The sequence below is a fragment of the Rana temporaria genome, chromosome 4, assembly GCF_905171775.1.
Source record: "Rana temporaria chromosome 4, aRanTem1.1, whole genome shotgun sequence".
Taxonomy (NCBI): Eukaryota; Metazoa; Chordata; class Amphibia; order Anura; family Ranidae; genus Rana; species Rana temporaria.
The window spans coordinates 138,858,553-138,981,796 of NC_053492.1; the positions used below are offsets into that span (position 1 = coordinate 138,858,553).

General features: G+C 46.5%; 1 protein-coding gene and 1 pseudogene across 1 annotated transcript; both read left to right on the forward strand.

Moving 5' to 3' along the window:
• The first annotated feature begins 31,725 nt into the window (after positions 1-31,725).
• LOC120936618 (phospholipid scramblase 2-like) lies at positions 31,726-112,934 on the forward strand. The gene is made up of 9 exons (XM_040349103.1): positions 31,726-31,823; positions 72,640-72,669; positions 93,129-93,290; positions 104,225-104,370; positions 105,340-105,382; positions 105,983-106,203; positions 107,152-107,313; positions 107,836-107,997; positions 110,351-112,934. The coding sequence occupies exons 2-9, from the start codon at positions 72,657-72,659 to the stop codon at positions 110,387-110,389; spliced, it is 948 nt and encodes a 315-aa protein (XP_040205037.1). The 5' UTR covers positions 31,726-31,823; positions 72,640-72,656; the 3' UTR covers positions 110,390-112,934.
• On the forward strand, positions 98,091-98,271 carry LOC120938501 (annotated as a pseudogene).
• Positions 112,935-123,244: the final 10,310 nt, after the last annotated feature.

Here is a 123,244-nt window from a genome sequence, read left to right on the forward strand (position 1 = left end):
CTGCTGCATGATCTTCAGCCTTTGTGTGATCCTGAGCTCTTGTTCCTGTTTTCCTGTGTACCTGTTAACAACCCGGCTTGCCTGACCAGACTTCTCTGTGCATGACCCCCGGCTTGTCCCTCGGCTTATCCTTTGTCCTGTTCCTGTCTGCTTGTTCCAGTGTATGACCTCGGCTTGCCTTCTGACCTGCTCCAGTTACTTCCTGCTTCCTGTGTATGACTACCGGCTTGGCTCCTGACTCCGCCCCTGGGTTTTCCTGCCAGTCCACCTCATCTGGTACTTCCGTGGTACCCCTGCCTGACTACGTATCCTGGTCTACAGCTGATCTCCAACATCTTCTCAGCAAGTCGCAGCTGGCAACCCCTGCATCTCTGGGCATAGCACCCCCTGTGTCACCTCCAGGGGGTGTTCTGCACTTAGTCGCAAGGGAAGCCCTCTCAGCACTTCGGCCTCTGGTAAGGTACGTGACAGTACCCCCTTGTCCTCTGTGTAACTCAACACCAAGTTCACTATATGGACCCCTTATATATTTGTAGATGTTGATCATATCCCCCCTTAATCTTCTCTTCTCAAGAGTGAATAAATTCAGTTCCTCTAATCTTTCCTCATAGCTGAGCTCCTCCATGCCTCTTATGCCGGGTACAGACGAGAGGATTGATCCGCGGATACGGTCCGCCGGACCGTATCCGCGGATAAATCCTCTCGAGGATTTCCGCGGATTTGGATCCGATGGAGTGTACTCACCATCGGATCGAAATCCGCGCCGAAATCCCATCGCGATGACGTGTCGTGCCGTCGCCGCGATGATGATGCGGCGACGTGCACGACGCTGTCATATAAGGATACCCACGCATGCGTCGAATCATTACGACGCATGCGAGGGAGGGAATCGGACGGATCGATCCGGTGAGTCTGTACAGACCACCGGATCGATCCGCTGAAGCCGATTCCAGCGGATAGATTTCTTAGCATGCTAAGAAATTTTTATCTGCTGGAAATCGGTCGGGCCGAAAAAAATCCGCGGAAAAAGATCCGCTGGGATGTACATACCAGCGGATCTATCCGCTGGAACTGATCCGCAGATCAATTCCAGCGGATAGATCCTCTCGTGTGTACGGGGCCTTATCAGTTTGGTTGCCCTTCTCTGCACTTTCTCCAGTTCCCCGATATCCTTCTTGAGAACTGCTGCCCAAAACTGAACTGCATATTCTTGATGAGGTCTTTCTAATGATTTGAAACGGGGCAAAATGATATCTCTCTCTCTAGAGAGTGTGTGCACAAGGCCTTACATTTCAACACTGCCTCACATTGTGGCAAGTTATCCTTGCTATCTGGGAGGAAGCTGAACAATCTTGCCTCAAGGGGCAAGAGCAAGCAGAGAAATCTTTTAGAAAAATCCAGTAAGAATAAGTCATTACACCTTATAGCTCTGGTGCCTAACCTGGTGCCCAAGGGCCTTGTGCGGCTCATTGGCATTTGTGGTAGTCCCTCAGACCCCAGCAGTCGGAAGTGGCAGAGGAAGCATTGATTTGTAAATGAGCAACAGTGACCTCTATTAGTCTCATGTAAAGTCACCAGTCTCTCACTGTCTTCTGCAACATGTTTCTGGTCTCCAACCAAACCAGCACGTTCTCTGGTCATCATTTCCTATACTAAACCCAACAGTCTTCTCTAGTGTTACACACTGTACTGTATACTGTCCACTATGTTATGTACGGTCTGTTGGTGATTTCAAAGGCCGCATTTGAGGCCCCTATACCTTTTAAATTGACAACCACTGCCTTATAGAGTAGAATTCTTTGATAGTGACAAGAGTTCTTATTAAAGGATAAAGTCACATGGGATTGTCCTCCAAGAACACAAAGAACTCCATAACAACACAGGTGACATGGGAGCAGTAAATACAGGCCTTTGAACAACAGTTTTATTGCTTCCTGATTGCCCACCTAAAAGATATAGAGCTGGAGGGGGCTGTACACATTTCATGGTCGCAACGCTTTGCTTTATCACCATGGCTCATTTAACGAGGTTTGTTCATTTTTTTAGTTGTCGCTAACTAAACCATTTAAACCAATGCAACTTCACCATTTGGCTCTCGGTTCTTGCGCACGGTAATGCCTATCAAAATACTTGTTTCAGAAAAATAATTGCGATCCACCGAGCCATCGCTTTTCAGAAGGGTGGTACAGTCCGCACATACTTAGGCTAAGTGTCTCACTTCAGCTTATAACCAATCAGTGTGATCTCATCCAGTTTAGCTAGACATGCAGGATGCTTTGTCACATGAAGGTCAGATTACCTTCTGTCATTCCATCAGGAGAGGCTGTCCATGCAACAAAGTTCAAAGTTGTCCGAGTATCTGAACCTGACTGATTGGTCAACATATTAGGCTGATAAAAAAAATGAATATATATGTATATATATATATAGTACAGACCAAAAGTTTTGACACAACTTCTCAATCAAAGAGTTTTCTTTATTTTCATGACTATGACAATTGTAGACTCACAATGAAGGCATCAAAACTATGAATGAACACATGTGGAATTATACATAACAAAAAAGTGTGAAACAAGTTCTGTTAGCAGCATACAGTTAGGCCGCGTACACACGATCGATCCATCCAATGAGAATGGTCCGACAGACCGTTTTCATCGGTTCACCGCTGAAGCGGCCTGATGGTCTGATGTGCGTACACACGATCAGTTCAAAATCTGATAGGGTCAGAACGCGGTGACGTAAAACACACGATGTGCTGAAAAAAACGAAGTTCAATGCTTCCAAGCATGTGTCGATTCTGAGCATGCGCGGGTTTAGAACCAATGCTTTTGTTTACTAACCATCGGTTTGGACCTATTGGTCAGCGGTCCATCGGTTCGATTTTAAAGCAAGTTCTCTAATTTTTGTCCGAAGGACAAAAGACCGATGGGGCGTACGCGGCCTCAGGATACTTTCACATTGCAGCGTTGTGCCATCAGCGGTAAAGCACCGATATTTTTAGCGGTGCTTTACTGTCGCTTTTGCAGCGCTTTTTGGGCGCTAGCGGAGCTCTTTTTACTCCCGCTAGCGACTGAAAAGGGTTTAAATCTCTTTGCTGGCGGTTCGGCGGCACTTCCCATTGATTTCAATGGGCAGGAGCGCTTTAGGAGTGGTGTATACACCGTTCCTGCAGCGCCTTAAAGATGCGGCTGGCAGGTCTTTTTTGAGCGTCCTGCCAGCGCACCGCTCCAGTGTGATCACATTGGAGTGAGAGAAGAGGCTCTTTCAGGGCGCTTTGCAGTCGCTATATTTAGCGCTATAGAGCCTGCAAAGCGCCTCAGTGTGAAAGTAGCCTTAAGTTACAGGTCTTGTCTCTCTATTCCAGCTTTTGACTAGAGGCACCATGCTAATGAGCTCATCCATCGCTTGGCTTTTCCCTCCTATTAGCATGTCTCTTGCTAGCATGTGAGCACAACAGCACAACTGAATTGCTCTATGTGCTGCTTCTCCCTCCTCCAGCCTAAGCCCTGCTGTATAAGGAACTGCAAGAATTTGACAATAATTCTAATTCAGGCAATTACATTAGCTACATTAAAAGACACATTTATTGTTGTATCATGAATATAGAACTGTATTTTTATAGCTGCCCGACATTCAGCTTTAAAGCGGTTCTCCACCCTAAAGTGGAGTCCCGCTGATCGGAACCCGCCCCCCCTCCGGTGTCACATTTGACACCTTTCAGGGGGGAGGGGGGTGCAGATACCTGTCTAAAGACAGGTATTTGCACCCACTTCCGGCCACACGCTACGGGCAAAAGACGGGTTTTTCTGACTTCCCGTCTGTCGCCCGTTGTGTGCTGGGAACACTCGGCTCCCAGCACACAGCGTGTGAGCCAATCGGCGGGCGCAGCGCGACTCGCGCATGCGCCGTAGGGAACCGGGCAGTGAAGCCCGAGCGCTTCACTTTCTGGTTCCCTCCGCGTGGATGGCGGGGGGAGCAGCAGAGAGACGAGCGATCGTGCTCTGCTGCGATCAGCGCTGGACTCCAGGACAGGTAAGTGTCCTAATATTAAAAGTCAGCAGCTGCAGTATTTGTAGCTGCTGGCTTTTAATATTTTTTCCCCGTGGCACATCCGCTTTAAAGCAAAGTTCATGCAATAATGAGAGCATAGTGCAACTATGTTGTTTATGTTACTTTCAGAGACAGCAATTAATTATACAAAGGACATGTAGAAAAATGTTGGGAACTCTAGAGCAATGGATAACAGGGGAAGCCTTTAATAAGGAATAAAGTCCATAGAGATACAAAAGTATAAAATGTGCAATTACCAAACTAAGATAAGCATATCAAGTCCTTCCAAAGAGTTGTCACGCAATAAGCTAAGTATTTATAACACTGTTTATTGATATACTGTATATGTAATTAAAGGACTATTACTGCCCAAAAAAATTGAATTACGATAACTGTCTGAAGTTAAAACCTAATGCCGCGTACACACGATCGATTTTCGGCATGTTAAAAACAACGTTTTTCAGCATGTAGAAAAAAACGACTAGCCAGATTCAGGTAGAGATACTCCGGCGTATCAGTAGATATGCCATCGTAACTCCGAATCTGCGCCGTCGTATATTTAAGCGTATTCTCAAACTGACATACGCTTAAATATTGCTAAGATACGACCGCCAGCGCCGTCGTATCTTAGCTGTCTATTTACGCTGGCCGCTAGGGGCGTGTACGCTGATTTACGCCTAGAATACGTAAATCAGCGAGATACGCCTATTCACGAACGTACGCTTACCCGTCGCAGTAAATATACATCGTTTACGTAAGGCGTTTTCAGGCGTAAAGATAAACCACCAAAAAGATGGCGCAGCCAATGTTAAGTATGGATGTCGGAACCGCGTAAAATTTTTAATTTTTACGTCGTTTGCGTAAGTCGTCCGTGAATGGGGCTGGGTGTAATTTACGTTCACGTCGAAACCAATGAGTCTTTGCGGCGTAATTTGGAGCATTTGCACTGGCATACGTCCATGGACGGCGCATGCGCCGTTCGTTCAAAACTTCATTTACGTGGGGTCATGCTTTATTCACATAAAACACGCCAACCTCTTCACAATTTGAATTGGGCGCGCTTACGCCGGCACATTTACGCTACGCTGCCGTAACTTAGGATGCAAGTGCTTTGTGAATACAGCACTTGCCTCTCTAACTTACGGCGGCGTAGCGTATATGAGATATGCTATGCCTGCCTAACGTTAGGCAGGTCTACCTGAAACTGGCTAGACGTTTTTTCCAACTTCATTATTAAAACGACGTTGCCCACACATGGTTGTTTTTAAAAAATGCTCTAGCAAAGCGCGGTGACGTACAACACGTACGACGGCACTATAAAGGGGCAGTTCCATGCGCATGACGCCACCCTTGGGGCTGCTTTTGCTGATTTTGTGTTACCGCATGTTAGTAAAAGTTTGGTGAGAGACGATTTGCGCTTTTCAGTCCTTCAGTCCTTCAGTGCTTGTAGTCAGTTTGTATCTGTTTTTGCAGTGCGTTCTTGTCCACTCGTTACTGTTTTTCAGGTCATTCTTCTTTCAGAGGCCTTGCTGCTCCTCAGTGCGTTCTTTTAGTTCGTTCTGATTAGACGACCATTATCTAGCCATGTTGCGGGTATGCTCTCATCGCCGAGATCGTGCTGTGCTTGGTGCAGTAAGCTTTTAATGCTCCTTTTTTGGCCTACATGCATATTTCCAATAGCCAACCTCTCCAACATTCTATCCTGGGCCCAAACACACCTAGCCTAGTCACTTCCCAAAGTATTTTGTCTGCTCCATTGTAGTCCTCAATTTGGTGTCTACCTATATCACTAAGTATTTTGTCTGCTCCATTGTAGTCCTTGCCCAACCCCCCCCCCCCCCCAAATGTGTGCATTTAAAAAAAAAATGTTTAATTCAGACAGAGTGCTAGATCCTTTATTTATGAGGTCAGCAACAATTCTTGAACCCCCCTCCCCAAAAACATTAATTTTTTGGGCCATCAGAGGTGGTGATGAATCTGATTAGTGATCCATTATTTGTTTGGCTTTTAAAATACTCCTTCAAATTAATGATATCCTGTTTTTGGCAAGAATGTTTTTGGATAATATGATTGCAATGTTTGTTTGAATATTTTTTTTTTCTCCACAGTTCCCCACCACGCCACAGGAATCGCAGACTGTGGCATCGGACTTCGCGCAGCATTGGAACTTTCCAAACTGTGGAGGAGCCATTGATGGCAAGCACGTCCGCATCGTGCCACCACCCCGTTTGGGATCCTATTACTTTAATTATAAAGGGTTCCACAGTGTTGTGCTGATAGCGGTGGTGTCGGCCACTTATGAATTTTTAATTCTGGATGTGGGGAAAAATGGGCGGATGTCTGATGGCGGGGTCTTTGCCCAGACCGAGTTTGCCCAACGGCTTCAGTCAGATGATCTGGGATTGCCACCTGCAGAGGGCAATGAAGATGGGCTACCGTTCGTCTTCGTTGCTGATGAGGCTTTGCCCTGGGTCCCCACCTCATGAGGCCTTTTCCCCAACGTACCCTCCCCCCTGAGAGGAGGGTTTTTAACTATCGGCTGGCCAGAGCCAGAAGGGTAGTCGAAAACGCCTTTGGCATCATGGCCAGCCGGTTCCGATTATTTCTTACCGCCATCAACCTGGCGGAATATAAATGGCACCACGTGATCGTTTGCTGTTGCATCTTACATAACTATTTGAAGAGACATTCCTCAAATTACCTTACCCTTGTGCCTGATGAGGCCATTGACCATCTTCCATCACAGAAACACAGTGCGTAAACACAAATAAAAAAAAATCATAGCATTTAGCTATGATTTAGGACAATTACATTTGACCTCACCTTCATCAGTTTGCATATGACTAATCTGAAGTACTTCAGCATTCTATATGAGGATTCCCATTGTATCCTGTGATGCCTGTTCACATTTGAGTGTTACTTGAAGGTTGTTGCTTGAAGCTTGGGAAAAGTATATTTGTTTTATTTAGCGACCTTAGTGCTGTTAGGCAGAAGTGCTAACCACTTAGCCACTGTGCTGCCCTTTGAGCTCCTTTAAGACAGAGTCACACATTTTGGGGCTCTATAGACCTCAAGGCACATAATATACTTTTTGCACTTGAGATTCTTCAATTAGTGACCACCATGCGAGCTCTCGCATGACTGTGGTGACTAATTGCGGGGAGGACCAGAGACAGCCCAGAAGACGTGGATTGGGGGCACTCTGTGCAAAACAAACTGCACAGTGGAGGTTAGTATAAAAAAAAATTAAAAAATTCCTTTAGTAATTCTTTAAAGTGGCTCAAAACCCTCCCGTGACACACCTGGTAATATGGGAGCTGTGTACCTCAGTAGCTTGTAAGAAAACACAATACCAGTTACACAGCAACGATTATGCAAATAAAAGGGGTTGATTTACTAAAGTGAAAGTACAAAATTTGATTCAGCTATGGATGGTAGCCAATCGTCTTCTAACTTTAGCTTGTTCAATTAAAGGGGTTGTAAAGATTTTTTTTTGCATAATAAGCATCCTTTACTTGCAGACATTCCTCTTTTTACTTCCTCATTGTTAGTTTTTGCTCAGAAGTTGCTCTATTTCTTCTCTGTTCTGTTCACTTCCTGCTTGTCTGATTGTTACTCACCACGGTGAAGGGAGCTTTACTGCGGTGGTCAGTGACGTGCTCGCCCCCTCCTGGGAAACTACATCTGTGCGGCAGGACGCTTTCTACGCGTTAGAGACTTCAAGGAGGTGTTGAATTACTGGGCGTGCCGCAATGCATACTGGGGAAATGTAGTTCTTACATGAACGAGCGCCGCAAACCAGGAAGTGAATGAGAGAACAGAAACTAGAACGCCGGAGGTGATATAGATGAAGGAATTTAATAGGTATTTACTCGTTTTTAACAGAATCATTACACTATTCTGTCTGTCTACCTTGCAGATATTAATTTTAGGCAAAAATGTTTTTTCTTTTACAACACTTTTAAGGGGAAGGATCTTGCAGCATGAAAGATAAGCGGCACACAGACTTCAAGATAACAAAGATAATGTTTTACTTAAAGCGGTGGTTCCGCGAGATATCGTTTTTTTTTTTTTTGTCTAATCCCCAGCTCTTACCTTTAAGCCCGCACTAACAGGGTGTCCCACTCCTTAAGCCGTGCTATGCTCTGTTTTTCTTTAAATTAGATTTTTGATCCCGAGGCGATGGACGTTTCCATCTTACCTGTGGGCATACTGAAGCCGACAGGGTCTTCTTCCGGGAGAGGGCGAATGCTGGCCTCCCAGCATTCACCGCTCGATCCCGCGCATGTGCAATGTTGACGGCGAGCGCCCCCGTCAACACTGCATGGTTGCCATAACAACGGCCGGCGTAAGAAGTTCGCGCCCCGTTGTGCCGAGATGTCGCGTGATTAGAGTACAGCGCGTCGACAGAGGAGTGCCACAATTCGAGTGACAGGACGGGGGAGAATGGACTTACATGCCCATTCCCCGCGGGGGATTTTGATTGACAGGTCGTAAATACGACCTGGAAACGGGTAAGGAGGACTCAAAAAAATAAAAATAAAAGTTTAGTCATTGTATTTGCAGCGCATTTGCATAGAGAGGATGTTATTAAACAGGGTGAACCACCGCTTTAAAGAAGAACAAACAAAACATGAGTAAAACAGTGACACCCTATTCGCAGATCCCTGCAGTATAAACAACAATATTAAGGCTGCAACATCAAATAGACCTGTGTGAGCACACAGCAAGGGGGACTCCACAAAACATATACATTGAGGCGCCCTCTTGCCAAACCTCACCCAGCTCTTGGCCTCTCTACAATACAATATAAAATAGTAGAACTGATTGATCGGTCAATGAGCAATGCAACGGATATAGTGAATATACAACTCTAAATAGATAACCCTTGGGTATTATAGCTATAGCTAATTAGGATGGCCTGGCGTCCCAGGCCAAACTTCAACACAGTCTCCTGCTAACAGTTCGTGCACTTGTTCGTTGGAATGCAGTGGCGTGCAAAGAACAACTTATTATCCAAAAGGGTAATAGTAAACTGTTAAAAGTTTCCTGTATAGTCAAACCACAAGATGGATATCAACGATTCGCCCTTCCGCAAGACAATCAGTACTTTCAGGCTATTTATTTTTTTATTTTTTATGAATGAATTCTCTCTGAATTGCCAGAGCCGACAATTCATTATTGCCGCAAGTCTGGTTTTAAAAGACTTTTTTTCCTTTCAGAAATGACACTTTGTGCAGGGACAGTTCTATGTACGGGAAACATGCAATATTTCACATGCTAACTTTACACCCCCCCTAGGTATGAAATTTAAAGTAATATTTCACTTTTATTGTTTCACTTTTAGCATTATTAAATTCACTGCTTCCGAAAAAACTGACGTTTTTAAAACTTTTTTTGCATTGATACATGTTTCCTGGGACAGGACCCAGGTCCCCAAACACTTTTTAGGACAATAAATTGCATATTAGCCTTTAAAATTAGCACTTTAGATTTCTCCCATAGACTTTAACAGGGTGTTCCGCGGCTTTTCGAATTTGCCGCAAACACCCCTAATTGTTCGTTGTTCCCTACTTGTCAGCTATGGCCTCAGGAACAAAGGGAGTTTGATTTTTTTCTCTGAACACCTTTTACTCCTGGCAGTAAAAATCAGCTTAAAAAAAAACATGCCCAAAGCTGCGTATTACACACACGTTTAGCGTTATCTTTAGGCGTGTCAAGTGTGTAAACGTTAATGGATCCATTGGCCAGAATATTAATGTTATTCGGACCATTAGAACATGTAGCGCTACCCCCGCAGGAGCCGCTGTTTGATTCAGGATCGGCTTTCTAGGTTACCTTCTTGACTTGGTCTAGGGGTGACTTCTGTGAGTGTGAATAAAGAGCAAGTGTCCAGACACAAATTCAGTTTCAAAGCTTTATTCCAAGGCCCAAACTGGCCAACATCAACAGGGCACAAGACAGGAAAAAGGCTGATGAGCATAGAGGAACTTTAGTATCAGGCCTTTGGATGTTAGGAGAGAGCAAGCCTGCTCTCAGCAATGATGAAGATCAATTCGTCGCCACCCAATCAGGGTGGGTAAAGTGCCCCCAGACAGGCAGTTTATCTCAGGCCTGGCAACCGGAGCGTCACTTGCAAAAAATCACTGGGAGGATACAGGCCTCTGCCACAGGCCTCTGCAACAGGCTGGTCAATTTAGGATTTAGAAAAGTCAGTTTGAGTAGATCCTCCCAGTTAGTTCAATCAATGTCACCCACTGACAGCTTGAGCATGAAAAGGTAACCCATACTGTACCTGGCCTCGCTGCAACGACCCTCTTAACACATCCCCTTAAGTACCACCACTATAGATATTAACTAGACTGACACAAAGTGTTGGGAAAAAATTGGCCGTTGTACGGCCCCCTTTATTAAAATAAAATAATTTAACAATAACCAAAAACACAAAGTAAAGCATCTTATTATGGCTGCCGATCCCTGGAGGCACTAACCAGCAAACTATTTTCCCTTATATCTGCTTAACCACTACCTGGTCCCTGCCGCATTGCACCGACTCGGGGACGACCATCTTCAGCAGATATATACCATTCCTTTGCCAGTTAATCCACATAACTGGTATTCACCGGGGACCCATACCTGAGATGTGTCCCCACCCATTAAATTCCATAACCTTTTTTACCATGCCTCCAAAGACCCAACCGCCACAGCGCAAGGTGTGAAACCTCACACCTCTGCGCACCGCCAGAAACGAACAGCTCTATGGATGCCCTCCTGTAGACCCAGATTCCACAAATCCGTGCCCACCGAGTTCAGGTGCACCCCATCCTCTCGGAGGTACCTCCAGTTTCCACTCAAGTTCCCGGTGACGCACACCACCAACCCCCCAACGCGAGCCACAAACTTCCATCCGCGTGTTGGCTTTTACCCGGGCCCTGTTTACCTTGGACACCGACCTGGCGTGTCGCCAAGCAGTGCGCCCTACCATATCTGACCACACCACCATCATACGGGGAAAAGCAGACTGCAGCCGAAGCACGTCCAGCTTGACGTCTCGAATGAAGTGCCTGCTTGACCAGGCGCCCAGGTCGTTGCCACCTACATGCAGACCAGGACGTCCGGAGGCCTAGCCCACCTAGCAGCCCTGTGCACCTCTGGGACCACCCTGCCCCATAACAGCCCCGGGATACCCACCCACCGGACAACTACTTCTGACCTGGGAAAACCTAGCTGTCGGCCATCCGGCCGGACATCAGCCCTTTTTGCTCCCAGCGGACAAACGAGTGGCCCAGAATCCACACTAGGCAGACGCGATCTGAAAGACAAAACGACCAACATAACACACTCAACCTCAATGCCACACCAAGAAACCTTCAAGAAAAGAAAGTAAACAAGTGGAAACGAAACACAGCAGACACCACCCAGTCACCCCCCAAAAACTAAACCAGGTGAGGTCGAACATAAATCTTGAACCTGTCGACTCCCACCTGCCAATGCGTTTCACTACCGCAGCATCCAAGACCCCAGCGGGCGGCCTCGTAGCCGCCCCAATCCGAAAGTAATGCGAGGAGAAACTGCGAGCCGCAATGCCCCCTGCAGTGAGGCAGCGGCGCATAACCGATACGAACTGAAAGGTAGACATCGCAGACCCGTCGACATGGACCAAGAAGGAACCCGACACTCCGGGCGAACACCCAGATACGCCCCAACCACCACCACCGGCAAATGTCAGATCCCGGCACCCGCCGTAAGCGGACCAGCGCCCCCTTTCCCGCCTGGTCCGTCTTGGACCGTCGGATGAAAAGTCTGACCGACTCCCCATCCCAACTGACATCCGTTGCCGCCAAACCACCCTGAGCCACCCTTGAAAGACTAACCAACTCCCCCACTCTAAGGGCGCCGTAAAAGGCAAGGGCGAAAGCCGCCCTGAACAGCAACGTCTCAAAAACGGACGTGCAAACCGAGGACGTCTGCAACAATAATGTCCGTAAAATATCAAAAGTGATAGGCCGGCCGCCTGGCCCCCTTCCCATAGCCCCTCAAGGCTTGTTTGACCATGAACTCTTTGGTGAAATCCGGCAAGCACCGGATCCTGAACCAAAAAGCCAGTCCCGCTAGCCGCCGGCGCATGGCCGAGACGGACACCCCATCAGCAAAACACAAGCAGACAAAGTAAACCACCAGCCGGCAATAATCCCCGCTGCCGCCGTCTAAACTTACCCGCTGTAACAAAGCCTCCCACTCTCTCCAGACCTTAGAGTAGAACGACCACGTCGACTCGCTCAAGGACTTCCGAATCAGCCCGAAGGCGATTCCAGCGCAATTCGCCACAGATGAGAGGACAAGGGAGTTCCGTGCTCTTCCGCTCCTGGCGCCAACTCCCGAAACCTGTCCAACTGAAAACGGGAAAGCGCGTCAGCCACCGTATTCTCCACCCCCGGAATATGCACAGAATACAAGAAAACATTAAGACGAAGACAAGCCAGAACCAGATACTGCAGCACTCTAACCACCGGGGGAGAGGACCCAGATAGGGAGTTAATGACCAGCACCACCCCCAAGTTGTCACAATGGGGGCGACCTTCTTGTTGCCGAACACCGAGCCCCAAAGCTCCAGCGCAAACCACTACCGGAAAAAGTTCCAGCAGTACCAAATTTTCAAGAATCCAGCCTGACCCCACTCAGCAGGCCAACGCGTCTCCGCACTCCACCTACAACCGAGGAACGCGCCATACCCCGTGACCCGGCCGCGTCCGTGAACAGCTCAAGGTCGTAGTTGCTGACCGGCCCCTCCATCCAGATAGACCTGCCATTGTATTCGTCCAAAAAGTCGCGCCACATCACCCTGAGGTCAGCCCTTTGTTCCAACTTCAGCCTAATGAAATGCCCGGGGCGAGAGTGACCCCAGCCGTGCAGCCCGACAACCGTCTGCAAAAAACCCTGCCATGGGCATGATACGACAAGCAAAGGTCCCTTAGCCGAATCTTCGTTTTGCACGCCGCCAGGACCGACCTCTTCTTTCAAAGCCCCGCAGTTTATCGTCAGGCAGACGACATTCCATCGCCCTGGAAATCGATTTGCGATCCCCAAGAACTTGATCACCTTCTGCGGGGGCCTTCCGTCTTATCCTTGCCAACGCAACGCCAAAAACGCTCCATCAGTGTTGTATTGTAGCCTGCAGCACACCACACACCTTGGATGCAGGGGGGCCAACACACAAGAAATCGTCAAGATAGTGATGACGGAGTTGACGCCAGCCACATCCCTAACCACCCATTCCAGAAAGGGAGCTAAATGTCTCGAACAGAGAGCACGATATAAGCATCCCATCGGCAGGCAGCGATCGACATAGAAGGGGCCCCCAACCACCCGACAACCCAACAGGGTGAAAACTACGCGGGTGAACCGAAGGAGGGCGAAAAGCCGCTTCAATGTCTGTCTTAGCCATAAGAGCCCCCTGTCCGTAGCGCCGTACCATTACACCTGCGCGTCAAAAGAGGTATACGACACCGCACATGCCCCGGGGTCAATGGCATCATTGACCGAGCCACCTTTCGAAAAGAAAGATGATGGATAAGCCCGAAACTTGTTGGGCTCCTTCTTAGGAACGACGCCCAAAGGCGAAACCACCAATCCTCCAATGGGGGTATGGGAAAGGGCCGCCCATGCGGCCCAAAGACACTTCCTTGGCCAGCTCTCAGAGACCAACCTCCGCGTGCAGCAATGCGACCTCAAGTTGTCCGCCGGGCGGGGGGAATCCTTGGGGAGGGCACACGGAATCACATAACCATCCGTGTAAACCTCCTCAACAAACGGGCAGCCCGCCCAATCCGGATACCTACTTAGAAAGGGGACATCCTGTCCACCCTCACCGGGGTCCGCCTTTTTCCCGTAGCATCTCCGGCGCGTGATTTTCCGGCCTTAAAACAGCGAGAGAAGGGGTGCGCCCCCCCCCGCAGTGGGAGCATTCGTGTTTGTATCGGCAGGCAGTTCCGAACTTGCAAGAGCCCTCGTTGAACTGCCAACACTGACCCCCGCTTCTTTGTGGCCGACTGTCCCGGGGTGGAAGGACTTCCGGCCCCCGACTGAAAAGACGACGTCGACGCCCGCGGAGACGACATGAGTTTCATCCAAAACTGATGTCCTTATGTCCCACCTCAGCGCCGACGTATGGCTTTGCGTTGACGAAATTGTTCGCATAGCGCAGCCATGCCACACCGCCGTACACCCTCTGGGCCTCGCCAATGGAGTCCAGGTAGCAAAAAAGCGGCGAACAATTCTCCGGCGCACGTTCGCCAATGACACTCGCCAAAATGGCGAAAGCCTGCAGCCAGTTACTGAAAGTGCGTGGAATCAAACGATAGCGACGTTTCTCTTCGTCCTCCTTCTTGGAGTCCTCGGGCTTCACCCTGTCCAAGTTACATTTTTCCAGCGGGGAGCAGCGTGAAGATCTCCACGTATTCCCCCCGCCAAATGTTTCTCCCCCGCACTTCCTGTTTAAGTGAGCCCCGAGCGGTCCCTCGAAGCAGACGTAGACCTCGCACTTGGCCGAATCGGCCAGGCGGATAAGGTCCGACTTCTTGCCCGCCTCCTTCTCGGGCCCCGACGACGAAACCGCTTCCTCACCCTGGTCCACTGCGGCAACCGACGCGGCCCCCTGCACAGCTGGCACGGGAGCGGCCCCCGCACCCTCCCGCGCACGCCCCGAGTCCGCGACCCAGGCCGACACCAGCGGAGAGCCCGCCGATGCGCCCACCTCAAAGCGCTGTACCAACGACCGTAACCCGACTAGCAGGTCGCGCAAAGCCGCGGCACCTAACCCCCCAGTCACGGAAGGTGAGGCCCCCACTGTGGGACCCCCCTTCTCCACCTGACTACCCCCAGCCCCAGACACACATACAGAAGGAAGCAGTAAAGAAGATTGAGAGTTAGACAAGGACTTACCGGGCCGAACCGGACGAGATCCCGCCGTTGCCGAGCCGGAATCCACCGTGGCCCCACGAACCGGAGCGATGTCCTCGGCCTCGCTGGACAGTTCACCCTCCGAGCCGGACGATTCCTGGAAAGCGCCTGTGAGCCGGGCTGGGGATGTTGTGCCGCCCGCCGAAGGCCCCGGCTGTTCGTCGTCCGTTCTGCGTCACTGTGTAGCAGGCCTGGATGCCCCCGTCACGACCGGATGGACCCTCTTCACCCCCCCCCGCCGGGAGGGGCCTTGCTTCCGACCTTCGTGTCAGGAACCCTTGGACCACGACTGGATCCAGGTGTGGAGGGGTCGCCGGCCGTCAAAGGCTGCATGCCCGGACCCGCAGTCATACTCCTCCCCCGCTGAGCTGCCACCGCCGGCGCAACACGCACCAGGGATGGCGCCGCAATCTCTTGGGCCTTCTTCCAAACCGGGACCGGGGATGGGGAATGGCTCTGTCCCCGTCCCGCGCGGCTCCGCCTGCGTCGGGGATTCCTCCCGGCTCCCGCACCTGCTCCGGATGGTGGAGGCAGAGACGGATGAGCCCGAGGGTCCGTTTCCGGGCTCCCAATGTGGCGCTGAGCCCTGGGTGCAGGCGAGGGACTGTAGCGTTCCGGTGGGTGAGCCCGCCAAGCACGCCGCCCCCGCAAAACTGGCAGATCCCTGGCGGCCGCACCCTGAAGGGCTGCAATCTGGCTCTGCAACCAGTCCGTCCCTATAATGGCCGCCATGTCCTGGAGCTGAGTCGCCAGGTCCCGGGGATCCGCCATTGATCAGGAGGAGAGCTACAGCGGTCAGCACACAAACTTTTTTCCTCCTCGAGTGCCTACCTCACGCTGTGCCGCGCGCCGTAACTCCCCCACTGCCCCTCCCACAAATATGAATGGGCCAATCCCCTGTCTGCCACCTTCCCGCCGGAAGGTTAACCCTATCTAGCCCAGGCTGCTGGGCACCTTTTCATGCCGCCCTGCGCCTATGTCTTTTCTTTTCTTGCTCCGGGCTTCCTTACCTGTCATACGGTGCGGTGACTGGATCCCCGGTGGTTCGTCTAGGCCAGGGGTCCTCAAACTTTTTAAACAGGGGGCCGGTTCACTGTCCCTCAGATCGTTAGAGGGCCGGACTATAAAAAAAAACTATGAACAATTTCCTAAGCCCCCCCCCTCACCATTGCAAGCCCCTCACGATCATTGCAACCCTCCCCCTTCATCATTATAAGCCGCTCATTGCAAGCCCCCCCCTCACAATCATTAAAACAATCAAACCCCCCCCTCCCTCCCTAACCATCGTAAGCCCCTCACACTCACAGAACTTTCTCCTTACTGTGCCACTGCTCAGTCAACTGCTATGACGGTCCTGCTGTGCTCACAGTGTTGGTAACAGTTCTGGCGCGCTGTGATAAATGTCCCGCCCTCCTCCTCCTAGACCAGCTCGTCTGATAGACAGAACATTGGCTCTATCACACAAGCTAGTCTAGGAGGAGGAGGGCAGGACATTTATCACAGCGCGCCCGAACTGTTAACACTGTCATCTCCGTGACACAGCGGGATCGCTGTGTTACAACCTGCAGTGTAACCGGTGTTGCCTGTCAGGGTCGGGTGGGCCGGTTACAAGTCCTCCGCAGGCCGCATGTGGCCCGCGGGACGTAGTTTGAGGACCCCTGGTCTAGGCCTTCCGGACAACCTCTGGTTCTAGGTTCTCCCGAGCCAATTCCCACCGCACAGCTCCTAGCTTGGGATACTTTCAGCAACAGTTTGGGACCCAGCAAGCCGCTGGTGTCCCTCTCTAATTAAGGTGCATGATGCATGACCTCGGCATGCATCATGCCGAGGTGGGTACCGCACCTGAACTCGGGCCCCGCATGAACAACCCGCCAAAAGCGGCCGAAGGTGGGTACCGCACCTGGAACTCGGGCCCCGCATGAACAACCCGCCAAAAGCGGCCGCCACAGATATATCCCCCCTCCCAGCATGCCCAACGAGGGAAAAACCCCCCCTGATTTGCTGCTGGAAGGAGGTGAATCCCCCAGAACCCCTCTAGCGCCAACAGCCGCCCAGGGGTGTCAACACACCCCTGGCGCGCAGACTGACCCACAGGACAGATTCCGGAATTGGCAGCAGCCCAATTTCCATAATTCGTGAATGGGAGTGATTAAGCCTCCCATTCCCTACTAATTTTAGTGTAGCGCCCGTACTGAAAGTAGATTGTAAGCTCTAACGAGCAGGGCCCTCTGATCATTCCTGTATTAAATTGTACTGTAACTATAATGTCTTCCCTGATGTTGTAAAGCGCTGCGTAAACTGTTGGCGCTATATAAATCCTGTATAATAATAATAATAATAGGGGGGCGCTACAAATGCATTATGGCCAAACGCTACATGCGTCTTGCGCCTCTCTTGGAGATTTTTTAAGCTCAGAGTGCACAAGGCCTAATGCCGCGTACACACCATCACTTTATGTGATGAAAAAAAATGACGTTTTTAAAAACGTTACTTTAATTGACCATGTGTGGGGGCAAACGTCGTTTTATGTCTTCTAAAAAACGACCAAAAAAAATTGAAGCATGCTTCAATTTTATGTGTCGTTTTTCAAAACGTCGTTTTTTACTTCACAGAAATTGACCGTGTGTAGCAAAAAAATGTTGTTTAAAAAGACGTTTTTACACCCGCGCATGCCCAGAAGCTACTTATGAAGCGAGCTTCAATGGAAAAACGCGGTGAACGTAACCTCGCTTTGCTAGAACATTGTGAGAAAAACGATGGTGTGTAGGCAACTTCGTCTTTGAAAATTGAAGTTTCAAAAACATCATTTTTTACTTCACAGAAAATGTCGTTTTTTTTCATCACATAAAGTGATGGTGTGTACAGGGCCTAACTCAGTTTTTGAGAGAGGTCACGCAGTTGTCAGACAGCAACTGTCCTGGCAGGTTCTCTTTAAACAGTTAATAAAAAATGAAGAGCTATATTTTCGTCTGTTCTTCAGACAGTGATCTTACACTGTAACTGCAACTTTTTGCCAGATTTAAAATTTTAGTTTACCTGTGCAGTATATTTATTTGTACCTTCCTTTGCTTTGAATCAATCCATCAATTGCACAGAACTGTGAAACGAAGTCACAGATAGCAGAAAAGATTTGGCACACTGCTCTTTCTCTCTAGCAATTCAATGTATTTCCATATTGAAAATAAATCTGTTACAACACATGCACAGTAATTATCTAAAATAATCCTATTAGCCTAATTATTATTGTGTACCTGGAAGGCTTTACCCCCCTCAGGAATGTAAGCATTATTTTGCATGAGGATCTTGTGAGCCACTCATACAGTGTCCTGGCATGTCACCTGGGAATTACAATCTGCCTTTATGGTGTATATCAGAGCTTGTCATGTGGATTTACAGTTATGGTACCAGCTATCTCCACAAGGGATATAGTGAAGATTTTAACCTCTTGTTGGTAAATATATAACCACTTGCTAGCGGCGATCTCCTTTGTAGCACTCTGAATTCGAATTGCATATTTTTGAGCTATTTCTCTCTTAAAAAATGTAAATTCACACCTGGTGGATATATTGCTATCAAAGAATTTCTTGATTACAACACCAACTTGCCATAGGGATAGAAGTAAGAAAGAGAAAAAGGAGGATCTATAAAAAATAAATAAAAAAATAACAAAATAAAAGAGAAATAATGTACCATGTGAATACCTGGGTAGGTATGCTAAACTGCCTGATGTTCCCCCCGACAATGACAACCTGGGGTACTCTTTCTAGAAATGATATTGTCACATTACGCTGCTAAAAATGGAATGCCTTGGCATCTGTCATCCTTGAAAATCTTTTGTCTGGCCATAGACCTGAAGATGGTTGGACATGGACACCTTTATATAATCATTCTGGGCACCCTTTTAGGACACAAACATGGATGCTTAGGTAGCCTGAATGTGCATGTTTGCAGTGGTTGTAAACACTTACATATAACCAGTGAGAGGACTATCCTCAGGTGATACATATAGATGAAACAAATCCTCCTACATAAGTTATATCTGTCTATCTGCAGTCTTCTGTTCTCTACATCCGTTCAAAATACTGGATTTATAAGCTTGTCTGAGAATTCAGACAAAAGGGGGCAAAAAGCTGAAGTTATATACCTAGATTCAGGTACGGCGGCGCATCTGTCCGGCGGCGTAGCATATCGTATTTACGCTACGCCGCCGTAAGTGCTGTATTCACAAAGCACTTGCCTCCTAACTTACGGCGGCATAGCGTAAATGGGGCTGGCGTAAGCGCGCCTAATTCAAATGAGGATGAGGGGGCGTGTTTTATGTAAATTATTGGTGACCCGACGTGAGTGACATTTTTTACGAACGGCACATGCGCCGTCCGTGTACATATCCCAGTGTGCATTGCTCCAAAGTACGCCGCAAGGACGTATTGGTTTCGACATGAACGTAAATTACGTCCAGCCCCATTCACGGACGACTTACGCAAACGACGTAAAATTTTCAAATTTCGACACAGGAACGACGGCCATACTTAACATTGACTAGGCCAACTAGGGGCAGCTTTATCTTTACGTGGCGTATCTCTTACGGAAACGGCGTATCTTTACTGCGACGGGCGTATCTAGTCATTTACATATTCTACGCCGAACTCAGCGGAAGCGCCACCTAGCGGCCAGCGGAAAAATTGCACCCTAAGATACGACGGCGTAGGAGGCCTACTCCTTCCTCTTCTATTAACGTACAGTCACGTTAATAGAAGAGGAAGGAGTAGGCAAACATCAGATGCATTGGCTTAGCTGGGAGGAAAGATAAGAAAATTGCAAAACTTCCCACCAAGAGTGTTTGGTTGGCTTATCCGGTGTCAGACATGTAATTTGACCTACATCGGCATTTAGTCATGCTTGGGACTTCCACTTTACTATTCAGAATAAATAGTTATTTCAGTGAGTATACACATTCATCTGTTAGACACAGGGCCACCATCAGGAATTTTGGGGCCCCTTACATAGCTTCAGGCATGAGCCCCCTGGAGTAGAGAACCGGGTGGGGGGGGGGCTTGTGCTGCCGCTGCAATTTGCGGAGCGGGAAGTGTCGCAAGTTGAGAAGCGGGAGGGGGTGACGCAAGTTGGGAAGCGGGGGGGCGCTGCGAATTGAGAAGCTGGGGGGGTGCTGCCGCCGCAAATTAAGGTCGGGGGGCTTTGGGTGCTGACAAACAAAAAAAAATTATTTGTAAAAAAAAGAACGGGGGATTTAAATCTGGCCCCTTACAGGTGTACTGCCTGTACCCCCCTGATGGCGGCCCTGGTAGACATGTCGAAGAATACACTAAAGCGGAGCTCCACCCTAAAGTGGAACTCCCACTTATCGGAAACCCTCCCCCCCTCCGGTGTCACATTTGACACCTTTCAGGGGGGAGGGGGGTGCAGATACCTGTCTAAAGACAGGTATTTGCACCCACTTCCGGCCACACAGTCTCGGGCAGACTGCGGGCAGGACGTCACCTCCCGTCCTCCCCCCGTTGTACTCTGGGAACACTCGGCTCCCAGAGCACAGCGGGAGCCAATCAGCAGGCGCAGCGCAACTCGCGCATGCGCCGTAGGGAACCGGGTAGTGAAGGCGGAGAGCTTCACTTCCTGGTTCCCTCACTGAGGATGGCAGGGGGGCAGCAGAGTGATGAGCGATCGCTCGTCCTCTGCTGCGGACGGCGCTGGACTCCAGGACAGGTAAGTGTCCTAATATTAAAAGTCAGCAGCTGCAGTATTTGTAGCTGCTGGCTTTTAATTTTTTTTTTTCATGGCACATCCGCTTTAAGGTGGGTCCCATTGTTGAGTTCAGGGATGAGGAATTGTTTCACCACCCCTATGCTCAGCCTGCTGATTTGACCTCATTCTGAAATCAGGACTTTTAGGTTTTACTCACACCATAGCTCCCAACTTTTTGAGATGGGAATGAGGGACACCTATCAGCAAACGTATGCAGGCATAGGACACACCCCTTGCCACACCCCTTAAAGGAGAATTGTACAAAAAAACAAGATTGGTTAAACACACAAGTGCTTTTTTTACTGCAACTATTCCTTTATATTGGCTTTTGGAATTTACAAATGGAGCAGTTTAGAAATCTGATGAAAGGTTTAGCGCTGGAAAACACTTTTTAATATATAAAAAGTGCATTTTATATACATCTATATAGATCAGACCAAAATGAGGGACAAATGAGGAGAATGAGGTACAGAGGGACATTGTTCCAAATCAGGGACAGTTGGGAGCTATGCTCACACTAAACTGTCAATTTATTAATATTTTATTCATTTAAAGATTTACACAATGTTCACCTAAAAGTCACACAATTTTCTTCTGGAATCTTAGGTCGTATCTATGCGCCTGATTCAGGGCCATCTTTTCCATTGGGCACGCTGGGCAGTTGCCCGGGGGCCCCGCTTGCCTGGGGGGCCCCACCAGCTGCCCAGCAACCCCAGTAAAAAATTGTGGAGAGTGACGCGTTAGAACTGCCCATGCCCAGTTTGCGGAAATCACAGAGAAGATCCGGTCCTCCACGAGTGCGGGGGGTTGCTGATGTAAGGGGGGGAGTGAATGCAAAAATGTAAGGGGGCACTGATATAAAGGTTCCCCCTCCTATATTAGTGACCCCCCTTACCTTAGTGTATTTACTCTACGGAAGGTGGTCTCTGGTCACCAGAGTGCCCCCCACATCAGAGTTCCCCTTTACATCAGAGTCTGCAGGATTCCCCCTTACAATGCAAGGGGGAACTCAGTCTGCGGACCCTGATGTAAGTGGGAAAGAAAAGCAGTGGACTCTGATATAAGGTGGTCTCTGGTCACCAGAGCCCCCTCCACATCAGAGTTCCCCCCTTAGATCATGATCCGCAGCGTTCCCCTTTACATAAGAGTTCCCTTTCATGGTAAAGGGGAATCCTGCAGACTCTGATGTAAGAGGAAACTCTGTGCTGGCTGGGTTATAGTAACCTGACCTTCATGTCAATGAAGAAATTTTTTTTTTAACTTTTGTTTAACTTAAACACATTGCTAATAGCACTAGCTATACTTTTTTTGCAGTGGCAGTAAAAAATGTGGTTCTGCCAGTAAATTTTATGATTTTTGTCAGTAAATTCTCGTGCGTGATTGTGTAGACAGGGCCCCAGTGCACTGTATTGCCCGGGGGCCTATAATGTTCTTAAGATGACACTGGCCTGATTCTTAGAATCAGTTACGCATAGATATCCATTAGATCCGACGGCGTAAGTCTCTTACGCCGTCGGATCTTAACTGCATTTTTTTTTTGGCCTGCTAGGTGGCGCTTCCGTCGAATTCCGCGTTGAGTATGCAAATTAGCTAGATACGCGAATTCCCGAACGTACGCGCGTCCGACGCAGTAAAGTTACGACGTTTACGTTAGACTTTTCCCGACGTAAAGTTGCCCCTGGCTCTATGAGGCGCAGCCAATGTTAAGTATGGCCGTCCTTCCCACGTGGAAATTTTAAAAAGTTACGTTGTTTGCGTAAGTCGTCCGTGAATGGGGCTGGACGTCATTTACGTTCACGTCGAAACCAATGACGTCCTTGTGATGTCATTTGGAGCAATGCACACTGGGATATTTTACGGACGGCGCATGCACAGTTCGTTCGGCGCGGGGACGCGCTTAATTTAAATGATACATGCCCCCTACCCGCCGAACTTGAATTCCGCCGGCCGATTTCCGATATGCCGCCGCAACTTACGGAGCAAGTGCTTTGAGAATACAGCACTTGCCCGTGTAAGTTGCGGCGGCGTAATGTAAATCGCATACGTTACGCCGCCGCCGCAAAGATACGCCATTCTACGAGAATCTGGCCCTCTATCACTAACTGCTAAAACTTTTTTTTAGCAAACTTGAACTTTTATTTTAGTTAGTATACTGTATATATTAGTGCTGTCAGTTAAACGCGCTATTAACGGCGTTAACGCAAACCCACGTTAACGCCGTAAATTTTTTTATCGCGCGATTAACGAGGCGGCGTTCGGGGGTTATACCGGGATGATGCCTGCAGCCGCAGGCATCATCCTGGTACCGTTGTTTAGAGCGGGCGATCGGCTATCCAAACATAACAACCGATGCGGCTAAAAGCCGCTCGGTTGTTATGCCGGAGGAGCGGGAGGGGACATCCCCCCCCTCCCGCCGCCTTTCGCCGCTCTGACCGGGCCTCCCGTCCCACCGGGAGACCCGATCCTCCATCCGGCGCCTTCTGTGTCCAGGCGGAGACTGACACTAAGCCGTAAGCGGCTTTGATTCAGTCTCCGCATTGAAACCACGGAAGCGACGTCATGACGTCACTTCCGGGTTTCTCGGCTGCCAATGGCGCCGGATTTAAAAAAGTACACAGTATTCAGAATCGCCGTTTTCGGCGATCTGAATACTTTGAAGTGCAAAGGAGGGCTCGGAGGTCTTTTAGACCCCCGATCCCTCCATAAAGAGTACCTGTCACCACCTATTGCTGTCACAAGGGATGTTTACATTCCTTGTGACAGCAATAAAAGTGATCAAAATGTAAAAAAATTCAAAAAACACAATTTAATATTATAAAAAAATAAAAAATAAATAAGAAAACAAAAAAAAATTTTTTGCCGCCAATAATCGTGAGTTAACTATGACATTAATGCGATTAATCGCGATTAAAAATTTTAATTGCTTGACAGCACTAGTATATATACTTGGGAGACAATGTAATCCATCCTTATGTGCCAGCTGGGTAGTAGGGAAACAAGCTGAAAATTCTCAGGTGTGAATGGGGGCTAAACGTGTAATACGTGTGTTTTCATATTCATTTATGGTGCCTGATGAACTTCTCCTCCTCTGGAAATGCTCTCCTTCTCTTACCCAGCCTAGGAAACAAATGCCCGAAGCTTAATACACATACAGAAAAGCTTCAAAATCACCAGTGAATGTAAAGCCTCATACACACAACAGGACTTTCTCCGGACAAAGCGTAGGACTGTTGTCCGAAGGGTGTTGGCCGTGAACTTGTATTGCATACAAATGCCAAAGAATTGTCGGCCAACAAACATGAAACTATGTGGTTTTTCAGCTCTTTAGCGCCACCCTTTGGGCAACTTCTGCTAATGTTGTGTTATGGTGAGCATTGCTTCCGAGCATGCGTGTTTGTACTTTGGATTTTTGTGTGACAGACTTGTGTACACACGATCGGATAATCCGACCACACACATTTGTTGGCGGACAATTTTAAAGCATGCTATCCCACATTTGTTGGTGGAAAATCCGACAACAATTGTCCAATGGAGCATACAAATGGTCGGATTATCTGACAACATCCTGTCATCACTCAATTCCCGTGGGATTATCCGATCGCATGTATGGGTCTTAAAGGGGTTGTAGGATTTTTTTTTTTTAAATAACAAACATGTTATACTTACCTTCACTGTGCAGCTCGTTTTGCAAAGAGTGGCCCCGATACACGTCTTCTGGGGTCCCTCGGCGGCTGTCTCTGGTCCTCCCCGCAAGAACTTTCCGCCTTCATGCGAGCGAGCATGGTGGTAAGTTCTTGCGGGCGCGCTCCCGTGATACAGCCAGCGGCTATAGCCACTCACTGTATCACTCGGGCCCGCCCCCTGGCGCGCCGCGTCATTGGATGTGATTGACAGCAGCACGAGCCAATGGCTGCGCTTTCAATCCATCCACTCTAGCCAATCAACAACCAAGCTGAGCGGCGAAGAGGATGTAGGGGCCGAGCGCCACAGATGAACAGGCTCAGGTAAGTAAAACAGGGGGGCGGTATTGTCGGATGTTTTTTCACCTTTAGAGCCCTTTCACACTGGTGCGTTTTTGCGGCAGTTTTGCCACGTTTTTGCGGTAAAAATAGCGCTATTAAAACGCTCCAAAAACGCCCCTGTCCATTGAAATGAATTAAAAACGTTGTAAGAACGTAGTAAAATCGCGGTAAAACGCAGTGTTTTGCCGCTATTTTATCGCTCCGCTATATGCGTTTTCAGTGTGAAAGGGGTCTAATGCATAGGATGCATTAAGGTGAAGAAACATGCACCTTTAGTGTCCCTTTAAGCCACCGTAGCTTGTCCAATGTATGCCTGGTGATTCTGAATCATTTTTTTCAGATGTACAGTATGTACAGATGTATTACAAACAATTAACAGGTGTTTTTACACATGTACCACGCTTCAGGAGTTTGTTTCCTTGGCTGTACAAGGGCAGGAGAGCAGTTCTATTGTAGGATACTGGAATACTTCACCTGCTTTAACCTTAGAACCTTGTTTCCTTAGAGATTCAGATGATTCAGAGCTCTCAACATTTTCTTTATCAGTTTCCAAGTCTTTCCAGAGTCATATAACTTCTCCCACTTGAGGTTGATTTGTTTTCCTACTGGCCATGTTCAATATGTCCTGTTTTTAAGGGCATCAGTAGATACGCCGTCGTAACTCAGAATCTGCGCCGTTGTATATTTAAGCGTATTCTCAAACTGAGATACGCTTAAATGTTGCTAAGATACGAGCGGCGTAAGTCTTCCTATGCCGTCGTATCTTAGCTGTCTATTTACGCTGGCCGCTAGGGGCGTGTACGCTGATTTACGACTAGAATATGTAAATCAGCGAGATGCGCCTATTCACGAACGTACGCACGGCCGTCGCAGTAAAGATACGCCATTTACGTAAGGCGTTTTCAGGCGTAAAGATAAACCACCAAAAAGATGGCGCAGCCAATGTTAAGTATGGATGTCGGAACCGCGTCAAATTTTTTAATTTTTACGTTGTTTGCATAAGTCGTCCGTGAATGGGGCTGGGCGTAATTTACGTTCACGTCGAAACCAATGAGTCTTTGCGGCGTAATTTGGAGCATGCGCACTGGGATACGTCCACGGACGGCGCATGCGCCGTTCGTTCCAAACGTCATTTACGTGGGGTCATGCTTTATTTACATAAAACACGCCCACCTCTTCACAATTTGAATTAGGCTCGCTTACGCCGGCACATTTACGCTACGCCGCCGTAACTTAGGACGCAAGTGCTTTGTGAATACAGCACTTGCCTCTCTAACTTGTGGCGGTGTAACGTAAATTACATACGCTACGCCCGCATAACTTTAAGCCGCCGTACGTGAATCTGGCTATATACCTTTATTATAGGCTTACCTATAGGTAAAAGTGGTAGTGCAGGGTTTACAACCACTTTAAAGCCCAGAAGACTGGATTCAAGGGGCTCCATTTCAATTTGATATCTCGTCTGACAGCCTTCAGAAACAACACCTCACACTCCACACTCCTCTGAGGCCTCGTACACACGACAGAGTTTCTCGGCAGAATTCACCGAGAAACTCGGTCAAAACCCGGATTCTGCCGAGAAACTCTGTCGTCTGTACACTTTTGGCTCGATGGAGCCGCCGAGGAGCTCGTCGAGAAAATAGAGAACATGTTCTCTATTTTCTCGTTGTTCAATGGGAGAAGGCGGCCCGCCGAGCTCCTCGGCGGCTTCATCCCAGAACTCGACGAGGAACTAGACGTGCTTGGCACGTCGAGTTCCTCGGCCGTGTGTACGGGGCCTGACACTCCACACACCTCCAGCTTGCACTTTCCCACCTATGTTTTAAACCAATCACTGGGGGGTCTGACATTGCGATAGTTACCGCATAGGTATAGCGTGGTTATCGCAAGCTTTGAGCAGTACTTAATTACTGCATGCATTTATTTCCTTTAGTGACTTTACTTGTTATGCAGTATTTAACAGTTGTTGGTGTTTCCGGTAAATACCACATGTGAGCGATAGTGAATTTACATTTTAATGTATTAAGTGGTCACGTGCCCGCTATTAACGCATGCGATAACCTTTAGGCCGGGTTCACACCTATGTGAATTGGTTGCGGCTTAAACCGCATTCAAATCGCATAACATTATAAAATACGTTGATTTTAATGAGGCTGGTTCACATATGTGCGATGCATTCGCACTGCGCATTGCCCAAAAAAACGTGTGCGTTTTCTAGGCATTTCGGTGCGGCTCAGGTGCGAATTCAGGCCCATTATCTTCTATGGGCACGCATCTGATTCGCACATGTGTTGCGTTCTGAACAGGGATCATGAGGGGGAACTCCACGCCAAATTTCAAACAAAAAAACGGCATGGATTCCCCTCCTTGAGCACACCAGGCCCTTAGGTGTGGTATGGATTTTAACGGGAACCCCCTAAGCTGTAAAAACGGCGTGGGGGTCCCCCCCCAAATCCATACCACACCTAAGGGCCTGGTATGCTCATGGAGGGGAACCCATGTCATTTTTTTTATTTGAAATTTGGCGTGGAGTTCCCCCTCATGATAACAGCGGAGAGACTTCCCTCCCCTCTCCAAGGTCATCAAATCCGCAGCTAAAACGCAGTGGATCCACTGAACAGCTGATTGAGAACTTGGCAAAGAGAACGGAGCTCAAAAAGGCAACGCACAAGTGTGAATCCGGCCCAATGTCATTAACATTGTCTCAAAATACCAACCAAACTGTTCTCCTCGCTCCTCACAAGACATCCTGCTCTCTAGCTCTTAGGCCCCGTACACACGGCCGAGGAACTCGACGTGCCAAACACGTCGAGTTCCTCGTCGAGTTCAGGGATGAAGCCGCCGAGGAGCTCGGCGGGCCGCCTTCTCCCATAGAACAACGAGAAAATAGAGAACATGTTCTCTATTTTCTCGACGAGTGCCTCGGCGGCTCCATCGGGCCAAAAGTGTACAGACGACAGAGTTTCTCGGCAGAATCCGGGTTTGACCGAGTTTCTCGGTGAATTCTGCCGAGAAACTCTGTTGTGTGTACGAGGCCTTATCCTCTCATGCTCGCATTCTCTCCAGAGCCTAGCCCATCCTCTGGAACCCATTATTACACCAATCTGTCTGTCGATCTCCTACTACTCTATACACCCTTAGGCAATCCCTGAAAAGCCTTCTCTTTAGAGAAGCTTATTTCTCCTTCACCTAACAACTATACTTTTATTTTCTCTATCAGCTCATACCCCACAATTATCATCTTTTGTATCACTTGACCCTCCCCTTTAGATTGTAAGCTCCAATAAGCAGAGCCCTCTGATTCCTCATGTACAGTATTGAATTCTATTAAAGGGGTTGTAAACCCTCCTGTTTTTTCACCTTAATGCATCCTAAGGTGCATTAAATATAACCTAAAACAGTGTATATTATTTAGTCTGTGTGAAAAGTAGAGTCTACGACCTATGGGATATATATTTGCAGGGCTGGTGCAAAGATTTTTGACACGCTAGGCAAAACCTAATTTTTCCGCCCCCCCTCCCCCTGGCTCCACACCTGACCCAACCCCCTGTTCCCTGCCCATGTAAACCCCACCTTTTTAATGAAGTTCCCATTAAATGCAGCCCACCAGCGCCCATAAAATGCAGCCTCACCAGCGCCCGTCAAATGCAGCCTTACCAGCGCCCGTCAAATGCAGCCTTACCAGCACCCATCAATGCAGCCTCACCAGCGCCCATCAAATGTAGCCTCACCAGCGCCCATCAAATGTAGCCTCACCAGTGCCCATCAAATGCAGCCTCACCAGTGCCCATCAAATGCAGCCTACCAGTGCCCATTAAATGCAGCCTATCAGTGCCCTTCAATGCAGCCTACTGGTGCCCATCAATGAATGTTTGCTTGCTTCCATTCATTCGGGATCTCTGGGCGCACTGCTGGAGGGGAAAGAGACAAGGCGCCTGCGGGGGACCCGAAAAGAAAAGGATTGGCGCTGCTCTGTGCAAAACCTGCCCAGAGCAGGCAAGTACAATGTGTTTTTTATTTAACCACTTCCTTACTGGGCACTTAAACCCCCTTCCTGCCTAGAGGACTTTTTGCGATACGGCACTGCGTCGCTTTAACTGACAATTGCGCGGTCGTGCGACGTGGCTCCCAAACAAAATTGATGTCCTTTCTTTCCCACAAATAGAGCTTTATTTTGGTGGTATTTGATCACCTCTGCGGTTTTTATTTTTTGCGCTATAAACAAAAATAGAGCGACAATTTTGAAAAAAATATATATATTTTTTATTTGTTGCTATAATAAATAGCTAAATTTTTTTTTTATCCTCAGTCTAGGCCGATACGTATTCTACATATTTTTAGTAAAAAAAAAATAGCAATAAGCGACTGGTTTGCGCAAAAGTTATAGCGCCTACAAAATAAGGGACAGAATTCTTTTTTTTTTTTTTTTTTACTAGTAATGGAGGCGATCTGCGATTTTTATTGCGACTGCGACATTATGGCGGACACATCGGACACTTTTGACACATTTTTGGCACCATTCACATTTATACTGCGATCAGTGCTATAAATATGCACTAATTACTGTATAAATGTGACTGGCAGGGAAGGGGTTAACACTAGAGGGTGAGGAAGGGGTTAAATGTGTACCCTGATTAGTGCTTTAACTGTGGGGGAAGGGGGGTGACTGGGGGAGGTGACCGATCTGTGTCCCTATGTGCAAGAGACACAGATCGGTCTCCTCTCTCCCTGACAGGACACTGTCAGTGTGTGAGCCGGCAATGAGAAATGATCTCATATGTAAACATATGAGACCATCTCTCATTGGCCGCACAGATCTCCTAGCAAACGGCCACTCCGATTGGCCGTTCATGGCGATCTGTGATTGGCTGTGTCCAAGGGACACAGCCAGCACAGAAGTTCCCCGCTGCGTGCTCGGGAGCGCGCGCGGGGAACGCGGAAAGGGGCGGCCGTAAAAACACGGAGCCCCAGAGAAGTAGAACCACCCTGCGGCCGTATATAGTCGTACGGCCGTCGGGAAGTGGTTAAAAAACAAAAATAAAGCTTTAGGCTGCGAATTCAATGAGGTTTCCCCACCTCCAATTTGAATAGCAAGAGATTGTGACTGGCTCTCTCTATGGACCCGGATCACATATCTCATCTACTGCTCTGGAGCGAATTGCACTGGAGTCCTGTGCGTCTTTTGGTCCGTTTCAGGTCCGAATTCAACCCAAAATTTAGGCAGAAATCGGAGCTGAATCAGCGAATGGAGACACACCAGACTCCTGTTATGAGCCGCTGCGTTCTCCAGTGCCTTAAAGCGGGGGTTCACCCTTAGAGGGCACTTTTCCCCCTTAGATTCCTGCTCGTTTTTACTAGGGGAATCGGCTATTTATTTTAAAATATGTGCAGTACTTACCCGTTTACGAGATGCATCCTCTCCGTCGCTTCCGGGTATGGGCTTCGGGAATGGGCGTTCCTTCTTGATTGACAGGCTTCCGACGGTCGCATCCATCGCGTCACGATTTTCCGAAAGAAGCCGAGCGTCGGTGCGCAGGCGCAGTATAGAGCCGCACCGACGTTCGGCTTCTTTCGGCTACGAGTGACGCGATGGATACGACCGTCGGAAGCCTCTCGGAAGGCTGTCAATCAAGAAGGTACGCCCGCTCCCGAAGACCCATACCCGGAAGCGACGGAAGAAGATGCAGCTCGAAAACGGGTAAGTACTGCTCATATTTTAATACAAATAGCCGATTCCCCTAGACCGAACGAGCAGGAAGCTAAGGGGAGAATTTTTTTTTTTTTACAAATGGGTGAACTCCCGCTTTAAGGTTCCACTGCAATAAATGGAGCCCCAGCGTGAACCGAGCCTCATACACACGATCGGATTATCCGACGGGACTTGTGTGATGACAGGCTGTTGTCAGAAAATCCGACCGTTTGTATGCTCAATCGGACAACTGTTGTCGGATTTTCCATCAACAAATGTGGGATAGCATGTTTTAAAACTGTCTGCCAACAAATGTGTGTTGATGGATTATCTGATTGTGTCCATCGGACAAAACTCCAAAGTCAAACACGCATGCTTAGAAGCAATGCTTACCAAAACACAAGTTGCCCAAAGGGTGTCGCTAAAGAGCTAAAAAAATCACATCGTTTTGTGTTTGTTGGCCGACAATTCTTTGTCGTTTGTATGCAAGACAAGTTCACAGCCAACTCCCTTCAGACAAAAGTCCTATGCTTTGAAAATCCGATGGTGTGTATGAGGTTTTAGACTGACCGGGGTGACCACATGGCTTCTCACTGATCGCTCAGTTCTTGGTCTTCTCTGATTGCCTACAGTGGTTGGGGAGTGGGTGGGTGAGAGACACAAGCAGCTGTCAATCAGGCAGTGGGGTGGATCCTGACATTATGGTTATGATCCTGAAGCGTTGCACCCGTCTGCACGTTTTTGTGAACACTCTTTATGTGTGTGCACATTTTTTCTGCACCGGGTGGAGTTTTTGGGTGTGTTCACACGCCATAGGCTTTTCAAAAAGGGGGTGTACAATGCTATGGAAATGTGTGTAGTCAGGCGTTAGGAAACTAGGGGCTCATTTACAAGCATTAATGATATACTCATACAGTATCTGTATACAACACACTAGTCACTACACACCCTTATGGATATGAGTATAAGTAAACATTACTCCATGCTATGAGCACACTGTAATCAGTCCCAGAGGCACCTGTTCCATCTCTCAGTGATAAAACAGAGATACAGGACCATGCCCATAGACAGCCCCCTCCCCCTCTGACACTCCTTTCATCTGCTGGATCAAATTCCTCAATATCCTTCTTCCCAGAACTCGGCCTGCCATTGCTTATCCCCCCTCCTCCCTCCTTCCTCCCTCCTTCCTCTATAGAGCATGTTTGTTATCGTTCCCTGGCCACACACCCCGCCTCCTCCTCGTGACGTCAATCCCCTCCTAGTCTCTTATATCTGTGTATTAGTAGAGCATATTACTACAAGGAGGAGAGGAGAGCTGGGAGGATTCTGAGCTGTGAGAGAAGGTGAGTGGTGCTGCCAAGACTATAGGATGCCCATTATGTATGCATGTGCTGGAGTGTGAGAGGAGCCATCTATTGTGGGTACATTGGCATGGCATGGGAGGTACAGCTCCTCCAATGAGCTCACCTTATGTTATCTGTCGATGGCTTGGCAAAGACCTTCGGAGAGTTTGTACTGGTACAAGGCGGCTTTATTATTGTTTGTTGTTACTCTGCAGAACAAATATTTTGCGGAAAGCTGTTGTTGTTTGTTGTTTTATACAAGAATTAGGCAGACAAATATTATTGGTATTCAAAAATAAAGGAAATGTGTGCCTGTCGGGGAGACTTCTAAAAACTGGAGAAGTTACAATCTGGTGTAACTCCTTAGTAAGCAATCTGCTTCTAACTTCAACTTGTTCGGTTAAGCTTTGGCAATAAAACCTGAAAGCTGGTTGGTTAATATGCACAGTGGCTCTAGAATAATAATAATAATATTATATAGAGCCAACAGTTTGCATAGTGCTTTACAATATGGGGGCAAACCGTACAATACAGAAGGGATTCTGTGTGCTCCGCTACTCTTATATCAAGACATCGCTTGTATATCAAGGCAACAATTTATTAAAACATTTTGCTTGTCTTGTAAAACGCTCTCAAACCAAGGTTTTACTTTATTTTTGTGCCAATCAACTGGTTCTTATGTTGAGCCTAAGTTCACGCTATTGCGAACACAGATGTTGCATTTGATTTGTCATGCAAATTAACTTGCATTGCATTCACACTTGGGACCCTTTCACACGGGGTGGATCAGTAATGATCCATCTCTGTGTGTCTGTAAGTTCAGCGGGGATCGCTCCGTATATCCCCGCTGAGCCGGCGGCTGACAGGGCGGTCCCCACACACTGTGCGACCGCCCTGTCTTTTCTTCGCTCTCCCCTCGGGGGGATCGGTGTTCATCCGAACCGCAGACAGAAGAAAAAATTGGATTTTCTTCTGTCCGGCTCTTTGCGGAGGCGGGTGATTACGGGTGTCAGCGGATGTTCATCCGCTGACACCCGCAATCACGTAGGGACCAATGTATGTCCCTTTTTCATCCGCAAATGGATGGATAAAAAAGCGGACATACGGTCCGCACATGTGAAAGGGGCCTAAGATGTTGCAGGAGCCCCCTCCCCCTTCCTGTCTGAATTTGGCCGCATGCCAAAGGGGGCTCCCAGATTCCGATAAATCCCCCCCCCCCCCCGCAGACCCCGACAACCAACGGCCAGGGTTGTTGGGAAGAGGCCCTGTCCTCATCAGCATTGGGACAGGGTGCTTTGGGGTTGGGGGGCCGCAGGGTGCCCCCCTTGCCCCAGAGCACCTACCTCCCCATGTTGAGGGCATTCGGCCTGGCACGGTTAAGGGGTGGGGGGGGGGGGCGCTTTTTTTGTCCCCACCCCCTTTCCTGACCCGCCGGGCTGCTGCACGGATACGGGTCTGGTATGGATTTTGGGGGGACCCCCACGCCGATTTTTCAGCGTAGGGGTTCCTCTTTGAATCCACACCAGACCCATGGGCCTGGTATGCTCCTGGAGGGGGAACCCATGCCAGTTTTTTTAGTTAAAATTTGGTGTGGAGTACAAGTCGCATGCCCAAGTCGGAGCATGCAAGACAGCGTTCTGACTTTGAGCCTACTTCAATGATATTCAATGGAGTGAAGTAGGATCAAAGTCGGACCAAAGTAGTACAGGGAGCATTTTCAAAGTCGCTCCGACATGTGTTGGACCAGTTAAGACAGCTCCCATAGGGAATCATTCATTTTCACACGTCATGCGACATGAGCTCTCAATGTCGGAGCGTTTGTCGGACTAGTGTGAACCCGGCCTCAAAGCGGAGGTCCACCTAAAAAATATTAAAAGCCAGCAGCTACAAATACTGCAGCTGCTGACTATTAATACATGGACACCTGCCTGTCCAGGGCGCCTGTAATGTCGACAGCACAAGCCGATCACTCGCTCAGCTCTCGACTGCCTCTGCCGCTATCCTCGGTGAGGGAATCGGGAAGTAAAGCCCAAAAGTGAACCTCCGCTTTTCGTGCTGTTAAGTTCGGGAAGAAACATGATATTGAATGTTTAACGATTAATCGTGCAGCTTTGATGTCGGTGGGAGCGAACAAAAACCTATTTTTGGTATTGGCTAGTGTCTACTCTTAATGTTGGTGTCGGTGAGAGAAATTGTGCCTCATCGTTGGTGTCAGTGGGAGGAATTCTGTTTCATCGTTCATGTTGGTGGAAGAAAAACCAAGGAGAGCGGCGCCTCTGAGTTTATGGTAAAACAATATCCACTCACATGGAAGAAGGTATAGTGGAGTACATACCTGGGCTCAGCAGGTGGCACAAGTCAGGTGTAGCATATTAGATCCCAGGGAGGATTAGGGTGGTCTACAGTCGGAGCACTGCAGCTACAAAGATCCTAGCGATGATGCGCGGTGTGGATCCCAAAGCGAGGCTTAAACGGCATGGCACAGGATGGTGACATCACAAGAATGCCATGTGTTTCTGAGCATGTGCACTTTGAGTGGTATGGTAGCTGTGCCCCTTTATCAAGCATCTTATCAACATGTTGGTGGAAGGAATAGTGCCTCCAGGGCCAGGTGAAAGCAACCAATGCACTAGGGGGAGGAGGCCAGTTCATACCGCAAAAAATATACCCCTGCTTGATTTGCATTTCCATTGAATACAGGGGCCAAAAGTGGCCCATTCTGACAAAAAGGAGCTCATTTAGCTTCTGGAGTCTCGGCCATTAAGTTGCAGGCACCTGAGCACTCATGTGAAGGGGGGGAACACGCTTTAAGGCCTGGTTCACACGAGTGTGATACCAGACATTGCGTTTAACTTGCACCGCATTGCGGTGCACATAGCAAATTGCCTGTGCTATACATTTGTGCTAAAATGGTGCAGGACTTTTTTAATCGCATGTGTGTTCACACCTAATGTGATCCGATTCCTGCACTATTTTACAGTTCGCACTGCAAACCGAGGGTGTCCTTAACTTTACGTTGACACCCAAAGCGGTTTGCAGATCTCAGTGTGCGATGCAGGAGCCTGCACTGGATTAGCAGGGTTCTCGCATGGCACCCGTGTGAACTGGGGGGTTGCCTCTTTGGAAACCCAGTGTACTTTACTGTGTAGTTTGGCTGAAGTGTGCAAACTATGACATGTGGAGCTTTGTTTCCTGGCTTCGGAGAAGAGATTACCATTGTATGTATTTTGGCAGTGTTTCTATACCTTGCAAAATTCCTTCCCGTTTATGGTCTGATAGGGATTTCTTTGCAACATACAACATGTGTGTTGCCAGATTTCTGTACCCACAACATTTAGTTTAATGCCGCACTTCTACGTTTTTGGGGTTGCGTAATCATTTATTATACAATAACTTCTTGAATTGAAATGTCCTGACGACAACTTTTTTTTGATAGTGATTCACTTTAATTGCTGGTCTGACAATGATTTCCTCAGACAGGAAGTGAACGTATGTCGCCAACAGTGACATGGACTTTGGCAAGGCTAGAACCTTTGCCTGCTTTGTGTTGCAAGTGTCACTGCAGATTTCCTCTTGCTTCCTGTTTTGGTAGAAGGCAAGGGGTAAAGGCAGCCATATTTTAAAAACGAGGTGGATGGATAAATTCACCACTTGCTAGAGGACGGCAACACATTTGTCTGTGACCTGTGGTAGTGCAGAGAGACAATGTCGCTAATGTTGGCTTGCTTGGAGGTATCTCGTATGTTGCCAGAGCAAATCAAGAGAACGGGGAGAATTGGTCGTTGGAGTTTTTATTTTTTTTATTTATTTTTTTATTATATATAAAATATATATTATAATGTGTGATTCGCTTTAATTGCAGTTTATTGGCAGAAAGTCTGAAGCCAAAAAAAGGCTATAAAAACATCACATGTTCATGAGGCCCAAGAGTGTGGTTTATTGGGGATGAATTTTATATAAAAAAATTAATGTAAGCACATTATAAGAATATAGTCTTTATAATATTAATCATAATGGAGTCCACATGTGGAGTTGGGCATACTACACTATATGGCATTTTTCTTTTTTGGCGATTAGTCCTCTTATCAAGTGGAGCGCTACTAAAGATCCAAAACCAGGGAGGACATTGTTGATGTACTTGGCCTATATTGGACTTTAAGAAATTCAGGATTCCAGGAATAACCTTAATATGGATGGCATTGGTCACTGGGGTGTGAAGGGCTTTTTTTTTTTTTTTTTTAAAGCCATTTTGCAAGAAAACTAATGACATTTAAATCACTAGTTGGCAGTGGCGTCGGTGATCGGACACCGGCTCAGTGGAGATGAACAGAGCGATCTCCCACGGAGCGGATCCACCCTGTGTTAAAGGGGCCTTAAATACATCAAGGAGATGAATGGGGTTCAGGAAGGCAGTCTTTTTCAATATGAAATCAAGAATGCGGACATGACCTCAAACTGGAGGAAAGTTCAAAACGTATTTTACTTAAAGGGTAGTTAAAGATTGGAATAAAATAATAGAGGTAGTGAGACAGTCAATGGCTTCAAACATAAACATGACCCGCTTCAGAAGACGTAAGAGAACGAAACGTGCGTAAAGCGGATACAAGCACGCCCGCACGCACTTCCTGGACTAACCAGCTGATCATCTGGTGGAACGCACGCCGTTCCCATGCTGGCTCTGATCCTTATCTGTGGAGTTTGTGCTGTGCAGGGAAGCTTGCTTTTATACAGATAACTGTCTGCTTGCTTTTTCGAGCATTTTATCTGGCCCCTGTTTTATTTGTATTTTTACGTTATTTTATTTTTATTTTTGCTTATATACTTTTGTATATATTGTTTCAGTACAAGCCATTGGCTGTACTAATAAACTTATCCCCTGAAACTTGAACCTACTACCCTATGAGACCCTTTTTTTCCCTTTGGAGGAACTTGGCCACCTAGGACCTTTTGGCACCAGCTGGACTATAGGACCTATTAGGAGAGCGAGGACCCGAGTTGGTTGGATATCTTCTACGTTCATGCACTTTACCCCTGCAGGGGTGAGTGCCTCTGGTGAGTAGGGACCCAGGAGGGGGAGCACCGGATCCACTTCGCATCACTGTACCACTGCATACTGTGATCACCTATCTGCTTGGAAAGTCACATGGTCACCAATTATCACCTTTGATACACCATTTGGACTGCTGTCACTTTATTTAAATATTGGTTTATATATACGGACTGTTGTTTTGCAATACCGTTATTTTTTGAATACATTTTTTGGATTTTTTATTTTTGGACACTTTTTGGACACTTTCTCAGCATTCGTGCTGTCTGTTACCACCTCTTATTACTTTTATGCAACGTTTGAACATATTCATTTGCAATTTTGCACTAATTGATGTTATGTGTTGCATGTGGTTCTAGCAACACTCATGCCATTTATTATACCACTGGCACATTATTAACTTTAGGAGGCACTATATCTTAGACACAATAATCTTTTATGTTTTTGAGGTCAATCTAGTCTGTTTCTACCACCTCTGGGTATTATCAGCCTCCACATAGACAGCGCCACTACCCCCACACCATTGTCAATGGCTTCAAACATGCTTTTGGATAAACTTGGATCTATAGTCGGACAACCAGGTTAATAAGGGGTGGGGGCAAAACCCCCAAAAATGGGCAGACTTGATAGACTACTCCGACTTTCTAGTATTACAATGGGCCGCCACATTACAATACAATTATGCCTATTATGTTTTTTTTTATGCTGTACATACCTCGGTACAGCTAATTCACCTGTGGCTTCCGGGTTGCGAATCCTGCGGGAGTGGGCGTTCCTAACTTGCTGGTGATTGACGTGATGACCAAAAACGAGCTCCCCCCCCCCCGGTGAATTAGGTGAATTAGCTGTACCGAGGTATGCACAGCATAAAAAAAAAAACATAATGGGCATAATTGTATGTATTGTAATGTGGCGGGCCATTGTAATACTAGAAAGTAGTTTTTAGGGTGAACCTCCCCTTTAATAGGGACACAATAAACACTAATTGGCATCCTAATTCCTCTCCACTATCCAAAACTAAAGTGTTTTTTTTTTTTTTTTTTTTGTCTAAGCGTTAAAAGTAAATCTGTGCTGTTTAAACAAAACAATGTGGAGACCTATCGTGTGATCTACGAACCCTTGTGTATGTGATGGCATGTTTTTTGACATCTGGCAGCAACCCAGAAACTTGTGAAGTGTCTTCATAAAAAAACTCCCATCTGCGCAGGATTCCTCTCCCAGTATAGTATGGTCAGAGACCATTTAAAGCCTGGAAAGACTAGAATAGAAACCCGGAAGTAATGTGTGCGCTTCACCTGCTCTCCAACCTAGGAAGCTGCTACGGTGTCTGCAAGGATTCCCCTGCTCTCCATGGATGTCTGGATCTGGTGATAGCGCCCTCTGGGGTCACTTTTATACTAATTTTATTGTGATTTGATGTAAGTAGATGGGTTTAAGGGGGCTTTCAGTGTATGGGCTACTTTGGATTAATAAACAGGATTACAGTATTTTGCTGTTCCTTGTGTGGAGCTCCTGTGCCTGCTGGTGATGGTCCCTGAAAAAGTGGCTGATGTATTTGCTTACTTAAGGCTCTGATTTTTCAGTCTTCTGGTGAGTTTAACCCCCTTGGGGTAGGGTGACCACGTGTCCCGGATTGCCCGGGACAGTCCCGCATTTTGCAGGTTTGTCCCTGGCACCTTCATTCCAGGACAATACAGTGTCCCGGAATGAAATTGACACAGCCACCCCCCAAGCCAAACTAATGCCCCCAAAAAAGCCCGCCACATCACCGCTTTACACACTGACAGTACTTGTCCTGGCCGGGAATTCCTGGAGGAGCAAAGTTCCCACCGCCTGCTTGTGATTGGAGAAATCATAAATCCCGCCTCTTGTGTCCAATCACTGTGCTGTGATTCGTTACAGCAGAAGCTGATTTTTGGAAAGGGGGGTGTCCCTGAATGGTAGTTTGGAAATGTGGTCACCCTACCTTGGGGAGAGTGCATCACGTGGTGGATTGAGATCATTGTTTTCCCTGGTGGAAGGTGCACGCTGGGATTACCACTACTGAGACACCATTCAGCACTTTGGATTGTTTACATCACCTTGACTACATCTAATGCCGCGTACACACGGTCGTTTTTTGTGATGGGAAAAAAACCAAAATTTTTAAAAACGTTAAAATGACCGTGTGTGGGGAAAACATTGTTTTAGGTCTTCTGAAAAACGAAAAAAAAAAATCAAATGCTTAAATTCTTTTATGTATTTTTTTTTCAAAACGTCGTTTTTTGTGTCTCAAAAAATGGCTGTGTGTGGGCTAAAACGACATTTAAAACAACGTTTTTAAACCTGCGCATGCTCAGAAGCAAGTTATGACACAAGCGTTTTTTAAAATGAAGTTTTTTTACAAGACAAAAAACGACCGTGTACACGGCATAAGACTTTATTCCGTGGTTTTTGCCACGAGTATATCTTTTTTTTGTTTTTTTTTTTTGTTTTACATTGTTTTGTGTATTTTAATACTACAGAGACTGAACTGTTTTATTTTTATACCACGTTTTCTTTTTTTTTTCCCCAATAAATTGGTTCTATGCCATTTCATTGGTAAAGGAGCCTTTGACCAATCATGCTGGGAAATTTCACTCAGTGATGTAACGGAGCAGTACTTGGTGTTACGCAAGACTCCTATTGTTCACATTTCTTTTCCATATAACAATTTTGTACATTTTTTAAAAGATTACATAGCTACACTCCCAGGGGGGTATTTCCAGCAATCGCTTCCATAGTTTTATAGAGCTTTAAAATCTGGGGCCATTGGATATGGGACTGTCTTTAAGTGATATTTAAAGTCAAATAAAAAGTTGCCTGCTTTGTGCAGTGGTTTTGCAGAGCAACCCTGATCCTCTTCTCAGGTACCGCACTGGTGCTCCTGGCCCCTCGATCCTGCCTAGTACCCTCAGAGCAAGCTGCTTGTAATGGGGGCACCCAAGTCCAATGCTCTGTATGAATGGATACACAGAGCCGTGGCTCGGGAGCGAGCCACGGCTCTGTGTATCCATTCATACAGAGCAGTAGACATGCCCCTTTCTCTCATTGGCTCAATAGCTGTTACTGACAGGAGCCAATGAGGAGAGAGTCCCTGAGAGCCTCAGCTTTCATGCACACTGCTGGAGGAAGATCAGGCTCAGGTAAGTATTGGGCTGGGTTCGCACTATTGCACATTGGATGCAGATTTCCCCACATCCAATTTGCATGTCAAGAGATTGTGACCGGCTCTCTATGGAGCCGATTCACACATCTCCGGAGCTACTCCAGTGCAAATTGCAGAGGTCATGTGCGTCTTCTGGACCGTTTCAGGTCAAAATTCTGGCAAAAAAAAGTGTCCTGAAATTAGACTTGTAATGGTGAACAGGGACTCCTGCTGGGGTGTTTGGGTGTTACGTTTAAACTCTTTAAGCTGGTTGTACATGTACAGAACGTCAGCCAGTTTGTCAGGAACTGGCCAGCTTTCAATACATGTACTGCTGTCAGTTCAGCAGAATGAATGGTAATGCAACATAGGTGCAGGGAAATTGCAGCATGCAGTTTACCCCACCCGAGAATGCACTCTGTATTCAGATGAATGGTAGCCCCATCTTCCTCTGCGAAAGAGCAGCACATTTTTGCCTATCACTGGTTGCATGTGTAGGAACAGGTGTGAGTCACACCCACACAAGTGTGAACTTACCTAATACTTTATCAATGCTTCCTACTTCCCCCCCCCCCCCCCCTTTTTTTCCCTCCACCTTCCTCTCTGCTGACGTGCAGCTGATCTTTTCTATACTATTTGCCAATTTACATTGCAACACCCTGAGCACTGTACAAAGTTTTTTTTTTTTTTTTTTACAATGCCTACAGTCCTCTACCACCTACAATTTTTACATATTTGCTGCTATGTGTTTGCTTCTTCTCACTTCGCACTACTCTTCGACTGATACTAACAATGGGGCATTTCCTTCTCCCCTCCCCCCCCCCCCCCCCCCGTGTCTGATGGACAGTAAACTGGCCCTTTGTTTATAAAGTTTGGCAACCCCCACCCTGCTCTGTTGTTCACAAAGTGCGCCTCTCTCTATGCAGAAAGGATAAAACTTGAGACCCTCCATAGAGTAACTCCACTTTATTTTACAATCGCATATATAAAATAACACTCACTTTGTGGGTGTGTACAAGAAAGCTGAGTATTGCAAAACCTGGAAATGGCGCTGCGGCGTGCGCTCCCCTGGCCTGGATGGGACATCATTGGTTAAGTCTGTTTGCAACTGCATGCAGTGATGAAGTTGAAGCAGCAGTGTAAAAAAATGTTTGTGGAGCAATTTCTTATGATGGGACTACCACTTTGCCCTTCCCTTCATCTCTCTCCTAATTAGGCAGCATGTCTTTGTATAATCTTACTTGCTCCTATCTCTCCATCCTTTTTTCCTTCCTCAGATTATTCCTTTCTAAAACTACCCTGCATGTGCTCCACCCCATCATTAGAGCCAAGGGATGTTCTAATCTTTGTTCACTCTTTTTGATAATCTCTAGCACACACTACTGTCCTGTTTTAGGCCCCATGCACACGAGACGCTATTACAAACGCCTCTAATCTCAGCTTTTCAAAGGCAAAAACCGTCATTTAAAACGCCTGTTTTTGCCGTGAATTGCGATGCGTTTTGCCGCGATTTGCAGCGTTTTACCGTGATTTGCGGCTGTCAGCGTTTATCCCCAAAACACTGTAGACCCTCCCCAAGCTCAGAATCAAACTATTTGTGCCGCGATTTGCGTCTAAAACGCAAAATCTGAAAGCTTCTGAACCCAAAATTTGGGGTTTGGAAAAACGGCCCTAAACCCAACTGCTTTGAAACGCCAAAAAACGTGATCGTGTGCATGGACACATAGGATAACATTAAATGTGTTCAGGGGCAGTTGAAAAAAAATGCCCAAATGCCTCTGAACTCGAGTTTTGCAGCATCTCGTGTGCATGGGGCCTTAGGTTACATTTGCTTTTGGATAGTGCAAAGGTCTCCAAACTCTGGCCCGCGGGCGACGTGGCCTGCTACAAGCCTTTATATGGCCCTCTTATCTCTGCTTTTTTGGGGACCCCATGTGATGTGGCCTCTGACATGAGGGCTCTTGATGAAAAACTGTATGGGAACACTGACATAAGGTGGTTCCCCTAGTTTAAAGGGCACTCTGCAGAGAGTTGCAGATGGCATTTTAGTTTGACCTTTTATTAATGGCTCAGGTTTCTTTTTGGATTAATTTTTTATTTATTTTTTTGCTGCCGAAGCACCTGCAAAGTGCTTCTGCATGGGTGCTACACGGCGCATTTAACCTCTTCATTGGCCGCTAGCTGGGTTATAAGTGCCTCGCTAGCAGCTGAATAGCGCCACTAAAATAATGATAAAAGCGCCGCTAAAACTAGCAGCGTTTTACCATCACGCCTGTCCGCTCCAGTGTGAAAGCAGCTGAGTTCCGCCAAAAAAAATATTAAAAGTCAGCAGCTACAAATACTGCAGCTGCTGAGATTTAATATTGGGACACTTACCTGTAACTGAGGTTAGAAAAGATTTAGTCTTTAAATGGTTAAACTGAGAACTTCTACACAAGTTCCGTTCATTGATAAGTAGAAACCTTGTATCTCTTTTCTCACACTTGGCAGGCTGCCCAGAGACAAGTCTCTCCAATGGAAACTTCAGGCAACTTGCATTGACTTCTATGATGCAGAAGTTATTTGCAAGTCCCGCTGAAGTAGATTGGCTTTTTTTTTTTTTTTTTAACAATTGGCCGATGCCGATTAATTAAAAGTGCCAAAAATAGGCCGATATATCGGTCAACCTCTAATCCTTACCTGTCAAATGTTGCCCCCTCTGTCTATTATAAGAACTAAAAAAAATGCAGATTCTGTGGGTGGGTGGAGTTGTGATGTTGATAGACTCCCCGCCACCTCTACACTCCCCTTGTCAACATGCATTTTCTCCTGTGTATTCCTTACACTAAATTCTGCTACGATCACTAACATCCAGAAAAGTAACCACATGACTTTAGAAAAGGCGTTGGGGTGGGAATTAAAAATAATGTGTGTGTGTGTGTGTGTGTGTGTGTGTGTGTGTATGTATGTATGTATGTATGTATGTATGTATGTATGTATGTATGTGTATATATATATATATATATATATATAGAATGGTGCCCCTGGGACTTTAAATGAGGTGGGCACAAAAAGGTCAATGATGGTATATATAGTTTATACATTTTATTAAACATGTATAACATTCATCGTAAATGGGGGGGGGGGGGGGGATATACACAGGCATTATAAAATGTGATTAATTTCACGAGTCACTGCTCATTTCACTAGATGAAAAATTCAGTTTATCTACTGAAAACATATCAATGAGAAATGTATTTCAAAGATACATTTCATAAACCAAATATGGGGGACCTTACACAAAGATTCCATGCTCTCATATGGACTAAGCCAGGGCTCAAAATTTCAAGTTCCGAACTACTAGCCAGGCCTCAAGGGTTATTCGCCATCAGTTGCCCCACCCCTAATTCCGTCCTCTAAACACACCCTCATAAATGATCTGTTGAAATTGCACTTAAATGTTCTATGCAGAATTAAGTTATAAACATAAATATTAACAACTTCTTTATCCATGCTCAACAATGCAGCCGGCCTGTGTGTGGCCCGTGTCCCCCAATGCAGCCGGCCTGTGTGTGGCCCGTGTCCCCCAATGCAGCCGGCCTGTGTGTGGCCCGTGTCCCCCAATGCAGCCGGCCTGTGTGTGGCCCGTGTCCCCAATGCAGCCTACCTGTGCAGGGGGAGAGGAGAGCAGACACCTGGTTGATTAGAGTGCAGGGAACATAACAGCTTTCATTTCAATAGGTGTGTGTTCTCTGCCACGCACACTGTCATATACAGCCCCTCCTCTTTGTCTGTGGAACTTTGATAGACCAATCACTGGTCCAGGATTGGAAGGTGATCTGTCTATCAAAGAGGGGCTGTATATGACAGTGTGTGCGACGGGGAACATATAGCTATTGAAATGAAAGCTGAGATATTCCTCAGTGCTCTAATTAACCAGGTGGCAGCTTCTCCCTCTCCCGAACAGCTCCTATGCAACCCACCTACTGGCGGTGCTTGCCCCAGGCAGTCCACACTTGCCAGCCTGCAAAATGTGAGCAGGTGAGAGGAATTTGAGGGCTGGACTAAGCCAACGTTTCAAAGGCCAATTGACCCACAGGTGGCAGCAAGGTGTCTGTCTCCCCAGGGGACCAATGGTGGGCAAGCATGGCATGGGAGCCAGAGTACATTTGTTTTTGATTTTTTTTTTTTTTTTTTTTTTTTCCCTCAATGTATATCTAAATCAGGGGTGGGCAATTATTTTTTCGATGGGGCCACATGAGAAACTAAAAATATTTTGGAGGGCCGGGCCAAAAGGCTAAACTCAACTTGCTTGTCTTGAAGGGAACGCCTATACCAGTAAGTAATCCCCGCTCGGAGGCATAGAAGAGATACGGCTATAACGATAAGTACCAAAATAAAATAAAAAATACCAGCATACTGCAGATGTCAGCAGTATGCTGGATCTAACTAAGGTGATTTTTGGGTGAACTACCGCTTTAAGGTAGAAAAGCATAAAAATAGTTATTTTACAAAACCCTCACACGGACAGGATACAGGAGATATCAGAGACAGCAGACAGAGATTGCATACAATGATTTTGAACAATCTCACCACTGCCATTTTTGTCTGGAAACTGCTGCCTGTGCCTGTCTGACAGCAGAAACCCTGTAATGGTTAACAGCACCATTATACCTAAAATCACTGATAATCCACAAGCTAATTGCTCATCAGAATAAGGGGTTTTCTTTTTAATTAGCACATCAAGTTCAGGTAACTGAAAACATCATGCATGTTGTTAAATTTGCTAAAATAGAGCATTTTTAATAGCAACCATGCAGAGTGCTGTCAGACAGGCACAGACAGCAGTTAACAGACAAAAATGGCAGTGGTGAGATTGTAAAAAATCATTGTATGCAATCTCTCTGTTGTCTCTGATATCTCCTGTATCCTGTCCATGTGAGGGTAAGCAGGGAGGCAGCCAGGCTGGAAAGATTTATTGATGGTGGAGGGGGCTCAGGTGGACCTGTGGTAGGTCCACCTGAGCCCCCTCCTCCCTCCACCATCAATTAATCATTCCAGCCTGGCTGTCTCCCTCACACACAGTCAACGGCGGGCAGCAGGCTCCACAAACTTTACTCACTCAGTCGGGCAGGCACTGGCAGGGGTCCGTCCGTTGCTCCGGTGGGGCTCTGTTATCCAGTCCACCAGTCCCGACTGGTCAGGCTCCCTCCGCAGCCGCTCAGGTCACAGACCGTGACTCTCAGATCTCTCTGGCTCCTCCGTCCTGTCTGCCTGTTCATAGGCTGGCGGGAAAATGCGCTCACTGCATTGGCTGCACGGGCAGGTGGGCTGTGCAGGAGGTAGACTCGGCGGCTCAGCATCGGATCTTCTCGGGTATTTCCGGGAATTGCACATGCGCAGTTCTGACCCTGAGCCGATCGCCGCCATTTTTACTGGCACCTTTCCCTTACATTTACGTACAGGGGGAAAAGTGCCTTGTTTTAACAAACTGTCCGTGGGCCGGATTAAAAGGTCCGCCGGGCCGTATACGGCCCGCGGGCCGTAGTTTGCCCACCACTGATCTAAATGGTCAAGTAAGTACTAGGAAGGCCAACCATATTATGAAGTGTCAGAATTGGCTTGGGAGGCAAGTGGTCAAAGAGCATCAGCCTGGCATCTAGGGTGGGGAAGGATTGCCGGGTTGTGATTCCAGCAGCCTTTTAAGGCCTGTTAACGCCATGTTTGTTTACAATGCACTGGGCAGCTTTTCTTTGCAGAGTCGCAAGACAATTGGTGCCTTTTCATTGCAGTGCTGTGAACAGATTTATTTGTGATGCCTTACCCCACATTGCAGTACTGCTGTTGGGAATAGAACTACTGTATATGAAATGTGACCAATGGACCAAAATGGGGTAACACCAGCACGTGTCTGTGTGGGTTTTTTTTTTTTTTTTTTTTTTTACCAGAAATCTTTATTGTAATTTCGTTGTATGCAACCCAAAACAATTTTATCGATGCATAGGAAAATCGCAAAATTTCCAAGAAATGCTATTTAATGGGAAGATTTTGTACTGCGGAAGTGCAATCAGTGGTAGGGCCCTCCACAAATGTACACAGGTCTGAGTGCCTGTAGATTGTGCTAAAGTGTGTCATACAAAACTCCACTCCATGCAAGTTGGTTAACCTGGTCAGAACACTAAGTGTTAGTTCACACCAGACACAGTTCCATTCAGTTCCATGTGCTTTTTTCTGCACTAAAAATGCATGCAGTGTTTTCCATGTATTCCAATGGCTCTAGTTCACACCAGTGCAGTCAGTTTCTGCACCGGAGACTGACTGCATGGTGTGAGGGTAAGGGTCCTTTCACACGTGCGGACCGTTTGTCCGTTTTTTCATACGTCTGTTTACGGACTGCAATGCTTTCCAATGGGATAGCGTACGTTAGCAGATGAGCATCCGCTAACGTCCGTTAACATCCGTCTCCGTTAAGCTCCGTTTTTTTGAACGGAAGAAAACCCTATTTTTCTTCCATCAAAAAAACGGAACGGACGAAAAACGGATGTTAGCGGACGATCCGTTTAACATCCGATCCGCTAACATCTGTTTTTCATCAAAATATGTAATAGAACTTTATTTTTAACAAAAAAAAAAAAAACGGATGACAACTGATAATAAAAAACTGATCTAAAAAACGGTCCGCACGTGTGAAAGGACCCTAAGGGTATGACATTTTTAGTGCAGGGAAAAAGCACACAGAACTGGCCCTTGGTGTCCTGACCAGCACCACAAGATCACATCTCTAACTGACAGCTTCAAGGCAGGCCACTTGAAATTCCTTTAGTGCAATTTACCCTGTATTGAAACTGTGAATTACTAATACATTTTTATAAAAGATATTACGGGCTTCACTATTGGCTACTTTATCTCTTTGCTGGGTATCGCTGGCTGTATGGTGTATATCGAATGAGAACCCAATGAAGGTTATGCTATGTTAAGTTATCTGATGATCAACCGTCACCCGTTTTCGGATTCCATGTGAAGCTGTCAGTTGGAGATGTGATCTTGTGTGTTTGTTTTTTTTTTTTTTGTTTTTTTTTTTTCCCCCATTATGTGCACACTACATTAAGCAGTCTGGTAAGCAGATTGGATTCCCACGTGGTGGTGAGTGCTGTCATCTACACACTGTTTGTTTGTGATGGGTGTATTCAACTCTCCCTTTCCTGGACTCATTTTATTTTTATAAGCTCTCCATATGGACTTCTATATACTTTGTTTGCTGGCTGCTTTGTTTACTCTTTCATATCTAGTAGCGTGGATATTGGCCTGTTCTTGGGTGAAATTGTCACTTTGTTCAAAATGTGCATCTTTATTGTGGTATGTTCACTAGAGTTGAGCGGACACCTAGATGTTCGGGTCCGAACCCGAACTTTAAAAAAAAAGTTTGGGTTCGGGAACCTAAACTCCGAACCCCATTGTAGTCAATGGGACACGGACTTTTAGAAAAAAAATTGCGCGGAGGTCCCCGCAAATTCAATAACCAGACCCTTTAGGTCTGGTATGGATATTAAGGGGAACCCCGCCGTCAATTTAAAAAAAAAATGACGTGAGGTTCCCCCTAAATATCCATAACCAGACCCTTCAGGTCCCAGACCCGCAGCCGTCGCAGGATCAGGACAACGCAGGAAGCCGGGAACGAGTGGATTTGTCACCACTGGAGGTTTTTTTTTTTTTTTTTAAATAAAGGACTTTATTCTATGGTGTCAGTGTTTTTTTTTACAATACTTTACACTTCCTTTACCCCATTACCATTTCACACAGGGGGGGGGGGTCAGGATCTGGGGGTCCCCTTTGTTAAAGGTCTTCCAGATTCTGATAAACCTCCCGCCCGCATACCCCCACAACCACTGGGCAAGGGTTGTGGGGATGAGACCCTTGTCCCCCATCAACATGGGGACATCCTCCCCATGTTGAGGGCATGTGGCCTGGTGCGGTTCAGAAGAGGGGGGGCGCACTCTGTCCCCCCCTCTTTTCTGCGGCCGGCCAGGTCAACATGCTCGGATAACAGGTCTGGTTATGGATATTTAGTGGGAACCGCACGTCATTTTTGTTTTAAATTGACGGCGGGGTTCCCCTGAATATCCATACCAGACCTAAAGGGTCTGGTTATTGAATTTGCGGGGACCTCCGCACATTTTTTTTTCCCGGACCCAAACTTTGTTCAATTGTTCGGGAAAAACCCAAAGTCCGTACCGAACCCAAACTTTACAGTTCGGGTTCACTCAACCCTAATGTTCACATTTTATGAATAGAACTTGGTACATGCTCATGCACCTTCTGTGCTCTTGGTGTTTGAGCATACTTGTGCACACTTGTTGCTTGGGCCATTTTGGATGCTATTGATGAAGAATAACACCGCAAGTATGACATGCATTCTTCATGTGTTTCCTGACCATACACAGGATCCCAAGATTAGGATTGCTCTGTTTACTCACTACACTAGTGTGTGAACGTGGGCTTGTAGTCGTGTTGCTAAAATGTCTGCTTCGGGTAAATTACCCTATCAGAACTGACAGTTCAGTTGGCATCTTACCAAGTGTAGCGCCCATGTACTTTATAGTACTGGTGCTAGTCAAATTTAAGTACAGGTCAGAGTGTAGTTAAACTCTGATCCAGATTGTTAGTAGCAAATTGCCGTCTCTGTCTCAGCTTGGCTGTGCTGTGGGCCCGTTCTGTGCTGGGGTGTTCTTCCAACCCCGGTACTGCAGGTGGCAGCAGTGGAGTCGAGGTTTGGGTGCTCTTCCCGGCGGGCAATCACGAGGGTTTGTCCTCCCTGTGCATGCTGGGGAAGGGTATTTGTGAGACAAACGCCATTGGTTCTGGGTCTTCTTCGTCCAGTGTGGCACCCACCTTTAGGGTGGCCACATCACTGCGCCCAGGGTTATGGCCTACCTGGCTGGGGCGTGCATGCCACACGGTGTTCCGGGGCCATGTTGGCCCAGAGCATCTGAACTAGCAATGGGGATCCAGTGAGCGACTGGGTTCCCTCCTTTTGAAGATCCCAAGCTGGGTGCTGTTTGGTGGAAAAGTGGTCTGAGGAGCGCCATTGAGAGGCTGGCGGTCCATTAGGGCTTGGACGAAAACCCCCGGGAATCGCAGGTAGCCGGACACTGCAGGACTGATCACCTGGGCTACAAGTTGAAGGAGATCCAGACGTAATTCAAGTAAGGAGGCATATCTCCAATAATCTAACCCAGAGGGGACCTGTGGCAGAGGCATCTTCTGAGGCTCATTGAGAGAGGTCTGTGGCAGTCTTTCTCCCAAGTTTACCAAGGAGCGTCTGTGGCAGAGACTTATTCCTATGATTATCCGAGTGATACTCCGGCCTGTCAGGGCACACTGCACCCACTCCGGCGGGAGTGGCGAAGAGAAGGGTTACGTTTTGGGAGCAGGACTGTTTCCTATCATTACACCTGAATCTGCTATTCTTTCTCCTTTCAACTTTTCTTTCCTCACCACAACTTTGTTTTTACCCGGCTGGGTAATAAAGAGCACCTGTCATGGACATTCCTTTACTTCTGTTCATGCACATACACATCACTCGCCCCTAGAGAATTTGGAGGAGCCGCGAGGTAACAGGCCACCCAAGAATCCAGCAGCTCCAATGGGGGTAATGCTACACAAGTATGTTTAACCTTGCTGAATTACTTGGCAATGCTATGCCACCAGATACACCCAGACTATCTGTAATTTTTATTATTTTATTTTTTCCATGACGCGTTATCTGCTTGATTTATAGTTCACAAGAAACACTGAGAAGAAAAACAATGCGTGTGCCATGTAGACTGCTTGTAGAGCAGATGGACTGTGCCCCAGTGCCCTGACAAACAACCTGTCTGGTCACTTCCCTTGCAAATGCATTCTGTAATTGTTGTCCAATGCTTTTGTCGGGATTTGTACATATGGCATGTGGCCATGTTCATGCATGCCTGCCAACTTTGGAACTTGAGAATGGGGGGGGGGGGGGGGGGGGACACCTAGGGTTGGAGAAGACACACAGAATGCACCTTGGTAAAAATGGGCTAAATATCGAGTGAGACTCGTTACACAAATCTACACTTAAAAAAATCCTGCCACATGAACACTCACAGGCAGGGGAATACTCTGATGCCAGTACTAAAGTATACTTGGTCCCCCTTGCACACATCTGTAACCACCAACTGCATCAGGAGTTGTTTGCCCCCCAACCCCCCCCCCCCCCCATATCCGTTACTCTGTTCACATCAGGAGTCCCCTCCCTCCCCTTACAATCAGTGTCCTCCTTGTTCACATCAGCAGTGGCTGTTTTAAAGCAAGCCCCCCTTACAAACTGTGTTTGTTTGTGTGTTTTTTTTTTTTTTTTTAGCAGTGCCATTTTAAAGTGGAACAAAATCAGGGTAACTGTTTCCCAAAAGAAAACTATTTTGGGTCATGTCGTCAATGATTGTTAGTTTCATGTGCTCTCAGCTGAACTGTCACAGCTGAACTGTCAAGCCATCAAATGGCTGGTGTCATAAATGATCACATGTGCAGCACCATAGCAACTGCAGATCAAACACGGGTTGAAGCAGAACTCAAGTCCTTTTGTAAACTGCAAACAGGTTGGCTTTATTGCAGAAGAGACATATGCACTGTGTTCTGCAATACAATCGCCCTATGTGCCTGCTCACTGTCTCCTCCAGCATTGTAAACTGAGATGTATAGCTATACTTGCAGGACTGGGCCATGGGATCATAGGCATTATGTTAATATCTACAAACATGCATAGAGAAAACAAACAAACCCACACCATATTCAATTAACCAGAAAATAACTTTATTCAAAAGATCCATTTTAATATTTACATGTAATCATTAACTGTTGGATAATATTGGCCACGGCCTTGTTCATTGGTTTTCAAAAAATTCATAACATATCAATCTTACTTTGCATAAATCTGAATAAATCAATCACCAACAATTTCAACTCAGCCACTCAGACTCGAGTTGAATACCGACAATTTAACCATTTAAATTAAACCTCCCCTTCATAAACCTGAAGGGAGCTACCACATGAACAGGCCGCGACAAAAAAAGGGGGGGGGGGGTAGGGCGGGGAGTTCACCTGTAAAATGTTGAATGAGGGTGGCCCAGACCCAGGCCCAAATGGGCCTTAAATAGGCCAGTACCAGGTTCTGGAAAAATCTCCCAGAACCACCTGACTATCCTGACCAATCCCTGTGGGCCAGAACCCTCTCCAGAACTTTCCTACACACCTGACCCAAATTAACAACCCTGCTACCTTACCTGCAAAACACCTTTCTGTTATCCTTAAATAACCCTGCTGAACTAAAAAACCCCAGCACCTGCAGCTTTGCTCTAAACTAAACCTAATAACTATACCTAAACTAAACCTAGTCCCATGCCATGAACCCATGAGGAAAGGGGGGCCTAAGCGGCTATCCCTTTCAAATCCCATGGGATCATAGGCATTATGTTAATATCTACAAACATGCATAGAGAAAACAAACAAACCCACACCATATTCAATTAACCAGAAAATAACTTTATTCAAAAGATCCATTTTAATATTTACATGTAATCATTAACTGTTGGATAATATTGGCCATGGCCTTGTTCATTGGTTTTCAAAAAATTCATAACATATCAATCTTACTTTGCATAAATCTGAATAAATCATCAATCACCAACAATTTCAACTCAGCCACTCAGACTCGAGTTGAATACCGACAATTTAACCATTTAAATTAAACCTCCCAACCGACAGGAGGGCAAACCTACCGACCACCTGTCCACACCACCCCAAACCGCGGCCCTCTCTATGCATGTTTGCATATCTGCATTAAAAATATCCAAACCCACCGCCGATAGGTGTACACCATCATCCCTATACAACCCTTGCAAACCCCCCTCTAATTCCATGTGACGGAAAGATATGCCTAACTCTGGATTGATAAATTTTTCCAAAGCCCTATTTACTCTCTTGCGAACTTTGTCAAGAGGTTTGAGGACTGCTGAATTTAGCCAACGCAGACGTGGCACTATTTCTGAAAAAACTAAGACGGTATTAGGTGACACCAGTTTCAAAAATTTTATAGTATCCTTCATCTCCACAATCAGCTCAAAAGTCTTCTTCTTGCCGATATCATTCCCACCAACATGTAAAATCATAATATCTGGTGTCTCATAAGAAGCATACAGCCTTCCTAATTCCAAAATTAAATCCTCCCATAACATTCCCCTTCGTCCAAACCATAATACTTGAAAAACTGCCGGATCCAGGCCCAAATTTTCCGTGTACACTCTACCTGCCGCTCTTTTTTGTGCCCAAAAAACAAAGGAATGCCCTATAATCCAGATCTTGTGAGGAGCACCTGAAACAGAATAATCAGTTAATAAGGGCGAATATATAGTTTAAAAGCATCTGACCGCCACCGTCCAATCCTCTTAATGGTGCTCTCCTCTAAACCAATCCTTGCTGCCTCAGTCGCCGCCCCAATCCTAAATGAGTGCGTTGTTATTTTTAAATGTTCCAATTTCAGAAAAGCCAAACATTTTTTCAGAACTGCTGAAAACTGGTATACTGATAATGGAGCACCATTAACATGAATAAACAGCTGGTCAGAAATCTCTGGACGAGCATCCATATATGCATGATAAGCCACCACCGGACATATGTTTTCCTGACGACATTTTTTCAAATAAACCCATTCCCCGACACCGAGCCTATCCATTTTGCTGACACCTAGAAAAAACTTTAGGCCATCCTCCACAATTACTACATTCGCCAAGGCGATACCACCCGAACCTGAACCTGAAGATGAAAGAATTTCCGAAATTCTGAATGCTCCAAAGAATGTTATCGTAAATACTGCATTAAATAAAAGAGCTTCAAAATTTGATGAGCATACCTCCTGAGTTACTGAACAAATTTGAGCTAATATAACAGGGGTGACTGGTGCTCTATGATCTTTTCCAAAATTACCTTTTTTGTATCCCTTCAGCACCTGTCTCACCGAGAAAAAACTGTGACAAGGCGGAAAACCATAAAGGCGCAAAAAGAATGATATCCCCGATAAAGTTTTATTTATATGCGACCATGAATACTTTTTATACATCAGGGCCTGAAGGAACTCCAGAACCAACTGCTCGGAATGATCCGACACAGAAAGGTGCAAAGAAACCAAAAAACTTGACCATGACAGCCATGAAGAAGAATAATTCTTCCAAGTCGCAACGGCCACAGAGTTCTTAATGTTCCGAAGTATTAAATCGGATCCCACAATTGGGGAGGGCAAGGGGATCCCGACCGCTCTGCCTGGGGCAGTAACCCGAAAAACCTCCATCTGCTGGCGAGAAAGGGCGTCAGCAATAGAATTATTCTTTCCCTGTACATATTTCGCTTTTAACCACACATTCCACTTAAGGCATAAGAAAACCAAGTGGCGCAAATATGACACCACCCATGGGGATTTAGCAGATAAGGAATTTATTGCAAATGCTACCCCTTTGTTATCAGTGCTGACCACCAACCTTTTATTAGCAAAATAAGGGCCCCATATTTCCAGCGCCGCTACAATTGGGAACAGCTCTAACAGAGTGATGTTTTTGCAAAAACCCATGGTGATCCACCTATCTGGCCAAATGGACGCACACCACTGATTTCTCCAAATTGCACCGAACCCGACAGAGCCAGCTGAATCTGTTGCCAGCTGAAAATCACTGTCAGATATGAACTCCTGCTGCCAGATTGCCCTGCCATTAAAGTGTTCTAAAAATTTACACCAAACCATCATATCTTGCTTAACATCCTGTGTAAGCCTGACGTGAGCGTTTGGGTTTTTTAAACCTGAAATTGCTGAATACAACCTCCTGGAAAAAATTCTCCCCATTGGCAGTACCCTAGTAGCAAAAGCCAACTGCCCTAATAGGCTTTGCATCTCTTTTAGAGTCACCTTTTTCCTTTTCAAAAATGACTTTAAAAGCAGAAAAAGTTTTACTATTTTCTCCTTAGGTAGTAACCTGAACTCCATATTCTCTGTATCTAAAGTGATTCCTAAGAAAACCAAGCAATTTGACGGGGGGATCGTTTTTTCCTCCGCCAATGGAACCCCAAAATATTTACATACAGACTGAAAAACTGACAAAACCTGGCCACATTCCTGGGAACCTTCTGGACCTAAAAACAAGAAGTCATCAAGGTAGTGGGTAATATTGTTTGATCCTGACACAATACTTACCACCCATTCTAGAAATGTTGAGAATGTCTCAAAATAAAAGCAAGATAACGAGCAACCCATTGGTAGTGCCTTGTCAAAATAAAATTGTTGATCAAAACAAATACCCAGTGAGTTAAAACAATCCGGATGCAGTGGTAGGAGTCGGAATGCCGCTTTAACATCTGCTTTAGCCAACAGCGCCCTTCTACCTAGTGGCCGAATTTTGTCCACTGCAGCTTCAAACGATGTGTATGAAACTGATACCACCTCGGGGTCAATCTGATCGTTCAAAGCATTACCAAAAGGAAAGGATAAATGATGAATAAGTCTATATTCATTGGGCTCCTTTTTGGGAACCAGACCCAGAGGTGATATCCTGAAATTCTTAAATGGAGGGTGGACGAATGGGCCTTCCATTCTGCCAGCCTCCACTTCCTTAATTAATTTACTTCTAACTAAATGAGGTGCATCCAATACTGATTTTAAATTTTTTACCATTGAACAGCCTACCCCATCAAAACTAGGTAGCCTAAAGCCCACTGAAAAACCCTCAATTAGGAGCGATGCCATCTGCTGATTTGGGTAAGCCTGCAGCCATGGCAGCATTCTTGAAAGAATCACTGGGGTGGCTGCTTTTAGAAAAATTCTCTCTGGGTTGTGTCTGAAGCCTGCGAAAACACTTTGTAATTGGATGGCTTCCAGAGCAAAACGCACATTCGTGCCTGTATTTACAGGAATTCAGCCACTTACACTGTGTATCATTAAACGCAAAACACAATCCTTTTTTGTATGTAACAGCTGTTTGATTTGCAGGTGGGGCCATTGCTGTAGGACGAGAAAATGGTTGCCTCTGGGGCAAAAATAAATTTAGCCACAGGCCCACATCCTTTGAACCCCACTGCAGAGATGGTTGTAACGCTAATTTCTGGCGAAATGCTTCGTCATACATTAACCAAGACATGCCACTAAAGCTTCTATACGCTTCTAGTATTATGTCCACATGCTGGAATAACAAACAGCTTTTACTGGGGAATTTCTCACATAGAACACTTGAATAAATCAAAAAAGCCTGTAACCAACTGAAAAAAGATTTGATCTGAGGCTTGCGCCTGTCCTCCTCAAATCTTTCTTCCTTTGTAAATTTTGTAAAATCTCTATTAGGAGGAAGCAGTGTGTTTAAATCAACATATTCCCCTTTCCAGATTTTTTCCCTTACTACGGCTGACAAGTGAAAACCTAGTGGGGAAAGAAAACAAGGCATACATTCCTTTACATTATCAGTATTACAAGCTGAGCTATCTATAGTTGGGTTAGTAGGGACAAAAGCATGCTGGGGGACATGTGTAATAACAGGTGCAGCTGACCATACTTCTGCTGAAACACTGGTATTCTGCTGACTAGCTTGTGCACGCATAGCAGCCAACAATTGTTCTAGCGCAGAAGACACTGCAGACAACTGGGACACAGACACACACTCACCTACTGAGCCCCGAACCTCACCTGTTCCAGGGGCCACTGCTGGTGATGATAGAAGCACCGGGATTTGCCCACTTGGATGCTGTACTGCGATGGGGGGGGCACGGCCCGCATCCCTGCGTCCCTCCTTTCCCCCTTTCTGCTGTGCTGCTGCTGCCTTGGGCGACACAGCCCGGGATGTAGAGGCCTTTCCTGCTGACGCCGAGGCCCGGGAGTAACGGCCGCGACCTCCACTTGCCTTGGCTGAGCCTGCGCGCTGGTTCTGTGCTGCGGGAGCAGTCGCCATTCCTCCGACCGCGGCGAGCAAGGGCGGGGCTGGGACGGCGTCACTCACCGACGAACGCTGCCTCTTGCTTCTCCTTCGGGTCTCTCCGTCCTCTGGTGGGTTGTCCTCTGACAAGGCGATGTCCATCATCTCCGCTCCGCCCAGCATCTGACATGCTTGCAGCATCTGCTCCTCCCGTCCGACGGCAGCCGTGGATTCTCCCTCGTCAGCCGCAGCGTCTTCACAGGTATTAGCTGCTGATAGCGTGAGGCACTGCCTGATCCATTCCTCGCTGCCTTCTTCCTCTGCCTTCCTCAGTAATTGTTTCAGTAGGTTGTCCATCTTCAAACGGCGTGGAGTTTCACCTGTAAAATGTTGTATGAGGGTGGCCCAGGCCCAAATGGGCCTTAAATAGGCCAGTACCAGGTTCTGGAAAAATCTCCCAGAACCACCTGACTATCCTGACCAATCCCTGTGGGCCAGAACCCTCTCCAGAACTTTCCTACACACCTGACCCAAATTAACAACCCTGCTACCTTACCTGCAAAACACCTTTCTGTTATCCTTAAATAACCCTGCTGAACTAAAAAACCCCAGCACCTGCAGCTTTGCTCTAAACTAAACCTAATAACTATACCTAAACTAAACCTAGTCCCATGCCATGAACCCATGAGGAAAGGGGGGCCTAAGCGGCTATCCCTTTCAAATCCCAGTCTCTGAATGCCGGAATGATGGCCTCATGCACATCCACAGGAGCGATATTTTTCTACTAATTGCCAATGAAGAGGCTTGAAGACCATTGGCCAGAGACATCTAGAGTTCCGTTTTTAAGATGGCAGCTTTCTTGGCTGTAAAGGATGGGAGGGTTTCGTTTTTGCTTTAGGCCCACGTTTACATCAGGCCTTTTTTACATGTCGAAAAAGGTGAAAAAAAAGCCTCACATGCAGTAATTACAGAAGCACAAGCTGATTGAGCGAAGCAAGTTGGTTGTCACAACACCACGTAAATGACTCGCCATCAATATTGGCTTGCTAGCCTGCACATGCTCACGGGAGTCTTCGAGTACCACTGCATTTTAACTAAGGGACGCTGGGACTGGATCGCATCAAACTGCTCCCGCCGCTGACCTAGTGCCTGACTGGCAACACTGCCACATCCCTGATGCCGGTGGGAAAGCTACAGCCAGTATCTATGCAAGTCCACACTGCTTCCAGCCTGGGTGAGTGGACCTGTTGGTCCATGAACTACAGTGGGTACGGAATGTATTCAGACCCCCTTAAATGTTTTACTCTGTTATATTGCAGCTATTTGCTTAAAGGGGTTGTAAAGACAAAAATATTTTCCTCTTAAATTAAAGTCTGACAGTCGCTGATAAAGTAAAAAGTAATGTTTTGCATTATAACTAGTTTGATACCTGTTGAAATCGAGCTTTTTTATTCACCTCCAGCACTCCTGTATCATTATTCTCACTGACTTCCTGGTTTGCGGTGCGCATTCATTCTTGCTACATCACGGCATAATGGGAACTACAGTTCCCATTAGGCTTAGCCTCCATGCCTGTGAGGGATAAGAGAGCATCTTCACGCAGGGCTGTAGTCATAGGGAGGGGGTGAGCACATTCTGCTTTCCACCATGCAAAACGGCTCAGATGCTGGAGGAAAGCAAGAAGAGGAGAGACAGGAAATGGCATTTTCAAACCTGGATTACTATATTTTGGATGTCAAAAGGAAAAACGAGGTAAGTGATATTTAAATGCTCTAGCTTACAGCAATCAGTTTCTCTAATAAAAAATGAACCTTTAGTGTTCCTTTAAATCATTTAGAGTTGAAAATATATTTATTAGAATTTTAACAAGTTATACATGAACAGCATAAGGTGTCACAGTCAGGGTACAGTCATGAATACGTAGTGGTGGAGAGTCAGCCCAATGGCTATCGCCCACAGCAGGACTCCCACCAGCATATAACTCAACAGGAACAATTATGACAGGAACCCGAAACAAAAAATTGTGAGCGGCCAAAATGGCCTCTTGGTAGGTGACAACATTGTAACCAGAGTCTCCAAGAAGGAAACAATAAAATCAACAGAAAAAAAATGACACATAGGACAAAAAAGAACCAAGGCCGAAAAACAAAAAAAAAGAACAAACAAAAAACAAAAAAAAAAACAAAAAAAAAACACAAAAATAGGGGGGGGGGGGTAAGAATCAGGGGCATGAGAGGGCGGAGAGGAAGGGGGAAGGAGAGAAGAGAGAGAGAGAATATAAGGAAAGGAGGAGAGAGGAAAGAAAACCAGAGGGGGATCATGGGGGAGTGTGAGAGTTGCTGAGGGGGCAAATGGGAGAAACAATGTGAATAAGGTGGGAGGGGGGACCTAGTTTATCTTAAGGGGGTGACACAGACGTAGGCAGTCAGGGGTGATCATGGTTGGGTGGACAACATGTTCGCCAGGGTGTCAGAGGAAGAGAAGTGGAGCCAGACGAGCCATAGCATTGTATACTTATCAAAAGTGTCGTTGTCAAGAGCCAGCATCTCCTCCATTCTCATGGTATCGTTCATAATAGAGACCCAGCGTGACAATGGAGGAGTTGCGGTCGACTTCCAGTAGGAAGGTATGAGCTGTCTTGCTGAAGACATGAAAAAACGGAGGAGGCTCCGCCTCTGCGATTTAACAGAACCAGGCAGGATAGAGAGAAGAGCAATTTTAGGTGAGGGAACCAGTGATTTATCGTAGACTTTGTTGTAACATTCAAATACCTGAGTCCAGAAGGGCCGGATCCTCTCACAATCCCACCAGACATGTAGATAAGTCCCCACAGCAGCGGAACATCGCCAACAGGATGCCGGGGTGGACGGAAATATTTTGTGCAACATGGAGGGAACCCTGTACCATCTTGACAGAATCTTGTAGTTTTTTTCCTGTGCGTAGCAGGAGATCGTGGACTTGTGAGTAAAGTAAAACGAAGTCTGCCAGTCTGCCTGCCGAATGTCCTCACCCAGGTCTGCAGACCACATCCTAGTGTAAGAGGGTAGCTCGGTGTGCGTGAGTGTTTGCAGTAGGTTATATATGGCCGAGAGTAGGTGCCTGGGCGTCTCCGAGAGGGAGCACAATCGTTCAAACTCCGTGAGAGGGCGGTGTACCTGAGAGGAGGAATGTAAGTGCTTTGTAAGTGTGGACAAGTGCAGTGTAGTGAGCCAGTCATGGGCACCTGCCGGAGTCGCTGGCGACCCCAGCGTAGGATGCACAAAGGAGCGTGCCTGGGGCCATTCAGTCCTTTTGAAGGGGCCTAACGAAGATACTCCTTTAAATCATTTAAAGCGGGGGTTCCGCGGGTTTAATTGTAATTTTTTTTTTATTTAAAGTTTTCTGGCGCTCTTACCTTGTGTAGGTAATCACTCATCTGTCCCAGTCTTTCAGCCTGCTGCAGTGGTAATCGCGAGAAAACGATCTTTTATAAAATACTAAGATGGACGTTACCATCTTTACTGTGGGCACTGTGAAGTCCAGCTCGTTCTTCTTCCGGGATGCGGCGAATCCTGACACGCTGGCGAAGTCACATGACCCGCCTGACGTCACGTGACCCGCGAGATATCGCGGGATTTCGACACAGCGAGTCTCCTGGAATTCTCAGGAGACGCTCCCAGGAGACAAATTGCTGATGGGGGATATTCGAAAACCACGCCCACTCCCGCGGGGAATAGTGAGTGACGGCTCACAAAAGGGCCTCGTTTCAAGGTAAGGAGGCCGATTAAAAAAATAAAATAAACGAATACATAGTGTACCATGGCAGACGTTTTTAAGAAGCAGAACTTGTAAATTAGGGTGAACCACTGCTTTAAGTTCATTTGTTTTTCTTTAATGTACACACGGCACTCCATATTGACAGAAAAACACAGAATTGTAATTTTTGCAGATATGTTAAAGAAAAACTGAAATATCACATGATCCTAAGTATTCAGACCCTTTACTGTGACACTCGTATATTTAACTCGGGTGCTGTCCATTTGTTCTGATCATCCTTGAGATGGTTCTACGCCTTCATTTGAGTCCAGCTGTGTTTGATTATACTGATTGGACTTGATTAGGAAAGCCACACACCTGTCTATATGAGGCTGGGTTCACACTACTTTCATCCTACTTTGCTCTGCTACATTGGTCCTACATTTATCCTACATTGGTCCTACATCCATCCTACTTTCATGAACAGGATACTACTTTGGTCCGACTTCAATGATATTCAATGGGCTGAAGTAGGATCAATGTAGGACCAAAAGTAGTACAGGGAGCATTTTCAAAGTCGGACCAACTTGTGTAGGACCAGTTAAGACAGCTCTCATAGGGAAACATTGATTTTCACACGTCATGCTACATGAGGCTCCCAATGTAGGACCGTTTGTCGGACAAGTGTGAACCCAGCCTCAGACCTTACAACTCACAGTGCATGTCAGAGTAAATGAGAATCATGAGGTCAAAAGAACTGTCTGAAGAGCTCAGACAGAATTGTGGCAAGGCCCAGGTCTGGCCAAGGTTACAATTGTTTTTTTTGCTGCACTTAAAGCGGAGTTCCATTCAAAAATTGAACTTTTGCTTTTTGGAACCGATACCGAGCATTTCCCCAGTACTTGTACTCGGCTGAAATGCTCCGATGCTTCCCCCGATACCTGGGCAGTCAGGTATCGGGTGGTGGGGGGGAGTTACAAGTCTTCTCCGTGTCGCTCTCCCCCCGTGCGTTCTTGTCTCCCTTCCGTGTCGCTCTTCCCCCCCCGTGCGTTCTTGTCTCCCTTCCGTGTCGCTCTTCCCCCCCCCGTGCGTTCTTGTCTCCCTTCCGTGTCGCTCTTCCCCCCGTGCGTTCTTGTCTCCCTTCCGTGTCGCTCTCCCCCCCCCCCCCCCCGTGCGTTCTTGTCTCCCTTCCGTGTCGCTCTCCCCCCATGCGTTCTTGTCTCCCTTCCGTGCCGCTCCCCCCCCCCCCCCCCCCCTCAATTTGTCAGGATGGAGAGCGGAGGTAGGAGCCGCTAAACCCGGCTCCTACCTTTTGCAAATGAACAGTTAGTAATCACTGACTCTGTCCATTCACATAACTGAGCATCGTAAACTGTGTTTACGATGCTTCAGTTTATGAATTGAGAGAAACTTCTCTCTATTCATTTCAACTGAGGCTGCAGAGAAAGGGACTGGGGAATCTGTGTCCTTTGTCCCTTTCTCTGTCTCAAAGTGGAGATGTCAGAGGTCTTTTAAGACCCCTGAGATCTCATCAAAGCCCCCCCCCAACAGGGCTGATTAAAAAAAAAAAAAAAAATTGCAATAAATAATTAAAAAAATTAAATGTAAATAATAACCATAATAAAAAAAAAACTGACAATCCACTACCCCCCCCCCCCCCCTCTAAAAAAAAAAAAAATCACTAATAAAATTGTGTGTAGCGCCCCCTTACTTTCAGTATGGGCACTATGCTAAAGTTGGTGGGGAATGGGAGAGATATTTTGCTCCCATTAGCAATTTGCTAAATTGGGGTTGCTGTCATTTCAGAACAGTCCTGTGGGTCAGTCTGCGTTCCAGGGGTGCGATCCCACCCCTGGGCGACAGTTGGCGCTGAAGGGGTTCTGACAGAGCCACTTTCCCCAGCAGCCAATTAGAGGAGTTTTTCCCTCGCTGGGCATGCTGGGGAGGGGTATATCTGTGACAGACGCCATTGATTTGGGTTCTTCTTCGCGTGGCCCATCTGGCCAAATTTGCAGGCTATACAGAACCTCATCCTGAGGTAAAAGGGGACTCCAGTGACTTACTGGGTCCCCAGTTCTATTGAGAGGATCCCAGGCTGGGTGCCGTTCGATTGGGGGGGGGGGGGGGTCGGCTTGAGGAGAACCCAGAGGCAGGTTGTCCAACAGGGCTTGAACGAACCAATCTGGGATTTGGTGACCGGAATGCTGACAGGTATGATTTGCTGTCATCCAGTGACCTATGCTAAAACTTACTGGGAGGATTCGCTCCAATCATCCATCTAGTTCTTTTAAAGTAATAGGCCTGTGGCAGAGGCCCTAGAGCCAGGCCTGTGAGAGAGACCTGTTCCCCCCCCCCCCCCCCCCCCCCCAGAGAATCTAAAGTGACACCTCGGCTGCCAGGGTTATGATAGGGGCCTGTCCGGGGGCACATCACCCACTCTGGCTAGAGTGGCGACGAATCACAATCTGATACTGCTCTGTTCATATCCAGGCCTGATTCTGCAAAGTTCATCTTTTCTCTTATCAACCTTTTCTTCCTATTTGAAGTTGATGTTGGCCTGGAAATAAAGCATTGGAAAACCCTTTATTCATTGTCTGGACGCTCACTATCCTGCTTCTCCAACTGCACTCCTAGACCACATTAAGGTAACTTAATACGCCGATCCCAAAACAACCAGTGGCTCCTGCGGGGGTAGCGCTACGTGTGTGTGTGTGTGTGTGTGTGTGTGTGTTAAAAAAAAAACCCCACTCACATGACATTAAAAAAAAAAGTATCGGTACTTGTACTCGGTCTCCAAAAAGTGGTATCGGGACAACCCTAGTCCGAACCTCCTGCTTTTAAGGTTCCTAAGAGCAAAGTGGACTCCATAATCCTTAATGGAAGACGCTTGGGATGACCAGAACCCTTCCTAGAGCTGGCCGTCCAGCCAAACTGAGCTATCGGGGGAGAAGAGCCTTGGTGAGAGAGCTAAAGAAGAACCCAAAGATCACTGTGGCTGAGATCCAGAGATGCAGTCGGGAGATGGGAGAAAGTTAACCATCACTGCAGCCCTCCACCAGTCGGAGCTTTATGGCAGAGTGGCCAGACGGAAGCCTCTCCTCAGTGCAAGACACATGACAGCCTGCATGGAGTTTGCTAAAAAAAAAAAAAAACACCTGAAGGACTCCAAGATGGTGAGAAATAAGATTCTCTGGTCTGAGACCAAGATAGAACTTTTTTGCCTTAAGGCTGCTTTCACACTGAGGTGCTTTTCAGGCGCTATTGCGCTAAAAATAGCGCCTGCAATGCGCCCGGAAAGAGATGCTCATTTCTATCCAGTGTGAAAGCCTGAGGGCTTTCACACTGGAGCATTGTGCTGGCGGGACGCTAAAAAAAGTCCTGCCAGCCGCATCTTTGAGGCATGGTAGGAGCGGTAAAAATACAGCTCCTATAGTGCTCCTGCCCATTGAAAACAATGGGGTAGCGCCCGCAAAGAGGCGGTTTTTCGGCCGCTAGCGGGGGTTAGAACCGCAATGCTAGCGGCCAAAAATCTCAACAAACAAAACGATAAAACACCACTAAAAATGCCAACGTTTTACCATCAGTGTGAAAGTAGCCTTATTCTAAGCGGTATGTGTGGAGAAAAACAGGCACTGCTCATCGCCTGTCCAATACAGTCCCAACAGTGAAGCATGGTGGTGGTAGCATCATTCTGTGGGGGTGTTTTTCAGCTGCAGGGACAGGACAACTGGTTGCAATCGAGGGGAAGATGAATGCGGCCAAGTACAGGGATATCCTAGACGAAAACCTTCTCCAGAGTGCTCAGGACCTCAGACTGGGCCGAAGGTTTACCTTCCAACACGACAATGACCCTAAGCACACAGCTACAATAACAAAGAAGTGGCTTCACAACAACTCTGACTGTTCTTGAATGACCCAGCGAGAGCCCTGACTTAAACCCAATTGAGCATCTCTGGAAAGACCAAAAAATGTCTGTCCACCAACGTTTACCATAAAACCTGACAGAACTGAAGAGGATCTGCAAGAAGGAATGGCAGAGGATCCCCAAATCCAGGTGTGAAAAACTTTCCCAAAAAGACTCATGGCTGTATTAGATCAAAAGGGTGCTTCTACTAAATACTGGGCAAAGGGTCTGAATACTTGGAACCATGTGATATTTCAGTTTTTCTTTAATAAATCTGCAAAAATGTAAAACTTCTGTGTTTTTTTTCTGTCAATATGGGGTGCTGTTTGTACATTGAGGAAGAAAAATGATCTTGGCAAATGGCTGCAATATATAACAGAGTGAAACATTTTAAGAGGGTCTGAATTTCTGTATATTACCTTACTGCATCACTACTTCCCAGCTTCACCCTCCTGTGGAAAATCTTGGACTTGGGATACATACTTGCACAACATATGACACATTGGTGCTTGGACTTGTTATCCACGGTGGTCATAGATGCACTGGCAGAGCCCCCATTTTTGCTCAACCATCCCATACACTGAATATTCCTCCCAACTTTTTGAGATGGGAATGAGGGGCACCCATCAGAAAAAGTATGCAGGCAAAGGTCACACCCCCTTAAAGGAGAATTGTACAAAAAAAACAAGATTGGTTAAACCCGTGTGTGTGTGTGTGTGTGTGTGTGTGTGTGTGTGTGTGTTTTTTACTACTATTCCTTTTTTTTTTTTTTTTGGAATTTACAAATACAGCAATTTAGATATGAGATGAAAGGTTTAGCACTGGAAAAAACTTTTTGATAGATAAAAAGTGCATTTTATAATGGATCAGACCAAAATGAGGGACATTCTTCCAAATCGGGGACAGTTGGGGAGCTATGTTTAAACAGTGATTTCACTTCATAGTGTCAGGTGCTTTATTACCCCAGGGATGTTATGTTGACGTGTGTGGATTTTTATGACGCAGCTGCACCTTGATCAGAGACAACGTTGTCAATTTTTTATTTTGTATTACTATTTGATATCTTTGTGTAAGTTCCCTCGTCTAGAAGCTGCATGGTTCCTAGGAATTACTGCAGGTGAGGCTTTCAGCTTTTCTTTTTGCATGCTTGGCTGATTACCAGGAACACACCTTATTGAGGTGAGTCAGCCATTTGAGGGATGCTGTATTTTCTCTCACACAGAGCCTTCCCAACTTATTCACCCCAGTGAGCTACTGGCTATCCCCCTGGTTTTCATTCCCGTTTTGAATGTGTCAAATTTCTGGCAACGGCACCATCCAAATCGGTGTGATGCCGTCTTTGCAGTGCCACACTGATTCACTAAAGTGGTTCCTGTACTACCTTTTGGCTTTTTATTTTATAACCTGTGCATGTACCCCCACAGATGTCTGTCAGATTACACCGACCCCCCCCCCCCCCAAGTCGGACTGCATTGTGGGTGTAGCACTACCCACGCAAGAGCTGCGGATTATATTTTGGGTGGCACGTTGCCTCTATATTTTCGCTGTCCAGGGTGAAAGAGTCCAAGGAATTTCAATGTACCTCTTTTGGGTTTATTTGGAAGAACTTTAGTACAAAAGAGTTTCAGGTGCAGAGTCACAAGTAAGGAAACACTCCTGTTTCCAGCAAACAGTTCTCGTTGTCACTCTAGCCAGAGTGGGTATTTCTCACCCGTATAGGTCCCTCTCACTGGTCTAGCAGCCGAGATGGCACACAAAATAAAGTACAGTCTCTGCCACAGACCTTCCTTTTTGATGAGACACTTTGGTCCAGAATCCTCTGCCATAGGATTCAGCACTAGAGGTAGACCGATATGGGTTTCTCTCTGGCTGATGCCGATATTTAGAAATTGGGGCGGCCGATGGATTTTTTTTTTTTTTTTTTAGGCCAATTTAAAAAATAAAAAAAAAACTCACCCACTCAACTCCTTCCTGCTTACTCCTGTCACTCTAGAACACACTTGATGTCCTCAGTGCAGGTGGCACTGGTTTGGCACTAGCAGGTGGCACTGGTTTGGGACAGATGGCACTGGCAGGTGGCACTGTGGCAGTGCCACTGCCAACTGGAACTGGTTGCCATTGATTGGCAGTGGCACTGGCAGGTTTCACACAGCCTAATTAAACTGTAACGGTATGAACTAACAGGAGAGAGGAGCTGTCGGCTCGATGTTGGGGGTGGGCGGGACCCAGCAGGTAAATTACACCAGCCAATGATTGGGCTGCTTTAGAAAGGGGGTGGGGCCACATGCACGTAGCGGCCCACCAAACGAAGCCGCAGCCCTAGGCCAACGTGGTCCTGGAGCCAGGATTGCAACACGCACCTCAGGCCATGCGGGCCACGAGGCGCAAACGGACCCCGCAACAATGGCATCTGTCCCTTAAGTACCCCTCCTCAGCATTCACAGTGGGGCAACCACTCCCACTGATTCGTTGCTGAGGGGGACACTCAATGTACCATGACCTGGCTGCTACCACCCTTGGCCTGGGGTGGTAACAACACCCCCAGGCGAACAATGGTGAATACTCCCAGCACAGCCATGGCTAGAACAGAGGCTAAATTGCCCTTAATCATTCTGCTCTGAGCCAAATAACAGCTCAGACCCCCATTAAGGCGGTTGTATACCCGCAACTATTATTATTATTATTATTATTATTATTATTATTATTATTATTTTTATTATTTTTTTACACCTGAAAGGCATAATGAGCTAGTATGCACCTCATAGTAGCTCATTATGAAATATAAAGAAATAGTAATGTTGCCTATAGTTCAACTTTAAAGGGGAATTTTTTTTTTCCTAAATGGCTTCCTTTACCTTAGTGCAGTCCTCCTTTCACTTACCTCATCCTTCCATTTTGCTTTTAAATGTCCTTCCTTCTTCTGAGAAATCCCCACTTCCTGTTCTTCTGTCTGTAACTACACACAGTAATGGGAGGCTTTCTACCTGGTGTGGAGAAAGCCTCTTGAGGGGGCCAGCAGGAGGTTCAGGACGCTCTCTACTTTGCAGATAAAGGAGCTGTGTGTTAGTGGGCATCCTGCTCGCTTTCTCCACACCAGGGAGAAAGCCTTGCATTCCTGTGTGGAGTTAGACAGAACAGGAAGTGAGGATTTCTCAGAAATGAGGACATTTTAAAAGCAAAATCGAAGGATGAGGTAAGTGAAGGAGGACTGCACTAAGGTAAAGGAGGCTATTTAGGGGAATTTTTTTTTTTTTTTTTTTTTTTTACAGCCCCTTTAAGGCTGCATTCACACCTCAGTGTTTTGTCGCCTGAAGCGCGACGTCCCAAAACACTTGAGGGGAAAAAATACGCCAAACGCCTGAAGCCCAAACAAGTTCTGGACCCTTTTTTGTCGCTCGAATTTGGGCATTTACATTGGTGACCCTAGACCTGTAAAAAATCGCGGTAAAAAACGCTGCTACGCTCAGGTGTGAATGTGCAGTCAGCACAAATTTCCGATAATTTTTTTGGAGAGGACTAAGAAGATATAACCATGCAAATGGTTAGGAACAGTGAGGAAGGTTTGTGGTCCAGGATGATAGGACAGTCAAAATTAGAAACCACTCCCCCTCCCATCCTGGAAGCAGTGCAGCCGCTTTATAGGGGGTGTAGACTAATTTGCCCAGTCCGCCCCAAAAAACTGGCGCTACAATAAGTGTAATGCAAGCCAGCAGGGACTCTTTCCGTGCTGCCCTAGGCCAGGATTCAGCGTTGCGTATGACAGCCAGAGTATATGTTTGGACCCGCTTGGTCCAAACAAGGTTTAATAAAACATGGAATTTGGGCTTTCTGATACCTGGACTGGTGGATGTTAGAAATGTACTGTCCTGACCAGAATATGGAAGTCCAGGTCAGCTGAGTGCATGCAGTATTAAGTTGTAATGGCAAAAAATGTGTGGTATTGAGGTTGCTGTCATCCTTTCATATCAAGTCTCTGCCTTGCCTATGCCTGGAGGGAAATCCAAAGCTTGCTTCTGCCAAATTTTAAAGGATTGCTTTTACACTAAAGGGCATCGCTGGCTGAAAAAGATACCAGGGTCATGACTGTAGCGTTCACCTCAGTATAACCACTGAAACCCGAGGACGTATGTCCTATTGGTGGACGGTGTTTAAATGCCACCTTTGCCTTCATATTTTTAAAGGACCTACAAAGCGATATGTTGGTTATCTATGATGAAGTTGCATGCCATTGCAGACTCCATAAGCACCCCTTTAAATTGAATAAAAAAACCTCCTGAAATAAAAGGGGTTAGTTAAAGGAAACCATAAACTCAATTCTCTTCAGAAAATATTAGGCTGCTGCCCTTTTTTTGGGGTTAAAAGTGCATGAATGCATTTCTTGATAAACTTCCTTTTTGTAGGCCTCTTGCACATTTAGACCCCTTTCACACTGGGGCATTTTGCAGGCACTATATGGCGTTAAAAATGGCGCCTGCAAAGCGCCCTAAAACTGCTGCTCCATTCACTCCAGTGTGAAAGCCCAAGGGCTAATGCATTGTAGAACATTCTGGTATAACTTTCATGCAACTTGGAGGGCCATAGACTTCAATGTTTACCCTCAAAAGTTGCATGAAAGTCGGACCAAAGAAGTGCATGAACTACTTTTTTTTTTTTTTTTTTTTTTTTTAAAGTGTATTTTGTGCGTGTACTCGAGAGAGGAGCCGGACTGCAGGAGTTGGGAGTAGGCAGGCCTCCCCCAGAGGCAATCTGCCACCTTTCTCCATGCCCCGGGTGGCAATGGCAGGTGTGTGAGGGGGTCCTCCCACACAGCCCGCCCTACCTGCTCCGCTTTGAAGCCCAACGGGGCAGAGGGACTCCCTATAAGGGAGTGAGAGGATTAGCCCGCTCAACCAGCCCCATTAGTCCTTCGCCTCTCTTTTTAGAGACCACGTGGTCAAAGTGCGTGATGTTAACCCAATTTCGAGTGCGTGTAAGTTTGGTGGTTTTTGTGGGAGGGGGGTGGGCGTACTAAGCGCAGGCTTACCTCGCATAGCACACCCACCGGGAGCCAGGCTGAGACCACCAAACTCAATTCACATGTAGCCGAGGCCGGGATCCAAACCCCTAGCTGCAGAGGTGAATGGCTTGTCAGCGCAGTGCCAATCGCGTTGAGCCACCGCAGCTCCACGCATGAACTACTTTTGAAGTCGCTGCAACTTTGTCACGCATAGTTCTCATTGGGGAACCACTTGTCATGCAACTTTGATGTCCAAAGTTGCATGATAAGTCGCACAAGTGTGAATGGAGCGGAACCTAAGAAGGACAGGTGGGACAGCTTGCTTGAACATCCAACTGCTGAAAAATCACCTCGGAAGGCGGATATTTAAAGGTAGGTCCCAATTGGTGCAGGTTTCAATCTGAGTGGAGTTACTCTTTAAAATTGCGAACCAATTAAAGTGTCGGACTGCCGTGAAAAGGATATTCCTGCTTTTTGCCCTGATTTACTGAATACATCTGTGAGTGGGTTTTTGGCTGATACTGTAGTTGCTGGTCGTCTTGCGTTTCTGACCTTTTATTCTAATGGAGAATTTTGTTAGTAAATTGACATGGGTTTCAAGTTAAAACTTATACAGACCAGAATCCAAACATTTGTTTAGTTTCCTATTACTGACAAAACAAGCAGCGCTATACAAAGAGAGATGACTCATTGGAACATTTGTCGTAATATTTGCATTGTAGAAGAGCTACAGTGAATGCAGGATATTTAAACAAAATGCTCTCTCAACTGCATGGAAAAATCCTCCAACAAATAAGGCCTCTTCTACTTGGAGCTCCTCCCCAAAACAATTGAGTACAAATACTGTAGCTGCTGACTTTTTTAATATCAGGGCACTTGCCTGTCCAGGAGTCCAGCGGTGTCCTCACCTGAGCCAATTATTTTCAATCAGGTGCTGGTGCTACCATCTTGACTAAGGGAAAGCTGCACTTTGTGAATAGGCCGGCTGCAGTGGAAGGAGGGAGGGGTAAACTTCTGGCTTAGTTTGCCACAGTGAACTGAGCTGGATGTAGGAGCAGGTACCTGTCAAAACAAGGTACTCTCATTCCAGATGCCATTCATTTGACTCCTCAAATCGCAGTGCAGGCTTGTCGCACGATAAAATATGCTGCAACATGAATGTCGCCACAAAGCAGCTCCTGAACTATTTTTGGATGATATGCATCCCGTTATCCTGTGACAATCGTAACAGACCCGCACCGCAAATGGCATCTTGAATGCGAGTCCTGCCGTTTTGGCATTCACACCTTAGCGCTGTGAAATCGTGGGTAGCATGCTGTAGTGTGAATGCAGTCTAAACATTCCACCTGCCCTTGGATCCAGCAATGTGCTCATCTGATTCCAGCTGTTCTTTCCATTGGTCTTCTGTCCCTGGAGGCATCTCAACTGTGAGCATTTGGCTGTGCCAGTTTGCGTCTTCACAGCTAGGTGCCTGCTGAGCATGCATGAGCTGCGCTTTGTATGGTCCTGCAGTGGAGCGGGGCAGACTTTTTCACTTGGCTCACCTAGGTGCGTCCAAGGGGGGTACCTGCTCAAATGCCCCCCTCCCCCCCTGTCTGTGCCATTTCCTTAAAGTGGAATATTCCCCTTTGGGTGAACATTTTGCTTTAAGTAGCTCATCTGTTAGAAGCATGGGTTGGAGTACTTCATTAAAGCTCCAGACAGACACAAATGAATGCAGCTCTGTGGTTCTTAAAAGATTTATTGGGTGTGTTGCTGATCTGGGTGGATTATGACGTCCGAGCCTGGACAGACTGATGTCGGCAGAGAGCGGGCTTCTCCAGCCTGGACAGACTGATGTCAGCAGAGAGCGGGCTTCTCCAGCCTGGACAGACTGATGTCAGCAGAGAGCGGGCTTCTCCAGCCTGGACAGGCTGATGTCGGCAGAGAGCGGGCTTCTCCAGCCTGGACAGACTGATGTCGGCAGAGAGCGGGCTTCTCCAGCCTGGACAGGCTGATGTCGGCAGAGAGCGGGCTTCCCCAGCCTGGACAGACTGATGTCGGCAGAGAGCGGGCTTCTCCAGCCTGGACAGGCTGATGTCGGCAGAGAGCGGGCTTCTCCAGCCTGGACAGGCTGATGTCGGCAGAGAGCGGGCTTCTCCAGCCTGGACAGACTGATGTCGGCAGAGAGCGGGCTTCTCCAGCCTGGACAGACTGATGTCAGCAGAGAGCGGGCTTCTCCAGCCTGGACAGGCTGATGTCGGCAGAGAGCGGGCTTCTCCAGCCTGGACAGGCTGATGTCGGCAGAGAGCGGGCTTCTCCAGCCTGGACAGGCTGATGTTGGCAGAGAGCGGGCTTCTCCAGCCTGGACAGACTGATGTTGGCAGAGAGCGGGCTTCTCCAGCCTGGACAGACTGATGTTGGCAGAGAGCGGGCTTCTCCAGCCTGGACCGACTGATGTTGGCAGAGAGCGGGCTTCTCCAGCCTGGACAGACTGATGTTGGCAGAGAGCGGGCTTCTCCAGCCTGGACAGACTGATGTTGGCAGAGAGCGGGCTTCTCCAGCCTGGACAGACTGATGTCGGCACAGAGCGGGCTTCTCCAGCCTGATGTCAGCACAGAGCGGGCTTCTCCAGCCTGGACAGACTGATGTCAGCACAGAGCGGGCTTCTCCACAGAAGTACACCAAACAAGCTTTGACTGTACGTGTTATTCTACATGTTGGACAAGAATTGTAATATGTTCTGTAAATGGAGGAGGAACAGATGAATGACAGTATCTCCTATGTCCATTCACAGAATGTGTTGCATTGTGGGGCAAGAATAGAACGTGTTCTGTGAATTGAAAGGGAGCAAAAAAGAGCATTCTTGTGACCTCCCGCAATTAAGCTTGAAAACTGCCTTTGGACAGTATCTGGTGGCATGAAGGAAGGATATTTACATAAAGTAGCAGCCTGCAAGTAATGAGATTCACAGCGTTGCAAGCAACTATTTGGTGCTGTCTCTCCTAAAATCAAGCTTTAAAGGGGTTGTAAAGGTTTGTTTTTTATTTCCTAAATAGGTTCCTTTTAAGCTAGTGCATTGTTGGTTCACTTACCTTTTCCTGCCATTTCCCGTGTGTGTGTGTGTGTGGTTTTTGTTTTCTTTGTCTGAATTTGTCACTTCCTGTTCCTCCTCAAGAAGCTGTTCTGGCTGACTAACCCCCACTCGGATGATGGTGGCAAGTTTACTGAGGAGAAACGGGAAGTGAGAAATTCAGACAAGGGGGGGGGGGGGGGACATTTTAGAAGGGGAAATCCGAAGGAAAAGGTAAGTGAACCAACAATGCACTAGCTTTAAAAGAACCTATTTAGATAATAAAAGACAAACCTTTACAACCCCTTTAAAGCGGAGCTCCACCCTAAAGTGGAACTCCCGCTGATCGGAACCCCCCCCCCCCCTCCAGTGTCACATTTGACACCTTTTCAGGGGGAGGGGGGTGCAGATACCTGTCTAAAGACAGGTATTTGCACTTATTTCCGGCCACACAGTCTCTGGCAGACTGCGGGCATGACGTCACCTCCCCCCACTCGGCTCCCAGAACACAGCGGGAGCCAATCGGCAGGCGTAGCGCGACTCGCGCCGTAGGAAATGGGGCAGTGAAGCCGGAGCGCTTCACCTCCTGGTTCCCTCACCGAGGATGGGGGGGGAGCAGAGTGACGAGCGATCAGTGGACATCCGCTTTAAATTGCCTGGCTGAGGTTTCTGTGGCTCTATCTATCAGTGTCAAATAAGGAATGTGGTTGATGGGATTTAAATTGTTCTAAAACTGACAATGCAGTACGGTATGTGGTGGCTGTTTTTGGTACGTGCACCTGAGCATGCAAAGTCCAGCATCAAGAACTTGTATACAAATGCACCAAAGCGTGTCTCTATGGATCAAATCTAGACTACTCTCTAATGGATAAAGAATGCTTGCATGCTTTTTTCTTACAAGTAATGTCTTGCTGTATTGGCATGTTTTTTTGTAATATAATCACACTTCTTCTTTCTTTTTTTTTTTTTTTATAGATTTGGCTGTTTCTGACATGGAGATGAAAGGTAAGCTATTCCAACAGTTTACTTTGAAATCCTAACCCGGGAGAATCTATTCCATTTTCCCCTTTATCCACACCGCTTCAGTTAATATGGTACACCTATCAATGTGTGGTTTGCATTGTCAACTAGGGGTGTAACGGATCAAAAAACTCACGGATCGGATCGATCCTCGGATCAGGAGTCACGGATCGGATCATTTTCGGATCAGTGCAAAAAAAAAAAAAAAATGTGTGTGTGTGTGTGTGTATATGTATATGTATATATATATATATATATATATATATATATATATATATATATATATATATATATATATATATATATATATATATATATATATACACACACACACACACACACACACACACACACACACACACATACATTTCACGGGTGGATTAAAGAGGAAGCAGGTGAGGCTGTTTGGGACTTGTTAAAAGTACAATCTTGATGTTTTTACAGCTATATATATATAAATTTATATATATATATATATATATATATATATATATATATATAAATTATATATATAGAGCTGTAAAAACATCAAGATTGTACTTTTAACAAGTCCCAAACAGCCTCACCTGCTTCCTCTTTAATCCACCCGTGAAATGTGCTCCCCCCCCCCCCCCCCCCCTCCTCCTCTCACACTAGTGCTTCTCTGCTACTATTCCCTCTCCATGTCGGCTTGCCAGAGCCCAGTGCACAGCGTGACACGCCTCCCCGGGGAGGCGTGTCACGCTGGGCTCTGGCAAGCAGACTGGGTGGAGCAAGATCGCTCCGGAGCTAGGCCGAAGCCGGGGACTTGCCTAGGCTCCGGAGCGCTCCGCGGATCGCGGGGTGTGCCGATCCGAACGGGGTGGCCCGTTCGGATCACGGATCGGTGACGATCCGTTACACCCCTATTGTCAACTGAATCGTTTTCAGGGTCCTGCCCCTGATTCTTGGTGCTAATAACCTTAACTGTCGTGTTTTTTTTTTTAAACTCCACTCCCTAAATATTCAAAATGCCAATCCTCTGCTCACATAACTTTTACTTGGTTCTCAGCATACAGAAGTCTTTCTCAAATCGATGAAAATACGTGCACTAAGGTGCGCGCATAACCCATCATGATGCCATTGATGTACGATTGCAATGCCTTTTTTTTTTTTTTTTTCAACCAGGGCTTGACAAATTTGCTTTGAATCTAGGAGCCAGTTTATTTCTCTTTGACTATTTATTGTCCCTCTGTCTCTTACCATCACGTCAATTAACGCTAAAGGTCTAAATTCCCCATACAAAATTGTTATGAAAGGAAGCCCCAGCTCATGCCTCTGACCTAATGTGTGCAGGAAACCATTTCACCTCCCAAAAAAAACCTTTCCATTGGAGTTGGCAAAAAAAAAGCTGGGGTTATGATTACTGTACCTTCCTCAGTTTCTTTTCCCACTGAGGTAGACCCTGATGGCAGATACGTAATCCAGAATGCCTCAATCAATCAGCCTACCATTGCCAATATTTACAACACTAATACCAATAAAGAGCGTTTAACTCTGTTATGGGAGAATTTATATCTTTCAGGCTAGGCTCATTATTGTGTTAATTTTCAATCCAATGGTGGATCCAACCAGGGCTCAAGTCCTGGGGGAACGCGTGGGAACGGAGTTCCTGCACTTTTTTCACAGCAGGAACGCAGTTCCCTTTGCAGGACTAGAGCAGCTGAGCCAATCCTTCACTAAGCGGCGATGCCCAGCTCGAGTCACTGTCAGGGGCAGGCAAACCTTAGTAATCCTTTGTTACTGGCCGCTTCCTGTATATGGATTCATCGGGTAGTGTAGTGTGCAGGTATTCCGTCACTTCCTCGATGCCACAATGTCTCCTGGGAGCTTTTGTCATTGTTCCCAGGAGACATTGCGGAGGTCTGCCGCAAGTTATCGCGGGATTTAGAAAGAACTTGCTACCTGATGAATCCATATACAGGAAGCGGCCAGTAACGTAAAGGATTACTAAGGTACAGTGGATTGAAAAAAAAAAAACATGCGGTTTAGTAATTATGCATATGAGCGTATCTTTTTTTTATTTTTTTTTTTTTTTTTTTTGGTGGGGGAGTGGATCTTGGGTGGGAGTTCCCACACTTTTTTCCCCAGAACTTAACCCCTGGATCCAACTCTAGATTCCTTAAACTTGTAAATGCTCCTCTGTTCTCTCCTTCCCACTACACACGCAAAAAGCATACTCTCGGATAAATCTGTTTATTGACTGACAAGTATACCCTGAAACCGGTCCAGTAAACTTAAATCGGACTTATGTGGTCTGACCACGCTCCGATTTCAATGCAATTGTATAAAGCTGCTCATGTCAAGTGGGAGCTCCACCCATGCCACTTTTGGCATGTAAAAAATAATATATGATAAGCGCTCCAATTTGGAGCGCTTATCATATATATATTTTTTATATTTCATTCATTATTTGTGTATTGTGAACACTTTTAGATATAGCTGCTCTGAACGTCATTATATACACTCATTTCACTTTAACACTGTTTCACTCACAGTAGCGCAAGAGATTTTTCTTCACTTTTGGCATGTAACTTTATTTTTGGGGGGAGCAGGTACCTGGTTCTGCTTGGGTCATCTAGGCAATCTGAGCAGAAGTTCTCCTCTACCCCCTCCCTCCTTGCAGTTTTCTGGGACACGTCACAGGTCCCAGATTACTGCTGGACCGTCCAGGACACGCAGCACAACTTGCACCTGGCTGTGAAGCTGCAACTGACGCAGCCGGGCACCTACAGTTGACATGACATGGCAGGGCTGAGGAGTGAGAAACGATGGCTCGGGTGAGCACATCACCGGATCATGGGACAGGTGAGTGTGTTGAGAGTAAGCGGATACACTTTTTTTTTTTTTTTTTTTCTTTTTTTTTTTTTTTTTTGTGTAGCTACTGACTTTTAATAAATGTAGAAATAACTGGAGCGCCTCTTTAATACCTCCCCTTTTTATCTACCACCCTCATTATGAAAAACAGATTTTATCTGAAATTGAGCATCATTTTAACATCAATACTGGATCTGTAAATAACCTCACTGTACGCCACAAGGCCTACATCAGAGTCCAGCTCATCAGAGCTCTCAATGCTACTATTACAACTTTTAGATTGCATGTGCACTCTTGAGCGGGCCAACAGACCCCAACCCTCTCATCTCCTTGACTCTGAACGCTGTACACCCAGGTGACCACCTTCATGACACCTTTTTGACTTCCATCTCAGATTACTCAGTTTTACAAAACTAACCCAGAGCCCATCTGGCCAAACAGCTTGAATGCTATCTAACTTGCTCTAAAATCCCCCCTACCTCACTAATCAATTTGGCACCTAACCCACAAACTCCTAAGACATTGCTGACCAATTCAGCTTGTGTGTGTGGTGTGATTTGGGCATAAAAACTATACAATCTAACAGCTCTGACTCTGTACCACCAACCTCACCTGATGACTTTGAGCAGTTCCTGAACAACCTACACTTGCCCTCATTATCGTAGGAATAGATAAAATCCCTCTCCTCCCCCTTTACTCTATCAGAAATGCTGCTATTGCCTCCTTGCCACTTCATAAAGCTCCAGGGCCCAACTGCTTCAGCAACAAGTATTGAATTTTCCAAACTCCTCGCCCCACACTTTTGTCACTTTTTATTACTACCGCAGGCTTCATCCCAGTAGAATCCCTGCATACCACCATACCAAAGCCAGAAGAACCATCAGATCCTGTCAGCTACAGACCTATCTCTCTACTGGATGCTGATGCATATAAAAAAAAATGTAAGCCAAACTTTTCGCTACACGGCTTTCCGATATCGTTCCACGCTTGGTACATATTGACAAAGTGGGTTTTGTGGCAGACAAGCATCAGACGGCATATGCAGATTTAATAACTTTCTACTGTGGACAGAGCATCCTCAAACTCCTTCTCTCCTCATTTCTCTCAGTGTGGAGAAGGTGTTTGATAGCGTTTTACTGGAACTATTTGGAAGCTGTTATGATGAAAATTGGCTTCTCTGGAACAAAATTGTCCCTTTACTTTCCCCCAGCACTAGAGTAATTTTAATCTGGTTTACTCTCGGACTCCTTCCACATCTCTAAGACACTTGGAGTGTCCACTTTCCCCTCTAATCACTATTGAAACTTTTAGCTCAATCTATTCATAACCCCCTCATCACGGGTATCAAAGTTGGTGATGGGACACTCAAAATTGGCCTCTATGCTGACAATGTCCTTATCCTTGATTGACCCTATAAATTTGTTTCCTAAACTACACCATACCTTGGACCTATTCAGTAAGGCCTCCCTATACAGGTATAAGATCAGCTACTCCAAATCTAGTATGCTGGGCATAGGCCTTGACCAGGCCACTAAACCTAGCATTGCTGCCTGTACGTCTTTCTGGTGGACCCCCAACTTAAATCAAGAGGAAGGGGAGATTAGTTGAATACCTAGATGAGTAAAGATCTCAACTTTTCCAATTTCAAAATGGCAATACAGGATCTTCAGTATCTAAGCTTCATGGGCAGGTAGAATCGCCTTGTCCAAAATGTATCTACTACCGCACATACTATATACATTTTGAACTATCCCACTCTCTTTCCTCCAATCACAACTTCATAAACTACAAACTATCATACCCATTTTTAATATAGAATGGAAAACGCTCCCTGCTTAAATGCAACATGCTCTGGAGGGATGGGTGCACTGGACAACTAGGCCTACTCCAAAGCGACCATCCTTGACCAAGCTAAAGTCTGGTGGAAACCTACCCATCAAACTTCCTACCCCCAAATTGGGGGTGAAAAGTAGCCATGGCTTCCTAACCTAAGCTGTTCCTCAGTGCCCTACTTCTAAAATACCATGGATTGCACTCTTGCCTTGTTTCAATGCCACTGTCAAAAACATGGAAAGCTGTTCAACACGCCAAAGGTGTAACACATCGCCTGCTTTTCTGCATACCTTTCGCTGCACTGCAAATGATCACACCTGACACTTTCTCCAAATGGACCACTGCAGACATCTTCACTGTTGGGGGCTTTATAGAGACAGCCTACTACTTACTCTCCTTGTCGGCATCTCCAAACTAGCTGACACATTACCTTACTTCTTCAAATATCTTATGCCGCGTACACACGACCGTTTTTAGGGTTGTAAAAAATGAAATTTTTAATGGTCTAGAAAATATTTTTTTTTTTTTTTTTTTTTTTCAACCCGATCGTTAAACCGGCCTTGCCTACTACCGATCGTGAAAATAAAATGCTCTAGCAAAGCGCGGTGACGTACAACGGCGCTATATAGGGGACGTTCCATTCGGATGGCGCCACCCTTGGGGCTGCTTTTGCTGATTTTTGTGTTTAAAAGACGATTTGCGCTTTTTCAGTCTGTTACAGCGTGATGAATGTGCTATCTCGATTACGAACGCTAGTTTTACCAGAACGTCTCATAACTTCTGAGCATGCGCTTTTTTTTTTTCATATCGTTAAAGCCCACACACGACCTTTTTTGTTTTAATGACATTATTAAAAAAACATATATTTTTTTTACAACCCCAAAAAACGGTCGTGTGTACGCGGCGTTGGACTCCGTTCAGCCCTTTCCTGTGCAATATGGTCAGACAATCTCGCACTCTGGCATATAATAAATGCTATGATCGGTTCTCCCCTTGCCACCAAAGTTTCTCCCTATATTTGCAAACTCCTCACCAATGCCTCCCATAACTTGACCCCCCATCAATGCTACTTTGGGAATAACTGCTACAATGTACCTACAATCCTCAGCAATGGTATTGTTCCCTTCAAATGCCTCTGAAAACATCCTGCTGCATACTACACTGGATATCCCTCCAGAAAATATTTTATTATCTCCCTCACATTCAACCCCTCTTCCACTAACTTATGTTGGAGACGCTGGAAATCTGGGGTCTCCACTACACAACTGATGAACTGTCAAGTACTTGCTTTTTGGTCTACTCTTACTAAGTGGTTGGAAGAAAAACAAATATCCCTTTTTTTTTTTTTTTTTGGCTACAGATGGTTCTATTGGGTTTGGATATAGATACCTGGCAATGATTCTCCCACATCGCAATCTCTAAAACCGTCCACCTGGCTATTGCCAGAAACTGAAAAGCCCCTCGCTCCACTTCCATTTTAGAAATGATCACTTTTATAGAATATACAGTGCAGCCGCAAAATATTGAGTGTTTCACTTGTTCCACGTTTTTTTACTGCGTTACTCCAAAATGAATTGAATTAATCCCCCCCCCCTTTTTTTTTTTTTCTCCATTTTGCAAACCATTCCCCTAAAGTGAAAAGTTTGAAATCTGTGCAAATTCACATGTACAATAGTATTCACAGCCTTTGCTCTGTACTTTTGAAACACCTTTTTGGCATCAATTGCTGCCTCAAGTCTTTGAGTCTAATGCTACAAACTTGGCACACCTATTTTTGGGCAGTTTCTGCCATTCCTCCTTGCAGGACCTCTCCAAGCTCCATCAGGTTGTATGGGGCACGTCGGTGCACAGCCATTTTCAGATCTCTCCAGAGATGTACAGTCGGGTTCAAGTCTGGGCTCTGGCTGAGCCACTCAAGGACGTTCATCGTTGCCCCGTAGTCACTTATCTTGGCTGTGTGCCAGGTCATTGTCCCGTTGGAAGATGAACCTTCGCCCCAGTTTGAGGTCCAGAATGCTCTGGAGCAGGTTTTCATCAAGGATGTCTCTTTACATTGCTGCATTCACATTTCTCCTCAATCCCGACTAGTCTTTCAGATCCTGCTGCTGAAAAACATCCCCACAGCATGATGCTGCCACCACCACCATGCTTTGCTTTAGGGATGTTACTGGCCAGGTGATGAACAGTGCCTGGCTTTCTCCTGACATGACACTTGCCATTCAGGCCAAAAAATTAAATCTTTGTTTCATCAGACCAAATAATTTTGTTTCTCATGGTTAGAGTCCAGGAGGGCTGTGTGCCTTTTTTTACTGAGCAGTGGCTTCTGTCTTGCCTCTCTACCATATGGGCCTGATTGGTGGAGTGCTGCTGAGATGGTGGTTCTTTATAGAAGGTTCTCATCTCTCCTCAGAAGCACTGGAGCTCTGTCAGTGACAATCAGGTTCTTGGTCACCACTAAAGGTGTGAGTGTATCCATATTAGCACTTGGTATGGATAGTGCTTCACAGGTCAATTTATATAGCTTGGCTCTTCTTTTTTTGTAAGTAATAGTTAGGACTCGCTGATCAATGTCATAGGAGCTTTGAGGTATGCTAGCATCTTCTCTAGATCTTAAAAATTAAAAGAAGCTGATTTGATTGCCTTACACGGCTGCTCAAGATTCGGTCTGGTTTAATGGTGGGATTGTTTCTTTTCAGCTCACTTCACCATAACCGATATGGAATATGGTAATTTCCTCATCTATATAAACAATGGTTGGTCATTGGTTCCGTCGACAGACGCTGGTCTGACTAAACGGTTGCTGCTCGCAATGGAACTATTTTACTTGCCCAAGGATAAATGGATATATCCATGTGGCATCCTTTTGGACCGTTCCTGCTCTCATAAGTCAATCTGTATAATGGCAAGACCGCATTCACTGCAGCTATCCAGGTATTGACCATTGGTGCCGGTTGTTTCCATCTGAGGAGGATTTCCTTTCCAACATAATACAAAGCATAGAAGAGAAACCATTTTAGATGCCTAGTGGATACAATGTCCGCCATACTTCCTAGTAGCACCAAAGCTGGATCTTGCCCAAGTGACCAGTCACAAATCTTTTTAACACTTTTATCACCTTTTTTCCAAAACGGATGGATATGGGGGACATATCCATACCATGTGAAAGAAGGTACCAGGGAAGAATTGACACCATGAGCGTAGGGGACTAACAGAGTAAATGCCAGCCAATCTAACTGGGGTGTAGTAGGTTCCATGTAAAAATTGTATTTGTATAACACGGTCTTTGAAGGCAGCTGTATTGGCATGATTTCTGCCAGTTATCAGTTAAGTCTGGGATCTCACCCTTCTATTTGTGTTCTTTTATCAGGGAGGTAGCATGAGCCAAAGTCAAGCAAGGGTACAGGGAAGATGTGTTTCTCTAGTACTGCTTGATGTCAGCAAATGCTCAAATTCAGGTTGAAGGACTACAAAACTGAGTAATTGGGCTTGTGCTGCATGCCCAAGCTGATGTGATATACCCGTATCCATGACTTTAAAGCCTCATACACACAATTGAATGTTCTGCGGACAAAGCGTAGGACTTTTGTCCAAAGGGCGTTGGCCAGGAACTTGTCTTGCATGCAAAGGATTGTCAGCCAATGAACGCGAAACTACGTGTTTTTTCAGCTCTTTAGCGCCATCCTTTGAGAAACTTCTAATGTTGTGGTGAGCGTTGCTTCTGAGCATGCGTGTTTTTACTTTTGGAGTTTTGTCTGATGGACTTCTGTGTCGGATTTTCCGATCTTGCGTACACAATTGTTGGCAGACAATTTTAAAGCATGCTATGTTTTTTGATCGTTCAGCGGCCATCTTGCTTTCGTTTGGCCTTTTTGTGACGGCTCTGGCGCTGCAAAAAAGACCGCAAATGTGTCTGAGGAGAGACAGACGCAGCGCTGCACGGCTAATATGCACACCTTGTCCTTCTCAGACCGCGCTGCACCGGGAAGGGTGGTGAGTCCCAGGGGCCCCCATACTCTGTTGTAGCAGCCAGGAGGTGACCAGTGTTTTTTTTTTTTTTTTTTTTTTTTTTTCCTGCTTTGCAGTGAGGGTGACCCAGCGCTGGCATTATGGAGCCTGAACCAGATACCTCTTCCCCAGCAATGCCTGAGTTAACCCTTGACGCCACATCTGTTGAGGCAATGTCGGCTGTCCTGGAGTCCCTTCTTACCAGGTTTGAAGCGGCTAGTGCCCGGATGGGGGGTAAAAAGCGCCCCCTCCCTGAGCCTGCTTCTGGGGATGTCTCTGATGCAGAATCTGACAATGCTATTGCTGCTTCTGGTTCTGTAGTGTCAGAGGATGCGGGCTTAAAGCGGGGGTTCACCCTATTAATAAAAAACTTTTTTTTTTTTTTTTTTCCTCTAGCATAAAATGAGGCATAGTAGCGCGAGCTACAGTATGCCTGTCTTTATTTTTTTATCCCCGTACTCACTGTGCAATCGTAGAGACAAGATTACGACTCCCATCGGGGAATGGGCGTTCCTATGGAGAGAGAAGGTGATTGACGGCCGGCTCTGGCACGTCACGCTTCTTCGGAAATAGCCGAAATAGGACTTGGCGCTTCACGGCGCTTGCGCATAGTCTGTGCGCAGGCGCCGTGAAGAGCCGAGACCTGTTCCGGCTGTCTTCGGGGAGCGTGACGTGCCAGAGCCGGCCGTCAATCACCTTCCCTCTCCATAGGAACGCCCATTCCCCGCGGGGAGTCATAATCTTGTCTCTACGAGTGCACAGTGAGTACGGGGATAAAAAAATAAAGACAGGCATACTGTAGCTCGCGCTACTATGCCTCATTTTATGCTAAAAAGTTGTTATGGAGGGTGAACCACCGCTTTAACCCACATGGACTGAGGATGACTCTGCTTCAGAGTCAGTTGCTGACAAAGAATTTGTTGGAGCTCTTATTTCTGCGGTGCGTGATACTCTGAAACTTGAGGAGGTGGCGGAGGCACCTGCCGTGCCAGTCCCTTTTGGGTTCCGCAAACCGCCACGCACCGCTAAAGTGTTTCATTGTGTTCCTTATTTGGACAATATGTTGTACAAGGAATAGGATGCACCGCAAAAAGTTTTTACTGTTCCAAAAAACTTTGCAACCCGTTACCCCCTTGAGGAGGACTTTTTGAAAAAATGGGTCTCTCCTCTGTCAGTGGACCCTCCCGTGTCCAGACTGAGCAAGGTCACCACGTTGCCTGTGGAAGGGGCTCCTGCATTTAAGGACCCTGCTGATAGGAGAGTGGAGGCCTGTGGCCTGCTCCCTATTCATGGTGGTGGGTTCATCGGTGAGGCCGGCTCTGGCCGGGACCCTGGTGGCGCAGACTCTGACTGAAAGGGCGAAGCTCCTACTGCAGGAGCTGGAAGAACGAGATGCTTCCGAGTCCTCTAGGGATCTGGCTGAACAATTGGTTCAGGGTCTAAAATTTCTCTGCGAGGCGGCCATGGATACGATACCTTTTTGCTTTCCAGGGCATCCGTCTATGCGGTGGTTTTGCGCCGCCTTGTGTGGCTGAAATGCTGGTCGGCTGACCAGTCCTCTAAGAAGGCCTTGGTGGATTTGCCCTTTAAGGGTGACCGGCTTTTTGGGGCTTCCCTGGATGATATCATTAAGGATGCCACGGGTGGTAAGAGCACGCTGCTCCCACAGTCTGGGAAGGGTAAGGAGCCTCGCCGCAAGCGAGGCCCTACTTTTTACTACCCCTAAGCGTTTTTTTTCATGCACCCAGACTGGCGGAAAAAGGTCCGCAAGGTTCAAAAGCCCCCGCTGCGGGGCAAAGGCGCACCTGGTTCAACAAGCCTGTGGACAAGCCTGCCTCTGCATGAAGGTCTGCCCCCGCCCGGGTTTCGGGTGGGGGGACGACTTTGCGAATTCGCGGATCGGTGGAAGTCTCTTCTGTCCGACCGTTGGGTTTGCGAAGTGGTTGCCTCGGGGTACAAGACAGAGTTTCTCTCTTGTCCCCCAAACAGATTTTTTCCTTCAAACCTCCAACTTCCTCTGGTTCGCCGGCAGGCACTGTCCGGGGCTGTCCAGGATCTTCTGGACAGGGGGGTGATTGTGCCGGTTCCCTCGCAGGAACGGTTTCAGGGGTTTTACTCCAATCTGTTCGTGGTCCCCAAGAAGGAAGGGGTTCGCCCTATCCTGGACCTCAAGGCCCTCAATTGCTTTGTCAATGTGCTAAAATTCAGGATGGAGTCGATTCGATCGGTGATGGCGGCACTCCACCAGGGGGACTTCTTGGCGTCCTTGGATATCATGGACGCGTACCTACATGTTCCCATTTGCACAAGACACCAAAGGCTTCTGCGCTTTGCGATCGGAGAAGATCACTTTCAATTTGTGGCCCTCCCGTTCGGTACCTCGGGTTTTCACCAAGGTGCTCGCCCCGATACTGGCCCTGCTGAGGCAGCGAGGGATCGCTATCGTGGGATATCTGGACGACCTTCTCCTGAGAGCTTCCTCAGAGTTGGAGGAGGACGTGTCTATCACGTGTCAGACTCTCCAAGAGTTCGGCTGGCTTCTGAATCTCCAGAAGTCAGTGTTGGTTCCATCCCAGCGGCTGGAATACTTGGCACTAGTCCTGGATTCTGTGGAGGCGAGAGTGTTCCTCCCATCGGAGAAACTGAAGACCCTGCAATCTGCAGTGAGGCAGTTGTCGACCCAGAAGTGGTCATCTCTTCGCTTCTGCATGAGAGTTCTGGGTCTGATGGTGGCCTCCTTCGAGGCGGTTCCGTATGCCCAATTCCACACCAGGGTGCTACAGAAAGAGATTCTGTCACGTTGGGACAAGCTCCCGTCTCCTCTGGATTACCAGATTCAGTTGAGCCATCTGGCCAAGTCTTCCCTGGTGTGGTGGCTGACGTCTCTGGTGCTTCGGACCGGGAAGTCTTTTTTGCCGTGCCGCTGGACAGTGGTCACAACGGATGCCAGCCTCTCTGGCTGGGGGCATTTGGGGCTCTCAGTCAGCCCAGGGGCGCTGGACTCAGGAGGAGTCCCGTCTGCCGATCAATATTCTGGAGCTCCGTGCAATCAAGCTGTGCCTTGCCAGGTGGTCCCTGGAGCTGCAAGACTGACTGGTCAGGATCCAGTCCGACAACGCCACGACCGTGGCATACGTCAATCATCAGGGCGGCACAGGGAGCTCGGCTGCAGTGACGGAGGTCGCACACATCCTTCGGTGGGCCGAAAGGTCCGTTCCGGCTCTGTCGGCCGTGTACATTCCGGGAGTTCAGAATTGGCAAGCAGATTTCCTAAGTCGCACAACTCTGGATCAAGGGGAGTGGTCTCTCCACCCTGAGGTGTTTCAGAGTCTGTGCCAAAAATGGGGCACTCCAGACGTGGACCTTCTAGCGTCCCGTCTCAATCGGAAGGTGCCACGGTTCGTGGCCAGGTCAAGAGACCTGTGGGCTGACGCGTCAGACGCGTTGGTGGCTCCTTGGGGTCACTATTGCCTGATTTACGCTTTCCCTCCTCTGAAGCTCCTCCCTCGCCTGCTGCGCAGGGTGGAAGCAGAAGGGATTCCAACAATCCTGATCGCCCCAGACTGCCCGCGCCGCTCCTGGTACGCGGACCTGGTGCGTCTGGTGGCAGATGCCCCCTTGCGTCTACCCCTGAGAGAAGATCTTCTGTCGCAGGGTCCGATCTTCCATCCTGCTTTACAGTCGCTGGCTTTAACGGCGTAGCTGTTGAGAGCCAGGTACCGAAGGACCGGGGCCGGTCGGGCCCGGTGATCTCTACCATGCTGCGCGCACGGAAGTCTACTTCACGAAAGATTTACCATCGTACGTGGAAAGCCTACATCTCTGTGAGGAGATGAAGTGGCACCCTCGTACATACGTGGTGTCCCGGATTCTGCTGTTTTTACAGCGGGGAGTGGATCAGGCTCTCGCCTTGAGCACGGTCAAGAGTCAGATTTCTGCTCTGGCTGTTTACTTTCAGCGACCCTTGGCGGCGCACTCTTTGATTCGCACGTTTGTGCAGGGGGTCCGCCATGTCTCTGTGCTTCAGCGAGCTCCTTTTGAGGACATCCGGAAGATCCCTTTGTTGACTCTGTCACAAAAGGTGGTTTTTCTGGTAGCTATTACCTCTATCAGACGCGTGTCTGAACTGGCGGCCTTGTCCTGCAAGGCCCCCTACTTGGTCATCCATCAGGATAAGGCGGTGCTGTGTCCGCAGCCCTCTTTTCTTCCAAAGGTCGTTTCGGCCTTTCACATTAATGAGGACATTGTTCTTCCATCCTTATGTCCTCAGCCGAAAAACCAGAAGGAGGCCACTTTACATTCTCTGGATGTAGTTCGGGCCCTTCGAGTTTACTTATCGGCGACGGCTCTGTTCCTCATCGGCGACGGCTCCGTTCCGGAAGTCGGAACTCACTGTTCGTGTCGGTGTCTGGTCCCAGAAAGGGTCTGGCAGTCTCGTCTGCCACCATTTCCAGGTGGATCCGACAGGTTGTGCTTCAGGCCTATGCTCTGAAGGGGTGTGGGCGCCTCCTTTCGGGTAACGGCGCATTCGACCAGGGCGATCGGTGCCTCCTTGGGCTTTCCGACATCAAGCCTCTGTGTTACAGGTGTGTAAGGCAGCGACCTGGTCGTCAGTCCACACCTTTTCAAAGTTTTACAAGGTGGATGTGAGTGCATCTTCTGATGCCTCCTTCGGCCGCAGGGGGTTACAGGCGGCAGTTTAAGGTTGGAGTTCCTCTGTTGAGTAACTCCGGTTTTGTTTGGGGGTGAAGCTTGGTTTGCTGTGGTGTTTTTTCCCACCCCTCGAAATATTTTTGACACTGCTTGGGGACAGCCCTACTGTAAAGGATGCTGTGTCCGTCTATGAACGGAAGAGAAAATAGGATTTTTGTACTCCCCGTAAAATCCATTTCTCTGAGTTCATAGACGGACACACCCACCCCTCCTTTGTTTGTACTGCTTGTTACGAACTGGGGCTGCTAGAGCAGGGTGTGGGTTATACCTGGGGAGCCACGCCCCCTGGGAGGAGCGGCACTTAGGAAAGGCTTTAACGCTTTAAGTACTGTAAATTTCTGCCTAAGTCTCTCCTGGAAGGAAGGTGCATAACCCTACTGTCAAGGATGCTGTGTCCGTCTATGAACTCAGAGAAATGGATTTTACGGTGAGTACAAAAATCCTATTTCTCTTATCGTCCATGGACGGACACAGCTCCTTAAATCTTGACAAGCGGGTTATGTTCCCTGTTTACAGGAGAGGACTAGGCAGAAACATGTTAAATAGTTAAATACATGTTACATTAACAGAGTTGAACAGCCCCGCCCAGGGGGCGGTCCCTCCAGACATAACCCTCCTCACTGCAGCTTGCAGCCTCCGTTTCGTTCTGCCTAGCAAAGGAGAAGGATGTATGGCTCCCTTTGGGCCCAGCGCCCTGAGGAGAAATTTTATTTTATTTTTTCTTGAAGAATCTTCTTTCAACTGTCGACTGAGAGACAGGCTGGATAATATAGATCCTTGTAGTCTACTCAGTCCGACCAGCAAGCGTGGGTACACCTTTGCAAAGAGGCTTGGTCTGCCACGCCATACCCCATGACTCCTGGGATTGCCGGTGAGCTTTGCTCCGAGGTCCACATATGACTGGGCTGTGGTGTTGTCTCACTCACAGTGGACCGGGCCGACAGCTACCTCCATTTCGGTTGTAGTTCTGTCAGGAATGCGTCAGCGAGTCCTCGCTTGGACGGGTAAGTACAGTCCCTCCTGCTTCGGTGGGTTGGTACGGCTGGGCATTCCTGGGGTTCGGGGGTCCCTTCCCCTTACTTCCCTGCTCCTTTCCCTTGCTGCATTGCTAACATTGTCGCTGTCAGGGGGCCTTCCTGAGGGGACTGTGTTATCTGGCCTGTGTTTTTTCTTTTTTGTATTGGGCCTTCCTGTGAGGTAAAAAGCCCTGTGATGAGCACAGATGTTTATGATTATACTTCAGCAGACGCTGACTGATTGGTGACACCTGTAACGGTTTTGCTTTTTATGCTGTACTAGCTGAATACCTGGCGTTGCCCAGTCTTCCTATCTTAACCTTTTGGGGAGGAAAATCATAGTAATATAAATTTACCCATCTTTTATATAAGGGTGTAGGTAAGGGTTAATTTAACTGTCATATATTTTTATTTGGCATATAAGTAATATGTGTACCAGGTATTATTGAAATATCTCCAGGCGTACAGAAGTTATGTGGGAACATACATTTCCCATTGATTTGCATGGGACTTTAAACAAAAACCCTGACCCTCACAAATGGGGGTAGTTAAGGGATAAATTAACTATCCTATAGTTTAAGTGGACATATAAGTAGCATGTGACCAAGTGTTATCGAAATATCTACAGCCGTTATGAAGTAACATGTATTTCCCATAGAGTTGAATGGGACTTTAAAGGAAAACCCCGACCATGGCAAATGGGGGTGGGTAAGGGTTAAACCACCTATCCTATGTTTGTTGCTGACATATAAGTAACGTGTGCCAAGTTTCATGTTAATATCTTTAGCCGTTTGGACGTGATGCTGGAACATACATACATATATACACACGTTGAGTTTTATATATATAGATCTGTGTCTTATCCTTATATAATAAAGCCCTAGGAGGCTTTTCCTGTTTAAACACAGGTCCCTGCAAAAGTTACCTCACGGTTCTTTTCCTCACAGGCAGCGCTGGGCAGTCTCCTCCTGAGGGAGTCCCCTGGTTACCCCTGGTCAGCGCAGCAAGTGGGTGAGAGGCCCTGAATAGGGCTCTAGGAGCTTTTGTCTATTTGTATGGACAGGTGTGCATATTATTATACACACTATGTAAATATTGGAGTCAGTATCTGGGTCCTTCCCCACATGCTGGTGGTGGCAGCAGGTGTTAGCACCTGGGATTCCCACAGAGTTTTTATTGTTAGTCCTGGACACAGTTTGTGCCAGGGTGGGAGTGGACTGGGGGCGGGCGGTAAAAGAGTGCCCCCTTCCCCCGTTATCCCCTGGGGAATGCTCTGTTATGGAGCCATGGACCAGGTACCTAGTTAAAAAAAAAAAAAGGCAGAATAAGGCATTTATGGGTGCGCTTTTTACTGCTGCAAGGGACTCTCCTAAGCTGCATAGTGCAGCTGGGTTTCCGCCGAGGGCTCGGTCTTTTTTGGATCACACAAATCAGACCGCTGTGTAGGTTTTTTCCTTCTGTGCCCTTCTTTGATAATTTCTGAGATGAGGAATGAGAAAAGCCGCTGAGGGCTTTTGTAGTCCCTCACCGCCGGGCGGGAACCCCCGCTTGTATGGATCTGACTGATAGAAGATCCGAAGTACTGACCCGTTCCATGTTTACCATGCTGGGGTCTGGCTTGCGGGCCTATTGTGGCCACTACACTGGGGTCTCAGTCAACGCTGGCGGCATTTTTTGGGAGGTTTTTCAATTACATTGAAAACTCCCATTGGCGCCCATTTTGTCGTAGCCGCGCTATGGCGCAGCTTACATTGTGCCGGCCATTTTCCTGTGGCCGCGTTCTGAACGCTCGGCGGCCATCCTGGAGTAGTCCTGACCCCTAGTGCTGTATACAACTCAGAGTGAGCATTTTGCACCAGACAGTAGAGGAGCACCGACTCTCTCCTGAGGTTATTAGCCTAGCGGACCAGCTGGTCCAGGGCCTCATATAGGTCTGTGATGCTTCATTGAATGCTGCGCCCTTGTTATCCAGGGCGTCTGTTTCAGAATGGTTTTATGCACACGGTGGTGTAGTGCTTAACTCCATTACTTGGCAGCAAAAGAGTCATTGGTTCGAATCCACACACTGACACCAATCTGCCTGGAGCTTGCATTGTCGCTCCCTGTGTCTGCGTGGGTTTCCTCCGGGTACTCCGGTTTCCTCCAAAGACATGTGTGCATACACCTACATAATATACATACACACTATGTGTGTCTATTATTCAGGGGCAACCCTCCCAGGCCATCAAAGGCCCAGCTGGGGGACTAATCTGTCTCTGGGTGCATAAGCCGATCACGCCGGCACCCAAATCCTGCCAATGTATATAGCCTTCCCTCCCTGTCTCTAGGTGGGAGGGGCGGCTTGCAGGTTCACAATTCAGTGAAACCTCCCTGCTCTCCGACTAGTGGGTCTGCGAGGTGGTCTCTTCGGAGTACTAGATAGGGTTTCCTCCTATCCACAGAACAAAGTTCTGTCCTTGTGTCTTCCTCTCCCGGCCCGTCGGTCTGCCTTGGGCAGTGTGGGATTTGCTAAGCTGCGAGGTAATTTTACCTTTCCTGCAGGACGAGAGTTTTGGGGTTTTCTATGGGCCTCAGGCCCTAAATACCTTTGTGAACGTCGGGTAGTTCCGCATGGAATCCATTTGTTCGGTGGTAGCTGCGCTTCATCCGGGGGATGTCCTGACGTCCTCGGACATCAGGGACGCATACATGCATGTCCCGTTTTGCACATGTCAGTGTTTTTTTCTGTGCTTCGTAAAGAGAGAAGGGTCTCTGTCGGCCTGTGGCCCTCCCTTTTGATCTGGCGTCAGCACCGTGGTTTTCAGCTAGGAGCTCGCACTTATTTGAATTTTGTTGGGACAGCGAGGCTTTGCCTCATTGGCTACTTGGACGACTTTCTTCTGAGAGCAGCTTCTGTCTCCGACCTAGTGGATGGGTTATTCCCATTCAGACCCTCCGAAGATTCGGGTGGACGTTAAACGTTTAGGCCAGAAAGTGTAGCTCAGTGGCAGCAAGCCTGCCCTCCATGTGTGCGACCCAGGGTTCAAATCATGGGCATGCTAGGTTCCGACTCAGCGTTGGAGTATCTAGTGTTGATCCAGACTCCTCAGTGGCAAAGGTCCTTCTTCCCCTGGAGAAATTGCATACTCTTCAGTCTGCGGTGAAGGTATTGGCATCACGCGATCGGTCTTCTCTCCGGGCGCCTGCTGGTTCGGGGTCTGTGGGTAGCCTCCTTCAAGGCGGTACTGTATGCCCAGTTCCACACCCTGGTTTTCCAGGGGAACTACTGTCCAGGTGGTAAAAATCTCTTGTCTCTGAAATCATTAGATTCCTGTGCGCCACCTAGTCAGAGTCTCTGAGTTGGTGACAGAGATTTCCGACTCTTCGGTCCGGGAAGTTGTTTCTGCCTTCCAGTGGTCGGTGTTTATGACGGATGCCAGCTCACTGGTTGTGAACCTGGGGGTTCACAAAACTGGGGGGTCCAGTCGGCCCTGAGTCGCTGGACTTGCGTGGACCTATGACCACACCTCCTTGAATGTGTCTGGTCTCGGTAGCTACCCAGGGTCGGGGCTGGCTAGTGCCAGGTGGGAGACCGCCTGGGAATACCAGGTGCTGTCTACTGTTCATTGTCCTACTATTTTAGGCGTTTAGGCTATGCTTCTCCTTGTGGTCGACCGATCTGGTTTCAGCCGGACAACGCCACGGCCGTGGCTTCAGTCTACCATCAGGTATGCTGGCAGGCGGACTACTGAAGTCGCCAGATGCTGGACCAGTGCTTGGGGTGTTTCGGCTCCCTTGCAGGAGGTGAGCCTCACATGGCATGGATCTCCTGGCAGCTTGTCTCCGCCGCAAGGGTGTCAAAGTTAGTGGCCAGGTCTAGTGATCTTGTACAGACGCGTCAGTCGCGCTGGTGGCCCTGTGTTGTCTGTATCAGTGATTTTTTTACCATTCCTCCATGGTAGTTGCTTCCTCGGCCGCTCCACAGAGTGGATGCTGAGGAGATCCCGATGATTCTAATCGCTCCAGATTGACCTCGGCGTCCTTGGTATGCTGATATCGGGCGCCTGGTAGTGGAGGCACCCTGGCGCTTGCCAAGGCAAGAGGTTCCTGTCTCGAGGTCCCATACTTCCTCCTGTTGTACAGTCACTGACTTGCTCAACATGGTTATTGGAAGCCAGACTTTAGGTGACCAGGGTCTGTCTGACTCGGTCATCTCAACAGGGCACCGTAGTTTTCTTCCGGAGGATCTACCGTCGCACCTCTCTTGGTGCGAAGGGATGGAGTGACGTCCACGGGCGTACTCTCGGTGTCCAGGGTCCTGCTGTTTTTAAAGCTTGGATTGGATCTAAAAATTGCTTAAAGCACCGTTTGGGGGCAGATTTCAGCCTTGGCTGTGTTCTTCTTTTAGTGGCCTTTTTGCGGCCCGTTCCCTGGTGGGTCCCCTTTTTTTGTGTGCAAGGGGTTTGTCATATACTTTCCCCTCTTGGCCCATCTCTTCCCCCATGAGTTTTGACTCTGGTGCTCTCGGTTCTTCAGGAACCTTCCTTTTGGAAACATCAGAGAGATTTTCTCTTGACACTATCTCAGAAGGTGGCCCCTTTAGTGGCCTTTACCTCTGTTAGAGGGGTTTCTGAGTTGGCGGTCTTGTCTTGCAAGCCGCCATGCTTGATCCCCCATAAGGATTAGGTGATGGTGTGCCTGCGACCTTCCCTTCTTCCGAAGGAGTTTTCGGCCTTTCATACTTTAGGCGTGGTACGCGCTTTGCGGGTATACCAGCCTACTACGGCTCCATTTCGGAGCTTCTGACTCTCTTTTTTGTGTCGGTGTCTGGTCCACAAAAGGGCCTGGCGGTCTCGTCGACCACCATTTCTCGGATCCGGCAGGCCGTCATACAGGCCTATGCTCCTAAGGGGCGGGCCCCCCTTTCCGGTCACTGCACTTTCGACCAGGGCAATTGGTGCTTCCTGTTTTTTTTTTTTTTTTTTTTTTCGACATCATGCGTCGGTCTCACAGGTGTGCGAGGCGGCGATTTGCTCGTCCGTTCACGCTTTTTCCAGAATTTACATGGTTGCTGTGAGTGCATCTTATGATGTTTTTTTCAGCCGCTAGTTTTTGCCGGCGGCTGTTTAAAGTTGCACCTCCTCCGTTGAGGAGCTCTGCTTGTTTTGGGGTGAAGTTAAAATTGTTTTTACTGATATATTTCCCACCCCTCGTTTTTTGACACTGCTTGGGGACGTCCCACTTGTCAAGATTTAAGGAGCTGTGTCCCTCCATGGACGATAAGAGATAATAGGATTTTTTGTACTCACTGTAAAATCCTTTTCTCTGAAGTCCATGGACGGACACAGCTCCCACCACTCCTTTTTAGGTTTGTACTGCTTGTTACGAACTGAGGCTGCGAGCTGCAGTGAGGAGGGTTATGTCTGGAGGGACCGCCCCCTGGGCGGGGCTGTTCAACTCTGTTAATGTAACATGTATTTAACTATTTAACATGTTTCTGCCTAGTCCTCTCCTGTAAATAGGGAACATAACCCACTTGTCAAGATTTAAGGAGCGGTGTCCTTCCATGGACTTCAGAGAAAAGGATTTTACGGTGAGTACAAAAAATCCTATTTTTTTTACCCATAAGATTGGTTGGTTTAAAAAAATAAAAATAGCTCCTAACTTTTTTAGCTGGCTGTTGGTTTCAAAGCAAATTTGTCAAGCCCTGGTTTATTTAACCAAAGGGGGCAATTAAGAGGTTCATTGCTTTACATTTTAGGTAAAATTTTTATAGGCCACCCTTCTGAAAAATGGCAAACTTCATACAGGAAAATGTATTGGAGGGTGATTTCCAAAAATTTATTTTCCATTAAATTGACACTTTTAGTAAATATGAAACTGATTACACTTTGGTGTGTGGTGTTATGCAGGAAACCTATTTGTATTCTCTAATTCTGTTGCACTAAATTCTGCAATTAATCTTTTATATAATTGAGTACATGGTCATAAATGGGGTAAAAATTGTTAATGCTTGGTTTGTGATTCTAAAACTTTTTTTTTTTTTTTTAATACCTGGTTTAGATGGAATCCCTGCATATGATCCAAATTCGGGACAAAACAATCAGCCTGGAATGGGGCCAAATGCAGGATATCCTGTTCCACCACAGGGATATTATCCTCCACCACAGGGATATTACCCTCCTCCGAATGGCTATCAACCACCTCCCCCAGGTGGATACCAAGGTGAGTGTTGCGCTGACTTTATTTGGGATAACAAACTAAAAAACGAAAGGCATAGTAGCTAAGGGCCTGGGGGTTACTGCTTCATAATGCAAAGACGTGTGCCCAGGAAAATCTTGCAAGCATATTTATCATTTACTGATCCTTGTGTAGGAAAAGGGGATCCATTTTCTATTGCACTATAATTAAGGACTCCCCCAACACCCCCCCCCCATCCACACTGTGTGTGTGTGTGTGTGTGTGTGTGTGTGTGTGTGTGTGTGTGTGTGTTTTTTTCCAACCCTCTGACATAAAACCGCCATTCCTCCTGGAGGGTTCATCCTGGTCGTGGCCATGTAAACTTCTCCCTTCTGCCCCAAACCTGCCAAATTTTCTGGTTTCTCGAAATAAAAACTTTTTTTTTTTTTTTTTTTTTAGACAGCTTTTAGTCTTATCTTTTTGGAGCTTTTTTTGTTTGACAATATATGCAGAGAACTTGGCATCTAAGCTTTTGTGGGAGTACAATTCTGTTTAAAAAATAAAATAACGCTACTAGCTTTTTTTTTTTTTTTTTGTGCATTAGGCCTTTTAATGTTTTCCTAGTCTTGTAGTTTAATTACAGTCAAGAATTACTGCCTAATGGCTTGAAGTATATTATCCTGTTTCCTTTGCCAAACTGAAGTAATTTCCTGCTCACTCTGTCCAGGCTGAAAAGAGGAAAGGTCTGGTGTCCCAAGTGACACACACTTCCATCCCTGTTACATATAATCAAAACAAAAGGATTTGCCCCGGGACTTTAAATGAAGTGGTTAACGTTTCCGCCAGTAAAGATAACAGTAATTGTATAGTATATAACTTATTCAAGTAAAATTGTTACATACATAGATATTGCCAATTGAAACGATACATAAACAATAAATATTAGTACAATAGTGGACAGAGTACACGGGCATCGTACTACCCGACTAGCCTAGTTTTGCAAGATCCAGCTCGCTCTTCAGGGGTGTGTAATACTGTACCTAGGATGACAAAGTCTGGCATAGACTGCCAAACATATATACTTTTCCCTTATCTTTCAGGACAGCACCTTGAGAGCGTGGCTCCACCCACTTGACAGGAAACAGGCCTCCACCAAACTTCTTAAAAGGGAGGGTCCTTCCACTTATCGGTCTTTGTGTTTCCTCCAGCGGGAACACATGTGGGGGTTAGGAGCTCTCTAGGTACTACCTGAGAGGTCTTATCTCCCTACTTCATCTGTTTTTTATTTATTTATTTTTTTTCTTACCTCAAAGAGTCTGTTCCTCCCATTCACTGGATAGAGAGTGCCTTGTGCATGGGCTCCTTCTCCCTCATCGGTGCTCAGTGAGCCAGGGACTGCTCCGGGATACTGCTCCTTGGCAAGGTAGAAGGCGCGGACATCTTTTTTCCTGTTCAGGCAGCCGAACGCCGCCATCAGTCAGGCTGCTTCCCCCGTAATGGGCAGCATCCTACAAGCGGGCACAGGGCATGAATGTCATTTCCGCCAGGAAGCGCTGAGGGAGGAACAGGTCTGGTGCCTTGTTTGCCACCAGCATCACGCTGCTGCCTCAACGTGGATGCAGGATCCGCAGTGAGTGGAACAGGCACCAGCAAGGCCCAGATAAGGGGTAGACTGAGGTTCTACCCTCATTTACTATGAGGTCGCTCTAGCTCTCTTCTCCCTGGGGGGGGGGGTGTTTTTTTTTTTTTTTTTTCCCCTGGTGGCGGGGGCCTATTTGGGCACATGAGTGTAGTGGATCTCACTGTGCACCTGTGGTGAGCATCTTGATTGGTTTTCAGGCTGACTCAAATGGATGGTTTCTTCTTCTTTCTTCTTCTTTCTTCTTCTTTCTTCTTTCTTTTTGCAGGCCAAGAGCTCTGATCCTGTGAATAAAAAGAAATGTCCTTCATGCAAGTCTAAACTATCTGAAGGCTGGAAAAAGCTTTGTCAGACATTTATTGACTCATTAGTGAAGGAGGAAGCGTCTGCCGCTTGCAGCGTCATAATCGCATCTGTTAAAGAATTGGATGCTACTATTCAGTCCTTTAAGTCCTCACTCACGAAACCATCCGTGAGACAGACCTCTACCTCACAAGACCCGCTGTTAGTCCCTGTAGTGGAGGCAGAAGAAAAAACTCTGAGCCAGGAAGGTCCTCCCCCCTCAGACTTATTCTCAACCTGAAGCCGCTGAACAGATCGGTTCTATACAAAAAATTCTGTATGGACTCAATCTTCATAAAATCTTTTGACAAAGGAGTACTTTATGGCATCAATCAACCTGCGAGATGCCTATCTGCATATCCCCATAGCCCCTCAATCCCAAAAATTGCTAAGATTGGCAGTAAACATGGGAAAAGAGGTCGTGCACCTCCGATTCAAAGCCCTCCCCTTTCGGCCTTTCCTCGGCTCCGAGAATATTTACAAAGGTCATGGCAGAGGCCCTCGCTCCTCTTCACTTACAGGGGGTAGCAGTAATTCCATACCTGGACGACCTGCTCTTTTTTGCCCCCTCCAGGGAGAAATTGTTGGAGGATCTCGAAAGAGCTCGCAGTCCTCTAGAGGCATTGGGCTGGATCATAAATATGGAAAAATCTAATTTCAACCCAACCCAAGAGGCACAATTTCTGGGGTATCAGATAAGCTCAGTGGAGCAAAAAAATTTTATCCCAGAAGACAAAAAAACTAAAGATACGAAGGGTCGTAGCCTCCTTACAGACAAATCAAGAGATATCAGTCAGACAAGTAATGTCAGCTCTGGGAACCCTTACCTCATCTATGCCAGCAGTGGGCAAGGCTTCACTTCAGACCGCTTCAGAGTTTCCTCCTGAAAATATGGGATCGCAGGACAGAATCTCTGGAGGCAAAGGTAAAAATCCCCACCAAAGTAAAACAATCGCTTTGGTGGTGGAGAAGTCAGAAAAACCTTTCAGCAGGCCTGTTACGGTCATTTCCAATAGAGTGGCAACGACAGATGCCAGCCTATGGGGATGGGGGGCACACCTGGGTCAGAACTATGCTCAGGGTGTTTGGTCCTGGTCAGAAGCAGAAAAGTCCTCCAATTGGAGAGAACTAAGGGCAGTGACCTTGGCTTTGGATGCCTTCTCCGCAGACCTTCAAGGTGCCCATGTTCAAGTCTTCTTGGACAATGCCACTACCATAGCCTACTTAAACAGGCAAGGAGGCACAAGAAGCTAGACACTTCAGCTTCTCGCCTCAGACATCCTAAACTGGGAAGAAAATCATTTGCTGTCCTTATCAGCGGTCCACCTCAATGGCACTTTAAATATAGTGGCGGATCTTCTAAGCAGAAGATGGATTCAGAAAGCAGAATGGACCCTAAATCCGGAAGTCTTCACATTGATCACCCAAACCTGTGGCCAACCACAAATGGACCTATTTGCATCAGAAGAAAATAGGCAACTTCCGGTCTTTTTCTCCATTCACAGAAGCGACAGTTCCCAGGGAACACATGCGTTAATACAGCCTTGGAACTTCCAGCCTTTCCTCCGTTTCAACTAATTCCGTTGGTACTAAGGAAGATTCAGAAGGAGAAGGTGGAAGTAATTCCAATTACTCCATTCTGGCCAAAAAGGGCTTGGTTTACCACCATTCTTCAAATGGCAGTCAGGCCGCCTTGGCGGCTGCAGCTCCGGCAGGACTTGCTTCTACAGGGTCTGTCTAAGCCTCACGGCGTGGTATCTGAGAGGCAGTTATTGAGACGAAAAGGTCTGTCTCGCCCACTTGTGACTACATTACTTTCCAGTAGAAAGGTGGTTACCAGGAAGATCTATGGTAAATATTGGAAGGTCTACAACTCCTGGTGTCACTCGTCTAATAGAGTGGTGAAAAATCTAGTGTCAATTCTGGAATTTCTTCAGAATGGAGCAGAAAAGGGCTTGTCAGTCAGTACACTTAAAGTGCAAATAGCTGCATTGGGAGTTTTTCTGGAAAGGCCTATATCTTCAGATCCATTAGTGTCAAGATTTTTCAAGGCGCTTTCTAGGTCCAGACCAGCTCCCGTGCGACACGTCCCCAGTTGGGATTTGTCGGTGGTTCTTCAGTCACTATCTAAGGAACCCTTTGAACCGCTACAAGACATTTCTCTGAAGTGCCTTACTCTCAAAACGGTGTTCCTAGTGGCAATAACGTTAGCCAGAAGAATCGGTGAGCTGCACGCCCTGTCAATAAAGGAAACCTTCCTATCTGTCTATACGGACAGGGTTGTACTAAAGACTGATCCAGCCTTTCTACCAAAAGTAGCGTCGGCCCTCAATCGGTCGCAGGAAATTGTCATACCAACCTTCTGCTCTAACCCATCAGGGGAGAAGGAACACCAATTTCATGGATGTGAGAAGAACCTTACTACATTACCTTGAAGTGACCAAGGATTTTCGATCTTCAGACTCCTTGTTCATACTTTTTTCAGGGTAAAGGGCCACCAAGCGTCTAAGGGGTTAATAGCTAGATGGCTAAAACAGCCCTGCTTGGGAGTAGGCTTCCAGAATAGCGATCTCCCCCATTGGGAATTGGAGCACACTTTACTAGAGCTCAGGGCAGAAATAGCTGATGCCACCCCAGATCAAATCTGCAAGGCGGCTACGTGGTCAAGTTACCTTAGGTTCGTCCGTCCTTAGACTGGATCTTCTGTCAGCAAGCGATCAGGCTTTTGGCAGAAAGGTCTTGCAGGCTGTGGTCTCTCCCTAAGTGGGTAAGTCTCTGTTATCCTCTCAAGGTGCTGTCCTGAAAGACGATAAGGGAAAAGTCAAGTTAGACTTGCTGGTAACTTGTTTTCCATGAGTCTTTCAGGACTTACCTGGCAGGGGAGACACCATGATCATGAAGGTGGTTCTCCCAGGGCGAGGCACGGCTATTGCACACTCTAGGCCGTGCTGATCGTGGTTGTCTTCCCTGCCGCTTCTCGGCCTTTTGGCTGGGACTAGGTGTGGTATCTGTCCTTATCAGTTGTCAGCGGAGCGCTGAAGCACCTCCTACATGGGGAGGGTGGATGCAATCCAATGACGTCATTGCACCTGGAAGGATGGTTTCAGCAGGGACTACGCTGTGCTGCCCGACAGAATACTGGGGGCCGGCCCATGGTTGAGTCTGAGCCATCTGGAAGAGTGCTCCTGGTGAGGATGGGTGCTGCGCTTGGTCTTGGTCTTTTTGCCGAGTTCTAGTCTGGCCTTCTGGCTGGCTGGTGTAAGTGCTATCTCTGTCAGCGATCTGGTTGGAGGAGCTGGTAATGCCCTGTGGTAAGACGGGGTAGAGCCATGCAAATCCGCTGGGTTGACGGAGGGTCTGGAGGGGCTAGTATTGGTGGAGGCTGTTATCTGAGTGGCAGTTCTCCCCAAGAAAACCTTGAAGGGCTCTCTAGCTGACAGGGGTGGATGGCTGCACTGGCCGGTCGGGGGGTCGGATATGGAACGAAAAGCCTATGGTGCATGTGCCCCTGGAGTGGCAGTCCAGGGGTATCTGAAGATCACTGTGTGTGAGGGACACTTTGATTTAAGATACCACGGTCACTGCACCAGATGCACGCTTTTTTTAGCACCTGCCTCCTGGGCCGGGCCTTTTGGCTAAGACTGGAGGAATTTTTTATTCCTGGCCGGAGGGCCTGGTCATTGTTTCACCACAATGGCCACTTCTTTCACTCTCCTCTCCACTATCCCTTCCCCCACTTTATTTTATTTAAGCCTGTGTTTGTCACTTTTTTGTCTTTTTTTTGTTGTGCACGTTTTGTGACACTGTGTGATTAGTAGGGTGCGGGTCCTCGGGCCAGCCCTGAACGTCTTGGGAGTGGGTGGACATGGCCTTCTGGCTTAGTTTGCCTGCTCTCATGGGGTCTCCCTTCGGGGGAGCCCCACCTAGTACTGGGAGGGTTCTGTTTCGGCAGTCCCTCCGAGGAAGTTCGTGTCGGCTTCGGTTGCTCGGACCACAGTACCTCAGTCCCCGTCTGGAGCCTAACGCCCCGGGGGATCAGGGTTTGGGTCCCTCTTCACAGGAGGACCACTTGACGTTGCACCCGTCTGCACGTTTTTGTGAACACTCTTTATGTGTGTGCACATTTTTTCTGCACCGGGTGGAGTTTTTTGGGTGTGTTCACACGCCATAGGCTTTTCAAAAGAAAAAAAAAAAAAATGAGTCTTTCAGGACAGCAGCAACCCGCCCTTATTGTTTTAAATATTATGCTGTGACTAACCATACTCTGATTATGTGTACTACTACTAAGTGGAAGGAGCCTCCATTTTAAGAAGTTTGTTGGAGGTGTGTTTCCTGTCAAGTGGGTGGAGCCACGCTCTCAAGGTGCTGTCCTAAAAGACTCATGGAAAACAAGTTACCGGTAAGTCTAACTTGACTTTTTCATCCTAGGTACAGTGTTGCACACCCCTGAAGAGCGAGCTGGATCTTGCGAAACTAGGCTAGTCGGGTAGTACGATGCCCGTGTACTCTGTCCACTATTATACTTGTGTACTAAAATTTATTATGTATCGTTTCAATTGGCAATTGTTGGTGTTATCTATGTATGTAACAATTTTACTTTACGCATGTAAACAATTTTACTTGAATAAATTATATACGATACAATTACTGTTATCTTTACTGGCGGAAACGTTACCCACTTCATTTAAAGTCCTGGGAATCCTTTTGTTTTGACTCTGTCCAGGCTTGGCATGCTTTTTAAAACGCTGTCTGGTGGTCCTTACTAGAAGAACGAATCCAGCAACACTTTAGTAGTTCAGTACATTATGAAATGCAAGTTTGCTTCAGGCTTGAATAGTAGTTTACATACTTGCAACAAATGTTTTTCTTCCAGATCAGTACAATGCGTATTGATGACTTGAATTTGTAAATGTAGAGAACATTCCAAGACCAGATGTATGGTTGTAAATCCGTAATCTTATCTATTTGGACTGTGATAGTGCTGTGCTTTTACAAGCTAATGACTTTAATGGATTGGGGGGGGGGGGGGGGGAGAAGTACCATAATTAGTAGCTAACCTTTTCCATGCGAGGAGGTCTTGTAATGGATACATGCAGCAATGCCATTAGGTTATGCTTTCATGGGAAGAGCAAGTCTAAAAGACTTTCACCATAGATTTTCCTGTCCCACCTCATCAATGGTGAAGACTAAGATGTATTCTTGGAAATACCTTCATTGGGGGAAATGGGAGGCTCATGAAATGAAAGATGACATCGGTGTAATATGGACATATGAGCATGATGCTTAGTCTGTAGTTGTACAGATGGCACTTGACTTTTTTTTTTTTGTGTCCAGTTTCTGTTCTGTCCATGCCTCCCTATATATTTTTTACCACCTATAGGACACAAGCAAATGTGACAGTTCGCAATCCTGGAATTCCAGGAATGTAACTTGCACTGGAAAGATTTCCAGCCTGGGTAGGAAACATCAGCTACAGTATCTGTAGCTGCAAATGAGTTTTACTATAAGGACACTTGCCTGTCCAGGAAACCTGCGATATCTGCACCCCGAAACTGACCTGTCCATCGGCTCTGTGTGCTGGCATCCTTGCTAAGGGAGACATGAAGTGAAGCTTTGCTGCTTCACAGCCTGTTTCCTACTGCACATTAGCGAGTCATGCTGTACTTTCTGAAAGGTCCCATAAGACTGCGGGACCTGTGTGTCTCCCAGAAGGCTCTGGGGGGGGGGGGGGTGAACATTGCTTGGATCGCCACACAAGATTGCAATAATCTTGCCCAGACGTGGGAGTGGATGCCTGCTTTTGACATGTATCTGTTCCTCCAGAAAGTACCAAATGTGGCAGTGGGGGGGGGGGGGGACGCAAGGACTTAGCAGGGCCGCCATCAGGGAGTACAGGCATTGCACCTGTAAGGGGCCTGTCTGGTGCCCCCCTCATTTTATTTATATATATGTATGTATGTATGTATGTATGTATGTATGTATGTATGTATGTATGTATGTGTGTGTGTGTGTGTGTGTGTGTGTGTGTGCATTACACCTGTAAGGGGCCCGATGGTCCCCAGCCCCCCCACCTTATTATCTTGTGTCAGGAGAGAGATTACACTTGGGGGGGGGGGGGGGGTTCGGTCAGCACCCCCCCTCCCCGGTTTTCTGCTCCCTGCCTAAAGCTGTGTAAGGGGCCCCAAAATTTGTGAAGGCTGCCCTGGGACTTAAAGAGGATGTAAACCCACTCCCATCCTTTCTAAACTACTGCCATGGTGCTGATCTATAAGGATGTACATGCCTCCTGCATGTATCCTTACCTGCCAAATGTCCCCCATTTTGCTGTTTAAACCCCCGCAAAGTCCAGATTTGGTGGGCAGGTCTGTTGTTCGGCGCTCGGTGGGCGGAGTCATGATGTCAGCAGACTCCCGCCCACCTCTACACTCCCCTTGGCCAGAGCGCGCACAAGACAGGAAGCGCGCGTTCTGGGTAATAGTAGAGCGCGCTCACGGCCCCCTGTCAGCACACGTTGATGTCCCTTGACAGACGGGGATGATCGCTGCGACGGGACAGCTGTGAGCACCGACCCCCCTGCATGGCTTTTCATCATCTGCTTCTCCTCCTCCCTCCCGCGGCTTTCATCTAATAAGTCATGCAGGGGGGATCGGTGCTCACAGCTGTCCCTTCGCAGCGATCATCCCCGAGTGTCTTCTGTTCTCCTCCACCCCCGATGTCGTCCCCTCCCCTGATGTCATCCCCCTCCATGTGTCCACACACCCACCCCTCCTCATCCTGCTCCGTTTGTCCGCGCCCCCCCCCCCCTCGTCCTACTCCGTGTGTCCAGCTCCATCCCCCGCAGCCATCGCCGGCTTCTCTCTCCTCTCCCGCGGGCTGCGAGGGGGGGCTCTGTCAGGATGGAGAGCGGAAATGGGACACAGAGCGTTCGTTACCGAGCGCTGTGCGTCACGTGATAACTGTGCAGAGTAACCTGTGTGTTACTCTGCTCAGTTTATGAATGGAAGGGAGACGCTGTCTTCTGTCCATTCATCTTCAATGCAGAGAAAAGGACTGGGGAATGAATGTCCTCTGTCCTTTCTCTGTCTCAAATGGGAGCTGTCAGGGGTCTCTGTTTAGACCCCTGACATGTCACCAACACCCCCAACAGGGCTGATAAAAAAAATGAAATTGTAAAAAAATAAAAATAAATCTGACACCACAACCACCCCCCCATAACAAGATGGTCCACTACCCCACTGTCCACTACCCCACTGTCCACTACCCCACTGTCCACTACCCCACCGTCCACTACCCCACTGACACCGTCCACTACCCCACTGTCCACTACCCCACTGACACTGTCCACTACCCCACTAACACTGTCCACTACCCCACTGACACTGTCCACTGACACCAACCACTGCCCCATCCCCCCAACCCCTTTCCAAAAAGCATTGTGAAAAAATATATTTAAAAAATAAAACCCCACCCTCCCATCAAGTACAAAAATAAATTGTAAAAAGAAAAAAAAAATGTTATTGTAAAAATGTATAAAAAGAAAAAAATCCACTGATCCCAAAAAACCTTTTGGGAACAAAAAATATTAAATTGTAAAATAAAAAAAATGTATCTGACACTGTCCACTATCCTGACACCATCCTGCATGTACTACCCACCTCTGTACCCTACGCATTTTTGTGATTCGCATCGCACTGCTGTTCAGATCACATGTGATGTCTGTGCGATGCGATTTCAGCCATACAAACTGTATAGCTGAAATCGCATCACATTCGGACCAAACACGCATCACACCTTTGCGATCCGATTCATGTCCTGTCATTTCGCAGTGCGATATGCGAGCTGAAATGGGGGTGTCATTAGCATTGTATGACACTCCCCAGCAGTTTCGCATATGGCTGTGTGAACTGCCATGCGAGTCGGGTGCGATGTGGGAACCCGCAGTGGATTCGCAGGGTTCCTGAATCGCACCAGTGTGAACCAAGCCTCAAAGCATGCAGCCTACAAATGTCACCTGACTGCTCCCACCAAGGCTCGGTTCACACTGGTGCGATTCGGGAACCCTGCAAATCCACTGCGGGTTCCCACATCGCGCACGACAGTTCACACTGCCATATGCTGGGGAGTGTAATACAATGGTAATAACACCCCATTTCAGCTCGCATATCGCACTGCAAACTGACAGTTAGGACATGAATCGGATCGCATAGGTGTGAGAACCTATGCGATTCTGGTGTGGACCAAAAAAAGGGTCCTGTGCGAGTTTGTTCCAAATGAGATGCAATTTCAGCCATACAGTTTGTATGGCTAAAATCGCATCGCAACAGACATCGCACGTGATCTGAACAGCAGTGCGGTGCGAATCACTTGCGATCTCGTACAGCTCATTAATGTGAACCAGCCCTAAATTCATTCAGCCTGGGTGTAAGTATAAAAAGTGAGAAATCCACCCCTCCCCCACACAACACATCCTGGTAATATAGGAATTTTGCATATGTGATCAGGTGACCTCAGACACACACTACTGGTCTCATGATTTCAATTTTCTCACCGATACTCTACCCCGCCTGTTAAATGGGGATTGCACAACCGGTGACCTGATTGTGGTCAAGTTTGTATTTTTGTAATGTTTTTATGTATTGTATTTTTATTCTTGTCTTTAATGTTTATTTGCTAATAAATATTTTTGTAAACATGAACTATTCAGGCTTTTGAACCTAATTATCAAGTACCGGTATAGTCCTCCCTGCCCACATTATTTCACTGGAGTTTCAGGGTTCATTGGGGAATCCTTGAGACCCCTCTATTTATTCCTTTTCTGCTGTTGTGTAAGACAGATTTGTGTTCTATCAAGCTTGAAGTGGATGCAGAACTTTTGGCTAAAATTAAAACCTGAGTACAAAATAACCATTTTGTTCTGGGTGTAAAAACAAATATAATATAACCAAGAATCCTTTGATTGGTATTGTCTGTAACTGTACACTTTTTTTAATTTCAACAGGCCCACCAGGTCAACCTAACTATGGGCAATATGGAGGCCCTCCTGTACAAAATCAACCAATGGGGCCAGGTGGCCCGTCACCTGCATGGATGCCAGCCCCTCCAGCAGACCCAAACTGCCCACCAGGGTTAGAATATTTGAGTATGGTAAGTGGTTCTATTTCCACATGTCCTAATTCCATGTGTCATTCTCTCTTTATGAAAGAGTTTCAGTTCTTTGTCTTGATGTTAAAAAAAAAAAAAAAACACATCTCCATAGTGCATGGGTTTGCATGGTCAGTACTGCACTAGAATATACACGTGTTTTAATATCCTTGCCACTAAACATATGGTCTCCTTTCTTAAAGAATTTCCCTTTTTATAAGCACCCATTGATTCAGTCGTCATACATAAAATGCTAAACATTTTGCTGTTCATAATTGTATTTTATCCTTGAGAGCCGGTTCACACAGGGGCGACGCAACTCTGGCCGCGACTTTGCGAGGTGACCTGAGCGTACACCACAGCGCAACTTGGGGCAACTTCAAGTTGGCTCCAAAGTTTCCCCTGTGTGAATGGGCTCTGAGTGTTTACGCATGACATTTTGGATCACAGAGCATTTCAAACACCAGTGAAGGAAACGAGGTTCACTCAAATTGCAAAAATAACCATTTACACTCTGCTAGGCACCCACATAGTGGCAATAACCAATTGCTATCAATTCTAGTCTGTTTTTTTTTTTTTTTTGATTTGCAGATAGGAAGCTTTTTTTTTTTTTAAAGGGTTCCTGTACCACACCAACAAAAAATCCTCTGATCTGTGCATTATGATGCCCCACAGTATGTATGTGCAATAGGGTGGAGTTGGCAAGGCATCACAAAACATAGTACAGTATGTTGCCTTGTAACAAGTGTTGTGATTAAGCTTTAATGAACATTTGGAGAAGAATTCCACTCTTATCTCCAGGGCTGGAAGTTGGAAGCATACCCCCTTTAGACAGCAACAAAACCTGGCAGATGTTCAACCCCCCCCACCCTTCTTCAACCGTCTTAAAATGTTAATGTATTAATCCATTTTATCTTGTATAGCTTGGAATCTCTGTATTTCTAATAAAAATATTCCTTCATTTTGTTGCAGATCGATCAACTACTTGTCCATCAGCAAGTAGAGCTACTGGAAGGTATGCTACATCAACTTTATTGGGTTAATACTGATTTAAGTGAACTGTTAAACCCTGAAAGTTTCAACCTGTACCACTCATCGCAATCCTTAAGTGTTACCTTGGCAGTATTTGACCATCAAGTAACATGAAAAAGATGAATTGATAAACTCCAGCTGGTTATCAGTACTGTTGCATTTAAAAAAAAAAAATAGTATAGCCTTAGCCTGGTGTTGGTTTGCTTTGAACTGCAGGAGCAAGTGAGATCGGCTATGGGGAGCCCACACACCATCTTTTATATCTTGCATTTTCACAAGTGTGTGTGTGTGTGTGTGTGTGTGTGTGTGTGTATGTATGTGTGTGTTCTTAAAGTCATGTGCTACGCCATGAAAAAATGGAATACTTGCTTTATTTTTATGCAGCACACCCCAAACCAACAGAACATTATGGTGTGAGAACAGGGCACATGGGAAAACAATGCATTCTAATGTGACCCTTTGTTGAGCTCAACAGATGTGAACAAGCACCGTGTTGGCGTTTCTACCACAACACTTTTTACTAGTTCAGGATCAGGTTATTTTTTCCAAAATATTTAATTGAACCTTTTTTAATTCTTTTCAGCTTTGATTGGCTATGAGTCTAACAACAAATATGAAATCAAGAACAGCATGGGCCAGAGAGTGTACTTTGCTGCTGAACAAAATGATTGTTGTACTCGGAATTTCTGTGGAGCCGCCCGGTCTTTTTCCATTACCATTGTTGATAACTCTGGTCGTGAAATAATCCGACTGTCAAGACCATACAGATGTTCTTCATGCTGTTTTCCTTGCTGTCTGCAGAAGGTGAGATGAGATGCATCAAATCCTGTTTTTAGTTGTGTAGGGTATGCTGTGACTTGCTCCCGTCAACCCCCTCATGCCTGCCCTTTACAAGTGGCACCACAGCGTTGCTGTGTACGTGTATGCAGGGCTTTTTTTCAGGGCAAACTAGGTGGAACTCTATTCCACCACCTCTGGCTCGGACCCTTTGGTGCCTGCTCACCACAATCACTTGTAAACACCGAAGTCTGGTTTCTGTGTTTACAAGTGACAGTGTTGCACTTTGTAGGTAATGCAATCCTGGTACTTGATGCCCCTTTTAAGATCCTCCTACTGTTCGTGAAATTTGACTGACCACACCCACTATTTGATGTGATTTGGAGGGTGTGTGTAGGGAGGGGTTTTGTGGGGGTCGTGGTTAAGTTCCAGCACATATTGTTTGAGAAAAAAGCCCTATGTGTTTTTATGCATACAGCACCCCCAGAGCTGTGACTGCAACAGACGGTTCCAGATTACTGTTTACGGAGTTGGTAGGATGTGCTACCTGTCACATGATCGTGGTTGCATCCTGTCAAAGGGATCAGGAAGCCTAGGAAACTCCCTTGGTGTTTAAAAAAATAAAAAAAACTGAAAAGGCTATATCCCATCACCAGAAGGGGGTTAAAGATCGCAACTGTATATTAAAAGCTCCCAAATTTCTGTAACAATGGGTCCTCTTTAATTGTAATCTGCACTGGCTATTTATCAAAGTTTTAAACCGAACGTGCCAGTATGTAATTGACATGGGCCTCACGACTTTCTTGTCAAGTGTATAGCTACTTTATTAAACAGGGTTGCCACTTGTTATCTGTGATTATTCCACCTTTTTAGATGTTAAGACTTAAAAAGAATGTCGTCGTGCATGAATTTCATTGATGAAGATTATATTGTTCATTTTTTTTGTTTTGTTTTTTTATATATAAACAAATGTAGTTACAAGTGGAGGCTCCTCCTGGAACAACAATTGGCTTTGTGAAACAGAACTGGCATCCATGTTTACCGAAATTTACCATTCAGAATGAAAGGGAGGAAGATGTTTTGAAGATCCAAGGGCCTTGTGTACCATGTAGCTGCTGCTCTGATGTGAACTTTGAGGTATGCATTTGTGGATAAAGGTTGGCTTAAAGGTACTTCTATCTATCAAGCAGCCCCAATTCTCCTCCTTGGGTCCCCCTCCGGTGCTCCTGGATCCTCTCTTTTTAATTTGAGTGCCCCTATACCAAGCCACTTGCTATGGGGGCACTTGTGCTTGCTGCCGAGCCCTGCTCTGTATGTCCATAAGTTGCACACGCAGCATGCTCACTGATTATGATTGACAGCAGCGGAAGCCAATGGCTTTCAGCCAATAAGGCAGAGGCCCAATAGAGCTGATCTCCTGCACATGGCTGGATTGCGATCAGTTAAAGGCTTCAGCCTTTAAAACCACCTTAACCTTGCACATAACAGCTAATTTACTGTGATCAGATCCTTGAATGATGAAGCCTGATTGGTTACTGTGGGTTATTGCACTTTTTTATAATTTGTTCCTCAAAAAGCATTTTTTGCTACAGGTCATGTATATGTAATGCCATTTGAGTGCACTTGTCTGATTTTATATCTTTGGTTTCTCCTCCTCAGTTGAAGTCCCTGGATGACGTTACTGTGGTTGGGAAGATTTCCAAGCAGTGGTCAGGATATGTAAAAGAAGCTTTTACAGATGCTGACAACTTTGGCGTTCAGTTCCCTATGGATCTTGATGTGAAAATGAAAGCTGTTGTTCTTGGTGCCTGCTTTCTCATTGTAAGTACCTTCTTTACAGTAACTGTGGTTATCCATGTCATTATACGTGTGTGTTTTTTTTTTTTTTTTTCTTTTAGGGCACTAAGCTAGTTCTAGCATGCATGACAAGGCTTTTTATAATTCACTTGATGCATGCTCAGTCTGGGTTAATGACTTATCTAGGCCATAAGAAGGTTGGAATAATGGTTTTGAAGCCTGAACTAAGTGGCGGCTATGGTGGTTTTCATATTATCCTAACAGGTTTTATTTGCTGTCAGGGAAGCTGAAGATTTATCCCTCTAAATACAACTTGACAGACTAAGCATGTTACATGGCCTTTGCATTAGGGATTTTATTTGATTACTTCTGCTTGACATTTATGGAATGACTTAATGGGGGGGGGGGGGGCGCACACGGTCTGACGGCTTCTCCATAATACATTGCCTTGACCCTACTATGTCACATGAAAAAAGTAGAGACACACAAAGGAGGGAGTGGGTTTTATTGGTCACCAGGCTGCCTTCAAAGGTTGCTGGGATGGCTGTCTGGTTTTTACTTTGGTATAAAAAAAATGCCACTCAAAACCTTTTATCAGATGATGCACAGAAGGTGCATGGTGTTGCACGGATTTAAACCTGGTTTTGGCTAAAACTTTTTAACATTGACACATTTTTAGGTGGCTGTCACAATGGCCTATATAAAGGGAGGACAAGTACAAAAATACCAGCTGATCCCATGAGAAATCCAGTTCTCTCAGACAATATTATTGTGAAGTGTTGGGACTACAGAACACTTCTACGTTGTGGGGGGGTGGGGTGTTCTGAAGACCTAACCCTCTTTTCGTCCTAGGTTAACAATACTCTTACAGGGAGAATGTTGTCACTCTAGGAACAAGAAACGTGCTACTGGCAGGATCACCTGCTGTAAATAAAGACTGAAAAATTAGAACCAATGCAGCTGCCACATCTAAAGTCAGGCAATACATGATGCAATTTTTTTTTTAACCATGGGAAAATTGCTAATACATTTGACAGTAGGAGGTTTCCCAGTCATCAGACCATGATCACTGCTTGTGGCTATAGCTGTCAGCAGAGATTAAATTGGGGGGGGGAAGACACTGGGTTGTATTGGAATCAATCGATTAATCCACTCCAGTACAACCAGCCTGCCCATAGATCGACAATTGTCCAGTTCAGCAACTTTGATCCCTCTATGGCCGGCTTTAAGATTTCTTAAACTGCAATATTGGTTGCTATAATTAAAAAAAAAAAAATGTGTACAGCATACATGACTTTTTGTTAAGATGCAGGTGGCTGCCACCCAACATCTGTTTGCTGCTAGGGCACAGCAGCAGAATTGTGCACATTACAGTCCTTAGACCAAGCACAGCTTTTATTAAAAAAAAATAAACTGCATGGTTCCATACTTTATGACTATTCAGCATATTTTTTTTTTTTTTTTTTTTTTATTATGAATCTGAACAAATGCTGTTTGTGTGTGTGTGGTGTGTTTTTTTTATTTTTTTATTTTTTATATATATATTTAATTTTTTATATATATATATATATATATGTGTGTGTGTGTGTGTGTGTGTGTGCCCTAAATAGTTGGGAATACTACATGTTATGTTTGGAAATTTTAAAGACTTGGGATGATTTGAAATGCAGGTACCGGATGCTCAAACACACTGTGGAAACGAAAGCGGATTCCAACTTATGCAGCACTTCAAAACCACGCCATAAATCTGAATGTGGTAAAGGAAATGCCGCACAAATTGGGATTGTTGGGTGATGGCACAAATGGTTACGTGGGTATTTTGATTAGATAGTAGATTTTAAGCCTGGTTGGTGGCCTTTCTATGTAATAAAAACAAAAGTGTTTAACCATAGGAGTGTTTGAAGACCTATGCAAACTGTGTACTTGTAAATCTGTATAAAATATGTAGTCTGCTAAACCTTAAGAGAAAACACGGTCCAGAGTGTGTGTACACAAATTGGGTTGACCGGCCGTATATAAAATGTGCTCAGTTACTTATGTAACTATATTGCCCCCTGCTGCCTATATGTAGTCTTAACATCTGTTGGTTTATAGCCAAGAGAAATGTGTGATAATCAGAACCAATCCACAGTCTGTATTCTTTGACTGATCTAACATGGTAAAAAGGAAAATGTAATGCTTGTCTCATGAGAATTTTTTTTTTCTGATGCCCTATTTAATAGACTACTAACCCTGAATACTTTGACAAACTAATCGCTGATCGGTTTAATAGAATATATGGTTACATCACTCCAATTATTGGGCTGATTTATTATTTTAGGGGTTGGTTTTTTGTCTCTAAGTTTTTTTTATTATTTTTTTTTTTTCTCTCCTACAGGATTTCATGTTTTTCGAACAGACTAATAATAAACATTAAAATGTGGCAATGGAACGTCAAGATCACCAACATATTCAAAGTCATCTTGCTCTTGTACCTCAAGATTTGGAAAAAACATCTGTTTTTGTACTTACATTTTTTTAGATTTATAAAATCCATATTTTTAGTGTTGGACACGTCAGATATTATTATTATTATTTTTTTTTTAACTATTGGCAAAGTTTTTGCATTTGGAAATTCTTAGATTTTAATGTGAAGTTGCTGTTCAAGATGTTGCAGTGACTTGTCAGCCACACATTGTAGTATATGGTAGTATTTTTGTTTTAATTTTTATTATTTTTCTCGTGAATGCCATTGCATCTATCGGCATTTTCATTGCATTGCTGACATTTGTATAGGGAACCCGGGACCAGGGATTTGATTTACTTGGTTATACTTCTTCATTGCATTTGAATAGTAATATATATTGGGCGATGTCTCCTTTTTATCCCCAGATAAGTGCTACGTTACCGTGCATTTCATATTTCAAATTTTTAACTTTCAAACACTTCTTACTAAACTATTGACCTATCCTGAAAACTATCTACCTCCATATAAAATGGTGACTAAATTAGCATTTTGTTTCAGATACAGGGCATTAATAAACACTTGTAGATCCCATTGTCTTGGAATTGTGCCAAAATGTCCTAGTAGTGTTTTTTTTTCTCTGTTTTGAGTCAGTGGTGGAAGATTTAGCATTACTACTAGCAATGAACACATCAACAACTAGCTACAGAATTTTATTTTGGGCATTACAATTTTTCCAGCTATGTAATGGGGGAGGGACACCTCTTCTCCTACCCCAAGTCCCCTCCTATTACTTGTTGGATATTTTTTTAAAGCTGATTAGTGAAATGCTCTTCTGACATGCTTGGGGACCTTTTTTATGTTCTGATTAACTACAGGAAATTCAATTCTGTCTGTACCCAGTGGACAGTTAAACTATGAAAAGTGTTCTGATCAATTGTGTATCAGTACAATTTCTCTATCTGAGGTCTAGAGAGACAGTTTGAGTACATATTGTATATATCGGCATGTTTTAGGCTTTGCATACATAAGCAATCCTTTGTAGGAACTGCCTAATGTGAGCAGTCCCTCTCTCCAGAATGTATATCTAAGAGGATTGTACCAATGGAAAACCAATGCAGCTTGCTAGAAATTTGTGTGGTCTGAAGTTGACTTTGTCACCTCCTAAATGCCTCTGACTAGTCTCCATCTTTAAACTGTACCCTCTTTTTGTAATTGTGAAACAGTTAGGTGGGTAATGTCAAAGCATTAACCAAATCTTTTGCTCAAGCTCTACCGGGTGCTACAGTTGTGTAAACTGTAGTTTTCACTTTTTAGAGGAGCAAAGGAATGTAAGTAACAATTATCTATTCACTTTATGTATTAACGTGTATGAGAAATAACTATTTAGTATCAAACTATTATTCCTCGGTATCTTAACATGTTAAACAAATGGACTGTAAATGTAATTTAAGCAGATCTATAATGTTAAAGGGTTTTTCTGTTTCACATGCTTGAATGTTATAGATTTGCTTTGCGCCAGCCATACACCGTTCGGTTTGAACCATTAATGGGCAGCTTGAATGTACCAGGTTGATCAATCGATCAACTTTGGTACAACCAGCCTGCTGCATTCTCTTGCGATTTATCACTAGTAGCTGCTAGTGTTAATCACTGTCTCCGTAGCAGGGACTACTTCCACCCCCCCCCCCCCCATCAAACTCAATTGCTGAGTCCCCTGTCACTGCCTGTGGTTGCCAGAGAGACCCTTTTTTGCACCGCGTGTATGGGCCTGATAGATAGATTATTTTTATATATATAATCTAATATTGGATTTCCCTTGGTGGGCAACGGTTGTGAAAAGAAATCCTGAAAATGTGACCTTATATTTTTCCCTATGCTACCTGGACTTATTTTGTTGCTCAATAAGTAGTTGGAGCAGACCGTTCTCATCTTTTCTACAGTTGTTAAAGGCTACACTTCTGTGCTTTGACATTTTTGTACATACTTGACCTGGTTTTGCAGTTTCTATTCTGTCTTTTTGTAAAGACCCCTTTTTTTTTTTTTTTTTTTTACAGGCAGTTCTCCAGCTTGTAAATGCTTTTTTGTTTTTTCTATAGCGATGAAATTGTCTATTAAGGTTTACTGCATTTTATGTATGGATGGCTGCGATACATGCTCCTGAAAGCTGTCAACTTCGTTTAGGGGCAAAAAAAAAATGCAAAACTGTTTGTTTTGTAATTGTTGCAAACCACGGCATGTCAGGGGGTCATGGGTATGCATTGTCTGCATTTATTTGTGGTAGGCAAGTTCCTCTATCTGCAGCTGAATTTCAACTGCGTGTGTGAAAGGAGCCTAAATCATCCAACAGTTCTCAATATTGTAAGTGCCTAGGTAATAAACATTAAAGTGTCTTTTCAGTGAATATAATAACTTGTTAAAGTAATTCTCTTCTGTTACTAATGAGTTTTCTGTAAAACAGATATATGCAAGTTTTATATTGTACAAATGTGAAAAATAAAATGCCTGTTTATTGAGATGTGAGGGGTGTGTTTTTTTATTTTTCCTGGTGAATTGGGTTATCACATGGGTAGATTGTAAAGTGAGTGAGTGAATAACTTGTATAGCGCTACAAATGCGAATTAAATCACCTCAAGGTGCTTTTTCCACCCGGCGTCCTTGTCCTTCAAAAGAGGTAGGTCTTGAGTTGTGTGGTTTTTTTTTGTTTGTTTTTTTACCCCCTGAATGGTTTTCTTCCATGCAGATGTTTGTTGGTAGAGCATTCCATAGCCGTGGGACTTGGGGATGTAGAGGAGGTTTTGGTTAGACGATTGGGGAGTGCGATTGGGGTGTAGTGTTTTTATTTTCTCACATAAGTATTGAGGAGCCTTTCCTTGTGTGCATTTATGGGTGAGGCAGAGGGTCTTGAATGTGACCCAATCCTTTACTATTAACCAATGAAGGGTGATGGATTCCCAGTTTTTTATTTATTTGTTTCTGTTACCAGCCTGGCTGCCGTGTTCTGGAAGAAGCAAGAGACACAGGCCTCCAGTGTGAAATTGCCAGTCAGTGATTTGAGGAGCCATGTCCTCTGCTGGTCCACTGTTTTATCAAGTCCAAAGTCATCAAAGCCCTCTACCAGGAAATTCTAGAGCACTTCATGCTTCCTTCTACTTGCCAGCTTTATAAAGATGCTGATTTCATTTTCCAGCAAGACCTTGTTTTTATGATTATGTTGTAACTGGGCTTGATTGGCCAGCAAACTTGCCTGACCTAACCCCATAGAGAATTTGGGGGGTATTTTCAAGAGGAAGATGAGAGACATCAGACCCAACAATGCAGACAAGTTGAGAGCCGCTATGAAAGCAACCTGTGCTTCCATAACACCTCAACAGTGCCAAAGACTGATTGCCTCCATGCCACGCCGCATTGATGCAGTAAATTATGCAAAAGGTGCCCCGAACCAAAAATTTAGTGCATACTTTTTTTTCAGTAAGCCAACATTTCCTTTTTTTTTTTTTCTTTTTTTTTCTTTTATTGGCTTATGTAACATTCTAATTTTCTGAGATACAGAATTTTGGGTTTTCACTAGCTGCAAGTCAAAATGAATGCTTAAAAATGCTTGACACATCACTCTGTGTAATGAATACTATATAATGAGTTTCACTTTTTTAATTCAATTACTTAAATTGCACACATACAGGTGTATCTCAAAAAATTAGATCTTCAAAAAAGTAAAGTGTTGTATAAATTTGTTAGCACTATAGAAGTACCTGTAATAAAATAAGTAGGAGATAATGGAGTAATAACCACTGAAGACATTGGGGTAAGCAATAGGTTAAAGGGGGGGAAGCAAGATGGTATAAGAATCTTTTGTAAAATGCACAGCCTATTTGCCTTTAGTAAATTAACCCCTTTGGCTCAGGTGCGGTTCTATGCAGTCCACGATTAAATTTTTTTTTTTTGATCTTGCAACTTCGGGACCCCATGTACGCCCTCTCATGTACAGGCACTGCTTCTGCAGCACCCTTCCCTTTCTGTGCTTGGGAAGAGCCTGTACTGTCTAATACGCTCCACGAAGGGTGCAAGACTTCACTTTCCCAAGTGTATTCCCTTTCCCTGGCAGTACAGTGCCACCCCTTTGGGCAGATAATGAGGCTGTACCCAGTTCACCAGGTGAAGCACAAGAAGGGAGCACAGATCATCTCTGGTGGTTCCAGCACTAGCTTCCCAATAACCAGATGTCCTGTGAAAGCTACAGAAGTAATACCACTGCTGAATATGATTTTCGCATACAGCAAGAACTTTAGGACTTTGTGAATGGCCACCCTATTGGTTTGAACAACCAATCCACATCCCAGGCCCAGCTCTATTTCTCATATGCATTAACAAGATCATTTTCAATGCTGTTCTTGTGTTTTTTTTTTTTTTTAAATGGTATGCATGGCTTTAAAAAAATAAATACAATTCTGCTTTTCCAGACATGGCAAGTCCAGAAAATGTACTGTTCCTTGCACTACACTCCACAGTGGCGGTGTGTCCATAAGGGTGCGTGGGTGCCGCCCTCTCTCTAGCCACCCCCTCTATGGCCAATGGATAGCTTAATGCATAAATATTTGCTTTCCTAACACTGAACCACCTCTCCACTAATCGGGTGCTCAGGTTTGTTACCCGTCACCTGATTGGCTGAAACGACAGGCGCCGCTATTGGATACCTATCGGCTTACTCCTGATCAGCGCCTTGCTGCTCAATCACCAATGACATCTGCCTCCTGCAGACATGCATGCTCTGGCTGCGCCCATGCAGCGTCTGACTCCTCTCAGAGGGATGGGAGTCCACCTGACTCCCATGCACAGACTTCCTGTCTGTTGGGTGGGGCCCTGAGCCATAGTCAGGTCAGAACTAAATAGCCAAACACACAGCTGTGCAATCAGTGTCTTTCTCTCCAAAATCTGGCATATACCAGCAATCTTTAAGGTAGCACAGGGTCCCACCACCACATTACCAATGAACTACCTGGGTGCTGTTATCTGAGCATGCAACCAGGCAGGGGGGGTATGAGAGAGCACCCCCCTCCCTGAACCGTAACAAGCCACATGCCCTCAAAGCACCTTGTTGATGAGAACAAGGGCCTCATCCCCACAACCCTTGCCCAGTGGTTGCGAGGGTCTGCAGGCCGGATGCTTATCGGAATCTGGAAGCCCCCTTTAACAAAGGGGGCCCCCAGATCCTGCCCCCCTATGTGAATGGGTATCGGATACATTGTTCCCCTACCCATTCACCAAAAAAACTGTCAAAGGAAAAATGACAAGGAAGAAAGAGGAAAAAAAATAAAAGGTGTCCTACGATATCTATCCATCAATCACGGCGATGACAGACCCGAAAAAGATAAAAAAAAAAAAAAAAAAAACTCTGCATTGATGGGCTGTCTTTTTGCGGTGACAGCTGTTATATAGGCAAGGGCGGGGCCACCTGGTGACATAATCGGGTGACCCTGCCCCTTCTGACATCATGTGACATAAGAGGGGGCGGGGTCACCCGTGTATGTCAGGGAAACTGACACGGAAACTGTCGGCAGGGAAACTAAAATATGCATGCAAATTACTTGCTAGAAGGATATCTCTGGGGAAATAGAGGATGATAAAAGATTTGGGGGTCTTAGTAGATCATATGCAGCAATATCATGCAATGCCAAGCGGCAGCAAGTAAGGCTAGCATACATTAAAAAAAAAAGTGTATTTACTCAAGAGATAAAACTATATTGCTACTACTTTACAAAACCCTGGTCAGGCCCCATCGTTAGTATATGGTCCAGTTTTGGTCACTGAATCTCAGGAAGGATGTCCTTGAAGGGCAACAAAGCTAATAAGGGGGCTGGAGGACATGTGTTATGAATGACCACAAGCATTAAATGTATTTATCCTGGAGAAGAGACACTTAGGAGAAGATATAATTACAATATACAAATGACTAAATATCATTAGGACAAAACTATTTATTCTAAGGTCTATAAAAACAGAGCCACATAATGAGGCTGGACAAGAAGTGGTTTGATCTTAAATGCGTAAGTGGTTCTTTAATGTTAGAGTGGTAAGAATGTGGAATGCCCTTCCACAGTTGGTGGTAGTATGGGTATATTTAAAAAACTATTAGATGAGTTTCTTAGTGAACACAATGTACATAGATATTGAAATTTGATAGTACCATAAACAATCACACCCTATGTAAATACTGCATGTAATTACATCTAATAGCATATAATCTCGGAAAGAATATGGGAAGGTTACCCACACTTCACTCTGCCAGATTCACCAGAACCATACTTATCAAAGATGTACTATATTATCCTACTTTTGAAAGTCCCCTTGCGTCAGAGGAAAAGCTCTTTCCAAGTTAGGAAATGTAGTGACATTATGAAGTCACAGGTGAACTGTATCAGGTGCAGTGATTAGACAAACTGTCAAAGAGGAACATGTGGTAAAATACAAACTGTTTTGAGCAGGGCTGCTAAGGGGGTGGCACCTGCCCTCCTGTACATGGCTCAGACCTCATAAGTTCAAAAGGGGGCCCAGAGCAGCAGGAGTGGGTGCAATTACTGGAACTAATTCACCTGTGGCCCTCCCTGTGTTTGCAATGCTTCAGTTAATGAATGAACAGGGAGCCTCTGTACAGAACGGTTCCTGTTCATTTACTCTGCAGTTGAGGCCGCAGAGAAAGCATTGAGGAATCTCTATCCTCAATCTCTTTCTCTTGTCACAAAAGTGAGATGTTGGGTGTCTGTTTAGACCTCCTAATATTTCACCAACTCCCACAGGGCTGTTAAAAAATTAAAAAATAAAATAACAATTTGTGAAAAATAACAAAACCATAATAAAGGGTTCATTCTCACAGGTACTCTGGTTGCATGAATGAGGGTTTTTTCATTTGGCTGGAGCCACATATTAGGTTGGGTCACTGTTCCTGTCAGCTAGGCTTTACAGGTCCCCATGATTTATATCTTAAAATAGAGCCCTGTGTAAGAAATCCAAGTGATATTTAGGTTATTCATAACTGCTATAGCCAGGGCTTCTATGGCCAAGATAAAGGGGATCAGAGAAAAGGGGCAACCTTGATGTGTTCCTCTAGAAATGTTAAAAGGGTGGGAACGATATTATGCATATTTGACTGAGCCTGAAGGGGAGTAGCATAGGACAAATATTCATGAGTATTGAATTCCCAAATCTCCATTTCTGCAAGACGTGGCAAAAATAATCCCATGAGAGAGAGAGTCAAAGGCCTTGTGTATAGCGAGAGATAGGAGAAAGTCTGGTATTCTATGTTGAAGCAGACGAAGGGTGAGGTGTGCAGAATGGACACTCCTGTCTTCTAATGTTTTACGCCAGAAAAGCCATCACGCTACTTTGGAAAAAATCCCTTCCTTTCTCTATTCATTTTTGGAAGCACTTGGTGAATTCTGCTTTACCTTTCTACCAAGCCATCTACAATAATAGGATTTTTTGTACTCACTGTGAAATCCTTTTCTTTGTCGTCCATGGACGGACACAGCTCCCTAAATCCTGACATTTGGGTTATGTTCCTGTTCATAGGAGAGGACTAGGCAAAACATGTTGGTTCTCTTAAAACATGTAACTTTAACAGAGTTGAACAGCCCCGCCCAGAGGGCGGTCCCACCGGTCATAACCCCTCACCCTGCAGCATGCAGCTCAGTTCGTCAAAAAGCAGTACAAACTTAAAAAGGAGGGGTGGGTGCTGTGTCCGTCCATGGACGACAGAGAAAAGGATTTTACGATAAGTACAAAAAATCCTATTTTCTCTTATCGTCCATGGACGGACACAGCTCCTTAAATCTTGACATTTGGGATGTCCCCAAGCAGTGTCAGAAAAACGAGGGGTGGAAACAGCAATCAAAAACCAACTCCACCCCAAACAAGCAGAGCTCCTCAATGGAGGAGTTGCAAACTCAAATAGCCGCCTGCAAAACCTTGCGGCCGAAGGTTTACATCAACCTTGTAAAATTTGGAAAAAGTGTGAACGGACGACCAAGTCTCGCTGCCTTACACACCTGTGAAACAACCGCTTGATGTTGGAAAGCCCAGGAAGCACCAAGAGGGAATGGAGGAGCCCGCCCCTTAAGGGCGTAGGCCTGGATGACGGTCTGCCTGAGAAATAGTGGCCGGCGAGACGGCCGGGCCCTTCTGTGGACCAAACACTTCCACAAACAGTGAGTCTGACCTCCGGAACGAAGCCGTGGCAGACAGGTACACGTGCAGAGCATGTACCACATCCAAGGTATGTAGCGCAGCCTCTTTGGGATGCGACGGTCGAGGACACAAGGACGGAAGTACAATGTCCTCGTTCAGGTGAAAAGCTGTGAAACTACCTTCAGAAGAAAGGAAGGCTGCGTGCGTAGCACCGCTTTATCCTTGTGGAGGACCAAGTAAGACAAGACAAGGCCGCCAACTCGGAAACATGTCTGACAGATGTAATGGCTACTAGAAAAGCCACTTTCTGAGAGAGTTTTAAGAGAGGAATATCTCTGATGTTCTCAAAAGGGGGCTCCTGAAGAGCCAAGAGCACCAGATTCAAATCCCACAGAGGAAACGGTGGTCTAATCAGGGGAAGCACATGTCGAACCCCCTGGACAAAAGTACCTACCAGCAAGTGGGTTCAGCCAAGGCTGAAATCTGTCCCTTTATGTTGCTTAAGGCAAGTTTCTGATCCACTCCACGCTGTAAAAACAGCAGGACCCTGGAAGCCGAATACGTCCGTGGGCTGCCACTCCATCTCCTCGCACATGGAGATGTAGGCCTTCCAAGTGCAATGATAGATCTTCTGCGAAGAAGACTTCCGTGCCCTCAGCATGGTTGAAATGACCGAATCCGACAGACCTCAGTCCCTTAGTACCTGGCTTTCAATAGCCATGCCGTTAAAACCAGCGACTGTAAAGCAGGATGAAGTATGGGACCTTGAGACAGAAGGTCCTCCCTCATTGGCAGCCACCAGGGTGCATCCCCCACCAGGCACACAAGGTCAGCGTACCAGGGATGCCGGGGCCAATCCGAAGTGATTAGAATCACCTGGATCCCCTCGGCCTCTACTCTGCAGGGTAGACGAGGAAGCAACTTCAGTGGGGGAAAGGCATAAATTAGCCCATACTGACCCCAACACTTCTGAAGCGTCTGCCCAGGGATCTCTGGACCTGGCCACGAACCTCGGCACCTTGTGATTGATTTGAGAAGCCAAGAGATCCACATTCGGTGTGCCCCACCTCCGGCAAAGGAGTTGAAACACCATCTGGTGACTTAGGTAGTCCGCCTGCCAGTTTTCTACGCCCGGAACGTAAACGGCTGACAGAGCCGGCACGCTCCTTTCCGCCCACCGCAGGATATGAGCGACCTCCGATGCTGCAGCCGAGCTCCTTGTTCCCTCCTGATGGTTGACATAAGCCACCGCCGTGGCGTTGTCCAACTGTATCCTGATCGGACGACCCTGTAGCCTCTGCGACCACGAGGATAGCCTGATCGCTCGAAGTTCCAGTACATTGATCGGCAGGCGGCATTCGTCCGGAGTCCAGCCAACCTGGGACGACTGGACCCCCCAGACTCCCTCCCAACCTGTGAGGCTGGTGTCTGTCGTGATCACAGTCCAATTGAAAGCAAGGAACAACCTCCCAGACAGAAGAGCCGGGGATCTCCGTCATCAACTCAGGGAAGCCCTGACCAGGTGACTTACCTGAAACTGACGATCCAGAGACAACAGAGATTTGTTCCATTTGGACAGAATATACTTCTGCAATACTCGAGTGTTGAATTGGGCATACGGAACTGCCTCGAAGGAGGCCACCATGAGGCCCAGAACTCGCATGCAAAAACCGAGAGCCGACCATTTGCGGGATGCTAAGAAAATTCACCGCCGACTGGAGTGTGTGCAACTTCTCCAAAGAAAGGAAGACCTTTGCCTCCGAGGAGTCTAGGATCAACCCTAAGTACTCCAGTCGCTGAGTCTGCACCAACACCGACTTCTGGATGTTCAGTACCCAACCAAATTCCCGGAGGATTTGACTGGCTATAGACACGTCCTCCTCTAATTCTGAGCCAGAAGCAGCTCTCAGATGAAGATCTAGGTAGCCCACGATAGCAATGCCTCGCTGTCTCCTTTGTGAACACTCTTGGTGCTGATGCTAGGCCAAAGGGAAGAGCCACAAATTGATTGTGGTCTTCGCCGATCACAAAGCGCAGAAACCTCTGACTGGTGCAGATGGGGACATGCAAGTATGCATCCTTGATGTCCAAGGATGCCAGAAAATCCCCCGGATGGAGCGCAGCAACCTCCGAACGAATGGATTCCATCTTGAACTTTCGCACCCTCACAAAGGCATTGAGGGCCTTGAGGTCCAAGATTGGACTACAAACAGATTTGAATAGAATCCCTGAAACCCTTCCTCCAGGGGCACAGGTAAAATTACTCCGCACCTGAGCAAGTCATGTACTGCTCCAATCAAAGCAGACTGACGAGCTGGAAGGAGAGGAAGATTTGAGGGAAAGAATCTGTTTGGCGGACAAGAAAGAAACTCGATCTTGTACCCCAAAGTGACTACCTCACAGACCTACTAGGAGAGCAGGGGGTTCCAACAAACTGAAAACTCGCAAAGCTGCCCCCCCACCCTTGAGTCGGGCGGAGGTAAAACTTCATGCAGTAGCAGGCTTGTTAGCCGGCTTGTTCGGCTTGCGCACCCAGGGACATTTCTGTCCCCCAGCTGGAGCCTTATCAGTCTGGGAATATCTGCCGGCTGACCCTGACTGACGAAAATACTGCTTCTGCACGGAATAGAAGCCCCCTGGCTTACGGTGCGGCTCCTTCCCCTTAGAGGACTGCGGGAGAAGTGTGCTCTTGCCTCCAGTGACATCCATAAAAAATGTCATCCAGCAAGGTACCAAAAAGCCTCCCACCTTTTTGAAGGGCAAATCTGCAAGAGCTTTTTTGGATGCTTGGTCAGCGGACCAGCATTTCAGCCAAATCAGACGGCACAGTACCACCGCAGATACAGAAGCTCTGGAGATCAAGGGGGCCGCATCCAGAGTGGCATCACAAACATACACAAGGCCCTGTACCAATTGGTCAGCCAGCCTTACAAATTCTGGAGGAAGCTAATGCTCCTCTGTCTGTTGCAAAATCTTTGCCCATTCAGTGAGTGCAAAGCTCAAGTCCTGCGGGAACGCGTGGGAACGGAGTCCCTGCACTTTTTTCACAGCAGGAATGCAGTTCCCTTTGCAGGACTAGAGCAGCCTCAAACAGCCAAGCCACCCGAGCCAATCCTTCACTAAGCGGCAATGCCCAGCTCGAGTTACTGTCAGGGGCAGGCGAACCTTAGTAATCCGGGATTTAGAAAGTTCTTTCTAAATCCTGCGATAACTCGCGGCAGACCTCCACAATGTCTCCTGGGAACAATGACAACAGCTCCCAGGAGACATTGCGGCATCGAGGAAGTGACGGAATACCCGCACACTACCCAATGAATCCATATACAGGAAGCAGCCAGTAACATAAAGGATTACTAAGATACAGTGGATCGAAAAAAAAAAACATGCAGTTTAGTAATCGTGCATATGAGCGTATCATTTATTTTTTTTGGTGGGGGAGAGGATCTTGGGTGGGAGTTCCCACACTTTTTTCCCCAGGACTTGACCCCTGAGTGAGTGTCCGAGACACCAATGTCACAGCCAATATAGGTCGCAACGCTGACCCCAGCATGGTGAACATGGAGCGGGTCACCGCTTCAAATCTCCTATCAGTAGGGTCCTTAAAGGCAGGGGTCCCCTCTACCGGGAGAGTGGTTACCTTATTTAGCCGAGAGACCTGGGGGTCCACGACCGGAGGGGAGGCCCATTTTTTCAAAAGGCTCTCCTCAAAAGGATAATGGACCGCCATTCGCTGAGGGACCACAAAGGACTTCTACGGCCATTCCCATTCCTTATCGATGAACTTATTAAATAAGGTAAACTTTCACAGAGAGGTTAGATTTGTGTGACCCAAAGGAGACAGACCCTCTGTGGAAGTCCCAGCTGCATCTTCCAGCTTGAGAGAGTCCCTCACAGCATCAATAAGTGCACTCACAAGGGCCCTGTCTTGCACTGACCCGGATGAGGGGTCCTCCTCACCAGGGAGGTCCTGGTCCGCATCCTCTGACATACCAGAACTGGGGTCCTGAGCCGCAGTCATGCCTGAATCTGAGTCAGAGCATTCCCCAGAAGATGCCGGGGAGAGGGGGGGCGCTTTTTACCCCCCTTACGCAAGCACGCCACTTCTACCCTGGCAACAAATTATTCCAGGACTGCCGACAGTGTATCCATGGGAACCACAGGTGCAGTGGCACCGTTTGCTGCCTCTGGCAATTTAGGGGAAGAAAGGCCACATACTGACTCCATTATCCCCCACTGACAGCCCTAAGGGACTAAGTGAAAAACACTTAAGAAGTCCACCCTCCTTGCTGCACCGACCAGGGGGGGGTTACCCAGGGGACTCACCACCCAGGGGGAAACCGCTCAGCACCACTGCCCGCCTTCATTGTATAGACAGCGTGTGTGTGAGGTAAAAACTGTGAGGTAAATGAGCTGTGCTCCGTTCAGAAAGACAGTGCTCGAGGCAAAAACCCACTCCAAATTGGCCACCAGACACCTCAGATAAAGGGGTGCGAACCACAAGAAAATGGCCGCCCGCAATACCAACCTGCGCCACAGCGCGGCCACGACAAAATGGCCACCAATGGAAATTTTCAATAGAGAAAGCAGGCACACTAAAAATGGCGTCAGCGTTGCAAAAAATGGCGCCCGAGCCCCAGGATGTGGACG

Coding starts and splice junctions, on each gene's coding strand:
- LOC120936618 (XM_040349103.1), top strand. Junction 93,291..104,224: donor TCCCCCAGGTGGATACCAAG/GTGAGTGTTGCG, acceptor TAATTTCAACAG/GCCCACCAGGTCAACCTAAC. Junction 104,371..105,339: donor GGTTAGAATATTTGAGTATG/GTAAGTGGTTCT, acceptor ATTTTGTTGCAG/ATCGATCAACTACTTGTCCA.